This window comes from Myiozetetes cayanensis, unplaced genomic scaffold (assembly GCF_022539395.1).
Source record: "Myiozetetes cayanensis isolate MyiCay16 unplaced genomic scaffold, myiCay2020 scf13, whole genome shotgun sequence".
Classification (NCBI taxonomy): Eukaryota; Metazoa; Chordata; class Aves; order Passeriformes; family Tyrannidae; genus Myiozetetes; species Myiozetetes cayanensis.
The window spans coordinates 22,977,394-23,117,011 of record NW_026086937.1 but is presented as its reverse complement, the minus strand read 5'-3'; the positions used below and the strand labels follow the sequence as shown (position 1 = coordinate 23,117,011).

General features: G+C 50.5%; 4 protein-coding genes and 2 long non-coding RNA genes across 13 annotated transcripts in view; 5 read left to right on the top strand and 1 right to left on the bottom strand.

The window, feature by feature from the left end:
• Positions 1-1,728, bottom strand: part of IGSF10 (immunoglobulin superfamily member 10) — a 10,888-nt gene extending 9,160 nt beyond the window's left edge. Inside the window, 3 exon segments of the mRNA XM_050308457.1 lie at positions 1-212; positions 491-620; positions 1,535-1,728. The exon segment at positions 1-212 is cut by the window's left edge and continues 179 nt beyond it. Of these exon segments, the coding sequence (XP_050164414.1) occupies positions 1-212; positions 491-620; positions 1,535-1,728 (536 nt within the window).
• A 2,320-nt stretch (positions 1,729-4,048) lies between these two features.
• Positions 4,049-5,442, top strand: LOC126636369 (uncharacterized). Its single transcript, XR_007627949.1, has 3 exons — positions 4,049-4,163; positions 4,301-4,413; positions 5,213-5,442. It is a non-coding gene; the product is annotated as an uncharacterized LOC126636369 (long non-coding RNA).
• A 15,035-nt stretch (positions 5,443-20,477) lies between these two features.
• AADAC (arylacetamide deacetylase) lies at positions 20,478-28,189 on the top strand. The gene is made up of 5 exons (XM_050308452.1): positions 20,478-20,713; positions 24,237-24,459; positions 24,707-24,776; positions 25,127-25,298; positions 26,403-28,189. The coding sequence occupies exons 1-5, from the start codon at positions 20,576-20,578 to the stop codon at positions 27,009-27,011; spliced, it is 1,212 nt and encodes a 403-aa protein (XP_050164409.1). The 5' UTR covers positions 20,478-20,575; the 3' UTR covers positions 27,012-28,189.
• Positions 28,190-28,312: 123 nt separating this feature from the next.
• Positions 28,313-34,586, top strand: SUCNR1 (succinate receptor 1). Its single transcript, XM_050308453.1, has 2 exons — positions 28,313-31,281; positions 32,698-34,586. Exons 1-2 carry the CDS (start codon positions 31,225-31,227, stop codon positions 33,646-33,648), a joined length of 1,008 nt encoding a protein of 335 aa, XP_050164410.1. The 5' UTR covers positions 28,313-31,224; the 3' UTR covers positions 33,649-34,586.
• Positions 34,587-53,343: 18,757 nt separating this feature from the next.
• MBNL1 (muscleblind like splicing regulator 1) lies at positions 53,344-120,355 on the top strand. 8 transcript variants are annotated; one of them, XM_050307776.1, is made up of 11 exons: positions 53,344-53,450; positions 68,158-69,031; positions 96,290-96,460; positions 98,301-98,501; positions 104,225-104,482; positions 105,450-105,503; positions 106,273-106,426; positions 111,516-111,551; positions 112,240-112,334; positions 115,754-115,828; positions 117,045-120,355. In XM_050307776.1, exons 2-10 carry the CDS (start codon positions 68,858-68,860, stop codon positions 115,808-115,810), a joined length of 1,200 nt encoding a protein of 399 aa, XP_050163733.1. In that variant the 5' UTR covers positions 53,344-53,450; positions 68,158-68,857; the 3' UTR covers positions 115,811-115,828; positions 117,045-120,355. The 8 variants fall into 8 exon arrangements, with proteins under 8 accessions (XP_050163733.1, XP_050163732.1, XP_050163740.1 ...); XM_050307775.1 differs by lacking the exon at positions 53,344-53,450 and adding an exon at positions 53,525-53,645; XM_050307777.1 differs by lacking the exons at positions 53,344-53,450; positions 111,516-111,551 and having other exon boundaries at positions 68,166-69,031.
• LOC126636024 (uncharacterized) lies at positions 112,341-115,747 on the top strand. Its single transcript, XR_007627875.1, has 3 exons — positions 112,341-113,467; positions 113,541-113,648; positions 113,721-115,747. It is a non-coding gene; the product is annotated as an uncharacterized LOC126636024 (long non-coding RNA).
• Positions 120,356-139,618: the final 19,263 nt, after the last annotated feature.

Genomic DNA, 139,618 nt, shown 5'->3' with positions numbered 1-139,618 from the left:
CTATAGTGGAAGGTGACAAAAGTGTCTGGATGCAACTGCTGAAGTAAATTTCCATCCAGGTGGACCAATCTCAGGGAAGTGAGTCCATAGAAAACATTGGGATTTACAAATTCAATTTGATTGTGGTCCATATGCAGCCGTACCAAGCTCTTCAGGCCATAAAACACACCCTGCTGAAGCACCCTGACCTTGTTGTAACTCATTTTTAAGACCTGTTGATGAAAAAGTAAAAAATGCATAATACTCAACCATGTTGTAATTATAAGAACTCTAACAAATGCTACTGATCTTTACAGTGTACCTGAGTGTCCACCTGGGTAGGAAAGACCTTTCTTATTAGGATACTGGATCTTGAAGGCCCTCAACTTTCATATGGACAGATAAGAAACTAAAAAAGGAAATGCTGCATCTGGCTGCTGAGGGGATGTTTACCTCTATGTCTGAAGGTTAAGTCGTAACAAAATTGAACATTGGCTCATTTAGTTCTCACCTGTAGTGAACGTAAATCACTGAACACCCTCTCAGGGATCACACTGATCTCATTGCTGTGCAGCATCAGTAACTCCAGTTTCTCCAGGCCAGCAAAGTCTGTGGGGCTCAGTTTTCTCAGGCTGTTGTAGCTGTAACAGATGGGTTTAGTCAGCCACACTTCACACCTTTTAAAAGCAACCAACCCAAAAGAAAAGAACCACTCTTTGGGAATGGCTAAAGGTAGGCAGCACTTCTGCTTGCCAAGGTGAAATTCTAAGTCATTCTGTCATGTTAGCACAAGGGTGGCGTTCTGACACCCGAATTCCCATGGAAGGGGAGAGTAAGGGCAAGCACAAAACACATCTGTTTGTCTGACAGTGTGTTGGCTTCCCTCCTACCTCCAGGAAAAATTGCTTTTATGTTTTCTGCGGACACATCTGGATGATTTAAATGTTATGTGTATTAAGAGGGGTACCCGGACCAGTCAAATATTGCCGATGGGTCTTGTTTGATTAATGACAGAGGACACTTGCTGGAAACTGCATGAAGGGGTCAGATGAGCCTGGGCACGTTCCACTCCCTGCTCCTTTAACCACGCACGGAACAGAACCACCGTGGAGGCTGACATGGTGGGACTTCCCATGAACCCAGGAGATGAAAGCATGGACACTAACGTTGTGGGGCGTTCTCAACTCACAGCAAAGTCTCTGAAGATTTTAGTGCATTTTCACCGAATTCCTGCTGTTTCAGACTCCTCAGTTCCACGTTACAGATGCAATTGTTTCAGGTAATACAAAGGAATTCATTTAAGTTGAAAACTTTCTGAAGTTCTCACCTCCCCTGTGCTAGATCCCCCAAGCTTCCACTTAGTGTGGGTGGTCTCAGGCTTTGCTAGCTGTGACTGCAGCCGCTGCTGAGCGCCGCAGACAGAACATTAAGCTCTACAGACTTATTTATTGCTTTGGTAATTTATAGCTCTAAATGTGGAAACTCTTAATTATTGCTCCGCAAAGTGCTGAAAGCTGACTGGTCAGAACGTTAAGAGCCCCGCTGTTCCACGTACCCCAGATTGATGCGCTGCACGTCCGGGGGGATGCGCGGGGGGACGGTGCTGAAGTAGCGGAAGGTGCAGTGGAGCTCGGCGGGGCCGTGGCAGGCGCAGGGCCGGGGACAGGCGGTGATGACCGGCAGGGTGGCCAGGCAGGCGGCCAGGAGGGTCCCCAGCCAGCGGGCCCGTCCCCTGCGCGGGGCTTCCATCCTGCGGGGATCCTACGCTGTCATCCCCAACAGCAGCGGCGGGCGCACGGTTCCTGCAGGGGGAACAGAACACACAGGCATTTATAGCGACAGCACACGAGCAATTTTTAACTCGAAAGAAAAAACGACCCACGAAGCAGCCCCCAAGCTCTCGGATTTCTCCTCAGCGATGTCACGACCCAAAGCGTTGTCATTTGACAGCTGCCCCACGGTGTCCCCGTCCGGCGCGATGTGCCGGTAGTTGCCGCTCACAGGGAAAGCCGGAATTCCCCAGGGATTTGCAGGAGCTGCAGCCGCTGGCCCGTCCGTCCCGGCCGTGCGGAGCGCTCCCCGCTCCTCCTGCGGCTCATCTCGGGAGGCGTCTCCACACGTCAGCTCCTTCCCTGCCAGGAACTGTTCCAACCACAATTAACTCCCCTCGCAGCCCCCGCCCAACCCCGCGGCGCTTCCCCGGGACCAGGAGCGGGCTCCCGTCCCCCCCGCGCCGGGCGGCACCTGGCCGGGAGCGCGGCTCCTGCGGGCAAGGGACAAAGCCCCAGCACCTCCTCCTCCCGGGGGCTCTGCCGGGCCCCCCGCAGCCCTCCCGGCACCGCTCGGGGCGAGGCGGGGAGGGAAGGAGCGCCCGCCGCCTCTCCCGGGGAATCTGCGGCCCCGCTCCCCCCGCACCGGGACGGCCGCTCCGCCGGGGTCTCGGGTGAGAGAACGACCCGCAGCCCCGCCAGCCCTCGCAGGCAACGAGCCTTTGCCGTCGGGGGAGCTTCGTGCGTGACCCCTCCAAAAAGCGGCCGACGACACCTTCAGTTCGCTTTTGGAGGGACAGTTTCTCTCCCCTCGCAGACCGAGTCCGTCAGTACCTCAGCTCCTGTCCGGCTGAACGGTGTCTGTAACAGCCTCGACTGACGGCATGCTTCTGCTGACATGGGTCATGGTAGGGCAAACCAAATCTGTCCGACTTGGGATGTAATGGTAAGATAAAACTTCAAAGATAAGATAAAGCCTCAAATATATCTTATAAAGGTTCTAAAACTCTTCAGACAGATACAAAAGGCAAGCTGTGGGAGTTCAGGAAGTTGGCAGGAATGGGATGTTCTGTGTAAGCCAGCTAGAACTTTACTCGTGGTGTTCGCTGGCTGATGTTTGTTATCATCTCAGGAGTTGTCTCTGGGAAACATGGATCATCTCACTTTGATCCAGCATGGGAGCTCGTGCCAAGAAACACCGACCTGCTTGTGCAGCTGGCACTGTGGGTCTCAGAAAAACACCACCACCTCAACTGAGCCCTGCACTAAATTCCAAGGTGGCATTTTTAGGTGCTACCCTGAGAACAGGGAGCTCACTCTGAATTTTGTTCCCCTGAGTGATAGAGAGGGTGAGCAGGTCAATCCTTAGGAGCATTTTCTCCATCCTAATTACAGTCTGAAAGGCAAAGCATCAAGTGCTTTCATAAGCTTTTTTCTATTGGAAAGGCTACTGGAGTCACACATTCTAATGCTGTGCTTTTGTGGCTGTGAACATGAGGTAAAAGACATTTTTTAATGATTTGTACCAGTCTCCAGAATTTGTGGTAGAAACGGGACTCAAGTTTCTTCTGAGAATGTTTTACGAAAACACATACCCAAAAATCTGCATTAAAATAAAAAAAAAATATTTTAGATGTACAATGGACCTTGCCAATGTTTTAAGTGCAGAGAATGAAGGGAGCTTTTTGTTAAGTGGAACTATATTTTGGCAAGAAAGTGTGACTGAGTGTGAGCTCAGAAGTGCTGTGAAGAGGAAAGCTGAGTGAAGGAAGTGCTTGTGAAGTGGATCTGCACAGCAAAGTGTGCATACCAAAACTGGGACACAATTTCAGTTCATTTTTCAGCAGATCAGTTTCTAACTGTGGTATAACCTGTGCTATAACCTGGTTTTGTCCCAGCCAGGAGGGAATGGATTCTGCATCTCTAATGGGCAGTCCTGATCATTATTCTGGTATTAATAATGATGCTGGTACTCCTGGGGCAGCAGCAGAGCCCAGCACAGGGGATCTGGATGTGTTTCGTGCCCATCAGGGGCTGTTGTGGGAGGCTCTGGATATTCAGATGTGTTACCAGTTTCCTTCAAGCAAATTGTGGTGGGGCTGATCCACAGAGCTGGAATCTTGAAGGAAATAGAGGATGATCCCTTTATTTAGAGTAGTCAATAGAAATGTCATTAATGGAGCAGAACACAACTTTGGAGAACACCACCCTGATGTGTTTCATGCATCAGTGTCAGCAAAAGGGTTTTTTACACAATGCTAATCTGAATTAGGTACCTGAATAATGTACCTGGGTTTTGTTGGATGAATTTTGCTTTTTAATTTGTTCTTCCATTGCAGACATTGCCTGTTCCCTGTCACATCACACTGTTCCCTTGTCAGACTGCTCCAGCTCTTTCCCAGACCAGCACTGCAGGTACCTCTGCTCCTGCCGCACAGCATTCCCACTCTGCCTCAGTTTATCCCTCCTCATGCTCTCTCTTCTCTGTGTTGTGCCAGTTCTCCTTAAAGGCCCTTTGCAAAATGTTTCCTTGTTTTTCTTTTCCTTCACAGCTTCTTGCTGGCCAAATTCTTTCAATGCCTCTGTGGGTTGCTGGATGCCTTGAAAAGGACGACATGACCCTCCAGAAGTGCCTTGTTGGGAATTTTCAAAATAACACACTTAGGTACAACTCTCCTGTGGCTCAAGGCTGTAGTCAGACACTTCAGTTCCATTGTAATGAGCTGGACAAGCTCCCAGCAAAGCAGCGATCGACCCTGGAATCGTGGTCAGTGTTTGGAGCTGCCGACGGATTTGTGCAAATACTGATTTGGGGACGGTCATCCCTGCTGTGTGCAGAGCCCAGGGAATGCCACACTCTGGGAAACCAAGCAGTACCTCAGAGGAATATATGTGAAGAGGATTGGGCCATGGCTCCTGTCCCTTCCTGTGCCATCCTGTCCCCAGCAGTACCTGTGGCTATGGAGCTCTGTGCTTCAGATTCCTTCTGTCCTCCCTGGGCTCCCACTGACTGATGGGAACCTCAGCTGGGTGGGCTGGAGGCAATCCATCTTTCCTGGGTGGGATGGGCTGTTGTTCATGTCCACCCTGGGTTTGAAGGGCCAGGGACCCCCACTGGCCACTGCTTTTGAACTCCATCCAGCCCAGATGACCTGGGACACTGTAAATCATCCACAGTATGGGCAGTCACAGCAAGAGCTCCTGCTTGGTGCATTTCACACAGCCATGCAGACCACAGACTATTTATTTGATAAAGGTCTGTATTTTCTTGCTTGGAAAGCTGTGATACTGCTGATTTTTCTTTCACCTGGGCAGTTGTTAGAGGTGGACATGAAGGGAGGGGTTGTCTGGCACTCCAGTTTAGAGGACAAGCCTGTTTAACACCCGGTGTGCCTTGGGAAGATCTGCTCTCCTCATTACTGGAGCAGATCCTCAACCAGAGTCATTCTGTGTTTGATCTGCAGTGCCATCGCCATGGGTGGTTCCTGTGCTCTCAGGAAGATCTGTGCTCTCCTGACAGACCACCTCCCAGCAGAGACAGCCACCTGCAAATCCACTCCCGCAGCAGCTGCCCCGAAACACAGGCGCTGCTGCTGAAGCACTCCTGCAGGTGCAGGCTGGATGTCTTCAATGCTCATCTCAGACAGCGGCTGGAGTGTTTTTCCATGGTCTGAATTGCAAAAGCAGCACCGAACCAGAGTTTGTAAGTCTTTGTCTTGCTCTCTGTAGATGTATTGAGAGGATGCTAAATGGGGCACATCTGTGTTTCTTGACAGCCACTGTACTTCATGGATTTACATCCACAGGACACAGGCAGCAAGTGTACAAACCTATTGCCCCTGGGACCTACAGGTTTGGTGCAGTGGTTGGAGGGAAATGTTCTGCAGCTCCCAGCCAACTGAAAACAAACCAAAACTTGATCCTTGCTCTGGATAATTTCTGTTTGTGATGGAATAAGAATTTGTCATTTCCTGAAGATGGCCCTGCATCTGGCCTTTAATTGAGCATTTAAGTAGTTGAAACACAACCCCCAGGGACTATTTAAGGGAGGGAGAGGGCATTGCCTTGTTTGGCAAGGCCAGGTGTTCTCTGTTCTGTCCTATTCCCTGTTTGGAGGCTCCTGATTGAAGAATGGCAGTTGCAGGCTGTGAGAAACCTCATGAAGGCAGGAATTCCTGTACGAGTCCAGGTATAGGAATTCCTATAAGTCAAGGTGAAGACTGAGAAATGAGAGGTCTTCTGGGTTGAAATGTCAGGAGGAGGGAAGTGAAGATGCCTGTTCTGCAGGTAAGGAAGCCTGAGTGCTGCTCTGGGATGTTCTTGTTCACAGCAGAGGGAGTAAGAACCTTTTTAGCTGTTACACCTTATTTTACTTGCTGACCTTGCCAGGTGGGTCACATAAAATCAGAGCTACACTTTCCTGTATAAATTTAACTTGCATTAGAAGGCTTTTCTGCTATAGCTGTGCCAGAAAACATGTAAAAACGTGGATTCTGGGGCTATGTGTGTGAAATGAAGAAATGTTGGGTTTGTGGAGAACTGGCATCAGTAAGGTGATGAAGGCAGAGGGGATGGTCACTTGCTGGGACCTTTTAAAACCTTTGGCTTTAAATGACAGAATAATTTCCCTCTGAAACAGCATGTGAAGAGTTGATTGGGAGGAGAAGGCATGTGAAAGTGTGATACAGATTAAAAAGTGAAAAATTGAGAGCCTAAACTTGTAATTTTCACCTTTTTCTCCATTTGTATCATTTGTATGTTCAGCAGAGTAATTCTGAACCCCCTTCAAGTGTAAAATACCTAATCAAAGCTACTTTTAAAAATTCCAATTCTCCTACTTAAGATCATTATGTTATAGCTGGGTAATGATCTCCCAGTGTCTCATCTGCTACTTTTGTCTTAATAATGTAGTCCTGTGGCTCCTTGGATGGTTCACAGGGACTGCTGTGTGGCTGCTGGCTTTCCAAAGCTCTGACTGCCCTGCTTTGAGTCTGATGTGGATGTGGTGTAGTTTGACATTTAAAACACACTGTGGTGTCATTTATTAGATTTAACGTGTTTATTTTGTGTTCTGGGTTGAAGTGGATCACCACAGGGAAAATCAAGGTCTCGTCCAAACTTCTCCAGATGAGGTTTCTGAAGTCTGTGTTGGTTAATTATGTTCCATCATTGACTAATAATGTGCAGTTTCTTTCTCTGTGTCCTACAAAGTTGTCCAGGTTGTGTTTAACCTCGTACTTGTGCAGGGAAGTATTTGAGCTGTTACACAAAGCAGTGTGGCTCTGCGATTAAAAAAAGGGATGTTTCTGGTTTTAACTGTAGTGGTAAAAATGTCTGAAGTCTGATGAAGTGTATAAAGAAGTTCAGTGTAACACTATGACACAATTTGAATACCTCATGTGTTGAGGAGCAGTGACCTGGGTCACATGAAGGGGGATGTACAGGAGCATCTGCTACTGAACTGGAATGACCATCTCTGGAATGCCCAGTAAATTCAGTAAAGGTGCTGAGTAAAGGCCTGTGCTCCTTGGACTGTGCTATCGACTTCTGATTACAAGGAAAAGGGAAATTTTAAATTAATTATGTGACTATAAGTATTTCTAGAACACTTTGAACTTTATCTTGGTGGGGTAGCTCTGAGATATAAATGTATGGGCAACAGCACAGATCCAGCTCTGTTGGCCCAGAACTCCTACAAACTTGTTTTTACCAGTGAAGTGAATTCCCCTCCAATTCCATGAATCCAAACTCCAATCTTACACATCCAATCAAGTTTATAGACTTATGTTTGTAATAGCAATTATTTACCTGGAAATGCCTTTTGGTGGTTGTTGTTCAGCTTTAACCCTGCTGTGGCTATGGGAGGTGGCACCCACATCTGTGGGGCTTTACTGGGATATGAGGGGAAGGGGAAGGAAATGCCATCACTACAGCAGCTATTCTGGCATAACCCGCTGATCCTGAGCTGGATGGATGAGAACAGGAACTCTTCAGCAGTGCTGGGTGACAGAAGATTCCCCCCTTCCATGGGGTACATGTCAAGCAAGGAGGGGCTGGCGGAGAGCAGAGCGTTCCCTTGCTGGCTCCCTGAGGGGCTGCTCCCGTGTTCTGTTTGCTTTGGAATGTGCTGGGTGTTGGTTTGTGTCGGAACCAGCAGTCGGTTTGAATGTCCTTTCCATTACTGAATGCTGCAGACTATTCCAAAACACCATTTTCCTCCATAAAACCTCCTATAGAATATCCAACTGCTGTGCTGAAAGTCAGGAAATCTGATGCTTTCATACAGATCAAAATACAATAAACCTCCCTCTATTTTCTCCTCATCTTACTCCAGTTTCTTGTCTCCCTGCTGCTATTGGCATAACCCTTAATGCAAATTCCATCCTTTTGGGAGCCCAGGGGAGGGGCACTGTGCTGGACAGACCCTGGAGACATGCTGGGGGAGCACCGTGCTGCTCACCTGCAGCCCCTGCCTGGCATTTCCAGGGGCAGGAGGTGCTGCAGGGTCCCCTGGGACACCTGGGCAAGCAGGGATCCTCTGCTTGCAGTCAGGCGCTGGGATTTGGGATTCCTTGCATTCAGCCCAGCATAATCTGGTTTTATTTATTCGTTTTCTGTGAGGGATGTGGGACAGAGAGAGAACTTGGAAGCAACTCGACAGCCACTAAAATAAATGTTCTTTTCTGTTTATTCCTTGGCTTGCATCTGGAAATTAAATGTGCTGTGTTAGGAATCTCAAACTTTGACTGTCTTACTGGGTCCTTAATTGAATACAGGTCAAACCCAAAAGCATGACTGACTTTTGCTGTTGCACTGGGAAAAGCCACTGACTTCAGAGAGGCTGTAGGTAAATACATTGCTGCTGTACAAATAACCTTTGCTTTGATTGGAACATTGACAATGGCTCTGATTTTGAATGGCTGAAACAAGTAACTTCAAATAATCAGATCAATAAAGAATTTAATGCTGGTCTTGGGTAAAACTACAGCAGGTTGTAAATGCAGGCTGGGAGCTTTCTATTGAAAGCTGGTACGTCTCTGCTAAAAGCTGTTAATTCTATTCCCTTTCCACAAAATTAGCTTAATGTTGCAATTTTTATATGAAGAAACTTGTTGAATCAAGCTGAAAGGAATGTGTCCTTAATTCTTTCAGCAGCTTTTGAGCTGCACACTCAGCAGCTCTGTTCGCAGACCTCAGTGACATTGTTCTTATTTCTGCAACAACCTTTGCCTTATTTTCCTGCTTTCCAGCAGTTTTGGGGATAAAGAGAAAATGCCTCTTTTCTCAACGCTGTCTCAGGGCTGATGGTACTTGTCTAAAATACATGCACAAATGATTTCCTGAGGAAGCTCAGCTCTGTAACACACTGTAACCTGGCTTTTGCTGTAGTTATGAGCTGGAAACCTGGGGCCAAAAGCTGGTCTTGATCAAAGTCCAGCTGCTGGTTTGTCCTGCTGAGCTGTCCCTGCAGCCCTGAGCCAGAGGGGACTTGTGAAATTAAATAGTTTTTAAACCTCTGCCAACATATTAATAAAGCCTTGTTTATGTGCAAAGCACTTGGAAAAATAACTCTGTAAACACTGGATTTATTTGCAGTAAATGTTGTACTTAGTCACAGAAGATTTTCATCCAAATTTGTGAACACTTTGCACATTTTTTCCTTAGTTTCATAGCAGAGGATCAGGCACTGGTCACCCATTGGAAGGAGTGGGTGGTTTTAAAGCAGCTTCCTATCACTCCTCTTTTCTCTGTGCACTTACACACAGGTTGGTTCACAGGGGTGTATCCTTGTAGCAGCCTCAAAGCAATGCTGACCTTTCTTCTCCTTCAAGGAGAGGCTGTGTCCTTCAGAGCAGCCAAGGAAGGGAATTTTCCTCGTCAGTGTTTATAGATGAATAACCCAAAGCTGTACCTGGGCAAAATGATTGGTTTTCCAGCATTTGAACTAAAGTAACCTTTCCTTTTCTTGAAAATACCTTCAGAATTCCTTTTTCACTGAAAGGGAAGAATGAAAAAGGACAACTTGGCTTCCTTCCTTTTTTAAAAGGCTCAGTTATTCTGAGTCCTTCCTGGAAAAACATTTTCTGATGCTGAGCATTAGCCAAGATTAGAGAGTCACTGTCTGTGAGTACTTAGCTGTAAATTCACATGCTTTTGGCTCCTGGTTTGTTTTATCTCCTGTGTGTGTAAGAGAAAGCCTTTGGCTGTGTTCTGGTTTTGCTGACAATGTGAGGTCCAAAGTGACTTCACCAAAAAGATGTTATAGTCATGAGATTAAAATTGTGTGTTGGGCAAAACTGGCAGCTTCTGTGCACCACTGATCCTGTGGTGGCATGATGCATGACTGAAAATAAGATTCTATTCCAGTTTGGTTCTTGTGTCAGTCCCAGAGTGGATGAAGCAGTGACCGTGGTGGAGACCTGCAGCAATCCCTGGCTGCCAGGTGCCTGTGCCAGGCTCTGAGCTCCGGGTGCCTCCAGGGCAGGCAGGTTCTGCAGGGGGTGCACTGTTCACTCTCATCCATCTCTGGTATTGAAAGAAACATCTGGCAGAGAGGCCCTGCAGCTCAAATCTTTAAATGCAGGTACTTTGGAGCAAGTGCTGTGCAAACAGAGATCTGGAGTTTTCTTGTTGAAACGTCTGACGTTTCCCTTGTGCTGAGCCTCTGCTCTACCTGGCATTCTTCTGTGGATGGTCTCATGTTGGCTTTTCCCTTCCCCCTTCTAATATTGGTTCAACTCCAAACAAAGGAACAGCCCCACAGGGCTTCCTCTGCTCCTGCTGGAGAGTTTCCCCTTGTGACTACATGTAGAAAATATCTAGTTGGTGGTGTACGAGCTAGATTTAATTTCTAGGTCATGGTGAGCGGGGATGAGGGACCAAATTTTGATCCAGTGATGACATGGGTAAACTCCCACTGATTTCCAAGGACTGAATTGGCTGTAGAGGGTGGAATCTTGCAAATCCAAGTGCCTCTGACAAACTCATTTGGCTCACTTTCTGCCAGCACTCCATTATTTCTTTCCCCAATTCAGATGTTTATGTGAGTGCTTGCTGGCTTGAGAGGCTGAATGTGTCTGGATATATTTGAGGGTATAAATGACATTAAACATACCTAGAAAATGCCATCAGCTCTACTCAGCTGGAGGAGCCTTATGAAGATCCTGTACCCTTGTCTCCGAGCTCTGCTCCTCTGGTTTCCCCTGGCTGGGAGGATGCAGGTTTCTTGTATGAGTTCCCAGAGCTGCCACCTCACAGCCCCCAAGGGCTTAACCCCACTGACCTCACATCCCAGGTGAGCCTGAAATGGCAGTGGGGTTTTTATCATGGCACTTAAATTTAGGGTGGCAGAAATGCTTTGAGACTAAACCCTCTGTTATGTCATATGGATAAATGATTTTTGAAGCAAGAAGAGTACTAATATTAGTGGCACATGTCTGTGATAAGCAGTGCAAACCAAATTTTTGGCCAGAGCCACCCCTGAAGGCCCTGCAGTGCAGTACTGAGGCAGTGATTTGCTTATCCTGATATTGAAAAAAGCAGCTGTTGTGGTTTAAGCCCTGGCCAAAACCAGCACAGCAGTGTGTGTGCAACAGTTTTTACAATTTTATTCCATGTATTAAAAAGACAAGAAAATATTTCTGTACAGCTCTGGGAGGAGCACTCACCTCAGGGAAACACGCTTTCAGCAGCAGGAGTATAGGAACGATACATGGTGGAAAACATAAAACCAAGCATAAACACCTTCCACAGACCAGGGAGCTCAAGGAACTGCCTGAACGTGCAAATGTCTGGTGCTGTGTGTGACTGCCAGAACAGCCTCTGAAATGGGACACACAAATACAAGAGGGTTTGCTCTGAAAGCTCCACAAGTCTCTTTCTCCAGATGAGGTGTGGTCAGCAACGCTGGTGCCCTACAGAGGGAGTTTTACCTTCATTACAGGGAACGTTTAACCTGCATTTCCTTTCTGACCTGGCTCAACAAGGGGACGTGGAAGTTTCTGCTGTTGTTCTGGATGGACACACTGTTCTCTGCTATTTTCCTATTCACCAGTATTATGAGCTGTAGTTTTGTGTTAAAACCAAAATACTGCATGGAAGCAGAAGTCAGCAGGGAGTTCAGGAACGCTGGACATAACGTACTTCCACACTTGTTAAGCCATTGCACTGAGGAATGTGACTCCCAGTGAGGCTTCCTCCTCTCTGCTTTCCCAGACCCCTAATGCTCTCCTGTTTTCAGGGTCTCCTGCAGCCTAAAGGATTCCACGTGTATGTGGTGGAAGCCCCTTGCCCGTGACCACAGGCGTGTTCCTCGCCCGGTGCTGACACTGGAGCGAGTGAGGCATGAGCTGAGGTGGGGATGCCATGAGCATCCTCTTGCATGGGGGCGTCTGAGGGGTCTGTCCACATCCCACTGCCCTCTCCTTGCACTGCAGAGAAGAACAGCCCATGACATCCCATGATGTTTTTCCTCCTGAGCTGGTGGAAATGAATGGAAGGAGGGAGCCTTTTCCACCTGCACAGACAGGTTGTGTTTAAATTCTTTGTGGGTGCCATTAGGAGGCTGTGTTACATTTCTGGGTGTAGTTTTAGAAATAACTCTCATTGCAAGACTGAAACAAGCCCGAGAGCCTGAGTGACATGGCTAACTGATGGGCTGGTTCCCAGGGATAGCGGTTTCCTTGGCTGGGATGGCTGACTGGGAGCTCGCTCTCAGTTCTGATTTCTTCCGAAAATCTGACAGAGGGAAGTGCTGACCTTGCTGCAGGTTCAGTCCTGCAGGCAGAGAGGAAAGGGTCAGACACCCAGGGCCTGGGTCTTTTGGTTCGTGGAAGAAGCCGAGACCATTTTCCTCCAGGCTGCCAAGGCTGTGCCGTGTCCCTGCCCGGGGGCAGGCGAAGCTCCTCTCCCAGAGACACCCCCTGCCCTGGCTCAGTCCCCTCCCAGACACCAGGAGGCTGCTGTGGGTGGGCAGTGGGGCCAGGCTGTGCCCAAGGCTGCTGTGCTGAGGGGCCAGTCAGCTCCTGGACGCTGCTGGAGCGCTCCGTGGGCTCCTCGGCAGCGCTGGCTTGTGAGCACCACTGGGATGAACTGGCTCCAACAGCTAAAGCTGGAATTTCTTCCTAGCCAGAAAGAATTCAGCCCATGGAAAAACCCTAAAAGTTTCTGGTTGTGGCAGGATTACAGCAGGGCTGACAGTGAAAGTTCCTGTTTGGAGCAGGATTACAGCAGAAATGAAGTTTCTCAGGAACTCAGATTTTCCACTCAAATACAGACGCTGATAATTTTATATTTGCCTCTTTGTGGCTTGAAGTCAGACTCCTCCTGAAGTTAATTTTTCTGTTTTGTAGGAGCTAAATCTTCTGTAATTTATAATTTTATAATTTAAAAAATATCTTTTCCTTGTAAAATTGCATTTTATTAGTGCTAGCAGAACTGCAGACCGAGGTATTTTCACTTCAGAATTTGGTGTATTGTCTGTGTCACTCAGAATTGCTCTGTTTGATTCGAAGCTGGCAGCTGTGTGTCACTGCCAAGGGGTGAAGCCCCTCCTGCTCTGTGAACTGTGGCACAGGTACGTGGTTCACCCTGGGGACACATCTGCTGACTGCTGTGGGAGCTGGATGAAGTCCCAAACTAACACACTTAGTGCAGGCTTCCCAGAATCCCTTTTTTCCCAGGATCTAGCAGCTGCATGTCTTCCTTGTGCCCTGCTGCCTGGGTGGCCACACAGCTCCTGTTCCCCCAGCGTTCCGGGAGCAGGGGATGCAGTTACGTTGGTGGCTTAATTAAATGTCACAAGGAGGTTCCTGAGGCCACCAGCCTGGGATGGGCTGGGGCAGGAAACCCTGCTTGCTGCTCACTGGCACTACTTAAGAAGTAAGTGCTGTGGTTTTTTAATCTGACACCATTTGTGTTCTCAGACTGTTTCTATGATGGTTTTGGTAAGCCCTTTTGTCCAGTCCTTGGTCAAATTCCAGCAGAAATCTGCCTTGTTAATATTCTGATTGTCTTCCTCAGCTCTGTTGGTTATTGGCAAATGCTGTGGATTCTCTTGCAGCTTTTTAATGTTTTTACACATGAGAACATGGTGGGATGCACTTTCCAAAGTGCTTTTGTAAGTGATAGGGCCACAAGGTGAGACCTGCAGGGCATCTGCAGGCACTGACACTCAGGTTTGCCTTTGTCGCTCGGTCTGTGCAAAGCAATGAGTCAATTCCTATCCCTTCCTTTGCTTTCCCACAGGCAAAATGCAGTCTTGGAAATGATTTAATATTTAGAGAAGTGGTTTGAGAGTTATTTGCTTAGCTTGCACTACTATTATTAAAGTCAGAGGTTTTTAAAGGTTTTAGTGAGCTGTAATTGTAGATGGTTTTCAGTTCAAAACACCTGGGGGAGCGTGGGGACTGGCTCTGTGCAGTGGGGAAACCTGAGCCACAGCAGTGATGAGCCCGGGAGACTTGGTGGTTTTGCAATTGCAAATCTCTTGCAGCGGCTTCAGAATCACAGAATCACTCATTTAGGCTGGAAATTCCCTCCCAGCCCATCAGGTCCACCCTGTGTCCCATCCCTACCTTGTCCCCAGCCCAGAGCTGAGTGCCACGGCCAGTCCTTCCTTGGGCACCTCCTTGGGCAGCCCCTGCCAATGTCGAGCAACACATCCAGTGAGGAAATTCTTCCTGATGTCCAACCTGAACCTCCCTGGCACAGCTTGAGGCCGTTTCCTCTTGTCCTGTGGCCGGGAGCCTGGGAGAAGAGGAGGACCCTCCCCTTGTGACACCCTCCTGTCGGGTAGAAATTTCAGCTTCAACTTGAAAAAACTGAGTCTTTTGCTGGAGGCTGAGTGGGATCCTGCAGCAGCACTGCAACCTGCTGGGCACTGCAGGTGCTTTAAAGCTTAATAAAAGCCTCTGTAATGAACCTTCAGTTAATAAACAGTAACAATCAGTTACTGCAAATCCACGTCCTTAGTGCTTATTAAAAGTATTTGCAACACTTCTCAGAATTATGGTGAGGTCAAACCCCGTGTATCCATTCTAAGCACTCACTGAGAGCAAGGAACAAACTCCCCCCTGAACACAGATGTATTACTCACCTGTCTCTGGTAAGCAGAGTGTCTCTTGACATGACTCTGCTTTTGCAAAGGGTTTTCCCCCCCGTGTTGTCTACTGAGGTCACGTATTTTCTGCTTTGGTTTTAAATGGTTTGAATTCTAACATCAGCTAAATACTTTCTGCAATATTTTCTTCTAGTTTTCATACAGCTTTTCATACACCCGTTTGAGTGGCACAACTTACCCTGGCTGAGTCCCCACTCTGCCAGTGGAAATAGAAAAGTTTGAATCCCTCCGTCCAGCACTGCTGTAGGGATGGCTTCAGGGGATGGATAATTGGTAGCACAATGGTTTTAGCTTGCTTTAACCTTTCTCTTACAAATACAAATGCCAAGTATTTGTGGCACTTTGGCCAAACCTTCTCTTGCATAAAGAAATGTCTCTGGGGTCTTTTGTGCTGGTGTTTCCAGCAGCTGGTGAGAATTTACCCCTGGTTGTTTTCCTTTCCCTCTCCTATTCACAAAAGGAACAAATTAAGAAAGTTAAGATTTTCTGCTTACAAAATGAAAGAAAATCTTTACAGACATGAGGTCTGGGCAGCAGTTTGGGCTTTGTTCTGTGCAGCAGGACTTGCTTATGCAAGGGACAGCCTTTGGCAGGGCCCTGAGAAGGGGTGGGCACGTGGCACCTCCTGCAGCACTGGGAGAAACAGCTTTGGGGAGAAATGGCATGAGAAATACCTGTGGGGGGGAAAACATGAAATACACCTTCGTGAGAGGCAAATTGTTTGCCCAAAGTCCACACTTTACCTAAGACACTGGACTTGTTCAGCACAAGTCATGTAACAAATTTAAACTGAGGAAAACAAAGTATTATCTGCAAAAGATATTTTAAAAACATTTTCTTTGCTGCTGTCTTCACTTTAACAGTTCACAGCCTGATTTGAAGTACAGTGAGCTGTGATCAGGGTAGGCAGCACGTGACAGAGCTGACAAATACTGGCCTCAGATTTGTGGTACCGCGAAATGTGCTGCCTACAAACATTCTTGTGAGGATGAAAGGGGAAATAAAAAATGGGCAGCAATCTGGGAAAAAGGGTGTCCAGAGCCAAGACTCAAGGACTGATGCTTTCAACATGTGTTGTTTCATGTTCCATTTTGTTTTATTTAATGTCTTTGTTTATGAATCAAGTTGTAATTTGAAGAACAGACCATGTGCTTTCTCTTGATCGCTGTGTCGTACTCCAGCTCAGCTGGAGGAGCTGGGGGCCTCTGGTTTGGATAACATCTCTCCTGTTGCTCATCCTTTACATGCCCAGTGAGTCTGCAATCCCAAAGCATTGCTGATTTCAGAATTAAGCCTTAAACCTGTGTTTCTGCTGCATACATGTGTACATACACAAAATCAGAGGCATGTTTGAGTAAACAAATCCAAACCCTCTCTTGCTGCAAACATTTCCTAAATGTCTCTTCATGGTCTCTCAGGCGGTCAAGCTCCTTCCCAGGTGATTGCCTTGGGCTTCAGTTTTATCAGAACTGCCTCAATTTTGTGTAAGATTCCTGCTGATTGTCTGCCAGGTCCCTTCTCTGCCAGCCTCTTTTCCCCTGGGATGGCAAATCTAACTCCAGCAATCTGCTGCTGGATCCTGAATTCAGGAATTGTGCTTATTGTTGTGAAATGGAAAACTTTGTGAGACATAAAACTACGTGAACACTGAGAAGCTGGAAATGAGAGGTGTGAGCTAGATGGAATTCTCATTATAAGTCTGGGTTTCTTAAATTATTTTGACCTCTAAAACTTAAGGTAGGACAGAATTTGGTGGAGGTGGCTGGGAGTGTGGGTAGATCCTGGTTCTCTGTGTGCTCACTAAGGGGGTTTGTACTGTCAAATAAGACATTTGTTTCCATTTATACAACTTGCAATTTGTAATAAGCAACAGATGGAAAAGCAGTATCCAAATTCTCTTGTAGAGAATGTCTTGTAGATACCATCCCCTCGTTTTGTAAAAACAGGCCAATTCCAAGTCCTGTAAGTGCCATTAAAAAGTACAGATAGTAATAAAGAAGAAAGAAAACAGAAATACCTGAAACTTAGTGAAGTGATATGAAGTGGCTTCTGAATATCAAGCCAAAAGCTGTTTCAGGGTTCAAGGGGTATTTTCAGCCCCGTGCTGCTCTGACTGAACTGAGCGGTCGGTGGGTGTTCATCAGAGGCTTCAAAGGGCACAATAAGTAATTTTTGCTTTTTACTACAAGGTTGTAACTTGATTGACCAAAGGCAATGTGGACAACATTGACTGGCAGCAGTGCTGTGCTGCAGCCCTTCCTCTGTCCTTGAGTCTCCAGGTGATGGTCACAGCCTGTTCCTGTCCTCCCTGGAGGGAAGGACGGACAGAACTGGTGTTTCTGTTCCTCACGGGGTTCGGAGGGCCCTCGGGTACCCTGCTTTGGTGGAATGGGAACCGTCTGCAGGGCTGCACTGCCTCCCTGTGGCTTCTCCCTCCATTTCCCAAAATGCTGATTTGGGATGGAATTGTGCCCGTCGCGGCAGCCCGGGGTGCTGCCACTGCCAGGGGCACCCCTCGGCCCGGCCACTGCCACACCGGTGAGGTGCCAGCTCATGGGGCACTGCCGGGCACCTGAGCTCAGGGCAGGTTTACACTGGGCAGTGGGAGATAATTATTCCTTGGAAGGGTTGCCCAGCCCTGGCACAGCTGCCCAGAGCGGTGTTGGAGCCCCCATCCCCGGGGGGATTTAACAGATGTGGGTCAGTGGTGGCCTTGGCAGTGCTGGGGAATGCTTGGACTTGATGGTCTGGGGGCTTTTCCAACCAGAACATTCTGTGACAGACAAAGCAAGGGCTTGTAGTGCCGTGAGAGCACGGGAAGTGGAACTGCAACAGAGGTGTGAGAGCTGAAGAGGGATTGCTGTTCCAAACAGATGTAAGTTATAAACCTCCATTAGTGTTACAACCAAGATGTAAGGTTATGGGCTCACACATTTCTCCTTTCCAAACCACAGCCTGAAAACTCAGTCTGATGTTGCAACAGGTATTTTTATCTGGGCTGACTTTTTCAGGTGACAGGTCAGTGCCTGAGCAAGTCCCTTGCAATCTCTCCATGGCTGATTGTGGTGACAGGCAGTGCCAGCCCTGACTGTCCTGACATGGAGCACACGGCTCAGGGGATGCTGGCTCTGGGCAGGGTGGCATTGCTGGCTGCTCTCCTTCCCATTGCAGTTTTAACCTTGGCTTTAGTCTGCTTAACTTTGCATTCATTTTTTCCTGAAGCGCCGGTAGCTTGGAATACATGGAAACGCAGAAGTTGGCAAGGAGGGCGTGCTGCATGGCTCTTGGTAGGGTGTGTGTAGGAAGAGCAGAAAAATAGAGTTTCATCATCTTATAATCATAGAATGGTTTGGGCTGGAGGGGATCTTAGAGATTATTTCATTCCAGCCCCCTACTGTGGGCAGGGACAACTTCCACCAGACCAGGTTGCTCCAAGCCCTGTTCAACCTTATTTAATGAAATTAAATAAAGAGGAAAAAGACTAAACCAAGTGTTTGTTTGCTTTACAAAGTTCAGAGTAGTGGGAGAGTAGGTGATACGCAGCAAACCAGCAGTGGTGGGTGCTGGTGCTGGCTCTGGAGAGTTTGGGCAGTGTGGAGGCTGGTGTTGGGTGTGGCAAGAAGGGTAATCACTGCATGGGACTGAGCTGGAGTTTAATGATCACGTTTCATTTGACACCCCATCCCTTGTCTGAGAGGGGTCTTGTGGTGTCCCAGCTGGTCCCTTCGACTGAAAGGGCTCTAATAAAATTGGTATAAGGGCATTCCCATGTGACATCTGATGCTTTAGGGTTCCCTTGGTGAGTTTTGTTTAAGATTTCCTTCATCTGGGAGTGCTGTGGGTTAGGAAGGCTGCTGGGGCAGTTCACTGGAGGGCAGAGGGGTGGGTCTGCCAGAAGGTGAGATGTTGGTCTCTGAAGGCTGAGCACTGTGAGCTCCTGCCTAAGCTGAAGGTGATCTCAGGGCAGGGACAGAGCAGAGCCCGGGCTGCCACTGCACAGCTGTGTTTCCAGCTGGAGACCAGCATGGAAGGAGAGAGGGAACCTTCCTTAAGTGCAACAAAATAAAGCACCAGTTTTGTGGTGGTTCCAGGTCTGGCCATGTCTTCCCCCATGCTGTTTCCCCATGCCAGAGCAGTGGTCACTCAGAGCAGCTGTCCTGGGAGCTCCTGCCACTCCTGGTGAGAGGCAGGGCAGGAGAGGGTTTGTCCTCCATTCCCCATCACCAAGCTGTGAAATCCCATTCCTTTAGCTGTGTTTTACCTCCCAGCCCCCGAGGAAAGGTCTGAGCTGTGCAGAAGAGGAGATGGGTTTGCTGCTCCGTGTCCAGCCCTGTGTGCACACAGGAGTCTCTGCTGGGACCCAGGCACCTGTGTCAACTGGGCTCAGCTGTCCCTGTCCCCAGCACATGGTGCTGGCCTCCAGGGCACATGAAGTGACCACAGAGCTGTGTTCTCTCTTGGTTTTGCTGGAGGGGGTCAAGAACATTGTGCTTTAACCAGCTGTTGTGCTGCAGAAGGACTGAGGAGGGAGCACAGGGTGTCTTGTCCTGACTGAGGAGGAGAGCACAGACGGAGTTTTAAAACACTTTTAATAGCTTGGAGGTACCCAGAACTTAAAGCAAATGTCTGAAAGTTTGACTAAGGGCTGCTCCTCCTCTGCATTTGGGCTGGTGGCACATAGCTCATCTTAAGCCTTCTGTGATGTTTCATGCTCTGCTCCCCCAAAGGATGCTCCAGCCCCACAGGCTGCTCTGTGTGAGAGCACGGGGATGTGGTGCTTCATTGTTGGTAGAACTTCAGCAAAAGAAATAACTCAGATTTTAAACTGAAAAGGTAAAACCCTCACTTATCTCTACAGCAGGGTTCCTGGTGCTGCAGCTGTTCTGTTCAGCCCTCCTTGTGTGTGTGCCTGCAGCTGCAGTGTTTCCTTGGTCAAATTATTACCTGTTTGACTCCTACCTGTCTACCCTCTGCAGAGGTGGCAGCCTCTGGAAGATGCACAGAAATCTCTTAATCTTGCAAATAGTGGCAATTAAATCTGATCTGTCAAATATTAACCAGAAGCCCTGCCCTGTAAAATATTGTTTTATCTGCCAACCCTACTATTGCACAAGGGGTTGTTGTGTTATGCGAGGCAAAGGTGGTGCCTTTGCCAGGGCAGGAGGTGCCAGTTACTGCCTGAGGAGTGGCAGTGGGTCAGGTGCTGCCAGGGGCCGATCCCTGCGAGCTGGGCTCTTGCTGAGCTGCTGCCCCGTGGGCATAGCTGTGCCCAGGGCTCTGGCTGAGCTGCTGCCCTGCAGTGGTTCCTGAATCTCCAACACATGTGTTTACATCTTGGTGTCCCCGTGTGCAGCTCCCAGCCACATCCTGCTCCTCATTTCTCAACACCTCTCCCCTCTGGAGCCCTGGGGCTGGCTGCTGCTGCTGAGGGCAGGGACAGGGTGCTGGGTGTGCAGCCTCAGTGTTTAATCCAGGTTTGGCACGCCAGCTTGGCCACTCCCAGTGGCTGCCTGCCTTGCTGGGGAAACTTGTTTTCTTGGGAGCCACCAGTGGAGTAACCTCTGCCCCATGTGATCTGACGAGAAATCACCTCCTGGCTGGGACCCAAACAACTCATGGGATTGATTAACTTTGCCCTGTGCTGGCTTGTGGCTGCTCAGAGTCAGTGAGAGCTGCTCTCACCAGTCCGACAGCGGTGCCTGCAGAGATGGGGGCCAAGCTGCTGTGCCTCTGCCTGCTCACAGCCCTGCTCGCCTACTACATCTACTCCCCCATGCCCGAGGGGCTGGCCGAGCCCTGGACACTGATGCTCGTCTTGACCCCCTTCAAGGTTGTGGGACAACTGGTGAGTGGGGGGAGGGCTGCGTGGGGAGGGCTGTGGAGCCGGGGGGGATTCTCATGGCTCTGGGGCTCCTGGAGCCGTGGCAGTACATATGTGCCATGCTGCATGTGTTCCATGTATGTGGGAGTACACTAAGTGAAGTATACTATCACAGTAGGTGAAACTGGGCATTGAACTTACTGCAACTATGACAGATCTAAGAATAGAAAAGATTTATTTGTGCAATCTTGAGAAAAGGCTGTTCAGAGTAACTGGAGTATGATGATGGATGTGACCACAGACTGACAAGCACAGATGAGTTTCTTTTGCTTTACAGTCCCGTGCAGCTGAAGCCCTGCTGCTTGAATTGTTCTGTTTCTCAGACCCTGTGTCCTGAGCTCCCTCGGCAGTGTTGGGTGTCAGGGGAGGGAAAACTAGAGTTGCTCTGAAATACCATTGATTTTTGTGGTTTCATGGAAATCTGACAGAATGAGCCTGAAAACTACACTAAGCTAACTATAGGGGTGATGGTGCTAGAGCATGTAGAGATCAAGCTATATATACATAAAAATAAAACTTTTAATACCGCTGTGCTCTTGCCTACCTAAAAATGGTGTCTAGCTCAGGAGTGCAGAGCTGTGTGTCACAGCCTGGACAGGTGGTGGTGTTACACCCTGGCTGCAGTTCAGTATTTACTGACAGCATGGTCCGTGTGCCCCTCTGAGCTATTTGAATATGTACGACTTCCCTGGCTGCTGCTTAACTTCAGGCATGTTACAGACCCTTCCAACACGTGTAAGTGGTCTGTGAAGCTACACATCTCGTGTAAATAGTGGTGCTGGAGCTCCCACCTCTGAGGTGCAGTAACTGGGAGCTGGTTTGAATCCAGGCTGTCCTTGCTGTGCAGTGTGGCTGCAGCAGCACAACTGAATCATAAAAACAAGGTCAAAGATGAAGGTTTGAAGGGAGGAAGAGGGCTGAATGTTGCAAACATCTTCCTGGGTGACTATAAATGTTTTGAGGCTGCTTTTCCTCTTGCACAATAAAATCTGCTAAAAGAGGGGTCTAAGGAGCCAGGAGAGAAGCTGCTAGGTTTGCTGGGGGGATGCTGCAGGAAGGCTCTGCTGCTGCAGCCACCAGCACCTGGGCTGTTGGCACCAAAGGGCACAAGTTTGGGGTTTGCCTTTTCTGTCATTTCAGTTACAACGTAGTGGGTGTGATGCTCAGAAGTCCTTGAGAGACACCACGTTTATGATTCCCTGGTGGAGACAAGGGTGCATAGCTTTTTGGGATGTCTCCTAAACATCACTCTGGAGTGTATCTAAAAGCCACTGTTGATGTCCAGAGCCATCTCTGTGAGGCAGCCCTTGTTGGCAGGGGAGACCTCGTTAGGGTTGTCCAGCCAGCAGGGATGAGGGCTTTTTTGGTGTATATCAGGGACTCTTTACTGCTCTTTTTTTTGATTTTTGTGGTTGAGGTGATGAGAGATTTAAAGGGGTGAGAAAGAATCTGTAGTCTGCACTGTTGATGTGCTGCCTTGCTGCTTCCTCTCCCAAATCTCCTGCTGGAGGGGGCTGCAAGGAGGGTCTGTGCCCAGGGAGCTCATTGCCTGGGCACCCCTGGCACGGCAGTGGTGGCAGGAGCATTGCCTGTGTGCTGGTGGATCATGTGCTGTCTCTGGCACGTGGAGCTGGTGTCTGTGGCGCTGTTCCAGCTGCCTGTGAAGCCTGAGCCCGTTCCCCACAGTGGTGGTGTGGGCAGGCACTTTGTAACTGCACTCATCTCCTGTGGAACTTTAACCCCGAGAGACTTGGATGGAGACAGCCACAGCCTCCCTGGAGCTGCACTGCTGCAGATTAGATGTGAGGTGGCTCTAAATTGTCCTGAATATATCCTGAATGCTCAACTCAGGGCAGTGACTCGTGGTCACTTATGGTAGGTCTGCAGAGGGGACCCTGCTTGAGTCTTTCTGAGTTGGAACACAGGGAGCAAACTGCTGCCCTTGAGCACTCCTGAGCAGCAGAGTCCTCTCTGAGCTCCCAAAAGGATGTGCCAAGAGCACCATGAAACGGCAAATCTCCATCCCCTGTGCTGTGGGAGGTTCTGGGGAGCCCCCAGCTCAGCAGCCCTGCTGGGGTGTGCCCAGCACGCCCCTCTGTGCCCGTCTCACTGCAGCAGGGAAACTGGGAATGTCTCCCAGCAGGGAAACTGGGAATGTCTCCCTTTGCCTGCCCATGGCCCTCTGCTGCTGAGCTGGGGAACAGCCTCCAGGAATGAACCAGCCACTTGCTTTGATGCTTGAGCAGAAAATGCTTCAGGTATTTCAGGAAGTGCTCCACACCCTCGCTCTGAAACACGTGGAGAAATTATAAAATGTAACGCAACGTCTTTGCTGTGGTTCTGTGGTGTCCTCCCAAAGCTCCCTCCCTCCCCGGCCCCGCTCCTCAGAAACACTAACTCAGACTCAGCCTTTTCCAGCCCCACTCCCAAACTGCCTGTGTCCCCGTGGGGCTGATGGGGAGCTTCCCTGGAGGGTGTCCCATCTGGACCGTCACCCCTCGGGATAACTGAGCTGCTGGAAGTTGTGTGGGTGCTCCGCCTGCCCAGGCACGGCCAGGCTCCCCTCCTCCTCCATATATTTGGGACTTTTGTCCTTTCTGCCCTGCTCCTCTATGGAGGAGGGAGGAAGTGACTGTGGAAAATGCATGAGGATCCCAAACCCCAAAGTGGTTGGTTTTCCTGTTAACCTGTGGCACCCCATAATCTCACACTGTGACGATGAGGATTTTCGTATGAGAGCGGGATTTCCTTTCATTTCCATTGGATAATGGCCTGGAAACCGCAGGCAGCAGCTCAGTGGTTTTCCACAATGCAAATTGTCCAGTTGTGGAAAACACAGCTGTGTGAGTGCTGAAAATCCTCAGTGCTGGGGCTCAGGGAATTCCTTTCACCAGGGGGGTTTCACAAGCTCAGTGGAGTCACGGCAAGACTCACTTTGACAGATATATTTGTATTTTCAAGAACTAATCCTGGGGGAAAAGGCAACAGTTGAGAAATATTTACATAAACTATGTAAATGTTGTGGCTAAAACTGCAGTTCTGGCATATGTGTGTTTGTTTTCACGGAGCTGAAGGCAAGGACCTGTGTTTCCCTTTGTGGTGTGCCAGGGACTGCCCACTCATCTCCATCCCAATTCCAACCCACTGGGATTGGCAGGGCTCCTCCTGGCATCACCTGCTCCAAGCCTTCAGAGGGAGGTGACGCACGTAAACACTGACATGAGTCTGAGTGCAGGTCCAAACCAGCAAGGCCGGTGTCAGCGCTGGGCTGTGCCCCGGCTGGGCAGCAGTGACGCGGTGTGAGCGGCCGTCACCACGTGCTCGTTCCTCTGCCAAGTTCCCGTCAGGTGGAGACACCCGGGCCTGTCGTTGTAGTGACTTACACAGCAACTTTACGGGCTTGCACAGAGCATCGAGTGCCTTCATGGAAACTCAGTCTGAGAGGAACTGAGGCTGCACTGAAAGCACTGTTTTCCCTTGTCTTTAGGCTACAGCTGTTGAGGTGCTGGGGCTGATGAACTACATGGAGGCCATGAGGCTGATCACAGTTACCGAGATAGTCGCAGCCACATCCGATGAAAACGTCACTGTGACAAGCACCGAGTTCAACAACGTCCCCGTGCGCCTGTACCTGCCCAGGAGGGCACCTGACGGGCTGAGGAGGGCCATGATCTACTTCCACGGCGGGGGGTGGTGCGTGGGGGACGCAGGTAAGCACTTTTGCCGTTGGTGCCAGGGGTCTGAGTGGAAGATCTCAACAGCCCATGTCAAGGGCTGCCTTTTGTTTTATGGGACTTACCCCAGGGGAGGGTCAGGAGACGGGTGTGTCAAAAGTTAAAAGCAGGTGGAGGTTTGGGACAGTCACCTGAGAGCTTCTGCCAAGAGGAGCATTAGGCTGTGTGTGTGTCCCTCCTCCCAAGGGCGGGGGTGTATTCTGAGTGACTCGTTTTGTTTCAGGCATGAAATCCTACGATCACATGTCACGGCGGATTTCAAACGAGCTGAATGCCGTCGTGGTGTCAGTCAAGTAAGAGAGATTCTCCTTCCAGGTGGGATGAGGGTTTGGAATAAATTAATTTCAATTAATTTAGTTCCAATTAATATAATTTTGCAATATCTGCCTTTGATCATGTGTCTTCCTGCTGGCTATAAGCATTTGTGAACAGAGGCCATCGGGCTGGTAGTGGTGAATTGTGGCCGGTGGCTGTTTTGGCTTTATGAAGGTGGGTGGGTACTACAATACTGGACCCTCCTGAATAGACTGTCCCCACTTCTCTGGGCACAGAAATAATAAACATCCCCCAGCTCAGGCAGACATTAGCGAGCCCTTCTCTTTGTTAGTAGCAGGGACTAATGCATTTCTCTTGCCTCCACCAGCTACAGGTTGGCCCCTGAACACCCTTTCCCGGTGCCGTTTGAAGATGTGTACTCGGTGACGAAGTTCTTCCTGCAGAGCAGTGTCCTGTCCCAGTACGGGGTGGACCCCACTCGGGTCTGTGTCGCAGGGGACAGCGCAGGGGGCAACCTGGCTGCGGCTGTGGCACAACAGGTACGGCTAAAGCCTGGTTGGCAAGCTCAGAATAGTTGTTTTTGTCATTTTGTGACTGCCACCAAACACCTCAGCTCAAAGAACGTGCAGCTCTCGTGGTCTGTGTGCGCAGGATGTCCCACAGCCTGTGGGATCACGGTGCTCCCAGGGACCAGGGGACCGAGCGTACCTGAGCCATTCACTGGCAGCAGAGGAGCTTCAGTGTCATCCAGACCCTCATACCCTAAAAAGGCTCTCTGCACTCTAATACAGCGTGCTAACCTTAAGCACATATTGCCTGGTTTAGGTATGGTGTTTGAAAAGGGAATTTTAAAATTTGACTCATAAAGATGTAAATAGCAGGGCAAAAACCCCCGACCGAACAAAAAACCATCACTAAGTGTTCCAGTGTCTGATCACACAGTTCAGTGCCTTTTGTGCTTCTCACTCAGGATTGTTAAATAAAGCCAACATGATGTTGTTGCTCTCTTGAGAAGTTGTTTGGATTGTAATGAATCTCACTGGGAACACTGGTGAATTTGCTGTGGATGCTGAAGGCAGAAGGTGAGGGAGAAAATGAAAAATTTATTAGTGAAGAGGGGAAAAGAATGACATATAAGAAATGTTAGTGTTCAATTCATCATATTTTATTTGTCACATCTCTAAAATGGACAGAATTGCAGGCACTTGAGTTGTAAGACCTCAGGGCTAAAAACCAACCAGGTGGATAAGTTCCAAATTGTGCAAAATGACTAAAGGAGATTCAGAAATGTGAAATTTTCATGATGTAAGAATAGAAATTTTCTGCAGTTATAGAAAAAACATTTGTTACTACTTCAGAAAGCATTGAAGCCTCCAAAAGAGTATTTCCCAGATAGTGTTATCCTTCAACATAAGGAATAAAATGAAATTGTATTTGATGTTTGAGAGCTTTTAGCACAGCACACTGTTTTAGGTGACCTGCCTATGGATTCAGAATTTCTTTACTCTGTCCCGGTTTTATTGATCTTACTTTGCTCATGTTGTGAAACGTGTGTCTTATCTCCTTACTTCAGATCTTCCGTCAGTGTGGGAGAACCAGCACTCTGATTGACTCTTCATAATTATTTCTGGTTTCCTCTACAGCTGTTGGAGGACGCTGAAGTCAAAACCAAGCTCAAGGCCCAAATTCTGCTCTACCCTGCTCTGCAGGCCCTGGACCTGGACCTGCCGTCCTACCGGGACAGTGAAAACAAGCCCCTCTTGCCCAGGTCGCTCATGGTCAGGTTCTGGAGCGAGTACTTCACGTCAGACCCCTCTCTCAGGGAGGCCATGGCCTCCAACAGGCACGTCCCCGCCGAGTCGGGCCACCTGTTCCAGTTTGTGAACTGGAGCCAGCTGCTGCCCGCGGGGATGAGGCAGGGGCTGGCCTACACGGGCCCCACGTACGGGCCCGCGGGGCTGGCGCGCCGGTACCCCGGGTTCCTGGACCCGCGGGCGTCCCCGCTGCTGGCCAGCGACGCCCGGCTGCGCCGCCTGCCCCACACCTACATCCTGACCTGCGAGCACGACGTGCTGCGGGACGACGGCGTGATGTACGCGCAGCGGCTCCGCGCCGCCGGCGTCACCGTCACCCACCACCACGCGCAGGACGCCTTCCACGGGGTGCTCATGTTCACCCTGTGGCCGTTCGAGCTGGCCCTGGGGCACCGGCTGTTGAACAACTACGTGCAGTGGGTAAAGGAGAACCTCTGACCGCCTCTCGTCTGCCGGCGGGGACTGAGGGCGCAGGAGCCGCGCCGGTTCTCGGCCGTGACTGCGACGGCCAAGATGCTCTGCAGTGTTGGGACTGGAGCTTTTCTCATCTTCTCTGGCAGGAAATCAATCTGATTCTAATCTGAGCATTCTTCCAGTGCTGTCTGAGCCTCAAACCCCCAGACTGCTGGGACTGGCCTGGGTTTTCCCTCCTGGCCCTGCCGCTTCTGGGACTTGGTGTCTTGTCTCTGTTGCTGCTTCTTTCTCCCTATCACAACATCTTCACACCACGGGCATGTGCCAGTGGGCCAGGTCACTGTGGGCACACAGGAGGCACCTGGTGGCTGCTTTCTCCCTGTCCCTCGTGGCTCCTGTTTCCCGTGGGATGTGCCAGCAAGGCCCTGCTGCTGCCGGGGGTGATGGGATGAATGGGGGCACCAGGACCAGGTGCCAGGCAGCTGGTGGGACCCACCCATCGCAGGCAGTGGCTGGGCTGGGGCTGCTGCCCCTACCGAGCAAGGCTCAAGGGAAGCACTTGGAAACCCAGCGGGATGGCTGAAAAATTGTGCAAGTGATTCAGGGTTTTGGGGGGGTTGTTAAAATTTTTTTTAAAAAGCACCTGTCTTACTCATACTCACTTCCTTTAATCCTTGAACTAGCAGGAAATACTGCAACAAACCAGCACTGGATTTCCATTGGGAAAAGGGAAGCCCTGAAGGTCCCAGCCTTACAATAGCACTGCTGCATGGTCCGTGCTCTACTTATCTGATAAGTCATGTACTGTGTGTTCTAATTGTCCTTAAAATTGTTCAGTAGTTTTTACATATGATTTTTTAAAAGTAAAATTAGCTTAGTAGCTTTTTAGGTTTGAAAAAGAGTTCAGCTTTCTGTGTGGAACAAATAACCTCTGTGTAAATGTTTTGTGTGCTAAATATAAACCCTAAAATTTTGAAGCATGAATACAGGGGTTGGCTGTTGGTTTAAGCTAATCAAACCATGGCCATGTACTTCATGTATCCTGCTTTTCTTTTGCATAAAAGATACTGAATCTTCAATAATTCTGGGTTATTTTTCCTGAGTGTGTGCAGCCTGTTCAGATGGAATGTGCTTGGGATGACTGCTGTGCTTTTTGTCTTTTTTAGGCTGAATATAAAAATTAAACTAGTCTTTGGTTACAATGCAGTGTGCTTTGTCACTCAAGTGTCCCATTTATCAGGAAGCAACAGCAGGTGTGCTGAAGCCAAAGGGTGGCTGTTGCAGACAGCTCAAGGCAGACTCTGGGAGATGTTTTATTTCTTCTGTTACTGTTAATGTGAGTACTGGTAATGTTGGGGTGTTTGGAAGTTATTTCTTGGGTCTCTCTGCAGCACTGCCAGCACATCCCACACTCGTCCATGGACTGGGCTCCTGCCTGCTGGCAGCAGGAATCTCCACTGGAGCTCTATTTCTCCTACACTTGAAAATAATTAACAGCATCTTAGTATTCCTGAGGAAGTTGGGCTTTGGGGTTTTGCTAAGTAACACCTTTGATCTGACTTCCTATACAGTGTTAGGGTCGTGTCCACAAGAATATTGCCTGGGAGGGGCATTTCTAGGATGTAAATGCGAGTGGGATGGGCCCAGTTGGGGTTTCCAGATATATGGCAGACAAAGCCTTTCTTGAGAGACTGTTTAGAGAAGATGTTTGTGTTGGAGGAGACGTGCCCACACCTCAGCAGGCTGCCCTGCTGTCACCCAGACTGGCTTGGGTAAGTTGGCTTTGCCTCCCTTTGGGAGTGCTGGACCTGCCTGTGCCAGCCCAGCTGGAGCAAACCTGGGGAACCCTCCCTGTTCATGCTGTTCCCTCTGTTGTGGCTCTGGCATCGGCTGCATCAGCAGCACTCGATGTCTACCTCTAAGGCAGAAGGAAAATTTATGTTCTAAACAACCATGCCAGCCAAAAATTGCCAACCTCCTGCTCCGTGTTTTTATAGGACTCTCTTGGAACTAGAAGTAAATGTCTTTTAAGCATCAGCACCTAAATATGGAGTCATGATTGATTGGACTGTATGTGGTTTTTTTAGATTCCTGAAACTGACTTTTGGGGTTGGAGCTGCCTGGTGTGGCACAAAGTGAGACAGTGACAACTGCATCATCGGCATCACTGGCAGGAGGGGCTGGAGCTGCAGTAAGCAACTCATTTTTCTACACCAGAAAACAGGACAGATCACCCCAAGGGAAGGCTTTGGTCTGTCTCCCAACAGAGGCCGAGGTGGGATTTGGTGTTTGACAGTCAGGGACTAAACCTTGCCATTACCACGGTGGGACTCACAGCCCCACGTGGAGCTCCCAGGGGAGCCAGGTCCACTCTCAGAGATGAGACCCTCCCAGGATGCCCAAGCACAGGCAGGCTGGCCACACTCTCCAACTCCCCTGTCCCCTGTAGAAAACATGGTGCAGAGGTAGGTGTATGAAGAGAATGAAGTTCACACTCATAAGTGAGTGAAGGAGGAAATAAAATCATCCTCAAAGCATCTGCAGCAGTCGGGGCTTCATCGTTATCCCTTTCTTAAGAGCCCTTAACTTTTTGCTGAAGTACTACACTGGTTTAAAAACCAACCAACCAACAACCTCCCTAGAAATAGAACTTGACAGTAGTTTTGGTCCTCGGTGTTTTTGGAGCTGCTGGTCGGGTTGTTGCCGGTTGGGAAATGCAGGGAACTCTGCTGGTGTGCTCAGCCCAGCCCTTGTTCCCGTCTGGGGCTCGCAGAGGGGCCCCAGTGCTGCCGTTACAAGTTACCCCATTGAGCTGCTGGGTTTTGCTCTGGTTCCTCATACTGAGCTTGGCTGCAGCCCTGGCTGAACCTTCCCAGCAGAGGACAGCATATTTGCAGCCTGTTGTGCCAGGAGGAGCACCCGGAGCTGCTGGCACGGCCCATGGCACCAGGCGGGGAGCACTGGCCACCGGCCCCTCTGGCAACCACAGAGACTCTGCTGAGACCCCCAGCTCGAGTGTTCCTTAGGGCTGGGCTGTCTGAAGGCAATGGAATTGCAGGTGCCAGCTCGTGTGACTGGGAGAGCCTCAAAATAACAAGGGTTAGAAACCTGTGCTCAGAAACACAATGAACCAATGCAGCAGTCACGGAGCTGTAAAGCTGGGACAAATGTAAACCTAGGGAAATGACATTAAGGAGCATTTCTTGCTCCCTCGCCAGTTCTCTGAGGTGTTACTGCAGTGGGAAGGAAGAAACGCTCCATTTATTCAGTCCCACTTTATCCTTCAGTGCAACAGCAATTGCCTTAATGGACAATATATGTAAAAGCTGGTAAATGAGAAGCCAGTGTTGGCTTTTTTAATTGGAATTTTAAATCAGCTTTAAATCAGTGTTGGAATTTTAAATGAGCTTCTGTAATGCTTAAATATGAGCTGATCTATTGGCCTTGTCTGCACAGAAAAGCTACAATAGCTTTTTATATCTCTTAATAGGGTTAATGTTTGCTAACAGTGAAATACATTACAATAAAGGGGAGGGGGGAAAAAATGGTAGAGGAGCTGTGGCTTCCCCATCCCTGGAGGTGTTTGAGGCTAGGTTGGCTGAGGCTTGGAGCTACCTGGTTTAGTAGGAGGTGTCCCTGCCTGTGGTGGGGGGTGCAGTGAGGTATTTCAGGAGCATCAATCACCGTGGAGCTGGGTCACTCTGCATTAGCAGTATTTATTATATTTTCGTCTTTGCCAATAATTTCTATATCGCAATGCTGAATGAAGCAGCGAGCTTTGGAGTGGTGATGTGTTACTGCATGAAAACGAAGTGCTGTTCTTTAGTGCAGTGCTCTGCTGTAATATAATTCAGTGTATTGTTTCACTGGTTTGTGAACTGTGGGAAGTGGCTGGGCTGCAGCAGCTGCTGTGTCGGTCTCTGGGTGCAGTAGGAGAGGCTGAAGGTGACTGCGTGTGAGCAGGGAATGAGCCACCAGCTCTGCCCTCCTGCAGCCCCCGGGCACCTCGCAGGGCACGGGGTGGGGAGCAGTGCCCTGTCCCTCCGCACGCCTCCTCCGCCCCGGGCAGTTTCCGAGCGGATCCCTGGGCAGTGGCAGTGCTGTTCGCAGCTCCCTCGGCGCACAGGGGGCAGCCCCACCCTCCCACTGCTCCACGTGCTGCTCAGCAAACACGTCCTGCCCCGCCGTGACTCCTTATGACTGAACGCGGCTCGCCCTCGGCGTGACGGCAGCGCGGATGCTCCCCTGGATCCCGGAGCCCGGCGGGGACGCAGCACCCACAGCCCCGGGGATGGTAAGGGGGCCGGTGCTGGGGAGCCTCTTGTGTTCCTCTGGCGAGCCCGTTTCCGAGCTAACCTTTACTGCTTTACGTGCTTACCTTAAAATGGATCAATCAGCCTTTTTCTAAGGCTACTTAGATTGAAACACTGCCTAAATCAATGTATCTGTCAATGCAGGGACTTGTAAATTGTTATTGGTGTTTAGAGTGCTATGCTTTCCAGATTTAAAACCTCACTAAGGTGTTGAGTTTCTCGTCAAGAGCCGAGCAGCCGGGGCTCGGTAGGTGCTAAGTTGAGGTGACTGAGCAGGGTGAGCATTCTGTAGCATTTCTGTCCCCCGTGGGGCACAGAGGAAGTGTAGAGACTTACTGGAGGGAACTTTATGAAGTTTTGGATATGCTGTGCTTTGTTCTGGCTCATGATCTACCTTTAAAATGAAATATGGTGCTCTGAGGGCAGAGACCTGTGAACAGGTTGTGGACACTGGAACACCTTTGAAAATGCTTAACCTGAGCTTGAGTTCAGTTTTGATCTATGTCCTGGTTTCTAGCATTTTGTTTTCCCTGCTTTCTAATTGTTTGCTGACACTTTCCTTTCAGCTCTCACTGAAAGCTCCCTGTGTCCTGCAGCTCGCTGCAGTGCGGGCTTTGCTGAGGAGGAAGCAGGGAGAGCACTTGAGATCCTGTTCTGTTTCCTCCCCGTCCTGAAAGGATTTTGTTCAACCAACCTTTAGATAGAAAGCAAGCAAAATTTGTCCTCAGGCAAGCTCATGCACGGTGCAGCTTCCTAGAAAGCTTTGGCAGTGTGCACAGCAGAGACACTCCATCCTCCGTGCTCTTCTGCTACCCAGTTACCAGCAAAACCGCGCAAAGCACACGATTAATGGTTCCGTTAATTTAACAAACACATCTCTCCTGGCTTCCTAATGAATTCCAAGTAATGTTGTCAGTGTGTCTGCACTGCTGCTAATGAGCTCATCCTTCATAAGCCTTGACAGCGAACTTCTGCTTGGGTGATGAGTGAGGGCTCATGGGGCCGGCGTTGGGTAACGGGGGCAGATGACTCCAGCAAGGGCTCTGACAGGGCACTCACAGGCCAATTTCACTTTCCTGGCCGCTGGCACTGCTGTGGCTTTGGCCGAGCAGCAGCTGGCATGTCATGGCAGGTGCCTTCAGGGGCTGCTCTTACTTCAGACTCCTCACACAGGTCTTTGCTCGGGCAAGTTTTCATCTTGCTCCATAACTCTGGTCAGTGGCTGAAAGTGCAAATTCCATGTGTGAGAGACATTCTTTCACGTCAAGTAACACATGAAGGCTGGAATGAAACTGGAGGATATATTCACCAATTACAGCAACAATATAAACATGTAAATGTTCTTTTACTCATCTTTGGTGTGTTTTTTGATTTTTTTTTTCCTTTTAACTTTCCAGGCTGTGAATGAGACCAGTGGCTGCTTGCAGACAAATAGAGTCCTAGAAAAGTATTATCTCTCCACCATGTATACCCTTGAGTTCATTTTAGGCTTCACTGGAAACACCATTGTGGTGTTTGGCTATATCTTCTGCCTGAAAAAATGGAAAAGCGGCAACATCTACCTGTTCAATTTATCCTTATCAGATTTGTTATTTCTGTGTACTCTGCCAATACTGGTGAACAGCTACTCCCGAGATCAGTGGGCAAAGGAGGACATCCTGTGCCACAGCAACAGATTCCTGCTGCATGCCAACCTGTACAGCAGCATCCTCTTCCTCACTGCAGTCAGCGTTGACCGGTACATGCTCATAAAGCACCCCTTCAGGGACCACGTCCTGCAGAAGAGGAGAACGGCTGTCCTGGTGTCCATTGCCATATGGATTGGGGTGATCCTGGAGCTGCTGCCACTGGTGCATTTCCTGGAGCCTCTAACACCTGCCAACAATTACAAGTGTCTTGATTATGCGAGCTCTGGAGACCCCGCGAAAAACCTCATCTATAGCGTGTTCCTGACTGTCTTTGGGTTCCTCATCCCTCTCTTGATCATGTGCTGCTTCTACGTGAAGATGGTTCGTTTTCTTAAAAACAGGAGTGAGCAACTCAGTTCTCCCCTGACCCTGGAGAAGCCTCTCACCCTCGTGATCCTCACCATGGTGATCTTCTCCCTGCTCTTCACTCCCTACCATGTCATGCGCAACGTCCGGCTCGCTTCCCGAATACCGGCCTTGAACGTCCCTGAGTGCACGCAGGGCATCATCAGCACCATTTACGTTATCACGAGGCCCTTTGCCTTTCTAAATAGTGCCATTAATCCTGTTTTCTATTTCCTCATGGGTGACCACTTCAGAGAGATGCTGATGGCCAAAATGAGGCAGCTCTTGCGCAGGCTGACAATCACCAGGAAGTGAGCGAGGATGGAGACCCCCCTGGAGTGGGTGACAGCAGGGAGGAAACTCTCTGAGGGAGAACATTCAGTTGTGTGCCCTTTTTTTAGATAACTTTATGCTATAGAATAAGTGTAAGCTGATTGTGTTCCTGTAAATGCACCTGTTACCTTATTGTGCAGGAGACCTCCTGCTGAGCTGCCTGCAGCAAACCAGGGGAGATGCTCACTCCCAGCAGTACAGGGGGACCCTGCTCTCGGAGCGGGATACCCCCCAGCACATCAATATTGTAAACAAAAGACTATCGAGCCAGCTCTTGGAGGGAAGAACACACTGCTCTCAAATAACTGCTTTGTGAGCCATAATGTGATGCTGGACTGGACCTGGAAGGGGCTAAAACAAACGTGTCTGTGCTCAGCAGGACAGCCAGGCAAGCTCACAGGGGCATTGTCCCAGTCACTTTATCAGAGTACAGAGCTACCCAACTTCAGTGTAGTTGTCTGTAAGTGCCAGTGGAACATATACCCTGAGGCAGAATTCGGACCTTAGAATTCAAACTTCATTAGCAGTTCTGCTAATGAACCAGGAGCTAATAAGGAGCCAGTCCCTGCCTGACATCCCTGTGGGATTGATCAGGAGCACAATTTACTCTCCAATGGACTGTCCCGTGTTCAGATGGAAAGGGGGAAGATCAAGATGGAATGATGCTCCCGTAGGAGTTTGGGCTGGAGAAGGAGCTACCCGTAGGGAGTAGGGGTAGGGTGTAGGCAGCCCCCTTCCCTGCCTGCATTCCTGCAGGAGATGAGGACCCCCAGCCCTGCCTGGGACTCGCTGCTCCCCAGCACGGGAAGCGGGACACCCGCTGGGTCCCATCCAGGTCACCCCGGGTTCAGCTCTCTCTGATGCGTCGATCATCTTCGATGTGCTTCACTGTGCCAGAGATACCAGCCCCAGATAATAAACCTTGCATCCTGCTTAAAGAAATAGAAAAAGTCTCCTTTGTGTTGTTTTGCTTTGTTTGCTGATATCTGGAGTGCCCACGAAGCCTCCCCAGCTGCCGTGGCCCACGTCACACAGTCCCGTGCCCTGGCACGGTCCCGTCAGCGGTACCAGAGCAGGGTCTGGTTCCCAGCAGCAGCGCTGTTCTGGCCAGGGGGGTGACTCTGGGCTCTTGGCAGAAATCCAGAGGAACTTCCAGTTTTGCTTTTGATTCTTTTAGCACAGAAACAGCCATGCAGAAGCTCAAGCTGCTTTGCCAGCTTAGACATCCTGCTCAAGGCTGGGTTTGCTGGAACAGGAGGCACTGCCTGCCCAGAGGCATCCAGGTGTCACTGCCCTGGGCCCTGCTCTGCTGTCCTGCCCATCGAATCTAGTCCAAGCCCTGAGGCAGGGCTGGGGCCATGGGCACACTGTCTGCCCTGCCCTCTCCAGAGATGTGTCTGTACAGCACGTGGCATCCCGTGCCTGGGTATCGATGGCCAGGAGGTGATTTCTCTTCATAAGCAACGTGTAGTGACAGTTCTTGTGGATTAATATGCTCAGTTAGTTGTTTTGCTGTGTCCACAGAGGTGAGAGGGGTCATCTGCTCCTCCTGAGTGACTGAGTCACTAAGGATACGTGCCTGTGTACACGCCAGCATGGCATTTACCCACACAGCTGTTCCCTGTCGGCTGGGCTCCCACAGGTAATCACCTCCAAATATATGCTCCTTCTGTCAGTATATACCAAAGATCCATCATCAAAAAGGTGCAAAGTCAGAACTGGTGCCCCTGGGAGCCCAGCACTGCTGAACAGAGCTCCCAGCATTCGATCACCAGGTTCCATGACAGTGATGCTGTCACTGCCCCAGCACCTGCATGGGTCACATCACAGCACCTTCTCTTTAGCTGGGGAGCTCCAGACAGAGACCTGCTGGCCTCTGATCTCCCCCTCCTTCTGAGACAGCCCTGCTTTGTACCTTTGATTTAGTGGCAGTCTCTAAAGTCTCCATGACCTCCATTTCCCCAAACTTATGGGTGAAATTTCTGGTCATTACACAGTTTACTGTGGTGTTGCTGGTCTTGCAATTAAAAATGTGATCAAATAGAATTAAAAACTCCGTGTTAAGTTCCACAGGCATGCTCCTCTCTGCTTAATTCTTCTATTCCTGAGCAGTACACTGAAGAATTTGAATTAAGAAAGCCCCAAAACACAGTCTGGTTCACCTGAGCTGGGCTAACCAGGTCTGGGTGCAGGTGTGGGTATGGGTGATGGGCTGTGGGTGCAGGTCTCCCCCTGGGCAGATCCACACTTGGACTCTGGACACCGGCATCAGCACAGCTGGACACGTGCTTTGGTTCGGATCCAGCCAGGATTTTTTTGGTTTCGTTTTGTTTTGTCTTCCCTTATTTTGGGTGGGGACTGGAAATGCCTCCAGAACAGGAATTCAGCTGTGAGTCAGCCTGAAAATAGTCCAAGTATGTTTTAGTGGCAGTAAGTGATCTAAAAATAGCTGTTCCTGGGATGAGCCGTGGGGAGGGCGAGGGGCAGCCCTCGTCTCTGCCTGCCCAGCAGCCACTTTGCCAGGCAAACACAGGGCCAGGACACTGGGCGACTGTCAGCCACTGCTTTAGGTTCCTGACAGGTCAGTCTGAGGGGGAGATGTGTTCTGCAGCAGATGCCTGGTTGGAGGGGATGGAGCTGCGGGAACCTGCCCTTGGAGGGAAATCGCAGTGAGTGCCACACCCGCTGGAAAACACGTGGGTCTGCTTTTTAAATCACTCCAAACCCAAGAAAACCTCAGCTCGTCTGCAGCTCAGAACGTGTAAAATGTCCTACAGGGTTTTTCCTGACATTTGGAGGGTATTTCCAGGATTTGCCTTAGTTCCCATCACCTCTTGCCCTGCCACTGCCTCGGTGGTGCTGCTCTGGGGACGCTCTGCTCCCTCCCCCAGCTCTCCTCAGTGCTCTGTGCCACAGCAGCTCCTGCTCTGGATTATTTTAAAAGTGATTTCTCAGATCTCTCCAGCAGAGCAGGAGTGCCCACAGGGAGCTGCAGGGGCCGTGGGTTCAGCTCTGTGCCACACAAGGACTGGCTGTCCAGCCTTGGACATCTGGAGTGAGCTGGCACCTTCTGTCTGAGTCCCACGGTGTGTCCAACCACGTCACTGAACATGGCAGTTCAGAGTTAGCTGCTGATGTTGACAGCAATGGAGATGTTAATTCAGCTCACTTCTGCTCGCTTTCAGTTTGGTTTCTACTTCCTAAAAATATTTAAGCTAAATAATCCTCCTGGGGCCTGGGAGGAACTTTAAGCTGTGGTGAGTCTCTGTGCCAGCCCAGCACTCGCCTTTGGCGGGTGAAGTGTGGTCACCCGAGCAGCCCCCCAAGGTCCATGTGCAGCATGAGGTGTCAGCACCACACACTTCAACAAGCAGACTTGTACATGTTTGTTCAACACAGCTTTTGGATCAGCAGCATCGGGGCCTGACCTGAGCTCATGAACACCTGAGGGCAGGGCATTGCAGGTGACTGATTGCAGGGCAAGGTGTCTGTCAGACTCATCTTCCTTTCAGTTTTCCGTGTCTTACTGTGCTATTGACCTGCATAAGCGAAGTGGAACATTTAACTGCTGCCTTGCCTGTTCCTGTGCTCTTGCCTCACTTCCTGACATAGTCACATAAAAATCACAGGATGAAAGGTCTAATGAATAACCTTCCAGCTGAAACAATTGAGTAATTTGATAAATAAAGCAATGCAAAAGCTTGCCTGATGACTTCTGAAATAAATCATGTGCTCTCAGCTGCTCCAAGGCTTAATCTTAGGAATTCTCTCTCCTTCCCAGAGACCTGCTCTGTTTGGTGAGTGCTGTTCAGGAACAGACACAGCCCACCTGTTGTTGGCTTGATTGTTTCTTTCTGATGGGAAGGATGAGGACTGAACCTGGCACAGCCCACCTTTCCAGACAACCAGAGGAAATAGCCTGAGGGAGCTGCTGACCTGCCCAGCAGGGTGATGGAGTGCTGGGCAGGGGTGGAGGAGTGTCCCACTGCCCGGGTGAGGGGCTGGGGCAGCTGGCAGTGCTGATGAGCCAGAGCAGGGGATGGATACCACCTGCTCCAGGAGCTCCATCAGAGCGGGTGTGAGGCCCAGAGGGGTTAAGCAGGAGCCATGGTACTGTTTCCTTCCCTGCACAAGGATGGCAGTGCTGTGCTGCCTGCACCACGTGGGTGGGAGCACCCTCAGTGCTCGCCACACCGCACGAGGAAGGACCCAGCTGAACAGGTAAGAATGAACTGGCAGTTCTCAAATGTCTTTTTTCTAGCTAACTAAATTACAGCAGAAAAAAATTACTGCTGAACATGGCATTTCTTGGGAAAGCCTGTTTAGATTATTTGCTGGAGGCAGAGCTTGTGTGAGCACTGTGTGGGTGTTGGGCTGTGGTGGGACAGGCAGATGGAATCAGGAGTTACTGTAGAGAAACAAAGTGACCCAGTTTGCTTTATCTGGCAGCGGAAATGTGTGTTTGGTGCTCATGCAGCAGTGTGAGGGGGAACTGAGGGTCTCTGTGACACAAGCAGGGGTGTTGTGAAATGTGGCACATGGAAGCAGGGTTGGCACACACGGCCCGTGGCTTCTGTGGATGTAGCAAATGAGGGGCAACGTGCAGAAACCTAATCCACAGAGCTGGGTTACAAGTGAAAATACCCAGAAATATCTCCTGCAACTAGAAGTTCAAAGAGCAGATGTGACCCAAGGCATGAGCCAGGAGCTGCACACGAGGGCTCCGCAGGGATACCTGGCACCATCGGGGAAGTGGCTTGGGATGTGGGAATCATTCCAGCGTGCTCTCTCCTTCCTTGGAACAGGAGCTTTAAAAATCATTTGGACTTCCTCTTTTTTCCTTTAAACAAACAGTCCCCATGTCTGCTTTCCCCTGAGCAGCCCATGGAGAGACTTAAAATGAATGTGGCTTTACCCAACAGACCTTGGGCTCACGTCTGCTTTGTTGTTGAACAGCTCCTGGCACTCGAGGAGTTTGCCATTCTCCCACTGGAATACAGCTCCTGGGATGCCTGCTTGTGTTTCCCTGGCAGATTTACTAGCGGAAATCCTCCTCCTGCAGGAGCACAATGGCTGGGGGCTCTCCAGGGCGAGCAGCAGCCAGGGAAAACAAACATGGTCCTGCTAGAGCACATTTCTACAGAGGCCCGAATTTAAAAACTTTGGATATGAGGGTCAATCACTAGAGTTTTATATTTAGCAATGTATTTTTGAGTGAAGAGAAAGTACTTTATTATCCTAACATTATCTTTCTTTATGGTGTGTGGAGAAATTCTGTTTTCTCTGTACTTCAACCCAGTATTTCTGCAGGGAAGGGTTTAGCTATTGACTGCCCTAAGCACTGCTGTCTGAGGCTTTTGTGTATAGTTCTGTCACAGGTAAATAACCTTTTCCTGACCTGGGAGCAATTTATTTTCAGTTCCTATTTGCTTTTCAGCATTTTTATATTATTTCCTTTGAATTAGTTGTTCTGCGTTTTGGGGCAGTCATTATGAAATGGTGGCACTTCGTGCTGCTTGCTTTGCTTCACGTGGAGAAGTGTCACAAGATGCTTTAGATGGCTTGATTTCCACAAAATCCCTTTGGATTCAGGGATTGGTTGTGTTTCAGGATGAGTGCTGTGACCCCCAAGTGCCAGCCCCTGTCCTTGCCCTCCCCCAGGATCAGTGCCCGTCCTGCATCCTCATCTGGAGCACAGAGCTGGAGTTCCTGGGCAGATGCTCTCTCCTCTGCTTTGATCTCTGTTGTTTCCTAGAGGGATTTCACTAGTATCCTCAAAGGAGCCTGAAATCACTTTTCCTGTTCCCATCAGAGGTTAATTCAGCCTTTGTTTTCTCCTGCCTGCAACACCTTTGGGCTGAGTGTTTGCTACAGCTTGGCAAGGGAAGAAATAACATCAGAACTGACCTTGTACCAAAATAAATAGAGAGGAATTAATGTTTAGTTACAATTATCCTGTTCTCATTAACAGTTCCTCTGCTCACTGTGACACGAGGTTCCAAGGGGTTTGGTGTGACTTTTGGTATATTTGTGAAAGCAGCTTTTCAGGCTCTGCTGCCAATGGGAGGAAGAACAAGCCTGCTCACCTCCTAAAATGCTTTTCAGACTGCTCTGTGTAATACCCAGTATTGCTCTACACAAGACAAAGATAAAAGTAATCAGACTGAAATGCTTCCTCTTAACTACTTTATTCCTATGTTGAATTATGTCAGAGAAATCAGCTTTTTTTCCTGAAAGCTGCTGCCTATCATTACAGTGATTCTGTTGCACTAATATCATTGAACATAAGTGTCTGCAAGGGTTATTTTTATCATGATGGACTTAATTTTGATTCCTTGGGCTGCATAAAACTTATTTTAAAGAAGATTTCTGCTTCATGCCTGCAACAGGCAGCCTATAAATCTGTTTAATGCACTCACTGTCTGGATGTGCCACTTCTTACTTACTTTTCTGTCCTGTAATAGTATCTTTCATATTTTTCCTTATATCCATTTCAAAAAAGTATAAAGGACAGTGCCTCTTTCCCTAAAAAAACCTCCAATTAAAATATGATCTAATAATCAATTCCCTGCAATCTGATTTTTATGGCATGCAACTATTGTCATTACTCAACTACAAAGAGATCAACTTTAAATGTCGAGTTCAAGACCCCAGCTGCTGTTTACAGAATGAGCTGATCATTAACCCTGGCTCTGGGGATATTGCCCTGTGCCCCAGTATGCCCAGCTGGTGTGTACTGGGCGAGCACTGCTCTGCTCTTCTCTCAATGGCATGGCAGGATGGGAAGGGCTGTGCTCTCCTGGAATACAGCCAGGGGTCTGGATGAACAGGGTGGATGTTTCTATGAACAGCTGTGTTGTAGAACAGCATATCGTGGAACTTGGTCTGTGTCAAGGTGAAGTGGGTGGTGTGTTCTGTGTGTCCCCTGTCAGTCCCCTGGCTTTGTGCTTGTCACTGGTTACCTGGGGGGGTCTGTCTCCCAGGTTGTGACTACAAAAAACCCCTGAAGTTGTCCTTTTTTGGCATGGTCTTGGTGAGAGCAAGACAGAACCACTACTTTTGTTGTCTTTCCCTTTTTTTAATCTGATAACTTTTACTTTGTGCAAGACAGGATGGGGTTTGTGCGTCTGGATGGGGGCAGTTGACCAGGGAAGTTGTTCTAATGAAGTAATGTGGCCTCTGATGTTGTGAACCCAATGCCCCCCTCCCCAGTACTGTGTTGGTTAGTTCCTCAGGCTGGGAAAATATGTGCTATAAAAGTGCTTATCTGAAGGATGTCTCATAGCAGATGAAAGTAGGTCTCAACTAGACCCATGGGAATTAGCAGGACCTTCTAAGGAAATTGAGGACTGTGGTTTGCTGAAGAGACTGAAGGATATATTGGTTTGAGTGTTCCAATTTGCAGGGTTGGAGGAAAACTTTAGGCATCACTTCAATGAAGTGATAAAAAAGTGATACCCTCTCCCAGGTAGGGACCTGAAGGGTCTCAGCTGTCCCACCCCACCTGAGCCTCTCCTGCCCCACCACCCCCCGTCCCACCGAGCTTCCCTCCCACTCTGTTGGGGATGAGTGCTCAGTCCTGTCCCAGAATGTGCCTGCAGCCCTGTTTCCTCGAGCACATGGCACCATCCTCCCCTGGGTTTGGGGGAAATGTGCAGGAGCTGAAATGTGGTCACGAGCTCCTTGCCAGGCTCTTCCCGTCACCTTGAGCTGCATCACCAGCCTGATGTCAAGGGCCCTGGTGGCAGCAGCCAAGGCAGGTCCTGCTGCCCCTCCCTCGGCTGCCAGCGGGAGGGTTTATGGCACAAAGCCTCTGGTTGCTGCTGGAGAGGCTTTTTGGTGTTGTGGCAGAGCCACTGGCTGTCCTTTGCCCCCACACCTCTTCCTGCCATGCTCCCACTGCCCCTGCATGTCCTGGCTTCATCAGGGCTCAGGCCTGGCACTGCCCCCTCCCACCAGCTGCCTTAGAAGGTCTGGAACAGCCTTTCCCTCCTGGCACACAGGGCTGGTGCTCCAAGAGGGGAGCGGCACGGATTCGTGCAGCTGGCACAAGGGGGTGACACTAACACTGGTGTGCAAAACCAAGCAGGATGCTGTCCAGGCTGGAGCTGGGCATTGCTGGGGCCAGAGCTCTCTAAAAAATGGCATTCCTGTCATTTGGCTAAAAATATGGAGGGCACAGAAAGTCGTGTCTGCCCCGCTCCTTATACTCTAATATTGCAGTGTACGTGTAAGCCAAGCTGCAACAACCCTCTGTGGTCACATCAAAATGAAATCAGACATTGAGATGCAATGTCCCTCATTGGCAGGAGGGAACTGCTGCTCCCTGTCCCTGCCTGCCCATCTGTGGCAGTGCTGGCAGTGTGACTGTGTTGTACAGTGTGGGACTGTAGGGAAAGCTGTGCATTATTTCAGAGCCGCTCTGCCACTCCCAGTGCTGAAGCCAGCCAGCAACGTGAACAGCTCTCAGCATTTCAGCAGTGACTCCAGCTTGCACTGCTCTGCCAGACCATGTTGATCAGCTGATGCTGCTGCAACAAACGTCAGACAAAAATGATCGTTGTCCTTTAGAGCGTGATCCTTTATAAACAATTCCATGCCTGGAATTGCTGTGTTCTGTGTGAAGGCAGACTCGCCTTCTGCTTCCACTTGTGCCCCTTGGCAGTTCTGCAGCAGAATTCTCTGAAACATGGCTGCTTTGGATCAGATGCACAAACCCCCTGGAAGCAAAGGGAATACTTTGATAAAACACCAAAACTCCAGAGCTGTCACCCAGAGCAGCATTTCTGGCTCCTGTTCACACAGCAGCAGCTGTGCTTTGAATTAAATGTTGAGAGTAACTAATAAGTAGTTGGCTATGGTCTTTCCATGAAGAATTCCTTTGTTTCCAAATGTGGCTGTGAACTACTTGATGCTGCTGTCATTACGGGCAGTGCCCCTCACAGCCCCCGCAGCTGCGCAGCTCAGATTTGAAATAATAGATTTGGAGATGAAATCTTGGTGCCTGAGGTTGTGGTTGTACAGGAGGGTTGGATCTGATGGCTGTGTGCTGAGGGGGGCAGGAGATGTGGATCCAGCACCACGTGCAGTCCTGCTCCGGGAGGGGAGCTCCTTCCTCAGCCCCTGCTGTCAGCATCGCAGGCACCGCAGAGCCTGGGGAGCCTCACCCAGACCATCTGTGAGGGAAATGAGCACCATTTCCAGGAGTTAATATTTAATCTGGCTGCGTTGGTGCGGGCAGGAATGTGGCATTCCTTTCTGGAAGCCCAGGGAGGCTGTGAAAGGCAGGAAAGGAGCAGAGTTCTGCTGGCTCTTTGCTGGCCACTGGGATGGATAACAGGGAGGACTGAAGAAGCAAATTAAAGCCCTAGGCCTAAAAATCTGTGAACTTCTTAAAAATATCTTTTATGCCTGGACACACTTAGTAAAGAAAAGAAACACAAAGAATACAACAGGAAGGGCCTTTCATGGCATCAATTGTTTGGCATCTACCTTCTGAAGGGGAAAAAAATGTCAAACAATAAGCAAGTAAGCATCAGTTGTGTTACCTGGTGCACTTTGCATCTGCATGTGGCTTTCACTTTCGGGAATTATGGGTTTTACTTCTTTGAGCCAGCCCCCTCCTCCTTTATGTTTGGACTTTTCCAGCCTAAACAATCCTGTATGGGATGGAGCTCAGGGATGCTGAGATGCTCCCACTCAGCACTCTCCCAGCACCAGCTGGGCCAGTGTGCCCACAGCATAGGTTTGCCTCCTGTTACAGTCCCTCATAGAAAATAGAAAAGATGTCTAAACAACGCAGGAAGGGACAAAAGGGTCTTTTGCAACCCCAGTTTGTTATTACAAAGCACACTGGGGCTTAATGTAAAAACGGGAGGATCCTGGTTTCCATATCAGCAAAGAGACTTTTTTCCAATCTGGATCTGTTTGATTTGATATCCAGCAGAAAGGCAAGGCTGTTATCTCCAACACTGGGATGAAAATAAGGAGCAAGGACACTTTATCTCCTAATGAGGGAGAGGAGAGATTGTCCATATGTTTCCCACATTTCCTCTGATTCAGATAATGTTTACAGGTTAATCAAAGGCTCCTCAGTCTTTGCAAACAAAATGAAATGCTCCTGCCCCTGAAAACTTCTACAGTCATCATTTTTCAAAACAAAGATATGACCAAAATTTGGAAAAAATAATGAAAGGCACAGAGTCAGGTGATCAGTCAGACACTGCCAGCTTTAAGGAGAAAGCGTTAAAGCTACTGATACATCCAGAACAGAAAGCCCTTCACTAGCAGGGGCACTGGCTAGTGCTGCAGACGTCCCGGGGCTGTGACAGCCAGGCGGGGACACTGCTCCTGCTCCGTCCCTGTGACAGCCAGGCGGGGACACTGCTCCATCCCGGCTGTCCTCCTCCTGCCCAGCCCCTGGGGGAGGGCACTGGGGCTGAGAGAGGGGAAAGCCTTTCCCAAGGAACTCATCATTTTAATAACTGTAGCCTAAGAAAGACCTGAGGCTTTGGGCAACTCTTCAGGAGTAAAAACGTTTAAAAAGGAAAAAAGCCAGCCAGAATGTTGTCAAGTGTTCCACCACCAGGACTTGCCCTGCACAGGCTGGGACTGACACTTCAGCTCGATGCAGAACCAACACAGCAAAGCAAACTATGGCCTGAGCAAAAATGTGCCAACAAGTTTGGCTGTGATCAGAAATTAATGAGCAGTTTTACTCATTCATCAGAGCGTGAAGACTTCCCCAGCTGAGTGTCTGACACCACAGGGAAGGCACAGGGGCCCTGCTCTCAGCATTTAGAGCTGTGTATTCATGTCACATTAAAGGGGGGGCTTGCTCTGGTGCTGGGCCCAGCAGTGCCAGAGCTGGACCACAAAGCAGAAAGTCTCTGTCATTTCAGCTGTGATTTTCAGACCAGACCAGGCCCCTTCTCCAGGGATGCCTCTGTTCCGACTGAGCCCTTGAGGGGTGTGGGGTTCCTGCACAGGGGGCTGACACCCATGGGAATTCTTATCTGTTGTATCTCTGTGGGTGAAATTTCTGGGTACCTTTTACCCTTCTCAGGGGTTTTACTCTGACCAGGCTGCTGAACCTCTAGAAAGCCAAAAGAAATGACCAGAGTGCCTGTGCTTTGCCTGGAAAAAGATTTCTGGAGGGGAAAAGAGGAGATTGGAGATCCCTCATGCAGGGTATCACTACTCCTGTCAAAACACACTAAATTCTATACCAGGAATGGATATTTCTCAGCAGGCTGTTCCGAAATCCCAGGAAAATTAAGTCAGTGTATCTAATTTACACTCTGCAATTGATTTTGTTATTTATTAGTGTTTGAAATGAGGACTCAAGGTTTGTTTTCTTCGCCACGGGGCAGTTCTTGCAGTGGCCTCGGTGAGGAAGCCACACAGACAGAGACAATGCAGACATTGCTCCTGTCACCGGTGCTGGTGCTGGGGCTGGGCTGGGGCTGTGCCAGGCCAGAGGTGGCTGGTATGTGAAACGAGACAGGCAGAGGATCATGGAACTTCCCTTAACTCCTGTAATATCCTGTAGGGTGGGAGGGTGAACCCACCAGCACTCTGATGCAAGGCAGGAGTGGAGGGGGACGCTGGTGGAGGAGCAGAAAGGCATGACAGGAAATCCTGTCCATGGCCACGCTGGCTCTGGCTGCAGAGTCTCCTGGCAGCGGTTCCAGGCTGCTTTAGCCGTGTGTTGCACCCCAGCACACCCTGGAGCTGGGGCAGTGCAGGGACCAGCTCCTGGGAGGCAGCTCTGTGCCCTGCAGGGACCAGCTCCTGGGAGGCAGCTCTGTGCCCTGCAGGGACCAGCTCCTGAGAGGGAGCTCTGTGCCCTGCAGGGACCAGCTCCTGGGAGGCAGCTCTGTGCCCTGCAGGGACCAGCTCCTGGGAGGCAGCTCTGTGCCCTGCAGGGACCAGCTCCTGGGAGGCAGCTCTGTGCCCTGCAGGGACCAGCTCCTGGGAGGCAGCTCTGTGCCCTGCAGGGACCAGCTCCTGGGAGGCAGCTCTGTGCCCTGCAGGAACCAGCCCTCCTGCTCGAGCGGGGAGCGGCCGGCACCACGAGCGGGAGCCAGGCAGCATTTCTGCAGTGCCTGCACCGGGGCTCCCCTGCTGCCCACGCAGCCCCTGCCCTGGGCCATGCCCACCATGGGCACTGCCAGGCCGGAGCTGCCCCTTGGGTTCTGCCAAGGCTGGCGTGACCAGTGAAGCTGAGGGGCCGCAGCTTTCCCCCTGGCTTGAGTGAGGGACGTTTCCAGCCAGCTCTGAGCGCAGCACAGCTTGGTGTGGAAGGGTTGCTGGTGCTGGAAGCCCAGAGATGACAGCACCGTGGCAGAAATAGCAAAACTGGGTCTGAAAGTCCCTGGCTGGGGAGGCCGGCCCTGCTGTGGGTGCCGTTATCTGTGGCTCACAGCAGGAAGGAGCCCCAGGGGCACCTCCCCAGCCATCGCCCCATTTCCAGGGACCGCAGGCAATGGCCGTGTCAGCGGCCTGAACCTGTTTCCCCCACCAGATGCCAGCGGGCAGATTAACAGGTTGCAGCAGAGATGTCTTCAACAGGAGCGTCCCAAACTGCGTGTCTGAGCTCCCTGGCACCGAGCTGCGCTGCGGCTCCGGCTGCGGCCGCCATGCAAAAGCACTTCCTCTGGCACGTCCTTTCTTATTAGCTGAAAGTAAATTTTTGCCTCTTTAAGAAACTGTATATGCAAAGCCCAGCCCGTGGCCATGGTTACTGCTGTACGTAGGGCTCACTCACCCTTGGCCCTGTAGGTTTGGTGAGTGTCATTCTCCGGCCTGTCACCGCTTCCCCCTCGCCAGGCCGGTGTCCCGTGGTCGCTGTTGTAATTGGCCCGGTGGCACCGGGAGGCGGTGGCTGTGCCGGCAGCGCTGCCGAGCGCCCCACGCAGGAGCCCCAGGTGGGGACTGAGCCTCTCGCCCCAGCGTGCGGCCCTGGCCAGCCCCGCAGATCACAGCAGCACAGCGCGGTTGTCGGTGGGTGACGGTGAGTTGTTGGCAAAGCTGGGTGGTTTTACTGCCGTGTTTCATCGCGCTGCCTTCACGTGTGGGTCCTGCTGTCCTGAGCGACGGAAATTTAAATAATACATTAGAGAAATTGAACCTAAATGTAAGATTTTCGCTAGGCAAAGTTTAAGTGACAAAAGTCTGCGGTTCGAAATAGCGCTAAAAGTCGCAGTCAGACCCCACCAGAGACCTTTGGTGGTGCGTGCAGGGGGTGCAGCGAGACCCCCGTGGCGTGGGGCTCCATCCTGAGCGAGCACCAACCGCTCTTGGGGACACATGGGGACAAACATGGCGCGGGAGCCGCTGCCACAGTGCTGGGGGCTGCATCTTCTCTTTTCTGCTGCTTTTACTACGGTTTTGTCATTTCATCCCCTGTGGGGCTTACTGTGCTGGGAAACTTGAGAGAAAGGTTTTCCTGTGCTCGCAGGACCCCATGAGCCGGTTTAACATCTATTCTGTTCTGTTGGTGGAGTGAAGGCAGGGCTGGCTGAGGCGCTGCCCTAGTTTGGGTGCGTTTCCCAACGGGGCAAGTGCTGCTCCTCAGCAGGGTCCCCCCAGCCCTGGGCAAGGCGGGTGGGTGCCCATCCCTGCAGCATCATTCCTCAGCCCTGCTGCAGCTCCCTGGGGGTGGTTGGTTAAGCCCATGAGAAATTAAAATGACATTAATCCTCTGAGAGGGAACTCTTGGCTTCCTACCGTGAAATCCGCTGCTGCCGGCGAACGTCCCGCCAGCGTTCCTTGGCTAAACACAGTGTGGGATCACAGGCAGCAGCCACCGGCAGCACTGGGGGCTGGGGGAGCGGGCCCGGCGCTGCTGGAGGGGCTCTAGCATGAGCTGCAGAGCAGGAAAGGAATCTCCTTTGCAGGAAGGGCAAAAGCCATAATGCATACCATATTTGCTGGGAATTTGCTGTCTGGATTTTGCTCATTTAGGAGCTTGTGGACTAGGAGAGATTACAAGCATTTTATTACTTTTAACAAAAACATTATTACCTAATGGTAATAATGCAGGAGGCTTTAAAATAAAAGGAAGGGGCCCAGGCAGAAATTTGTGCTTTCTCTTTACAAAAATGCACGTGTGGATGGTATCAGTAAAGCAGAGACAAAAATGTCTCCTGGCCCCGCGGGGAGCGCTGGCCGCGTGCGCTGCAGCGGCCACGGAAGCGGTTCCGGAAGGAGCAGGGAGGCAGCGCTGGAGCTCATGTCAGACCTTTTTGGGGAACTTGAGCTTCACCAGTGCTGCACAAATAAGGGCATCAGGAAGCAAGCGGCTTCTCCGGGGTGTTCAGCAATGGGTTCAAAGTAATTCATGTGTCTGCCTTTAATAAAAGCTGGGGGGGGGGGAGGAAAATCAGATTCCAGGTTTATTTTGTGACTGTTTTATGGCAGCTATTTGGTGAGATAAAATGAAGACACAGGACATACTTGGTGCTTGGTAGATTTGCAGTGTGGTTTCTGTCTGTGTGTGTGAGAGGCCAGGTACAGAGCAGCCTGTGCCCCTCGTGGGTGGGGGCTCTGCAGTGAGGAAGCACTTTTACTCGTCCTGAGGTACAGCTGTGAAGAGGATGCCCACAGCCATCCTCATGTTGGACTCTGGGACCCGTTGGTGTCCCACTGCTGTGCCATGGGGCCCTGCCAGCCCAGGCTGGGTCACTGCTGGCCCTGCTGCTGCCTCGCTGGGTTCAGAGGGAAGGGCCGGCACCTTGGCACCATTTTCAGAGTCAGACTCTTGCCACACTTGTGCCAGGCCAGGGCTGTGCTGGCTCAGCCAGGAGAGTTCCTCTTTCTTGCTTCAGTTGCAACAGCACACAGGGACTCTAAACCATAAAGTGCCTCTCAAAAGACTTTCTCTGCACACAGTGTTTCTCTTTGCCCTTGAGTCCTGATTTACGCCTTTTGGTTTGAGTGACGCACAAGTGTGCAATGACATGTTTCTTTATCTTTCTCTGCTGCAAGATAATTAATCTGTTGTGGTGTTTGGGTTCCCAGATGGCGATTGTTGTTGGTATTGTATGATGATCTGGGAGACTCTTGGATCTGAGATTTCTTTAAGGTTTCCTCTTTACCCTGCCCTGCCCAGACATCTTGTTATGGCAGAGTTTGTGCTTAACATCTGTGCCCTAGGGTATGTAACCTGCATAAACTGATGTGAATGGAATGCACTGACTTTACAGGACTATAGTGGGAAATGCCTTCACAGGTGCCCAGGAGACAAAGCCAGCACTAAGGCAGACTGGAGCTGTGCCTTGTCGCAGAGGGAGGTGTCCGAGTGGGGATCCTGGCAGGCACCAGCTCCCAAGGCAGTGCTGGCAGCAGCAGCTCCCACAGGCGTTGGCAGAGCCATTGGCAGGGCTGTCCCACTGCAGCACCCAACCCAATGGGAAGTCATTCCCACGGGAAAATGAAATTAAATAAACCTAATTAACAATGCATCCAAACACTGGCCATGGAGCTCGGTCCTGTGACCAGGTGGAGGGGGCAGGTGGGAGCTGCCCTTCCAGCTGTGCCAGAGTTTTTTTAGGTCTGTGTATAGAAGAGGTCACTTGTGCAGACACTGCCCTATGGACATTCATTATTTTAGAAGAATTTGGGCGGTATGGAGTTTGTACAGAAACTTTGTGACTGGAACAAGTGCTCTGAAAATGCCCAGTGCTCACGGAGGAAATGGCCTCACGGGGTTCTTTGTGCTGCAGCAGGAACAGGAAGAGCGTGAATGGCCCAGTACAATATTCACTCCCAGAGCCCATCGGGGCTGTGCAGCCAGAGCTGCATTATCTGAGGGCACATCTGCACTGCCTGCACAGTGCAAAAGCCATGAGAGGCAGGCAAATAGAAAAATATGATGGGATGACAGTTGTCATGGATTTTGTTCTGATCTGGATTAACCTTAACTGAAACACAAGTGTAAGAGCAGGACATTTTTCTGTAAGAAAACCAAATGTTTCTTTGTCCTTTCAGTCTCTAGTTTTTGAAAAAAAAGCCAGTAAAGCTAAGCAGCAGGTATCAGAAAGCTCTCAGGGTCAGTGAGGTGCCTGCATTCCCTCGGGCATGTGGCACACCGGGATGCTCCAGAGGCTCCAAGGAAGGATGCTCATTTAATCTATTGTTTCCAGAGTGGTGCCTGCTCTGTTGCAGGGAGGGTTAGAGCACACAAAAATCAAAGGTAATTATATCCACCTCAGGCTGTGTAATAGAACAAAAAGCCTCACGAGGAAGTAGCTGGAGTTCAGATCTCTAGAGCAGGTAACATCATTTGGCTCCCAAAGCGAGTGAGGAATTATTCATTATCATTTCATCTCACAAAGCATAACTCTGCATAGTTCAACCCCCACTACAGATCGAGGAAAAGGCAAATTTAAAGGCAGATTTCTTCTAGTCTTCAGCACTCATAGATTTCAAAGCAAACAGCAAAGTGGTTTGGTTTAATCTGTAATGGATTGAAGGATGTGGCAGATGTAACTCTGAGTGATCATTTGAAATTTCAGAAGGCAACAAAAACTCAGTACCTACATATGAATAAAAGCAGCATTCAGTTGGAGTAGAGATGCCACTTTAGTCCTGATTTTTTTCATTTGTGAGGTAAAAACAAATTCTGGAGCAACTGTGTATGGGCAATAAGGGATGCTCAGAATTGTAAACACAAATTACTGGATTTCAGGTGGGGAAAAACACAAGCATGAGTGGGAGAAGATGGAAAGACAAAGTTTTCACAGGCCTACAACCCCCAGAGGTTTTTGGTAGAAATAGTTGGAACAAGGTGTCTGTGTTGATGGACATGTTTAATACAACCTGATACTGGAGATAAACCCTTTGTCTTTTTCCTGGTCACTTTCCTTGTCTTCTCTGATTTGATGTGCCTTGTGGTTTACTTTGAGCCTCCTATCCTGTTGGCTGGGGATGAACAGCCCAGTTTAAAAAAACAAGTGGCGTGAAAGCCACAGTCTGTAGCAACAGAGAGAGGCTGGAATTCAACCACAGCTGAAATTGGGAGCCTGCTCTGGGGGAAGGAGGGAGTCTGTGTGTTTATTTTCTGGCAACAGGGCACCACTGCATGACCGCTGCCTGTCACAGCATCCAGCCCCAAGGGCTGCCGTGGCCACTGCACGTTCCTGGTGAGAGACGGAGATGTGCTATTAACACAGAAATAGTAAAGGAGAGAGGGATGGGAATTCAGAATAAAGTCACCAAGGAGTGTCAGGTGTTATGGACAGAGGTGTTTGTTGTACCTGGTGTTTCCCCACAGGAGGAGAGCAGTGAGGCACGCACGTGGAGCACAGCATCAGCCCCTTGGTGAAGTGCCCTTGCTGGGCTGGAGCACTGGCCTGAGCTGTGAGGGAGACGAAAGGGAAATTAGACCAAATTTGAAAACTTAGCCATGGAAAAGCCTTTTATAGTTTTTGTGCTTTGCTTTCTAAGGTGTGTGGTACCCACGGTACCCAGCTCTTTGCAGCAGCCCTCAAAGCCCTTCCCTCGCCGTGCCCGCAGTGCCTGTGTGTGGAGGGCCAGTGTGAAACAGCTGCAGGACTTACGGACGAAAGCAGCCCCTTACAGACGTTGTGATGTTGGTTTGCAGGGCGTAGGTTATGCTGACAGCAAGCTTGTGAGCAGGAACCACACCCTTTCACTCCGTGAACATTTGATGGCTCCTAATTTTCAGGACCAAAGTGAGGAGGAAATTCTTTGGAGGTGGAGCTGCAAGCGTGTGACACGTCTGTTTTATAATGCTTCCCAAAACCCAGAGCAGTTAAAGCCTCTGTGGAAGCTCCCTGTGATACCTGTCATTCCTGCAGAGAGACAGCAATGCTGGTCATCTGGGAACCTGCTGCTGAGAGACCCCCAGGGAGGGGGCCAGGCACCCACCTGGGTTTTGATGCCCACCAGAGCTGCTTAGGCAGAGCCTGTGGCCAGGGCAGGAAGGGTTTTCCCTGTCTTGGCTAACTGGCACCGTTAAATTTAGCAACCAGGAGGAACAGAAACTGCTGGAACGCTTGCCATGAGGCAACAGTGCTCTGAATTGCTCCCTCCAGAAGAAAACAGAAATCGAAACTAAAACCTTAAGGGAAAAGAGAATAATTGAGAGCCTTCTGAAAGCACTTGTGTATATGCAGTGAGAAGTACCCAGTTATTCATACAATATAATGGTCTGGAAGAAAATATTAAGCAAAATGTCTCCTGGAATCATCACAAATATTTGTAGGGTTTGGGAGTCAGTTTGGCTCAGGCCTGATTGCTGCTTTGATAGCAAGGGACAAAGTCAGAGAATCCTGCCATGGGCTTTATTAAAATGGTAACGTAGAGAGAACTGAAACACACCATTTTCAAAGGCATAAATGGCACACTTTTATGGTAAATGGCACACACAAAAAAAGAAAAAGGATGAACAATGTAGAAGGTTATTGTGAGCCTGAGGAGGGACTAGGCTGCTGCTTAACAGAGAAGTGAGATCAAACAGAGTAAACGTGGCAAGGCCAGGGGAACAAAGAGCTGAAAGAGGGACAACAGAAGACCACTTCATCTGTTCCCTTGCCCCAGGCAGGGTTGGTTGAGTGTACCTGAATACTCCTCCAGACAAGTGCCTGACCTTGATTTAGTAAGTTGTCAGTCCTTTTTCCCCCCTCTCAGTCCACCCTGACTCTCTCTCCCTGCCGTTTAAGCCCATCTTCCTCACTGCAATAAATTCAGGGACAATTGTTCCCTGCTCTTTATAGTGCCCTTAAATCTTAGATTGGCATTGCTGTGCTTCCTTCATTTTTGTCCCTGCTTCCAGCTCTTTCTGTGCTTTCATTCCCACCACTCTCCCTGGAGCTCTTGTCCCACATCCTGGTGGGCTGACAGTGGTGGGACCTGACCCTGCATGTCCCCATGCCCCTGCCTGGCAGCATGCCTGCCCCTCTGCATGTTTAGGTGTGTGTCCCTCTCTTTTTTTTTGTCCTGTAGGTGCAGAGAACAATATGTAACCATCAGGATTATAATGGCTTTTTATAGGCAAGGGAAATTAGGCAGGTTCTTGCTTAGGCTTCTCTATTAGCTCCTTTCACCTTGGTAAGTCATGCTTTTAAATCTCATGTTATTTTTTGCCCTCCCTTGGGATATTTCCAGTTTATGTCTTTCCTGTGGTGTGGCTGGCACCACAGTGGTTTGGTGAGCCTCGCTCGTGGCCCTGGGTGTGAGTGTTCAGTCAGGGGACACGTCCACACGTGTCTGGCTCATCTATACTATTGTGGCTCCTTTCCTGCGCTCCCCCATCGGTGACCCCGGGCAGAGCTGACCCGGGGCCTCGGTGACAGGGTCCCACCAGAGCCTCGGGGCGGGTGTGGGGTGTCCGGGGAGCCCCATCCCGGGCCCCACAGCAGCAAACAGGACACAGCGGCAAACCCGACCGCTCTGCAAGGGGCTTGACTCGCCAAGATGAAGGAAGGGCGGGCAGCCGGAGGGAAGCAGGGCGCTCCTGCCGGCCCCGGGAAGCAGATCCCAGGAGGATCGCCTCCCCAGGACGGCGTTCGGGGGGCGCGGGGTGTGGTGCGGACCCCGCCGGGCCCCGGCAGCGCCGCCCCTGCCGCTCCTCCCCCGGCCGGAGGCGGCGGGGCCGGGCACGTGTGCGGGCCCGGGCTCGGTGACTCATGAGGCGCCGGCCGCCCGCCGCGGGGAGGATGAGGGAGGGCGGCCCCGGGGGAGGGCAGCCCGCCGCGCCGCCGCCCTGCTCCGCGCCCTGCCCCCGGCTCCGGAGCGCGGAGCCGCCGCCGCACCAGGTGAGCGGGGCCGGGCCGAGCTGCGGGCCCGGGGCCGGGCGGCGCTTCCGGGCGGGGCGGGGGCGGCGGCGGAAGCGGGGCCGGGGCCGGCGCGGGGAGCCCGGGCCGCTGCTCCGCCCGCCGCGCCGGCGGCACCGTCAGCATGAGCCGCTGAGCCGGGCGGGCCGCGCCGGCAGGGCCCGCCGGCAGGCCCGGGTGAGTGCGGGGCGGGGCACGGCCCGCCTGCGGCTGCGGCAGGCCCGGGGGCGGCGGCTGGCGGGGAACAGGGGTGCCCCGCTCGGCGGCCCGGGGGCCGGCACCGAGCTCCGCCGGGGCCCGGGAGGGGCCCCGCTGCCCTTCCCCGGGACAGAGCCCGGCGGGGCTCCCCCCGCGTGTCCCCGGCGGGGCCCGGCCCCTCCGGCCGCGGGGCGAGCGGCGGGGCCGCGGCGCTCGGAGCGGCGGGCCGGGGCCGGGGGCTCGGCCGGGGCCGGGGCCGGGGCTGCCCGGACCGCCCCACGCCGAGGTGTCTCCGGCGGGCGGGACCGAGGGCCGCGGAGCGGGCGCAGCTCTCGGGCATGGCCGGAGCCGCTCCCCGCACGGCCTGGCCCGGAGCGGCCGCGCTGCGGGCCGCGGGAACACCGGGCTTGCATTCTTCTTGGGGGCGTTCTGGGATTCAGAACTTTGTTCTGCAGCTGAGAGCAAGTCGGTTTGTTAAGGCGTTGGTATAGTGGAAGAGAAAAACGCAGGGATGTTGTCTGTGTAAGATGGTTGTCTTGGAAAAATATGTGATTGTTTCTTTTAGAAAGAAGTGATTTCTATTGGTGATTTTTCGAGGCGGGGAATACATGCCCCAAAGCACAGCAGCAGCCGCAGGAGACGGGTGACAGAGATGGTGAACCGCGGGAGAGCAGGTTTAGGGAAGGGTTGTAACAAGGGAGAGAGGAATGGGAGTAATGAATAGTAACGGGAATAACTAACTGGGTTATGTTGTCTTTAGCATGACGGAAAAAGAGATCTAATGAAAAGACAACACATTCCAAAGTGACAAGGAAATGATTTGCATGATGAATAATTAACCGATGGCACTTGTTGCTGCTGGGGAAGTTAGGGGTGAGAGCCTGAGGACAGATTACAGACTCCTGCCAAGCTGGCTCTGTGTGGCACTGACCCTGGGCAGGCCTGCTGGCATCAAACAGTATTATGACAATGTAAAGTGGCTAAAAGAGGAAGAAATTAAAGGCTTGCCTCACCCCTGCCCCCCGGCTCACTGCAGTGGTGACAGGATTGCTGTATGTGGAAGCTGAGCTCCACGGTTGCACCATGTGCTTTTGGGACTGAAATTTTGTGAGGCCTCTGTCTCTCTGCTGTCCCCAGCTCATGCTGGATCAGGTGTAGACTGGAACATTGTAAAACAGAATTGGACTGCCCTGGGTTTAAAGGCCTGGATTTAAAAGCTCAGGGCTGCTGAGCTGGAAAACTGCTCCAGGCTTAGTTAAAGGCTGCTTAGTAAAAGGCTGTTTAAATGGAGAAGCAGTGGTGATGACTGAACAGTTCAAGTTTCAAGAGAAAATTTGGAAAACTTGTTGCTCTGTATGTTGTATGTCTGAATTAAAGGTAATTGTGGAGTCTGCCTGGTTTGTGTGACCCATAAAAGTTCAGGATAGTGCAGTTGTTATTTACTCAGGCTACTGAGGAAAGATATGCAGGAGCAGAATTCTTGTTCTGATACATGAGAGCGAAAGTGCCAGGGTGTGTTTATTGTCTCGTTTCCTTAAAGCCATCATTGGATTAAATTTCTTCTGAATGGCAGCAAAGGGCCGGGTCCAGGGATGCTTTGTGGTACTGTGGGGCACTTGAATCAGTGGATGAAATTGGGGCATTATGTGAGCGATCTCTGTAATTACTTCAGTCAGCAGCAGTGCCAAGGCTGCCCTGGGAACCCCCAGGCTGCAGCCGAGGGGATGTGCATGGTTTCCATCCCTCCCCTACCCAGCACCAGCCTTCCCCGGGCTGGGAACGTCCTGCCTTTGTGAATGCTGTTCATTTTCCCACCAAATCCTCCTCTGTGCTTGCTGTCTCCAGGAGTGTTGGGAAGCAGAGATGTGCCACATGCCAGACAAGCACGTGCTCCATGTTTTTTGGGCTGAAAGCTGTGCTGTAAACATGGGAAATGGCCAGTTTGGATGTATCCCACAGTTGCCTCCAGCCTGGTCCCTCCTGGGCAGGTGCCCAACAATCTCCACCCTCGGGGCAGGAGGTGTTAGAGGTTTAGATTGGGTGGATTAGCAAGGCAGTGGATAGTGTCTGTCTGTAGGAATATCAGTGAAGCAGTTTAATTAGTGGAAGCGGAGAATTTTAAATTAGAATTTCTCTGGTATATTATTATCTAATAGTGGGAGTAATCATAATTGGGAACAGTCTTTGCTGAAAGGGTTTTCTGTTGGCAGTCAGGCCAGGGAGTTGTTCTTTGGCTGCCTCGCTGTGGCCAGCGTGCAGAGGCCGGGGGTGTGGGGGAGGCTCCGTGAGGGGCACACGGCCCTCTGTGCTGTGCTGGGGGATGGGGGGGGCCACGTGAAAAATTCCAGGGTTCTGGCTGAGGTTACTACAGACTGGAAATGCTCTTGGTTCGTTTTGCTTTGGGAAGTTCAACAGTATAATCAGAAATGAATGAAGTTGCTTCAAGCCTTAAATGTAGACATTCCTTTTCGGTTTTGGAACAAGGTTGATTTTGTCCTGCATTGCTCCACCTCCTGAATTGTACTACTTTGTTGCTTTGCTAAGTCTCAGGTGCTGTTCATCATTTTCTGGTATTACTAGGTAATAATTACTGAGTTATCTATATTCTGCTTCCTATAGCCAGGCCAAGGATTGAATCAACTAACATTTTTAGACACTTCTGTGACAAATACCACAGATGGATAAGCATTTGAAAGTGACAGGTGCTGCAGTTGCTTTCTTTTAAAGCCTGTTTTGCATGGAGGTTTCTTGTTCTTGTCCAGTTTGTGTGTCTTGGGAGCACCGGGAATGCTGCCTTCCAAAATTTCATCAGCAGGGAAGATCCTGCTGAGGAGAATCTGTAATGCACTCACTGCAGTGTGTGTCTGAGGGGTCTGTGGAGGGCAGGTGTATGCTCCATTCTGTGGCCTTGGTGCAGTGGATGCCCAAACAGGGGATGATTCCAGCTCAGGAACCAGTGGATAATCCTTGCCTTAAAGCACATTTTCAGTGGGAATGCTGTAAGGTGATTTTGCTGTTAGCAAAGACCAGCTTGCTAAGGTGAAACTGCAGGAAATGTTCTGTTCCCTTTTGTTGTCATATTTTTATTATTTATGTCCACGCCGAGGATGACTTCTGCAACTATGAGTATTTATCAACAAATTCCTGCTACTACTCCTGTCCAGAAGGAGGGGAGAGGGGAGGATCTGAGAGGGTTGGATTGCTTCCCTGGGAACTCCTACACTTCAGTCTGCCCTGCTCCAGTGCCCAGTCCCATGCAGGGCAGAGGCTCCAGGGCTTTCCTTCCCCTGCATGAGTGGTGGTCTCTGTTTGTGTGCCTCAGGGATTAGAGCAGTTGCCTATGATTATTACTTTTTAATTTTGTTTTATTTACAATTATATACTGTAAACTTAGTTTCCCAAGTAAGGCAGCAAAGTAAACAATATTTCCTTCCTCCTGCCCCATGGTTATTTACCAAAAGGATAAACATGTGAATGTGTTTGATTGCTGCCCTCAGTTACATTTGGAACCGCTCTGTCATGAATATGTGCAATTGTCATTCCATTAGTGTCAATTAGCAAGGAAGGACAAGGGACCAGTAAAAGCACGTCACAGTTGTGATGAAACTTCAGTACATCCCAAGATAAGAAAATACCAAGTTAATTTGCAGAGGTGAGAGGTGAAGGCTTTGCATAAGTCATTTCATAGCGGGGTGTGGTTCCTGTCAGGATGCTGGAGCCCACTCTCCCTTCAGCAGTCTGTGCAGAGAGTGTGGGAATATCTTAGTGCTTTGCTCGAAGAATAAAGCCAGGGACAAATATTGGTTTCCCCTGATCTGTGCATTCGGAACCAGCAGTAAGTTCTGCTCTCTCTCTAAGCCAAATGCATGACCAGCATTAGCCCAGCCCAGGGCACAGGCTCAGCCCCCGGATCGGTCTGTCCTTCCGCAGCCCCACTACCTCCTGGAGCTGCTCTGATCCGAGCACTGCTGTAAAATGTGACTCCTGTGTGCTCGTGGGACCTTTGCTTTGGGCAAATAGGCCAAATATTTATTTTCACGGAAAAATATTTTTGGACATAAATATGCAGAAATATGGGTGGCAGAGTGGGGTGAATTTCAGCACAATAGAAAGCAATAAGTAATGGTTAAGTTAAAATATGTCCAGCCCTTTGGCATTTTGGGCAGTGAGTTCCCGCCCAGCGGCACGGTTAACCTGTCTGGGTCGGGTTCCATGTACCAGTCCTTCTGTGAGTGTACAGGTGGCAGTTCCACCGTCTGCAGAGTGCCCAGGTTCTCCTGTGGGACGCATATCTTGCTGGCTGCCCCCGGGGCAGGCTGCTCTTGTAAAAGGAATTTCTTTTGCCTTATGTAACTTGTCGGTAGCATTACATCCAGAGTCGGCTCTTGCAGAAGTGCGTCAGCCTCGCTTGCAGTGGCACAGAAAAAACTTACCAGAGCGTGCACTGAATTCCCCCCTTATCTCCTTATAGCACATTTTATGTATCTTGTAGTGAGATGTTTTGTTTCTACGGTTTCAGCCTTCGTGTTCCAGAAGATTAATAGACTTAGCAGCCCTGTTTGCTCAGCTTAGCGGCGATAACAATGTAATAAGTCATGAGACGGTCGCAGATCATCTGGCAAGGCAAAAAATGCCTTGGACTTGAACTTGGAGCAGGTATTATTTGCAGAGAAAAGTGAAACGTTGAAAGCGTTTTAAATAGCGTGTCCTGACTGGGGTGGCTGTGCACTCAGGTCTGCAGAGCCTGCACGGGAGGCGGCTGATGGCATCTGCATTCCCCCTCCGGATGGCGCGGGGAGCGAGGGCCGCGTTTGTACCCTACATGGCTGGTATTTAATGCAGCACGTACGGAGCCCTGGCTGAGCTCAGGCACAGGCTGGAGGAGCGGAGAGCAGTGCCGGGCCCCAGGCTCCCAGATCCTCCTGCAGCAGCTCCACACATTCCTGCTGTGCTGCTGGCTCTGCTGCGAGCGAGTCCAACTGCGAGCAGTGAGTAAGGACTTGGGAACCCAGGGCATTTTTGGGCTCTGGGCCCAATCCTGCTTCCAGAGCAGTTAATGGGAATTTTTTCCTTCTAAAAAAGGGAGAGATCAGAGCTGCCCAGCTCAGTCCTGCAAGGCCCTCGGGGCTCCTCTCTGGGTTGTGGGTAACCCCAGGCTCCCCTGTTGCAGTGGGTGGGGATGGACTGTGGGTGGGTGTCAAGCCCCCCGTGGGATGTGCCGGACAGGAGCGCTCCTGAGGCTGCTGTAGCTGTGGCATTGCAGTGACATTATCTGTGCTGCAGTGACACGACACTGGAGCAGATAAGCTTTGCCTGTGAATGTAAGTAAAGTGCCGCAGGAGCACGTGGAGTTTGCTGTGTTATTCGGGTCTGGATGTGCCCGAGGTCGGCAGCCTTTAGGCCCGGCGCTCCCCGGGCACCGTGCGGCAGCGTGCAGGCTGCGGAGCCGCTCCAGGCACATGTGTCAGGTTTTCCAAGCAGGTTGCCAAGCTGAAGGCAGCAGGCAGCAGGCCTAGATTGGCCATAGAAAGTGCGTGTCTGGGTGCGCAGGCGCCGGGAGCCGGTGCTCCAGCATCTGCCGAGCCTGCTGGACTCGGTGCCGGGCCACCCGCCCTTCCTCTTCCTCGCCGGTCCCCAGGGCTGCTGCTTGCCGGCTATTTTGGTGCTGCCTGTGCCGTCTGGCTTCCATGGGAGGAAGGTCCCATCAGCTGCACGTACTGATAAACACAGCGGGGATTTCTTGGGAGAAGTATACTCTCCATTTTTTCTTCTGTGAAAATCTGAATCTTGGAATACAATCCTAACAAAAATGTTTATTCCAGTGTTCGGAAGAGTTTATTAGTGCCTTTGGTTTTCAGTGAAGTCCATTATTCTTTATCCGTAATTTTATATGGGAATCCTTTTGTGCTCCATATGTAGGCACAACTTCAGTGGACTTTGAGCCTTCTTTCAAGCAGTAAAAAATCAAAGGTAGTGAGTCTGTGATCCTGATAATGTAATTATGTGTTTTGCAGCTTTTTGATGTGTAGCAGTTAAAAATGTTTTTCTGGGAATGCCGGCACTTGCTGCCGTGCTGGAGCTTTGCAGACTGCTGGGAAGGAAGTCCCTGGGCAGATATCTTATTTGCTGCTTATCAGCATTTTATTGAGCTCCTGTATTTATGTGCAAATATATTCCATAAATAAATCTTTAATGATGTGTTTTTTGTTGTGAAAAGTAGACGCAGCTCCATTCGATTCTTCTAATTAAATACAGCTAATGGTGGAACTGAAATACAAGAATTTGAACTTCTTTCACTTGTTTTTCTCCGTAACTGACAAAATTAATGCTTTGGGTTTGTTTGTTTTGTTTTCTACAACTTCTAAGCATTTTGTCTTTAATAACTGTTCTTTAAAAACTGCTTTTTCTTAACCCTTTTCAGAAGCTGTTTTCCAAAGATTCCATGTTTTTTTGTGTAAGAGTAGAGATTTAAACTTTCATAATTGGTGTTTTTCAATGGCTTTTAGAGAGAAGAGAGAAAATACAATGAAAACTGTGATCTTTTGAGCTTTCCCCAAAACTCCTTCACTGTGTATTCAATTTGGGTAGCTTGTATGGGTATGTTAGAGGAAGAGGGAACATGTTGAGGAGAACCCAAGTAGAGGATAGAGAGAAGTCTTCCATGTGAGAAATTCCATGGCTCAGTGTTAGGGCCCCACTGCCATCTCTGACACAATCAGTCCAGCTCAGAAGTCCCTTCCTAACCCACCCCTGTGTGTCTGGCAGCTCTCCTGGCTGAGATCTTGTGCAGCCAAACCTGTTCCAAACAGGGGTCATTAGTGGGTTGTTTCTCATGGTTGTTTTTAGCTATATAAATATCATGATTCAAGATGAACAAAGAACAATATACTAAAGCAAAATACTGATTAAAAATTGTCTCAAAGACATTTTCCACTTCTTTCCTAAAATAAAACATAGTCATGCAGTTTTTATTATTTTTATTACTTCTCTTTAATACCAGTGACTAATTTGGAGTTTTTCCTTAGTATCTGAAGACATATGTATTTATTTAGCTTGGGTGAGGTTGGTCACGATGTAGAATTAATCACATCAGTAAGTGTTTCTGTGCTGCTGAGCACTGTCTGTGTCTGGATATCTGTTAAGTCAAAGAAAGCAGTCTCCTAAACTGGATTAGTTTTACTGTGTATGGAAGAATCATTTTGCTTTTGTATTACTGCATGACAGTGATCTCAGATACCTCAGATGGTGGCAGAGCACAGAGAGTTAAAAACTCTCTGGGATTTAGGTTCTTATGTAACTAATGAAAAGAAATTATATAGATTTGTTGTATTTTCTGAGAAGTGGTACAAGTTTTTATCCTGAAAGGATATGATTGACAAAAAATTAAATGTAAGGCCAGAGTGTATCAAAAAATAGAAAATATCTGGGATCTGAGATTCACTGAGGAACAGACAGGGTGGATGGGAACGTGGCCTCTGTGTCCCCTGTCCCTCAGCAGACACCCAGTGGGTTCCAGCACTGTCCTTGCTCTGTGGTTCATGTTGTCAGTGACCAAGCTGGGCAGTGCTGTGCTCCCACTGAGCTGGCAGTGAGCTGGCACCCGCTCCGGGTGTCCCCAGCACAGCAGTGCTGCCACTGTGGGACGCTGGGGTGGCCTTGGAGTCCCCCCAGTGCTGCCTGGCCTTGCTGCAGAGCCAGGGGGCTGCTCTGCCACTTGCATTCCTTCAGTCCAGACTGTGCCAGTGACCCCGCTTTCCCTATTCCCACGAAATTTTCTGGTCCTTGGAGGGAAGCAAGTGATTGTCCCTGTGTGGCCACAGCTCACCATGGCCGAGCTGAGGTGCCCAGGCCGTCAGCTGCTGAGCTCTAACGGCTGCTGAAAGTGGAACTCGGTGTAACGAGTTCCTCCTCAGCTGCACTCACGTCCCTTTTTGGTTGCCCTCAAGTCAGATGCAAGGTGAAGCAGTCCAGCTAATTCCCACAGCTCTGCTGGGCCTGGCTGGACAGTGCCTGTTATGCAGCAGACAGTGGGTAGGAAGGTGCCCCCATGGAATGGTGCTGAGTACTTCCTCATCAGCCCCGTGTGTCCCTCTCTGTGTGACAGCACAGGGCCAGCAGAGGCCTCTCACTGGGAGTGAGCTCCAGCTTGGAGCAGGTGACACGAATGGCCCGTTCCCTTCCTGGTAATTAGCTCGGATTTAATCTCACCAAGTAATTTGATGTGTGCAGGGATGTGGTGGCTGCATTCAGACTCCTGACTCAAAATTATCCTCCCAGCAAAGCAATTGCCATGGTAATGGGCAAGAACTTTGAAATCTGGAGTTTGGTGTTGGGGGTGAATTTGGGAGGGAGGGTCCAGACAGGGATGAGCTTGTTGACTGGAGCAAGTGCTCCTAGTAACAAATCAATAATAATGTCAGTATTGCCCTGTGTATGCCCTGCTCCATCAGCAGCTCACTGCAGTGGTCTCTCAGGACTCCTTTTCCCCACTGCTCTATCCAGCCATTTCTGGGGAAGGAAAAGACACCTTTTGCCACCAAGGCCACGTGGCAGCTGCATTAGGAAGTGAAACCCCATTTATCTGATTGTGAAAAGTGGGAACCTGAGCAGTACCAAGGTGCCGGTGTGTTTTCCCTTCTGGGACGAGAGATGTTTAAGCATTGGGCCTGCAAGAAGCTGGGGGGGTGTCTGCTGCACCTCTCACCAGTGAGAGCTCCTCTGGGTCACTTCTCCTCCCTGAAACCATTGGCACAGCGGAATTTGCTGGCAGAAGGAAGCAGTTGCTTCCCTTGCTGAGTCATGGACATGGATTTTTTTTTTCTGTGGTGGAGGTTATCATGGACGATGCCAATAATCACGTTTTATATAAATGCATGCACACACGTACGGTTAGAAATCACCTGTCACTATGGCAGTGTTTCCAGCTGTGTGCAGTATCCTCTTTGCTGGTACAGGTACCTCCCAGCTTTGAACCTCTCCCGTGGGACTCACCCTCGGGCTTGCCACATGGCTGTTCTTGAGGAGAGCACCCGACTCCTGCTCCCACTGGGACAGGCCGGGAAATGAGGGTGAGGGTCACACACCTGCACGGTGCAGGAGGGAGGAGGGAAGGTTTCACAAGTCTGTGCTGCCCCGTTTGGGGGGCCTGATCTGGTCTGACCCCACTGCCAACTTGGGTCATCTCGCTGCTCTCCTGCCTCGCTTGGCTTGTGTACATTTGCAGTTAATCAAACAAAATGTGCAGGAGTCTGATTAATAAATAGCTTGTCGTTTTCGGAAGAGTGCCTAGTTGTTTTGTTAGGGCCTCTCAAATATCTTCGTATAGAAACAACATGTTTAAAATTACTATTAATTAGAACAAGCATGTAAGACTGATTTTAATAAAAGAGCTCCTGTTTTTTTTCTGTTCAGTTTGTTACTTCTTAGAATTTTAACTTGCATCACTAGATTACTGTTATTTTTAAAGATAAACAACTTCTTTTTAGACTTGCTTGGGAAATTTCACTTCTTTTAAGGTTGAAATTCCCCTATGCCAGGGTAATACAGAACTTCCCATTTCTACAATACATTATGTGGATGTTATCATAAAGGAATTACAGTGTGGGTATGTTTGTATTACCAGAAACAGTATTTGCAAGTTCGGTGGTGGGGATGGGTATGTGAATTCTTTGTAATACATAAATTTGATGGAAAATGGGTTAAAGGCAGAGTAATCCATCCCTCTTTTGTGCCCCTGGCTTGAAGTTGCAAGAGCAGAATAACAGCTCGTGCCACGTCCTTGTCCGAGACAGGCACTGGCCTGTCCCTGTTCTCGTTCATAAATACACGTCCAGCTAATGCTGTCAGGCTGTGAATGCTGCATGTCCCTCAAGTCCCAAACTTTGTAAGGGAAACTGATATATGGCCCAGGTTATTAAAAAGAGAAATCAACAGGCATATTTCTTGACTTTAAAGATTTTTAAAATTGCAGCAATAGTGGCTAATCTGTAACTGTCTGCTCCTTAAAGGAAAGAGGGTTTATGGAATTTGCAGTGTAACTTTCTGACTTGAAAATAGCATTACTGTAATCTAAAGTAAGAGAGGATTGGGCTGGGGGATTTGTATGTCAGTGCCAGTGGTTTGATTAGGGATGGAAATCTCGGAGCAGTACCTGATTTCTGCACGTGACTAGGGCACGTAGTGTACAATGTGTGGCCTCTTCTTCATTATTTATCCCGTTTGCGTGAACTGAGCGCACTTGGGTATGTTAAATTCAGATGGAATGTCACAGTTAGGTGCTTCTGCTAAAGCAGTTTCAGAAACTGAAATAGACTCAGGATAAAACCACATCTGATTGGGATGTGCCGGAGGAGCCACTGAAGTCAGTGGGAGGTTGCACCAGGCGAGTCTGTCAGAGCTAAAACAGTACAGAAAAAACCTTTAAAACACTAGTACTACTACTACTACTAGAACTATGTACATCATGCAAAATATCTGGGTCACAGAAGCAGTGTTGGCAGTTTTTTACAAATCCAGTGTGGGACTCAGTAATTCAGAGCTAACGTGTGCTTGTAGTTTTACCAGGCTCTGAGTCCCAAGCTGCTGGGCTGGGGAACTATGGAACCCATCTCAGGGTACAGTACCTGGGCAGTCCTGCTCCAGAGCTGGCTGCTCTCTGCTCTGCCTTTGCACTCCATTTGTTCCTGGTATACACGAAAGCACCAAATGCAGAGAGGGGTCCTTTGGCTTTTCTGTGCTGTCCTAAGGGAGCAGTGGGTGCAGCTCCTGTGGAGCTGCAGTACGAGACAACTGGGCTGTTCAGCTGTAGTTTACTAAAGAGGGATTTTTCTTTACCCCATCCTATACTGTTATGTGGCCAGGATGTTCATTAGCTCATTGTTTCAGCTTAATTTTGTGACAGCACTATAATTATATCCCTCAGTTGTGCTGAGGAGTAATTGCTGTATCTCTTCCAAATTTTATGTTGAGATATGTTATTGGTAAACTTCGAGTTTGGCAGAGGTGTTTTGAAAATACTATAAGGCAGTCAGTAATTTTGTGTTCCTTGATTTAAAAGACAGGCATTTGGCAATTTGAAGCTTTGGGACTGCCCCGTCAGTGTAAATAGAATATTGATTTTATTCCATTTCCTATCTCATTAGAGTCATTGTCATGAGGATGAATTCACGTTGTGTAATTATCTGTTCTTGCTGACAGTTCTCATGTCACTGAGACTGGTGTTTTCAGCTTCCACTTTCTCTGAGCATAAAAATAGCATTCTTTCCTGCCATCTTCTCCTTCAGTGTTGGGCTTTTTGCCTGCCCGGCTTTATACGTCTTTTTTCTGAGAGACGTGTGTGAGTTGAGATAGAGAAAACAGAGACGTCCAGCAAACCCAGTTACAGGAAGAGTGAAAACAATGGCTCTTTAAGAACAATTCCCAGTGCAGGGAGACACCTTATTTTTGTGTCAAAGACTGTAATGAGGAGGAAAACGTATCATTAACCTGGCTGTACAACATTTCTTTATAGCAATAATGGGAAGTAATAGGACTCTCTTCTGTGTTAGTTTTACTTTCTTGGGCATTTCCAGATAACCTTCCTATTGATTTGTGAGGCTGTTTCTTAATCATTTTCATTGACCCAGCTCAGCAGACAACTGAGTCATCTCTGTTACCCTCTTAAGGAATGACTTCTCGGTGTTACTTCTGTTTTTTTCTGAGAATCACTTTTAAAATTTGCTTTCAACATTTTTAGCCTCATTTTCCTTGTATTCCAAATAATCAGTAAAGGCAAGGCCATGCTTTGGCCAAACCAATGTTGCAACATTCCCAAAACAAGTAGCAAATCCTTCCAAATTTCAAAAGTTGAACTTCAAAACCTACCTGTGGATTAAGAAAAGCCTTTAGTACTGACTGGCCTACTAGGTGAGGTCTAGAAACTCTACTCCTAAATCAGTTTTAATGAAATAAAAAGTTCAGTTCAGTCCTTTTCCTGCCTGTCCCTACGGTTCTCCCCCTGGATTTGCTGCAGTCCTTCTCAGCTTATTAAAGAGTCCAAAGGAGACATCCCAGGTGTCACCTGGGTTTTGCAGACAGTATGTCCTGTAGCATTTGAGGCTTCTTGGGGACTCCTTAGTGGCTTGGGATATCCCAAGGGAGTTTCAAAGTGAGGGGAAATAGTTTATGGAGATAAAAAATTATAATTCTATACTAGCATCTTCCTTTATTTAGTGGAGATACTGAAGATAAATCTCTGCTCCACAGTCTGTCTTTATGTCTGCTCGAAGACTATTTTTAAAGCTGACATTTCTGGCTGTTTTCAGGTAGATAACAAATTCTGACAAAACACTTTTTCTTCAAGGAACTGTGCAGACAAATATACATTTAGTATTTCTTCACGTTCTGAAGATTTACCTTCGAGGCATTACAGCTCCTCGGAGTAATACTTTTCTTCTTGTGGCTGGCAGCCTGAAGGAGGAGGGGTGGAATTCAGCCTGGCTTAGTGCACTCACAGGTACATCCCTGACCTCAGCAGGAGCAGGACTTCTCCTGTGAGTATGTGTGAGCACAAAAGCTAGTTTTCATCTGTTCTCATTTTGTGTGCTGCCTTCATGCTCTCTTTCATTCCTCGTTAGGGGTGACTACTTGTGTAATGGGAGTGAAATTAAATATCTCGTTTGGAAAGCGTGGCCTTTAACTTGCATTGGCTTCTGCGTGTAAAATACATCAACTGCTGCTCTAACTCTTCTTGGTGTTTGGAAAAATCAATGCTTGTTGGTATGGATTGGGTACCAAAGTGATGAACAGGAAAAAACCCTGCTTAGAGCTGTTCCACAGCTTTGTTGTAGAGCTCTTCCTGCAGCAGCACCCTGTCCTGAGGGTCCCACAGGGAACAGACACTTGTCACAGAATAACACTCAGCAGTTGTTGTGCGGCGCAGGGTGATGGCGGGACGCGGATCCAGCTCTCGCCTGAGGAGGACGAGCTGCAGTGCACCTTGACTGGAGGCTCCCGAAAGCTCTGCTGTGCTGGCAGTCCTGCATGGGGCAGCTGGGATGCCCTGTGGGCCTGGTGGACCCACTGGCACATGGCCCTGGGCAGGGCAGCGTGTTCTGGGCTTTCAGATCTCTCGGTGCTAATCTGTCATGGCTGTGAGAGTGGCACTGGTGGGAGAGCCAAACTGGTGTGCCTGGGCTCTTGTTAGGGAACAAGTTTTCAAGACCTGAGTCTTCAATATCCCAAGCACTGAGGAGTAGTGACTAGTGGGACAGGATGACCCTGACTTGGGAGCTTTAGGCAGTTGAAGCAAATGAGTATCTGCGTTTACCATGAAGACAGTTGTTAACTTGTGCTTGTAAGTAATTATGCACAGTTGTTTGCCTCTTGCTAGCAGGGATTAAAAATGTGGCGTGATTACAAGTGTCCTGGCAAGGAACCCACGGTGCCTGTTGTAATCTCATTAGCTCTGTTAGGTGTGCTTTCCTTCCCCCGTGGTTGTTCTGATCACTTGGTCCCTGGAAAAAGACTCTTTGTAGCTTTTTCGTGTTGGTTTGCATCCGCGCAGACAGCATCGCTTCCCGGGCTGTGTTCGTGGTGACTGTGGCAGTGACCCGCTCTGGGGCTGGTGGGAAGTAGGAAGATGATGAAGCGGTGTCTTTTTAGAAGGATGTTGACGGGAACAACCTTTCCCCAAAGGCAGGCAGGAGGATGCTGTTGGGGACGCAGTCCCGTTGTTGGTGTTGTCCGTCAGCACGTCCCGGGCCGTGCCACCAGGGCCCCTCTGGGCTGCTCCTCGGAGATCCTCAGGCGGGGACAGCAGGCGCAGGTGACCGTTCTAGAGCTGTATTTGCAGGTGGCACCAGGCTTCTGTGGCGGAGCGGGGCATGTGAGCCTGGGCTCGGCGGAGCGCCGTCCTCCCGCCCGGCCCCGCGGGTTCTGCGGCGAGGCTGTTCATGGTGGAGCCGGGGCGGCGCGGTGCGGTGCCGGTGTCCGTGTGCGGTCAGCGGTGTGGCGGGTGTGCCGGGCCGGGCCGGGGCCGTTCCCGCGCCGCCCCCGCGTTCCGCACGCCGCGTCCCCCGGCGAGCCCCGGCGAGCCCCGGCGGACGGGCGGGCGGGCGGCGCCGGGCCCGAGGCGCTGCGAGGGCGGCGGGCGGGCGCGGCGGGCGGTGCTGTCCCTATCCCTGTCCCTCTACCCTGTGCCCTGTCCCTATCCCTGTGTCCTGTCCCTGTCCCCTCCCCTGTCCCTGCCCCGGCCCCGCCGGGCCGCGCGCGCGTCCCCCCCGCGGGCGCGCTCGGGGCAGCGCGGCCGGCGTCTGACAGGCGCGACCTTTCATAAGACGGCCCCCGCCATTGGCTGCCTGCCCGCGGTGTCGCTGCAAGGCCCGCCGCGATTGGCCGCGGGCGGAGCGGCCGCCGGCCCGCGCGGGGACGCGGCCCCGCCGCCGGGACTGCCCTGCGCGGGGCGCGGCTCGCGGGGCGCCCGCCGCCCCTAACGTGTCTGCTCTCTCCACAGGTTGGTACTAAGAAGTGCCTTTCCTGACGTCGCTGCTGCTTGGGACCGCTTCTAGAGCAGCCGCTGCTTTTGCCTTGCTTGCTGCCAGCTAGACTGCGACGACAGCGCTGCTCCGCTGCCAGCCCCGCGCCGCTGCGAGGAGGGTCCGGCGCTGCGCCCCCGCCGCCGCCGCACTGTGCACTAAAGTGTGCCCCGAAGGTCAGAGCGCTGACGCCCGACGGCCGCGGAGAGGACAAAAACCCCAGCCCAAAGCCGGTGTCGGTCGTTGCTCTAAACTGCTGCATCTGTCTATGCCAAACTAATCGATCCCGAGCGCACCGCAGAGCCCGCTGCCATCGCTGCCCGGACGCACCTGCCAGCCCGCCGGCCCGGGAGCCCTCGGGAGGCGCTGCCACAGCCGCCGCGGCCCCACGCCCGCTCTCAGGATGGGCTGCTGAGCGCGGGGCTCGTCCCGGCCACGCTCCCGCAGGCGCACCTGGCTGGCAGAGCCGGCCTGCCCGGCCCAGCAGCGGGCTCGCCCCCCGAACTCTGGTGACACAGCTCTTCCTCGGGATTGCAGCCACCCGGTTTTACACGTACTTATTTTAACGTAGGGAGCGGGGGAAAACTGTGCTCTGGAGGTGGCACTTTCATCATTTCCAGTTCATCAGTTCAGCTCCTCGTTTTTATTGGAAATTTTAACTACCTGTAAAATCTAAAGATGGCTGTTAGCGTCACGCCGATCCGGGACACAAAATGGCTAACGCTGGAAGTGTGTAGGGAGTTCCAAAGGGGGACTTGCTCGAGACCAGACACGGAATGTAAATTTGCACACCCATCGAAAAGCTGCCAAGTTGAGAACGGACGTGTAATCGCCTGCTTTGACTCATTGAAAGTGAGTAAATATTGCATTATATTCAAGGATATGTAGTTAATGAAAGAAGCAGTTGTAGCCAGAGGAGCCCTGCAGCCGAACTGGAGCGCGTGCTGGCTGCCAGCAGTGGGGTGTTCTGCTGCTTTTATTTTATTGATGCCTGTCGATTTGTTTTGCTCTTTTTCCTCAGGGGAAGGATAGGGGGAATGAAGGGAAAATACGCCTGGCAGGGCTCAAATCCTCTGGTATGGCTGCAGGATCTCATTCTTTGCCTCCAAATTATTCTCTGCCTGTAGCTGGAATAAAGGGCACTTCACGTAGAAACAGCAAAGTCACTGTAAGGATTCTTTGTTTTTAATAGCACAAACCACGTAAGCAATATGAGGATTTGTTTCCATCTCGTAACTACCAGCAGGTTGTTGGTGTCTCTGGACAGCTGATGGTGAACCTTAGAAGAGTGTTTTCCTCCCTGGGTTATTCGGGTGTCTGTGAGCACCCTGCATGCCGTTCTGTGGTTGGCACTGCTGTGGTTATCCCATCTTTTTCCTAAATGCACTTGCTTAAGGGAGGGACGGCGCTTAGCAGAAAGCAAGGGGCCTCTGGATGTGCAAGCAGGGCAAGAGCAGAGAGGGTTTGCAGGAGTGCTTATCCAGGCTAGGTACTGTAAATGTATGACTGTTGTTTCACTGTAGCTGTAGTTTCAGTGATGGGCATCAAATGTGTGGGTCCCTTTGCCTTCCCTTAGTTTTCCATGAATTAAATGGACTATGTAAAATACTCATCCCACAAACAAGTACCCAGTTAATTCAGTGGAGTCATGAAAAAATCAGAAGTTGGGAAGCAGAGATGTGTCTGTCAGCTTTGTCTCCAGTGTGATTTTCTGTTGCTGGGCCCAGCTCCCGGGGAGCGGAGCGAGTGCGTGGAGCTGGCTGCTGGCACAGACATGCTCGGGGAGGGAGTTGTAGCTGTAGCAGCTACTGCAGGTCGTGCACAGCCAGGCCCCGGCGCAGCCGGCAGGAAGTGGGTTATGGCGGGTTTGTGTCAATCCTGCAGCATCCCGAGCTTGAAAACGTGTCTTGTCTCAGATCGGGGTAAAGAATAAAGCTTTGCAGTGTTCTTGGGCCTGAAATACCCACGCTGTCACCCCCAGCCATGATTTAACTTGCAGATATTGAAGTGGTTTTGTTTCTGTGTTGTTGAAATCTGTTTTAAAGTTACGGTAATTAAAATGCATGCAGGGGTTTTAATTTTAAAATGTCAAAATAAGATGTTTTTATGCATTAGACAAGTGTGGGAGGTGGGAGCAGAGCCAGTGCTGGCGGGGAGTCCCAGCCCCGCGGTGTCACCTCAGTGCTGCCAGAACACAGGCCTGGCCTTGGAGCCTCCAGCCTGTCCCTGTGTGAGGGGCTGAGAGAGCCAGGATGGGTTTACTAGTGAAGCACCCGCAGTGTTCCCTGGTTCCCAGCACCGTGCTGTCTGGCTGCAGCGGCCTGACCCTGCTGGCCTTGCGCTTCTCAGGCCAGGATCCAGGCAGAAAGGTGGAAACCAGCCACCAGAGTGAACTGGACGTGAATCTCCTTTGCCATAGGAGGCATCACCCAGGTTTATTGCAAGCCAGCATCCCCTGCTCAGGCTTCTGACATTGTTGGAAGTGCCTTAAGATCTGAGTGCTGGATGGGGAGGCCGGCGGTGCTGGAGCCGGGCGGCAGCGTGGGCTGGTGTCTGTATGAGAGGGTTCCCCAGCCCCGATGGCATGGCTGGCCCTTCTGCTGCCATCAGCAGGGCTCTTCGCTTCCTTTTTTAATGCAGGAGCTAACGATGACCTTTGCCAAGTGCTGCAAGGTCCGTGGGTGATAACCGTAGTTAGCGTTACTGCAGATCCTCGAGGAGAGGAGCCCACTGCTGCACTGGGGAGTCAGTGCAGGCACCGAGCTGGGAGCTGGGAAAGAATCTGCTGTTTAAAAATACACTGCTGACCGGAGCTGTTTACTTGTGCTCCTGCTGAAAGGTTGGCCCGTGGCAGAGCTGCTGTGTGCTGGAGAGGCTCCCGGGGGATCGGGCGATCCCCTCGCTGCAGCCGGGGCGCGGGGCAGGGGAGCTGCTCCCGATGGGCCCCTGGCTGCCAGCGGTGCCCTGGGCTGGGCTGGGTAGTTAGGGAGCTGTACCGTGTACGAGAATACCTTGGGTAAACAGGAGAGAGAATATCTTCCTTCTGGGAATTCCCAGTGCCCATGGCTGAAGCCATTGCTCAGTGCTGGGTTTGTGTCAGCTCTGGGTCAGCTTTGGTGTGTGCTGGGCTGAACAGCGCTAGTCACTGTGTTACCTTGTCTGCAATATCCCAAACTTCAGATGTTCCATAAAAACAATTTAGGGAAATGCTTCATCAGCTCCGTCTGGACCCTGTAAGGTCAGTCAGTATTTAGCACAGAGAAAAAAAGATTTTTGATTAGGACGTTCAAAAGTAATTTTTAATTTTTAAATAATTCAATATGTAATATCCTTGCTCTTTACTAAAATAGCAGTACACTGAAAAATTGACATTAATGTTAAAGTACTTGATTTCTCATTAAGTGTATATAATGTTAGTATTAATTAAACAGCTATTCTTGCATTGTCTCTTGGATGTAAATGTATATTTAGCCACTGAATTTTATTTTTTACAAACTAAGAATGCATCTTGGCTGGGGACTGGAATGAGATGGCCTTTAAGGGCCCTTCCAACCCAAAGCAGTGTGTGATGCTGTGATCTGTCACCAGTATCACTCCCAAGGCCTGGTGCGAGTGTGCCTCAGGAGTAAGTGCTGTGTGAGAGCTGACGTCAGGCAGGTGTGAGCGCTGCAGAGCTGCAGCCCCTGGAGCAGGACTTCTCTGGAGCTGGAGATGACCCATGTGCTCTGCTATATTTAGAACATAAACAGGCACAGCAGATACTGGGAGGGGACCCTGTGCAGTGGCAGTGCCCTTCACCTCTGGCCTCGGCCCAGATGTCCTCTGTGGGCACGGAGAGGGGGATGGAGGGGACAGAGCGCATGGAGCGTGCGGCCACCGCAGCAGACACTGTGCTGTGCCCTGCCCTGCCCAGAGGAGGCAAAAATAGGTGCCAGAAATGGAACTTTAGGTTTGGGTAGGGCACTTTCTTTTCTTTTTTTATTATTTCTCCCCCTCCCTGTGAAATGAATGCACAAACTCTGCATAGGGCTGGAGAGGGGAGAGGGGTGTTGACCCCCGAGGTTCTGCCCCGCTCTGTGTGAGGAGCAGTGGCACTGCAGCCCTGGGCTCTGGACACTGTCACCTGTTGGGAAACACCTCTGGTGGGCATACCTGGCAGCTCCTTCTGCCCTGTGAGCGGGAACAAGCAGCCGTGGTGTGTGTTACTGGGAGCGTGGGGAGGAGGAGGCAGCCAGGCCTGTGGCTGTAACCTCGGAGGTGCTGCAGGAGGAGGTCAGGGCTGGGACAGCCCCAGCGGGATCTTGTCCTGCTGCCTAATTAGTGCTAATGAAACCTGCGAGGCTGGCCTAGAGGAGCGCACAAATCAAGATGAACTTGTGTGGGATAATCTGGCCCTTAGATATTAGGAGGATAATTTTAAACCGAGAATGATTATGTAGTGTATTCAAATTGTGCGCTGGAGCGGCTGAGTCAGCTCCAGCTCTGACTCTGCCTTGTTTAAATGCCGTAGGATTTTTTTCCTAAATTTGGATGCCTAAAAGCCTGTTAGACTGTCTACAGCAAAAATAAACACTCGAGTTCCTAAATCAGGAAGCCGGTTTTCAACTGAAATTTGATTTTTAGTGTAATTTTGAAACATTTTCTTAAATTTTTTTTTTTTTTTGCTTGGAAAAATAAGCCTAAGTAGAACTCATTTTGAAATTACGTTAGCCTCGTCAGATGTTCCGATAGATGAGTCATCTGCGTTTCCTGAAAGCTGAGATAAAGATGTCTGAACAATGGGGAGATAGATGTCAAATGCAAATCTTGTTGTGGGAGGCTGCAGATGCAGAGGACCCCTGTCAGTGCGGGGCTGCCCTGCTCCTCTGCCCCTGTGCTGGGGAGTGGGACACAGGGCTCAGCCTGGCCTTGCAGCTGCCGGGCTGTGCTCAGCAGTCTCCACCTGGGCTTTCTGTGGGGTGGGAGCTGTTGTGGCCCAAAACCTGCTGGCTCTTCAGTGGACGTGGTGAACACGAGTCATACGCCTGCCTTTGGAGCGAGCATTCACCACGGGCTCTGCAGCTTCCAGATCGATTTTGGGTCTCGAGTTATGCTCCTGCTAAGGCAGCTCCTTCATGCGTAAGCTGGGTGTCCCAATGAAGTGCAAACGTTTTTTCCTACTCTCCCTTCAACAGGTGAAAAGTCTTGAACTTTCACATTTCTCTGCTTCTGGAAGCTGGGAGTGCCAGTCTCTTCACTGATGATGTCTGAGCTTGAAGCTGTGGTGCTTTGTTTTTAAGATCCAGTGCTTGTTATGATAGTATTTTGTCTTTAGGTGTAGAAGTATTTATTTCTTGAAATGAAACTCCTGAATTCTGTAAATGTGGCTACCACCTTTTACCAAGAAGCCTTAAAAATATATAAATGAATTATTGTTGAAATTGGTGAGCACCTTATTTCTTCTACCTCTGAGATGTAATTGTTAATTGTTTAAGTCTCTCTACTTCATCATTGCTTCAAAAACTATTAATTTTTTGACCTGCTGTTCCCCTTTGTGTGACACTTACATAAGGGTGTAGAATAGAACCTTATTTCTTTTAAAATGAGGAAAAGAAAATCCCAGTAAGTGTATCTCACTAGTAATGTGACCGTGGCAGATCGTGGCTCTGATTCTTCTTTAATTAAGGCAGAAGGAAAAACCCAGAACACTTGAGCAGGTGACTCTGGGGTAGTTTTACCTGTGTGGGATCTGGCGAGGCAGGGACAGGATCCTGGGCGCAGAGGTGAGCTGAGGCTCGGGCTGGGAGGCAGATGGACACATGGCTGATTCCGAGGAAGCTCGTAAAGCAGTAACCCTTGGCAAAAAATGAAAACATAAACAATGTTCAAATTCCTAAGGTCTGATTTGCCATTTTTCTCCTCTCCAGCCTGTATGTTTGCCAACAGGCTGAGCTCCAGAAGAGGAAGCGAAGGGAAAGTGGCAAATATGTAGGGAAAATGGGGCAATTGTTGGGCTGAGTGGCAAATAGTCCATTAACAAACCAAACAATCCAAAGCGCGTGTGTTCCTCTCTGAGAAGATAAATGGTGTTTTGAAGTCTTATCAGATCCTTGGACAAAAGAGTTACGGCTCATTTTACAGCTGCAGCTCTGCCTCGGCAGGAAGAAATTAAATAAAAATTAAAACATTGCTCCGCAGCATTTGCACTAATTTTTTAGAGGCTGTGTGTAATAGAAACCAGCATGGGCTTCTGTTACAGTCTGGAACTCTGCTGGGCATAGTCAGAATCAGTAAAATTCTGAACTAGTTTGCAAGGGAAATGTAAAAAGGCATAAAATAAGGTAACCTCATGTCTAGAACATTCAGTCATTTACCCCAAGTCTTAACTGTGTGGTCAGGAGCAGCCTGTGAGGCCTCTCTCCTTCCCAGGATGACCCCAAGTCTCTGTTTTTCCAAATACAGATGCCTTGTTGCCAAGGCTCACAGAAATTTGTTGGAAGCAACAAATTACACTGAAGACCAAATGATCACATCTGGTTTTTGACTTTGGAAATGTGCTGGTGTTTCTTCGTTGGGACGGCAGGGCCTCGTTAGCTCAGCCGGCTGTCATTTAGGAACTGCTGCCGCTGGTGCTGCTTGGGAGTCTGTGCTTCCCACCAGGAGCAGCTGCTGTGTCGGAGCGTGCCCGAATGCCTGAGAGGGAGCCTCTTCTCCAGGGCACTGGCTAAAGCCAAGGCGAGTCCTCAGCCCTCCTGTCAATTCACTGAGGTCCAGACAACCCTGGTAAGAGAGAGAACCGCCATCATTTTGGGGCTGGTCAGTAACTGGCACCTCCTCAATCCTCTCTGTTTGCTTGTGCTTCCTTTTGTTCCTTTTTGCCTGAGCTCATGCTGGGGGTCCAGCTGGGGGTCCAGCCTGTTTCTCCATCCAGGGCTGCACTCAAAGCAGCACTCAAATCAGAAATAACGAGCTGCTTTTATCCTGATCCAGAGTTCTGTCTTGTCCCTCATTTCATGGTGCCACTAGGAGGATTACTGCTGTTGAAATGAGATTTAAGTCAACACTGAATTGTCAGGTCCTGAAATACAGGATTATGCAAGTAAGAAAACTGTCTTAGGGTTCATGTTTGAGTTTATTGAGATACTTATGACTTATCCTCTTCATTAGGGAACATCAGAGGATTTAACTGATGCAGAACATGTGTTGAGGTAGTTGAAAGCAACTGCAATGTTTTGATCAAATAGAGGAAAATACATCTGATGAAGTGGTTTTTCAAAGAAGAGGAATAAATCCAGCATAGTGATGCTGGAGGACTTTACCCTGGCATTGGCAAACCGCTTCCTCAGACTGCATTTTTGTTATACCACACTCACTGCATAAACTTCCCAAATCCTTGGAGAACCTGAGAAGTCCTCTGGCCTCCCAGCAGTGGGATGGTGGGTGTGTTGGTGCTGCTCCGACAGGAGGGTGCCGATACTGCCATGTTTGCTGGAGCAGGAGAGGGGCAGGGGCCGGCTGGGGGAGTGGGTTTGGATCCAGCTTCATCTCAGAGCACTTCAAGTCCCGTCAAGTTCCTGGAAAGACACTCTTCGACTCCAGATTTCTCTGGACCGTTCCTAACTTGGCGAAATGCTACAGAGTTAGCAAAAAGAGAGACAGTGCTGCTTGAAGAGAGGAGCAGTTCTGGGAGCAAGCAAAGCTCAATACTTTTTACTGGTGTGATTTCAGTGAATTTACGTGGGATAACTCCAGGCTTAAATAGAGACATAAATAGTTGTGAGATTGAGATTTAAATTTGAAAAAGAGGAATGACAAAGTGTGGCAATTGTCCTTCATGTATGTGCACAGTGCTCATGCTGCTGTGCTGGCTGCATGGGAGAGCACGTGTCCACGTGCAGTGGCAGTCTGTGGCTGGGGCAGGTCATGGGGTCACTGGTATCTCTGGGGAGCAGGGTCATTTGTCTGGGGACACGCTCAAAAACCCTGCAGCCCAGGAGCAGCCAGCAAACCCCAGGTAGCTGCAGGTGTAGTTTGTAACCACGACTTCACAGGAGTAAAGCTCATTGTTTTCTGCTCTTGTTAAATTGTCTCCTGGCCATGGATGGAGTTGCTGTCCAAGGGAAGTACCCACCTGCTGAAATTCGGGAACATCAGGAGCCCTGTGGCATTTGAGCCCCTAGCAATGTTAATGCTCCTTCAATATCCAGCTTTTCCAGTGTTGTTTTTGCTTTCCCTGTCCTTTCTGTAGGTGTTTCAAAAACATTCTCAATGTTGAAAGCGGAAACACAAGCTGATCATAAACATCACCAGGGGTAAGATTGCTTTACGTGTGCTGGAGAGGAACCTGTGGAATAACCATTTGTGGAAGCATGCAAGCGAGCAGGCAGAGTCCCAGGGTGAGTGTGAACAGTGGTCACACTCTGGGATCACAGACTGATAATGCCAGAAGGGAATTTCTTTATCCTGACAGGATTCAGTCTAAAGCCCTGTGCAGTGCCAGTGCTGGTCTTTGATACTGGGCGAGGGGGAGGTTGCACATTTTCTATTTGAGAGCATCTTTCCAGCCTTGGCTAGCCCAGGGAGAGGTTTTCATTCCTCAGGAGCCTGGCAGGTTTTTAGGTGTGCAGGAGCCAGCACAGCGGTGTCAGGAACACTGTTTTGCTTCGTTTATTCTGTTGTATGGGAACAAGAGTGTGCACATTTAACTGAAGTCTTTGGAAAAGAACAGACAGAATGAAATGTTTTCTGGGGCCTTGGGGCTCCTCATAAACCGACATTGCTGAAGCAAATACTGGGAGGAAGAAAAGCATACAGCTGGTCGGTGTCTTTGAGCAGAATTTGGCTGTCAGTGTGCAGCAGCTCGGAGCACGTTGTGCCACAGAGACAGGGAGAGCTGGAGCAGGATGGGCTGCTGGCTCTGCTGTCCCTTCCCATTTCTTACAGTGGAATCAGCGTTTAGAGCCAGCTGTAGATGGGAAATTGTGCCTGGAATTCAGCTTTCTGGTGGTAGGGCGTGTTCAGAAGATCATCTGCATCGACATCCCCTTGCTTGTCTGTGCAGTGGTAAAATCTTCCCTGCCGTGAGCTGAGTCAGGGGATAGCTGGGGTGTCTGCAGTGACTGTAACCAAATACAAATGCAGGTGAGCTGGAGAGCCCCTGGCTGGGCGCACTGAAGGGTTAAGGAGTTCACACTCACTAGACACACCTCAGAGGAAACAGAAGAGTCAGGTCTTTGTATCCCTTTCCCTTGGTATTTACTCTAGTTGTTGCCTGGACACTGCAGCTGCACCTCACGTCTGTGGAGCACAGTGAGATGCTTCCCTTGCACAGGGCATGCAGGTGATGGATGGATGGATGGATGGATGGATATGGCAGCTTTAATTCCAGGTTAAGTACCTTACAATGCAAAGTTCTTGTTGACAGTGAGGAACAGGGAATTTTTTCATAGCAAAAAACTCCATTTGTGATTTAAATATTTCCTGGTGATGGTCGGGGTTTGTGGTGGTGTTGGTTGGTCCGGGGAGCCCCTCACCAGGCCAGGCATTTGTTGCACAGAAGTGACTGTTTGTGGGGTGGCAGCTGGCAAACTAGACCTGCAGTACAGTGTGAACTCACTGCAGCCAGGACTGGGCAGTTTGGTCTCCTCCTGTGGCTGGGACTGAACAGGAGGAAGTGAGGGATTTTTAGAATAGTAACACCATGCATTGTTGGTTAAAACTGGCTTTTTGGGAAATGGTTATAAACTTTTGAGAGCAGGAGTTAAAGGAGTCTCCAGACCTCAAAGTCAACTCAGGTTTTTGTAGCAATATAAGTAAAACTACTGCTCTCACCTGCCAAGGGCTGGAATACACAGGGCAGTGTTGGTGCTGAGAGGAGACAGGTTTGCAAGGAAGCTCACTGAACTCTTTGGGAAAAATAACCTAAAGGCACAGAAAATGTGTGAATGTTGGTGAGAAATTAACTTTTCTGCATGCGATTGTTAAATAAGCAACAAGTCAACTCAAATGTGTGTTAAATAGAAGGAGATTGATGGGCTAAGCAAGGACCCTTTTCCAGAGGTCCTGGAGAGGCACCCAAAGATAGCAGAAAGGTCCCAAGGGAGGTACCCATGGGTGAGAGGCACGTTTAGAGCACACACAGATGGAGATAGCAGAGGAAGGTGAGAAAAGAAAGTAGCCAGAGGGAAAGAGGTGGTGATGATCACTGGAGTTCCTCAGCACACCGAAGTAAAATGTGTAAGGAGGTGATTAAGTCTCTAACTAGAAGAGAAGGCAGGAGAGAGGAAGAAATTAAAGGGAGAGACAGAGAAGAGACAAAAGGCACGAGGTTGAAGAGGTCAGATGCTGTTACGCCACGTGGGAAGATGGCACAGGAGGGAGGGCTGTGTTTGAACAGTGGGAGCAGGTGGGAGCTTGGGGAAGCAAATTAAAGCCCAGGAGAAGGGAGAACCCATAGCTCAGGCGGTGCCCTGGGGATGCAGCATGCAGACAGGCTCCAGGTTCCTCCTCAGGGAAAGGTGTTTGTTCCCAGTTTCTGCCAGCTCTTTGCAATAGGTTTTTGCACCTAGCTCCAAGTGTGGCTACTGATGTGATTAAATATATCTGAAAACTAACATTTGTTGATGGATTTATTTTGTTTTACTATGGAGGAAAGCACAAATAGTTTTGCCTTGTTGGAATCCTTTAGCATTTGGCTTCATTAAGTCAGGCACTGAAAATTGGGAGAGTGTGTTGCTTGCTCCTGGCTTTCTGTGTCACACAGAGGTTTTGAAGTCAGGCTGGTTTTCACATTGTTTTTGCCCTTGCTCTCTCTTTGGCTTTGGTTGACAGTGCAGAAGAGACCAAGGGAGCCCCTGAAGAGCATGTGGGAGAGAGGCAGGGGAAGGGCTCCTGTTCTCTTGAACGAGAGCTGGGCTTTGGGGTAAGGAGAGAGTTTTGTTCCCTCCAAAGACATGAGGGAAATGCAAAGTGATTTCATTTTGACTTCTCTTTATGTTCTCTGTTATTAACCATATTGGTTTGAAAAATAGCTGACCTCAGTATTAATCTATTTTACTTCACATGGCAGTTTTTAAAAATTAAACTCTATGATGTAAATTATGTAAATGATGTCAGAATGACTTTCTGGGTTTCACACTTTATCTGCCGCTGATTCCAGCAGGGCTCTGGAGCTGGAACATCCCTTCTCAGTCTGACTTTCCTCTGTGGGAATGTTCTGATTAAGCTGTGGTTGGCTGGGGGGCTTCCCTTGGTGTCTGGAGTACAGCCGTGGGTCAGTTGCTCAGCACTACCCGTAGTTGTTACATTCTTTTCTCTCTGTTCTGTTTAAATGACAAATAATTAAGTGTTATTGAGTGACTGCTCAAATTCTGTTTTGATCACCTGACAAATTACTCGGTTCAGCTTCTGCTCCTTAGTGTTGTGTAAAAGCTGTCTGAGCCCTGGGAGCCTTGGAAGGCAGGGATTCCCAGTGGGGATGGGGCTTTGGAAGGCAGGGATTCCCAGTGGGGATGGGGGTTTGGAAGGCAGGGATTCCCAGTGGGGATGGGGGTTTGGAAGGCAGGGATTCCCAGTGGGGATGGGGCTGTGCAAGGCAGGGATTCCCAGTGGGGATGGGGCTGTGCAAGGCAGGGATTCCCAGTGGGGATGGGGCTGTGCAAGGCAGGGATTCCCAGTGGGGATGGGGCTGTGCAAGGCAGGGATTCCCAGTGGCTGTGGTGCTGGCTGTCGGGAGCAGCGCATCTCCAGCTGCCCTGAAACGCCTTGCTGGGGCTCTGAGGGCTTGGCCATAGCGAGCAAAGCTCTCACCTTTAACTTGTTTCTTTGTAGGGAGGTTGTGGGGTAGAAAAGTTCTCATTTGCTATTGTGCTACTTTCCTGTTTTACTGTTTAGGGCCAGTCTGGTCTCACATTAAAAAAAAAAAGTCAGGGAAAAGAGGGGAATTTAATAGTGGTTTCTGCGTGAAGTATATTAAAAGAGAATTTGGGTTTTTGAAGAGCAAGTAGCTGTAAGGCAGCCTTGCAGCCAATGCTCTCATCTCTGGGGCTTTGATTGTGCCTCACACATGCTGAACCTGGGGAAAAAGTGCTTCTGCAATGAGATCACGATACACCAGTCCTCCCTCTGAATGTTCCTGTTTGTTTCATCAGCTCGGTTGGCTCCCACACATGGAAAGTTTTTCATTTCCCACCAGCTATGTGGCTGAACACTTCAAGTGAGAGCGTTTGAGTCTTCAGGTCATGGGTGTGTGTTTGAGCTCACACACTCAGATAATATCTGCAGAGGTGGCATTTCCCTCGCCTCGGCGTGGATGGGAAGGGTAGAAGGGTAGTGGCACAGTTGAAATGTCTTACAACAGACTTAAACTGCCAGTAACAGAAATCAGAGAATCATTAAGGTTGGACCATGGAGTCCAACCTGTGACTGACCAGACCAGAGCACTGAGTGCTACATCCAGTCATTCCTTGGACACCTCCAGGGATGGGAACTCCACCCTTCCAGTGCCTGGCCACTCTTTCTGGGAAGAAATTCTTCCTGAAAATGCTGCTTCCTACAGAAAGATTGCTTCTGTAAAACAGCTATTACCCCCTTTTCCTTTCCACCATTGGGTTTGGGCTTTCGTACCTCCTTGTGGGATGGGACCCCTGCCTGGCTGTGGGGTGGCTGCTGGGATGGGCCAGGGAGCTGAGCTTCCCTCCGGAGGAGCGGAACGCTGCCGCTGTCTGCACAGCTCTGCCTCGGGACAGGACATTGCAGCTGTCAGTGCCCATGTGAAAATAAACAATCAGAGGGAATTCTGACCACAGAGCAGCGCTCTGGCATGTTTTGTGATTATTTAACTTCAGAAAAATAAATCCTGCCACCGGTGTTTCCCACTAGTCCATGTGCACTGACCTGCTCTGTTCGCGGCTGATGGATCTGCACCTCTGTGTTCCTGCAGAGCCCAGGTGCTCTGTGAGGGCTTACAGACACTGAAAAACAGCTTCTGCTGTTTATGTGTTCTTTCTGCTCCTCTAATGTCATTGTCACATATTTCATAAGCTTTTCTGAGGATTTTTTCCTCAGTGTGTGGCGGAGAGAGTTGAGCTTTTCAAGGCTTTGACACTGAATATTCACCCTGCAGCCGCGTTTCTGAGCACGCAGGGGCTCTCACCAGGTCCTTGTTCCTACAGCACCGGTCTCTGCTCTCTGTGTATTTGCTTAACAAAGAGTTGCATTTTTAAAAATAAAGCCTCTACAGAGGCTTTAGCAGAGAGGGGATAGAGGGGTCCTGAGAGCAAGTGATGTTTTGTCATAGCCTTAATTATATTTGCACTGTGCTGGTGCAGATAGATACTGTCTTTATTTGCACACTGCCTTACAGTGGATCTTTTGTTCTGTCCTTTTATTGTCGTTTTGTTTCATGTGGAAAGTGAGTGAGGCCAAACCTCTGGGGTAGAAGGTAGCAGAGGTGCAGAGTGTGTGATTAGAGCAGCACTGCCTGTTAGAGGCGCTTAAATGAGTGCAACACACCTGTCAGGCAGCTTTTCGTTGTAAAACATTGATCTGCAATATCAGTGTTAGGAGGCCTGGAAAGCACTTAGTGCAGGAAATTGTTCCTGAGCTGTAGGAGAAAAAAACCCGTGAGCGATGCAGGGCCTGTTGAGCCCAGCATCCCATGGCTTCCCCCCTCAGGAGCGCAGCACAGAGCTGAGCGAGGAATTCAGCACCGGTACGGGTCAGGACTTCCAGCAATGGTCAGTGCTTCCGTGTCCCACTGTTAATGATTATTGGATCATGTCATGGGGGTGTACGCTGACCTGAGGGCACGGAGGCTGGACACTGGGCTGAGCCCGTGCCTCGGGGCTGTGCTCTTACTCGTGGGGCAGGCAAGGCCCAGTGGCCACCCCAAATCAGAAATTAGGCCAAGTGCTGATGCTCTGTGTGCCCCCTCACAGCCCCGCTGCTGTGCCGGTGAGTGCTCACTTCAGTGGGGCACTGTGTCCTTCCCTGCCACCAGCTGGGCTGTCTCTGCTCCTTGGTTTGCCATGGAGCTGCTGCGGCCCCTCAGGGTTGGGGCTGTTTGGGTGGGGTTTTTTTAAGGAGATGTGGTGAGTGTGTCCCAAAGTTCAGAGTGGAGCAGTGCTGCTGGGAGGCCTCACGTGCCGCCCCAGCGGGGCCTCCAGCCATACCCCAGTGCCAGGTTTGCTGCTGTTGTGGTTCCCGCAGGGACGGGAAGGGTGTTTATTTGGTTAGGAAGCTTTTACTGTGCCTCAGCACACACTTGCAAGGTAAAACAAACCTGATGTGTCAGCCGTTGTTTGCTCACGACACTTTCCCTTTTCTACACTTGCTTGCTTCAATTTGTTCTTTGTTGTGGACTTTTAACTCTCCCTTTGCCTCCCGATATCAAATACATCAACTTTTTTGGTATCTCTTTTTGTCACTGAAGTCTGAATTGCTTATAGACAGACTCTCATCATAGGAATTTTTAAATCATAAACTTGTTAAAGTTTTGTTATTTCTCTGCTGCTGAACCCTTTGTTATTTATATCCTTTTCTTCCCTCATTTGCCTAAGCAGTAAACAACTTTATTAATCAAGCTTGTCGTCAGTTTGCCATGGTTTGGTGAGTTTCTTTATCTAGCCTCTAATTACTGTAAATTTGTCTTTTTTCTTGCTACGTATTCCTCTCTGAATGATGTAGTAAAATCTTGGGTTTGCATTTTGCTAGTGCCTTTACTGACACCCAGCAATGTACTAACAGTACTTTCTGCAGGGTGTTGCTGTGCTGGATGGCCCATGGTGTGCCTGCTGGGGACCTGTCCTCAGCCATGGTTCACACACTTCCACGCAGCCACTGCCACCTCCTGCAGTGGGTTTGAATGGTAATGCTGGTTGTTCAAAATTAGCTGCATCCTTAAATTCTGACTGCTGTATTTCAGCTCTCCTTGCCTCCCCTGGTGTTTTCTTCACCCCAGGCTGAGCAGTTAGGGTGCTCTCCGTGCTGGGGAAGGCAGAGGAGGAGCTGGAGATGTGGGTTAACTGGGTCATCAGCTCGAGTCAGGAGGTGGAGGAGCCTCTGCAGGATCCTGCTGTATTTGTGAAGGGTTTGCTGCAGTGGGGCACCCAGGCAGGACAGCCTCCTCCTCCTCTGGTGGGTGCAGTGCCCATGGCAGCATGTCCCGTGCCTGCCCTGCCCTCCTGTCCCAGCGCTCTGGCTGCTGCACTCCCTCCGCCCCACTCACACGCTTCGCTTTTTTTGTCCAGAAGTGACTAAACTTCCTGTTATTCCACTCTGTCAGTTTTTCCCCAATCCTGCTGTCCTGTTGAGCAATATTTACTTGCCAGCAGCTTCCTCTGCCTCTGTCCTGCTCCATCATGTTCCCACTTACCTCTCCCCAGCCACACTTTGGTATTCCCAGCCCTTAGGAATGTTTGCATTCACTTAGTTGGACTTATATCCACCAAAGCCAGGTGGATAAAGAGTAGTGTTAACACTGGGAGAGTGTTAACTGGATACTTCAGGAATGCACTGTGGACCTGGTTGGGTCTGTGGAGGAAGAGCTGCCCCTTGGTTCTTGGTGTGAGCAGTGCTGTGGGTGCAGCCAGGGCAGCATCGCAGCATGGCCCTCAGCTGTCCTGAGCTGACAGATGCTGCTCATGCACATGGAGCCACTCTTTGATTTAGCAGGGCTTTCCTCCAGATGATTAGAAATCAAAGGGGCAGCTCAGGAGGAGGTTTTCCCTCTGGAAATCCATGGGGAGCTGGAGGTGCTGGCTGATGCCGTGGGGAGGTGTAGGATGGCTCTCCTCAAGTGCCGGGCATAGCTGGCAGGGTGGGCAGTGGCTGAGGGTGTTTCTTGTGCACCCCCAGGGTCCAAGAACCTCTCCCAGCCCCACACTGAGCCCTCTGCACCGAGATGGGACAACCAGGCAGGCACAGGGACGTCCCTGATCCGGCACCTTGCAGGGCTCATGCACCCAGCCCGCACCACGTGCCTTACTGGGACCAGTGGCAGCAAATGGCCACGGCTACCCGGCCCTGCCAGTGTAAAAATAACACCTCAGGAGGAATAAACAAGTTATTTTTGTGTATTAGGGGTGGCCATGCAGAGCTGACTCAGGGCCTTGCCTTGCGCTGCCACCGAGGGCTTACTCAGACATCCTGAGCATTTAGAACAGCTTGAGGTGCTTCCCCTGCTTTGGGAAGGTGGGATGGGGCCAGTGGGGTGTGGGAGGTGTCAGTGCCCTGGGAGGGGCAATGCTGCTGTGTCACGGAGGAGTGGGCTGCCAAGTGCCAGGTCTGGGGGTCCCACAGCAACACAGCGGGTCCTGCCAGAGCAGCTGCTGGCTCAGGTGGTGCTTGTGCCCAGGAACCATTAATGACATGGCATTTCAACGAACTGGGAGAAACATTCTCTGGAAGTGAGGAGGGACAGAGCTGCTAGGCAGTGAGTAGTACCAGCAGAGATTGGGTGTGAAAACTGGTACAGAATGGAAAACAGGTTCTCGTCTGTAGAATTAAACCACTCATCACCCGTAGGCTACAGCAGGGCTGGCTCTGCCAGGGAGAGCAGCTCTCTTTTCGTTTACTTTTTCATGGCAGTGTATCACTGTAACAAGTCTTAATTTTAATTGTTTTAATTTGCATGTGCTGAATTCTGTCAGTGACTGAATTTTGTGGCACAGTACCATTCCTGTCAGGCTCCCTGTGTGATGCTGGGGACCAGTGGCCATGTACAAAGCTCTCCTCATTTCTGGGGGCTTGCTCCCTATTCACTTGTAGAGGTTTTCTCCTACAAGGCTTTAGATGTGCCGTAAATGCTTGTACCAGAGCCTGTATTTTTTTCCCTCTGCAGTACCATGCTGGTGCTGGCTTACCTATCTAAATCTTCTCTTTTATTCCCTGCCCCTTTTCTGGGAATGGCACTGATTTTGATGGTTCTCCAAAGCTTTGCTCACCTCTCTGATAAGCATCTCTTTTCACCACCAGATAGAGTTGGCCTCCAGGTCTCTTAAAAATGTGACTTATTTTATGTCCCTCCTGTCTCAGGACTTTCTTGCTGACAAACTTCATGTGTACTCTTCATATTGCACCAAATCCTCTGGTCTTGAAACACCTTTCCTTCAGCACCCAGTAGCCAGCAAGATGAGCGAGAAGAGCAACCCTGTGGCAGACGCATCAATTTAAAACCTGCTTTATCAGGTGTCCCTGAGAGTTGTGTGCATACAGTAAGCCCTTTCCCCATTTCCTTTTGCAGTGCATTTACCATTCCTTTACATAAAACTTATTCTTATATATGATTTCAAGTAGTCAGTCTAGCTTGAGGAGAAAGATTTCCCCCTTTGGTAGCATATGAAGTTCAGGTGGGATGTTTGCATGTGCAGAAAAGAAAGCCAAAGCTAATGATTCTACTTACACCATAATCATGATGCAGTTGAGAGGAAAAGGAGAAGAGCTATGTTTGTTCTGTCTTGCACATTTAAGGAAAGATGCAAGGCTAGCTTTCTGTCAGCCTGGTCTTTATCTTTAATGATTGTTCTTTGATTTTCACTTCAAACCAGACAGAATTAGCTTTAAAAGAAAAAATTCAAAAGGACAGGAATATTTAATTGCCAGCCAGCAGAAATAAAGAGTAAACGTGTGGGCCTTGGAGGTGCCCTGGCGTGGGATGTGGTGGAACCTGGCAGGGACTCATGGCAGTGCCCTTTTTGGGGGGAATGTGGCAGTGCCCTGGAGTGGGTGGCAGCAGCTTCAGGGGCTGTTGCTGATGTGGGGGTGCCTTTGGGCGTGAGGCCCCAGTGTTGACCTTACTCATAGGTGTGTGTGGCCAGGTTCATTAACTGCTCTGAGCTGCTGATTAAGTCGTGCAGAGTCTCGTTGCTGTGGCTCCCTTGGTTGCCGTGGCTCCTTGTTCCGTGCTGTCATGTCAGGCTGTGGAAGGGTTGTCATTGTGTGCTCCCAGCCCGGAAGGGGTGACCTGTGTGGCTCTGGATTTCCTCTGACCCTGGGGCAGCTGGCATTGCCCTGGGATGTGCACGGTGCTCACTAATTACTGCTTCGTTAGCGCAGGAGCGCTCACGGCGGGTCCTGGCCCCGCAGCCACAAAGTCCTCACACAGCGACACTTCCATGCTCTGGTGGGGTGTGCGGGCCAGCTGCTCCCTCGGGATTCTTGCTCCCATTAGGAACGTTGCATTAAATACCGCTTTGTGTGTTCCTGCCACCGCAGGTGCCTTTCTGTGGGCTCTGGCAGTCCCTGCCTGCCGGTCTGGGGGGGCTGCCCTGACTGCAGAGGGGCTGGGCATTGACTTTGAAGGTGTGTTCTGTAGGAAATCACTGTCCTGGCAGAAGCAGAAGCTGTTGGCTTCACTGAGTTCCCTCTTGTGGAAAGCAGGTGGAATTTTTTCTTAGAAGTTGTTAAAGATTTCCTGAACTTTTTTTTTTTTTTCAAAAGAGAAATCCTTCAGCTTATATCAGTTTCTAAAGTTCTTGTTGGACAGGGACAGTCCACTTGCTTTACTCGGGTGTGTTTGTGGGTTTGTCCTTTCGGGGGTGGCAGCTGTGAGATAAAGGCAAACCTCCATGGTTACACCTGTGGGTCACCCCGTGCTGGTGCCGTGGGGACCTCGGGGCTGCTTGTGGCACCCCATGCTGCTGCTCTAAGGGACTCCATGTCCACCTTTTGTTCTCTGTGATGGATGGTAGTGGTCCATCAGCCCCAGCATCCTCATGTACCTCAGAGCTGAACTGACTCATGGAAATTAATCTGCAGGCTTAGTGTTTTGTGGTGCAGTGACATCAGACTAAACTGCTCTGGGACTCGGTGCCTTCAGGGTGATGGGCACCCTGCCTCCTGCAGTGCCTGTCCTGTGTACCTGTGCCTGCTGTTTCAGTCTCTCCTTTTCTTTATTACTGAGTACACTGAATGGCCTAAATTTAATGATCTTGTAAGCAAACTGTACAGAAGGGGCCAGAAGTGTTGAGTTTTTGGTTGCCAGAGGCAGAACTTTCTGTCAGCTGCCGAAGGCAACCTGTCCTCAACTGTAGCACCCCTGCGCCCTGGTGGCACCCACAGGGTTCTCCCGGCTGCTGGGAAAGGCTGTTGGTTGTCTGATGCCCAAGGTCTCTGTCCCAGACCCCTGACAGCTGTCCCTGTCCCCTCCACAGCCACTGCTCTGGGTTATTGTGGCAGTGCCAGGGTGTGCAGTAATTGGGTAGAAAGGTTGGGATGTGATCGGAGCAGTATGTTTCCATCTAAGGCAGTTTATGGTGGTGTAAAATGTCTCTTGCACGTGTGGGGTCAGGGACCAGGAGCTGTTTGCATTCCTGAAAATCAGGTCACTTCTGCACACTCCTTTCAGGGATTCACGGATGGCCGTGCCCTGCAGGCTGTGGGTTTTCCACCAAGCCAAAGGCGCCAGGTTTATTTTGTCAGATGCCAACCAGCTCTTCCAGAAACACATGGAGCAGCAGGGCATGTGGCTCAGCAGAGACTTCAGTGTGGCATTGCTGAAAGAGAGTCAAAATCTTTTCTCACGCTGCTAATTCAAACCTGTGATCCTTTGTGAATTCTTGGGTAAAGCAGCTATCGCATTTCCAGGTAAAAACAACCATTGCTTCCCACAGTGCCACTACCCCCTTCTGTACCTGTGCACTGGTGGGTCAGAGCCCCACTGTCGGTGTTCACTGTTTGCTTTCCACATTCCAGGGACAGTGGCATCTCAGAGCAGAGATGAATTTGAAATCACTTCTTCAGGCTTTGGTATTGATTCCCATAACAGTTCCCATTTGAGTGACTGGCCTTGGTTTCAAGGAAATGTTTTATATATCTGTAAGAAGTACAGATCCTGGCAAATTTCTTCTTTAGGAAGAAATTTCTTTTTTGGGCAGAAATTGTTCCCTGTGATGTTGGGGAGGCCCTGGCACAGGTTGCCCAGAGAAGCTGTGGCTGCCCCTGGATCCCTGGAAGTGTCCAAGGCCAGGCTGGACGGGGCTTGGAGCAACCTGGGCTAGTGGAAGGTGTCCCTGCCCATGGCAGGGGGTGGAACTGAGTGATCTTTAAGGTCCCTTCCAACTCAAACTAGTCTGTAATTCCATGATTCTATGAAATTTCCTGTTCTGTCCTTTCCCCCTCAGAATGCTTTGTTTCACCTGTGCTCAGTTGTAAACTGAAATCCTATTTTGAAATAAAGTTAAATAAACTTTCCATATTTCAGTCAGAATTTATCATTTAACTTCACTTGAACAAGATAATATTCTGACAATTATTTTGCACACTAATGGTGTTAGGTAAATTTTAGTCAAATTTAGGAATAGTTTCAGTCAATAAAATACATGCCTGACATGTATTCAAGTTGTATTTAAAACAGCATATCAAGATGCTGTATTTGCTAAAAGCGAGTGGAAAATACAACAGAAAGGATAGCAAGAAAATTGAGAAAGGTGGAATTCTTTAGTAAACCCTGTCAATAAAACCCCCAAACATGTGGATATGTTGGTTTTTCAGGATACGATTCTAGCAGTGATTTCCAGTGTCTGGTGTGTGGGGCTGGAGTTCTCAGTAATGCTTTTAGAGCAGCCTCTCTCCCATAAAAATCCAGACATAAATACTGACAGGCATTGACCTTCAGCCTGCTGGAGGAGGCTGTGGGCGTGCTGCTGGACACAGAGAGCAGTTTATCGACGTGACGTTGATTTCTGTGTTATTCAGCACTGCCCTCAGCCAGAACCGCGGCTGCCGGCGCTGGCAGCGCCCGCCTGCTGACGTCTCACATTGCAGTCCCTGTCCTCAGCTCACCTGGGGCCTCAGCCCTCTGCAGCCGAGGTGTTCACTGGGGTGGAGGTGGATCAGACATCTGAGAGATTCAAATGTGCCCGTTGCTCAAACGGATGCAGCATTTGACAATGCGCCCATTTTCTCTCATACCACTAAATACACTAAAACAAATTATAGGCCTGGAAATATTATTAAATATTTATTATGCTTCAGCTCACCCATTAAACAGTTGCAGTGGGACCTGGTGGACCTCCAGCTCACTGCTCATTCCAGTCATTCCCGTGGAACTGCTGAGAGCCTGAGAGTGGTGGTGGAGGCAGAGGGGCTGGTTCCAGATGGAGCCACTGGCAGGGATTGGGGCGGTGAGCAGCAGTGTGGATCAGTGATCCCAGTGCCCGCTGGGCTCCGTGCTGCTCCAACTGCTCGTGCTCAGCACTGACCGACCAACAGAGCAAACCTCCCGTGTGTTGTACCTGGTCCGGACATAAAGTCATTCATTCTGCTCTTAACGTGGGAGTTACTGCACACTTGAGTAGGGATCATACGGATTACCAGGGATTGCTCTAAAAGGATTTCGTGGCATTGGGAGTTCAGGGAGCAGCTGAAGTTCTCCTTGGATGTGGCTCGTGGCTCCTAATGCCACTGTGACCCATGTGCAGGGGTACATACCCCCTTTGTGGGGGTCTGCTTTTCCTGTACCGGCCTGGAAAAACATGATTCCCTCGTCCTGGACTGGCTGAAGGCAAGTGGGGATGTTACCTGGGAGGAAGTCGAGTGTTGATCTAGTGCAGTCTGCTGAGTTTGTGTGTGCTGGGACTGTCAGTGTAACTACTGATGGATTGATTCATACCATGTGTGTATACAGATGTGGATATACAAATTTTTGTAATAATACCAAGATCAATCCCAAATAGTGTTAAATATTTATTATAACTTGTACATTTCTATAAATATGAATTAAAGTGTATATAAATTGAGATGGACATAAAGAAATACTTGTATTTCCGTAAGCTCCTGATGCATTTGCCAGTGGCTGTTAGAAAATGAAGATTCAGGTGGCTTGGGGGAGTCCCAGCAGCCACCTTACCCTGTGTCACAGAGTGGCCTGTGCTGGACAGGCGGTGGTGACACTGCTGTGGGTGCAAAGCAAAGTGTCACAGTGTGAATGTCCCCTTCCATATCCCCACTGCTGTCCCTGTCTCCATCCACATGGCTGTCCCCCTGGGCTGGTGCTGTGGATTATTCTGTGCTTCCTTGGAGGAGGAGGGACCCACAGACTACAGGAGCAGTGGGAAGGGTTTTGCTGCTGTGCTGGTGTCTTTCCTTCTGGTTTCGAGCTGGCAGTCTGCTCGTTCTGGTTGCTTTTCTCTTTCTTTTTTTAAATCCTGTTGGATTTCATGGCAATAGGACAGCTCCCATAAGAGTGCCATTAGCTGTGCGAGCCAAATGATCCATTAGAGAGGTTGAGGCTTTTCTGTACAATAATCACACGCAGAGACGTCATTAAGTGGTCAGTTCGGTGTGTTTTGATATGAAAAGATTCACTTAGAAAAGCGAACACCGTGTGCTGCTGTCAGTGTTCCTGTGCACAGCCCAGCACGGGGTTTGCCCATGAACCAGGAGCTGGTTAGGTGTGGGAGTGGCACCCACGGTCCCACAGCACCGGGGTGGCTGGCTGTGCACCAGGGCAGTGGCAGAGCTGGGTGCAGTGACCCCTCCTCCGGTGGGTGTTGGGCTGGGTCTCCAAGCAGGCTGTGCCCTGACCTTGTGTGGGGCCTCAGCAATTGCTACCCTGCCTCTGGACCACTGTCTGGCTTAGGGGCTGCAGTCTGCGTGCTTCAGGGCAGTAAAATAGGTCCCGTAATTCTTTGTTGTTTAATACTAAAAAAGTTTCTCTGAATGTGTGCTTGGCAAACCAGCCATGACACAAAGTGCCTGCAAACAGTTTATTTTTAAAAAGGAAACCATAGCTTACGGGGAGTTAAATGTTTTCCTGTAAAACACATGGGCATCAGGATAAATAGTTTTACCATTTACAGGCAATACTCGATGGTACGTAACAGCCGTCACAGCCATCCTCCTGCTCGGGTTCTAACGCGCCGGGCCGGGAGGAATTCGTACTCCCTACCAGAGGGAGGTGTTTGCATGTTTGTTTTGGATGAGGAATATTTCATGTGTTGCAGCTGCGCTGTTGAGCCTTGGCTGATGGTTCTCTGGCTGTGGCTCAGGCAGAACTGAGGGCTGAGGGAACACCGGCAGAGCGGCCTCAGCTCTGGCAGTGACCAGTCGGTACCACGGCACAGTCAGAACACCTTGAAGTGTTTGAAGCGACTGTAAATTACATCAGTCGTTAATAACTGTTAAATAGTGTTGTTTGACACTGCTGCGGGCAGAGGCAGCTCCTGGTGCCATTGTGGGCATCCCTCTTTACTCTCCTGCATCTCAAGCCCTGTTGCTAAGTAACAGTTTTTAATTGGAGAATTAATTTGGCTCTGGGACATCCTGAGCAGCAGTTTAAGAAATTTAGCAAATGTAAATGGTCAGGATGGTCAGGATGATGAGCACCCATTGGTGTCCACACCGCTCTGAGCTCCATGCACCTCCTTGAGCTGTGCCAGCAGGAAGTGTGGCCCTCCCTGCGGTGATGGGGTTGGCACTGGGACCTGGGGGAGAGCCAAGGGTTTATTCCAGGGGCCTCAGGGAGAGCCAGGGTTTATTCCAGTGATGTCTCTGCATGCACATTCTGCTCTCAGCTCTCGTCCCCTGGACTTCTGTGGAGATGCTTTCATGGTGTGGTGTTGGTGGATTGATGGAAAGCGTTCTCCTTTGAGCAGCAGTTGGTGTAGAACCACGCGCAGAGCGGTGCAGCCAGTGCTCAGGAGCTCGGCTTGTGCTACCGCAGTGGTATAAAAATAGCATAAATAAACAGACCCAGCGGGCTGGCGCAGCTCGGTGTGAGACTTTCCCAGAGCAGCTGCATTTCTGACAGCTGCCCACAGAGGTGTGCGACCCTCGGGCGTGCGGGGGCCGTGCGGGGTTACCTGACCCGGCAGCACAGGAGCTCCGTGTGGAGCTGGGCAGGCTGCCCCGCCTGGCATGGGGTCAGTGCCGGCCCGGGGACGGGCAGTGAGTGGCACACACGGGCCTGCTGGGTCTGAGTGTTTGTGCTGCTGCAGGACGATGACCTCAAGTAGTGACGGCAGGATCGCTGAGCTCTGTGTGTTTTGTCAGTGACAGCAGTAACTGAGTGCACAGAAATGGGCTCATTGTGCTCACGTCTGACACACTCAGGTGTAACCTCACAATCCAACAAGCTTGTCAGGATCCAAGTCTTGTAGAAATACCCTGTATTTTCAGAATGCAGAATTTTAGGGGGTGATTTTTCCAAGGTGGGACTGATGGGTTTCTTTTCTGTCTTGAGTTTGGCATGTTTTCCACAGTTCTGAAAGTATTCACTTGAAATGCCTGTGCTTTGTGGGGAATAAAACCACATTGCATAGCTGGGGGATGCTTCTGTTCTGTGGGAAGGTGCCTGGGGTCACGTACATGTTCCTGCTGCCCTGAAGGCAAAGGGAAGAAGTCCTCCCGCCTTGAGTCCTGATCACCAGACCATGCTGAGCCCTGCACTGCACTTGAGGAGGTGTCACAGGAGGCTGAACACGCCAAGGTCAGGCACATCCCAGTCCCACAGCCCGAGTGGATGGCTCTTCATTTTTGGCAATGAAAGTGGAGAAAGTAAATTCGTGTATTTAACACCAAGAAAAAATAGAGGGGCATAATGAGATGAGAATATTTATATATGAAAATATCCTGCTGCAAGGAGAGTAGAAGCAAACGTGTGCTTGCCCCCTGTTACAGTAGGAATTCCAAGTGCAGCAGCTGCTGCAGACCCGGGGCTGTCTGACTGTCGGAGGGGCTGGCGCTGGGCTGGGCTGGGCGCGCTGCCTGACGCTGCTCATCGCAGAGCCGGAACAAAACATCATGTGAGAGCGGCTGGGAACGCCGAGCTGGCCCTCTGCCCCTCACCCTGCTCGTCTTGAGGGACCAGAGACCTGCGGGGCCTCTGCTGAGGAGTGTGCTGGGCAGCCTCAGGAGCATTTGTAGGGAGTTTTAGTCCAGCAGGATTGTGGTGAAACCCCCCCAGTGTTCTGGTGCAGCCCATCGGGACGCTGCAGCGTGGAACTGCTGCCTCTGCATGTACTCATAGTATTCTTTTTGTGATGACTGAAAGAGGGTTCAGAAAAGGTTCAGAGAGATGAAAATCTGCCTTGAACTCTGTTGACTGCAGTTACCGGGATCCAGTAACAAGGTAATTAGGAGCTGCTTGCCCGCAGGGCCGAGGGGATGAATGCTGCCCTGTTCTGGGGAGATCTGTCACACTGGTTTGCAGCCTGCGCTTTCCAACTCCTGGGCGCTCTGTGGACCATTTGTAAAGGTCCGTGGAATAAAAGTAAAACAACAAACCCTGTTCCCAGACAGACATGTCTGCATTTCTTTTGGGAAATTTGCTAAGATATGCAAATTTTAAAAGATTGAAGGTTAAAGGTGCCCTGGGCATCAAAGTCACACGCAAACAAGGAGGATGTAAATGTTTTGACAGTAGCTGGTGATAACAAAGCACAACCAGTTTACCTGGGGATGTGGTATATTCTTGTAGTCTTTAACTCAGAGTAAATTATTTTCCTTGAGAACCAGCTCCTAAGTGGATAGAAATGCTGGCCTCGATGGGGAAGCAGCCCATCAGCGAGGCTCCTTGTTTCCCAGGAGCCAGAGGACATTGCACAGATCTCGGGAATGGTTTTTTATGGCTTTTAAAACATTTGAGTGTATGAAGTACATTAAGTGGTCGGGATGTACAACATGTACTGCCAGGCTTTGGATCCCATCCAGAGAGCTGTGGGGCAGCCTAAACCCCAGCACTGAAGTGAGGACACTGAGTTTAATCTGCATTTCAGAATCAGGTTTATTAACTGCTCCTCTCTCATTCCAGCAACACATGTTGTAGTTCCATGTTACTCGTTTAGCAGTAATTAGATCTGATTTTGTCAATGTGCTCACGTAAGATCTCATTTTCAGGGAACTGTTAAATGTGTCAGTCTGCCCCGTGTTACTGAGGAGCAGCAACACCTAACACAGGGTTGGTGTTGAGAGAAGAATTGACTTCAATAATGCTGTTCCAAAGTGCAGGCCTTTACCTTCCAGTTCACACAGTGGTGAAGTGCTCTGGGGCACCTGGGGGTTCTCAAATGAGTTGGTTTAGCAGTTAAAGGAGAGAACTCGGGGTCTTTTTGCCCCAAAGTACCCCTCGAGCTGAGAGCTGCCTTCCCTGAGTGACAGCTGAGAGGTGTCCCAGGCATTGCTGGGCCATGTGGCCCAGGCTGTGCTGGCCCTTGGGCAGGTCTGGCCACTACCCCAGGGTATCAGGTGCCAGCTTTGGTCCCTATAGACAGGGATGGGGCAGCCCTGTGGGGCTGGGGTGTCTGGGGAGCACCCACGGGTGGAGCAGCCACCAGCAGATGTGCATTTCCAGGCGTGTACAGGTATATTTACACACATATAAACACTGCTTCAGTTAACAGCACAGGGACTAAAACCCTCCCTGTGTGAGCACTGATCCCTGTGGCCACCACTGCTGCTAATGCATTGTCGCTGTTTGTTACTGGAGTATCCCAAGCCTTGTTTGCTGTAGGAAGCTCCTTTCCCCTGTAACAATATTTCCTCAGGCAGCACGTGTTTTTCTCCCTGTCTTATCTGCAGTATGGTTGATGGCTTTTTGGCATTCTCTGACCCCTGTCTTGATTGCTTTCCAACACTTGGGGATGTTATTAGGGAGATTTTCTTGCAAGTGATTTCAGTGGTGCTCTCAAAGGGTCACCTCTGCTGAGGACAGCCCACAGCCCCCTCAGTCCCAGCCCACAGCCCCCTCCATCCCAGCCCACAGCCCCCTCAGTCCCACCCACAGCCCCTCGAACACCCACAGGAGCCCCATCACGGGCCCTGTCAGGGAACACCAAAGGGCCCCCATCCAAGGGCTTGGGGGACCCTCCCAGCTCTTGTCACAAACAAGACCGATGTCCCCCCTGCCCTGCTGCCCACAGGGGGTTTCTGAGTGTCAGTGCACATGGTCAGGGCACGTGGACCTTCTGATCCACCGACACCCGTGCAGTCATTGTCTCCACGACCTCTCCAAGTGCTCTCCATAACTGAGGTGTGTTGCCTGAAGACATACACAAAACTTGGCGTCTTCCTATGCAGGGATCACTCAGATGTCAGCTGAAAACGAGTTTTAAGAAGGTTGCAGTGCCAGCAGGAGAGACAGACTGGGAGAGGGGCAGCAGCAAACTGGTTATCCCAGCCTGTTAGGGCAGACAAAAATCATCCTATAAATTAGATTTCCAGCAGATCGTTTAACAAGGATAAATTTTAACTTTCTGAGCAAAATTGCAGTATAAGGTCAAACTGTATTGAATCAATTTTTTCCCTGATAAAAACGGTTTCTTACTCAAATTAAGTCTGTCTTTTGCCTTGTCATTGTTCTTGTTTGGATTTATTTCAAAGATAAATGAGTAAAGGAAAAAAATGTAATTTAAGGAATCTGTTTGCTTGGGGTTTTTTTTCCGAAAAGAATTCAATTGTCCTACTTAATTGGGGGGGGTGTTAATTTTTATTGTTGCCATCTCTTTCGTAAAAGTATGCACTTAGTGTTAAAAACTTGAAAGAACAATTAGTTTGTAAAGCTTCTGTATTAATGAACTTGCATTTTCTGAAGGCTCCTGGCACGTGGCATCAGCACTCCTGTGCTATGAGAAGAGGGGAGGTACAGTGGGGTCTGGTGTGCATTGTGCACAGGGTTGTTTTTTGTTTCTGGATATCAATGGTTGTCACATCGCTGAACATCCTTTCATCCTGGTTAAACTGGTGCATGAAATTTGTTGTTTACAACATCTGAATTTCATGAAACATTTAGAAACAAGGCAGTTCTAGTTTTCCTGTTTGGTTTGGCAGTCACAACAAAATCTCATACCATGGAGGAGGTTTCCCTCAAAGACGCTGCATCCCAGGTCTAGTGAAGCGCAGGGTGGTGCTGGTGTCTCTCATGGAGCCGGAGTGTGTCCCCACAGAGGAGGGACTTTCAGAACAGTTCCTGTTTGCTCACCTTCAGGAATTTTAAAAAGAAGCAGTATGTTTTAGAGTTGTGCTGCAGAAACCCATGGCTCCGAAAAGCAGAGGAAGCAGCAGATAAAGGAACTATGGAGTGGCTCTGGGCAGTGTGTGACAGCCCTTTCCCCTCAGCCTGGCTTGGGTTTGCTTTGACATAAGGAACAAAGATGCACCTACAGCTTCTAATCCACCTGTGTCAATTCTCTTCAGGGTCGATGCTCAAGGGAAAACTGCAAATATCTTCACCCACCACCACACTTAAAAACGCAGCTGGAGATCAATGGCCGCAATAACCTGATCCAGCAGAAGAACATGGCCATGCTGGCCCAGCAGATGCAGCTCGCCAACGCCATGATGCCCGGAGCCCCTCTGCAGCCCGTGGTACGTGTCTGGGCTTCCTCCAGGGGGATGGGGACCTGGGGCTGAGGACAGCCAGCACAGGCTGGCACACCTGGGAGATCCCACAAAGGTCAGGAACGGGTGGAGAAATCAGCTGCAGTGAAACGCTGGTCTGTGTGTCTGTGCTGCGTCATTCTTTGCTCGAAGTGATACTGTTAATTCATTTTGTTAATCTTTCCTTAATGGAATTCATTTTTTGCAACTTATTTCTTAAAGTTTGCAACATGAGTGATCTGTGTAGGATTTTCATTTTCTTTGCAATTTCATGTGCTCTAGGAAACACTTGGCTTTGAGAAGATGCCCACTGGATTTTCCCTTCACTCAGGGGAACCTTCCCAGGGAATTGCTTGCTGGAATTAGACTTTGGTTTAGGGGGAGTTGGACTCAGCTAGACCAGGGCTGTGGTACTGGTGCATCAGCAGGGGAGGTGTGCATGTCCTGCCTTACATCACAATGTACCTGTGAGCTTCAGAATAGTGTGAAGTGGCTTTGATAACATATGCTGTTACTCTGCAGTGATTGAAAGGCTGCAGGATATTTATTTGGTATAAAATGAGCTCAATAGAAAATAAATGGGGTAGTCATTTACTGTACAGTGAGTGTATTGGGCTGAAATCAAACATTGATATCTCTGAAGTTACACACTAGCAGACTGGTTCATAGTTCTATTTTTAATGTTCATTATTACCTAGCTGATAACACAGTAATGAAAAGTGCAGTTAATTAATAGTGTTTATAAGAGTGATATTTCATTTCCTGTAAAATCTGCCTGTTTGTTTTTCATTCACATGGGTGAAAATCCAGAAGTGTTACAGAAATTATCACCATTTACTCAACTCTCAGTCTATTTTCTCTAGTAATCCCTTCATGTTTTTGTCCAGTGCTTCCAATGTCCCTTGCTTCCAAGCAGTTCAGTCATTTCCTCAGGAATACAAAAACATGCAACATTCTGTGCTGTCTGCCTTAAACTGATATGAAACAGAGGAGGACTTGTGTTAACTCTGTAGTTGTTTTTCCCTCTAAAAATTAGTTTGGAAGAAAAACCTAAATGCCTTGAGTAACTGCTTTATTTAGATAATGAAAGATAAACAGTCCTGGCTGAATTTTATTTGGCAGTTGCACTGTGTGTTCGAGGGCAGGAGGGTTATTTAATCCCTGCTGCAGTGTAGCAGCTCTGTGTTGGGTTTCACAGCATTATTTGGGCTCTACACCCAACTATCTTCACACCATAGCACAGCCCACAGGGGCACCTGCAGTGAGTGTCTGAGTATCTGCATGGCCAGAACTGAATTGTGGAAAATGAAAGGGGTGTAGCTGGCTGCTCGTGTTCCTGTGTGAAGCCTCTGCAGTTCCTGAGCCAGTGCTGGCTGCCCCCAGGGTCAGAGAGGCTTTGCCTGCACCTGAAGTCAAGTGTGGCTGATGCAGTGCTGGGGCTTTCAGATGCCTTTTCCCCCAGAGCGGGTGCTTGTGCCCGCTGTGGTCGTGTTCCCCCAGCAGCCCCGGACTCCCCGTGACCCCACAGAGTGTCGTTCATTATGGCATGGTGGATCCCACGGGACTTTGCTCCAGAGCTGCCACGTGCTGTGAGTGTGCAGGGAAGCTGGAGCAGGAGGAGCAGCAGGGCTGGCAGGGGTGCCTGTCTCCGTGGTCTCACTCTCTTGTGACGTCTGCACAGGTGTTCCCCATGTCCCACAAACACGACAAATGCTTCTTTCCCAGTAGTAGCAGAGACCTTGTTCTGCTCAAAGGGATTGCCAAAAAGTTATGGTGACAGCACGCAAGAGCCAGTATTGAGTGTCTGTCTCCTTGTCTCTGCCTGCAGCCAATGTTTTCCGTGGCACCGAGCTTAGCCACCAACGCGTCAGCCACCTTCAACCCCTACCTGGGGCCCGTGTCCCCTGGCCTGGTCCCCGCGGAGATCCTGCCCACGGCCCCGATGCTGGTGACAGGGAATCCCGGTGTCCCGGTTCCTGCCGCTGCCGCCGCTGCTGCCCAGAAGCTGATGAGGACAGACAGGCTGGAGGTAGGAACCACTTGGTGTAACTTACTCTCACAAGTGTATCATTTATTATGTCTTCTAGATATGAAGTATTTTTCTTGTGAAAGCAAATAATGCGGGTTTCACTTGGGCTGATAATGTGGTATCTTGGTGACGGGTGTGAACAAGGAGTGACTGAGTGATTGTACAGTAAGTTCATGCTGCTGTTCTGCTTCTGGCCCTCCCTTGTAGAAAGAAACAGAAATATTTAGGAATGACCACGGCAGCTGCAAGAGTGCAACGAGACTGAGTTAGTGTGTGCCCAGGAGGTGTTAATGTGGTAGGGGCACAGGCACAGGCACTGAGCACCAGGGAAAGGTGCAGAGCTTCAGCTGCCTGGGTGCAGAATGACTTTCAGCCTCTCTTGCTTTGGCTTTGGGCAGATGGTGCCCACACTCCCCCTCCAGCCTCCCGCACCCAGCTTATCATCCTCGCTACAACCCTGACAAGTGTCGGTGCTCTCGAGCTGGTGCTCTCCCTTACTCTGAATCTTTCTTATCTGAAAGGCCTGACAGTGTTTTCGGCACCTTATCGGTGCTGCGGTAGCGTGGGCGCTGAGCCAGCGACGTGGCCGTCTGCGCTTGGGGCACAGCCCGTGAGCACAGCCCCTGGGCACAGCTGGGGAACACAGACCCTGGGCACAACTGGGGAGCACAGCCGTGAGCACAGCTGGGGAGCACAGATCACAGCCTTGGGTACAGCCTGAGGGCACAGATCACAGCCCTCAAGCACAGCCTGCGGGCACAGCATGAACATAGGTCACAACCTGTGGGTACAGCCCATGGGCACAGCCTGAGAGCACAGCCAGGAGGATCGATCACAGCCCATGTGTGGGTGCTGGCAGCCCCAGTCAGGTCTGGTGGTTAAGAGGTGGTGGTTGGGAGGGCAGAGCAGCCAGGCTGAGCCGCTGTCACCCCATGTGTCTGCTGGACACAGTGTGTGGGGGCACGTGGCCCTGTGAGAGGCCGCTCTCCATGGGTATGGCTGCTGCCACTGTCCCTCCCAGAGCTCGGAGGGCACAATGGGACCAGTGAGAAGGGTCTCTGTTTTATGCAGCCAGTTGTATTTGTAATGCTTTTCTTTCTGCCTGTGTGTCTTCATTAACAGGGATTAACTCTCCTTACAAGGGAAATTAATTCCTTTTGCCTAGTTGCGTCTGACTGACGAGCTGCTGCTCAGAAGCGGTGATCTGGGAGGAGTGTGGAGGGTCATCTGGCAGCCAGTGTTTCCTGCTGCCGCTGTCACTATTCTCAGAACTCATGTCACCACAGGTTCCCCTCCTGCGGGATCACATCATTTCCCTTTTTAGAGATGCTTTCCCCAGGGGAAGCGTTCCCCAAAGCACGCTCAGGTTACAGGGAGGCAGCCTCTCCGAGCTCTGAGCTGGCACACAGGTGGCTGGTTGGAATCACCCAGGGATGTTTTTCCCTTGAGGACTCTGTTTCATGATGGACACCTGCCAGAGGTGGATTAAAACCAAAATGCAATTAGATAAATTCATAAATAAATCACATTGGATTTGGAAATGAGTATGGAGAGGAGGATGCCAATGGCAGGAGCCCTTTGAGTTGCAGTGCCAAGGGTGGCTGCTGTGTTTGTGCTTCCAGCTGTGTGCTGGCCATGGGCTAGTCAGTGCTGTGGGGACATGAGGGCTCAAAAGTGTCCTGGTCATAAGCAGGGTGTACCCAATTCCCCAAGCACTGGCTCTCCCCATGGCCAGGGAAGCAGGTACATCCATGGGAGCCTGAGGGGAGATGTGCAGGGGCACTTCTTCATGTGGTACCTCCAGGGCAGCCCTGGTGCTGGCTGAGACTGTGACCATAGTGCACAGGGAGCTATTGAAGTTTGGGACTTAAGCCTGCAGGATTTGGCCCTCCAGATGCTGCGTGCTCTTGATATGGCTGTTCAGAGGAGTGATGCACTGCTGAGTCAAAGTCCTCTGCACAACAGGGAACTGTGAGAGTAGCACTGTCACAGAACACCCAGGGGCACAATCTGCAGTAAAAACCATTTTTGTCAGTTAGGAAAAACATCTGAAATCCAGTAAAATTTTAAAAAGCTGAGTGGTTTTACTTTGAACTTGTACAGGAAGGAGGAGATGGTCAAGTTGCAAACCCCTGAAAACAAGGGCTGAGGCTTTGAGAAGCATCTCTGTGTCACCTGTGCTGGTGCAGCTGCAGGTGGCTCCGTGGGCTCTGCTCGCAGCCGGGCAGGCCCTCACTCCTCAGCCATGTTGCTCCATGGATGAACGTTCCAGCTCCTCAGCCCCAGCAACCTTCTGTGCTGTGATTGCATCTGTCTCATCTCTGCCCCTGGGGGATGTCCTTGTCCTTGTAGTAGGGCTGTTCCAGCCCTGCCATCCTCCCTTCAAACTGTTTGAGCTTTGCTTTCTATGTTCACTGGAGTCAAGAGCACATCCAGGTTGACCCACAGGCTCTGTGGTCCACACTGCACTGCTGGCTTACAAAATCCCTCTCTGTTGGGAGGAGGGGGTGTCTGTTCCTGCTTTTTCCTTCTGCAAATGAGTTTAATCAGTGAAACGTGTAGGTGAGAAGATAATTTGTAAGTGCATTCCAGTGTAGTGGTCATTTGATCCGGAGTATCCAAATTTAGTATCCAAACACTAAACAAGCACATCATTTTTATAAACAGCAAAACCTTTGAATGTACTTTATAGGTTACAGAAATACAGAACGGATTTTGGAGATTCTACATGGTCTGGCTGTTACCTCCCAGAAGACCTGGCAGTGTCTACCTGCTCTTCCAGGGATCTGCTGCTGTAGCACTGCCATTTGTTATGGCATGATCAAAGCTTTATAAGGCTCTGCTCTCTATCCCTTGGAAGGAACTGTCCTGGAGAAAAATAACCACGATGATGTTAGCATCTAATCCTGGACTGTGATTGGCTCTGCTTAGAATTTTAAATATTTATTTCCAAGAGTGATGTGCACTGGCAGGAATTAAGTCAGCACACGTTCTGGGATGCCGAATCAGGCTGTTCCACAGCTGAGAGCTCTCGGTAGGTACACTTGGGGTTTGAAGGGAAGCAGGCAGACACCACAGCTCTGCTGGGCAGCATGCCGTGTCTCCTGAATTAATGTGAGTCTCCGTGAGATAAGGTGGTGAATGCTGCTGGCAGCAGGATTGCTTTCATCTGTATTTCATACAGCATGCAGATGTTCAGGTGTCCAGTGCATCCAGCCACTCCCGTAAAGAACCTGCACTCAGCGTGAAAATGTCACGGGTTGAGGCTTTCCCACAGCTTTCCAACTCCCTTGCCAGAAATGTCTTGAACAAAGTGTGGTTCTTCAGTGAACTAGAAAAGAAGCAAGGACAGGGAATTGAGAGAGAAAGGAATTACCTAATGCTTTATCAAAAATGGCTATTTCTATTGTAATGCCATCACAGTCTATTAGAAGTGTTCCACAGTCAAGAATGACCACAGCCAAGCTGCTGTTTCCTGCCTGCTTCTTATATGCCATTTTTTGCCAGAAAGGAGCAACTTAGAAGTTCTTGGAGCCTGTCAGCTGTGGGTGATCAGGACTGGGACTCGGCGGGGCTGTGTGTTCCTGTGCTCGGAGTGTCCTGGATACCAGCACACCCAGTTTGGTGGGGTCTCTTGGGTGCAGAGGAGGGGCTGGGAGGTGGGACATGCTTAGAAGGCTGGCTGTGTCCCTACTGGGGTGGCACCTCGGGTCCCAGCATGGCTATCCCAGCAAACTCAGCCCAAAACCTGAGCAAGGGAATTAGAGTGAGGCAGTGACACTGCAGCTCTAACTCAGCATTTTGCAGCAGGCTGGAGTATCTGTGCCTCTTCTGTTTATGTTTCCTAACATACTGAGTTGAAAATTACAGTACCAATTACAGGGCTATTAATAAATAACTAATAAAAGCTCTCCAGATCTGACAGACCAGACAGCACATCGTGCCTTTGTGGCTCTCTGTACTCAAGCAGATGAATGATATACTGCAGTGTCCATGGCAAAAAATAACCCTTTTCAATGCTTACTTTTAAATAAGCAAGAGTTGGAAATGTTCTTGATTCTTACCCTCCCAGTGGCTGAGAAGCTGTTACTGGTCACACTGGTAGAAGGAGCAGCAGTTCAGGGTTGTGCCTGGCTGCTTGAGCCCTCATCCCGAGGTCTGTTTGGGAGCACTGAGAGAGGTGTTCTTTGCCTTAGTGAAGCAACTGTGTTACAGCTCTGAAAACTTGGCCTGGACATGCCAAAGATTCTCTCTACCTGCCTATTTCAGCATTCTGGTCATTCTCTTTTGATTTTCAACCAGGATAAAAGTAGCTCTTCTGTGAATGTGTTCTCTCTCTGTGTATAGATGCTTTAGATGTATACACTTACATATGAATTTGTATATATCATCTCTATGTTATTAATGGAGTAGTTCTTGCTTACATGTGGGGTGGTTTTGAGACCTTGCTTTAGTGGATCACCAGCACAAGACAAGGAGCAAAGACAACTGTCTTTAGTTCATCCTTTTGTTCATCTTCAGAGGAAGAAGGTTCAGTTTACTGCTAGACTGCAGACAAATGATCAGAGGAAATTATCCATTTTTGTCTATGTGGGAGGCCTGTGTTTGGGTAGAGGACACTGGTTCCTGACCCAGAAAGATTCCTAGGTGATGAAAGAGAACCTCCTTCCCTGGTCCTCCCTGTGTCACGCTGGCTGGCACAGTGGTCCGTGTCACTGTGTGGGACTGGAGCAGGAAGGGGGTCTGACTGTAGGATTACCTGGCAGGCAGGTGGTTATTTTCCAGCTGAGAAATTTGCCCAAGCTGTTTCCTGTGTGCTGCAGAATCTGTTCTGTGAACACTGAGCAGGAGGGGCTGGGTCTGCTGCAAGTACATACCTAGAGTCTGTCACCATGTGGAAAAAGCCTGTGAATAGGGTTGTGCAGGAATGACTCTGGACAAATGGGTATTTCCTGTGGTCGGGTTCACACGTGTCAGTTCGTAAGTGCAGAGGATGGGCAGGTGGCACTGGCAGCAGCACAGGGGTTAAACAGCAGCCAGAGCATCAACATGGAGGGAAACCAAACCACCACCAAATTTGGGTTGTTGCAGGGATCGGAGCCAAGGTTCTTAAGGAAATACTGATGATCCAAGCCCATGGGCACCCACCTTGAAGAGGAAATTCCATGTACTGTAGTCGTTTTATTTTTATACAGACCCATTTGCTTTTGTTCCTTTGTTTCCTATGGCCTTTGGAAAACTGGAATGCCAAGAGCTTTTATTGGTGGTTTGGGGAGAACTGACCGTGACAAGAGCCCACGTCAGTCTGTCAAACACGTGGTTTGTGTGGCGTGGGGGGAGGGGGCCTGTGTTTGTCACGCTGGTGGCAGTTTGTGTCTGCAGTGCTGGGGTGGCCGGGGTCCAGCGGGTCTGTGAGGGCTCGGGGCCGGCTGGAGCCCATGTGGCACAGTGGGGATGCTGCAGGGGGCTGCCAGCCAGGAGGCTTCCTTGCTGCAGTGTCTGATCCCTCCAGCTTCCACTGGCTGCTGGCATGTGACAGGCAGGACTGGTGCCTGCCCAGGGGGGGCTGTGCCACCACCACGGACTGTGGATTGCCCTCTCCTGGCAGGTGCTTGGATCCTTGTGGTGCTCTCACAGGCCTTTGGAAACCCCTGCTCCGCTCCCAGCCATGCCTGCAGCGTGTGGCACCCACACCAAGGGTCTTTCTTTTCCCGGTGTTGCAGGTATGTCGAGAGTACCAGCGTGGGAACTGCAACAGGGGAGAGAACGACTGCCGGTTCGCTCACCCCGCCGACAGCGCCATGATCGACACCAACGACAACACGGTCACCGTCTGCATGGATTACATCAAAGGGAGATGCTCACGGGAAAAGTGCAAATATTTTCACCCTCCTGCACACCTGCAAGCCAAGATCAAGGCTGCCCAGTACCAGGTTAACCAAGCTGCAGCTGCCCAGGCAGCAGCAACTGCAGCTGCCATGGTGAGTGTGGGAGCGCCTCTGGACGTAGATGTACATTGAGGAGAGGTGCCGGTGGATGTGTGTCTGTCCTTGCTGAGGGGGTGTGTGTTTGGGGACCCTGGTCACTACATGGTGCAATGAGCTTTCTCAGCATGTGGTGCCAGATTTGTTTTGAAGTAGTTCCAGACCGTTGAGATGTTTGACTAATTTTGCCTGCTGATGTACAGAGTACCTGTATGTACCTGTGTGTGTTCATACGTGTGTGTGTGCCTGTACATGTGGGCTACACGTATATCTGGTTGGCTGTGTATCTGATGTGTATCTGTCTAGCTGCACAGATAGATAAACCCCTATTTAGTTCCTGTGAGTCCGTGTTTGTAGAGGTGTAGTTTGAAGTGGATCTGACCATGTTACTGCTGTCCCCGTCCCGTGTCCCCCGAGGGCTGGCGGCAGCTCCCGCGGGCACAGGCCCCGTAGCTGTAGCAGCCAGGTCTGGACCCACTCAGGAGGTGGATTCCTGGCGAGGCGAGGGTAGCGCTGAGGGGGGCTGTGGTGGCGGAGGGTCCCGCCAGTGCTGAGCCCGTGGGGGTGTGGGGAGCAGAGCACAGCGGGCACGGCCGGAGCAGCGGGGCCGGCGGGGCGAGGCGGTGGCCGCGGGCTCCCAGCGGGGCTCCCGGCGGGGCTCCCAGCGGCCGGTGACTGGTGGCCGGTGGCGGGAGCCCCGTTCCCGGTTCTGCGCGGCCGCGAGCGCCCCGCGGGCACCCCCTGCTGCCCCGCTGCCCTGCCCGCCGGGGGCCGCCCGCCGGCCCCCCGTGCATGCCTAGTCTTGTTACCGTTGTACACGGCATCCGGTGATTTGTTTTTATTTGTTTTTTCTCACCTCCCCAATGCACTGCTGCCCCCATGACGCACCTCTGCTTGCTGTTTATGTTAATGCGCTTGACCCCACTGGCCATTGCCATCATGTGCTCGCTGCCTGCTAATTAAGACTCAGTCGGCTGTCAAATCACTGAAGCGACCCCTCGAGGCAACCTTTGACCTGGTACTATGACCTTTCACCTTTTAGCTTGGCATGTAGCTGTATCGTAGAGTCGAGTTTGGGGTTAATGTGTAGAAATGGAACATCCCGGTTTCCCTCCCCACATCCCCGGCAAAGGGCGTGTGGGCGGCCGGGCCGGGCTGGGCACCCTCCCTGCAGCCCTTGCCGCCCCCCCGCCCCGCCGCCCCTCTCCCGTGCCCATCCCTGCCCTCCCGTCCCGTCCCTCCCCGGGTGCCGGCGCAGGGGCGTTGGCATGGCTTCGTGGCGCGGAGGCGGCCGGGTGCCGGCATGCGGCGCGTGCTCTGCATGCCCGGGCAGCGCTGGGGCCCGGGGAGTGGGTTGGCACCACGGCCCCGCCGTCTGCTGCGGACGGTGACTATTAACATGGCTTTACGTGTGATCCTCATGGAGCTAGCAGTGCTGCTTCCCCGAGAGCCTCGCTCCTGACCCAGCCCGAAGCTTTCCCGTAGGGCGGTACTCAGGCCGGTCCCACCGGTCCCTGTGCCGCTGTAATGGCAGGCAAATAGTGCTCCCTGGAAAGCTCTTCCCTCGCCTTTATTTGGTAGTTCAGTCTGCTATGCTGCTTGCTTGCTCATGGAGAAACATGGTGCTACCTGGTTATTTTGCCTTCTACTGATTTTTCTTTTTTTCCTTTTTTCTCTCCTTTTCTTCTCCCTCCCTCCCATCCTCCTCCACACCCCACCCACCCCCTTTTGGTTTTTTTTTTTCTTTTTGTTACTGGACTTTATTTTAATACCCATCCACCATTCAGGGAATTCCTCAAGCTGTACTTCCCCCCTTACCAAAGAGGCCTGCGCTTGAAAAAACCAATGGTGCCACCGCAGTCTTTAACACTGGTATCTTCCAATACCAGCAAGCTCTTGCCAACATGCAGTTACAGCAGCATACAGCCTTTCTCCCACCAGGTAAGTGCTGCTCGGCCGCCTTTTTCCGGGGAGGGAGAAGGGGAGTTCTGGAAAAAACACAGTAGGAAGTAGTTGTTTGTTGCTGGTGGCAAATGCAGTGTGTGCTGGAGGCCACTGGTGATGGGCACAGGCAGCCCCTCCAGCCCGTGGGCAGTGGAGGTGCTGGCTGTGGGACCACTGGCTTTCTCTGCTCCTCGCGGAAGCTGGGTGGGTGTTTTCCGGTCTAACATAAAAATCAGCATCATGCTCTGTCACCTCAAATCAGAATCTGAAATTTCTCTCCTTTCTCTTTCCCTGGATTAACTCCTCCTCTTTACATATCCCTGAACTGTTGTGTTTGCTTCTCTTCACTGTAAGACCCCTTGGCCTTCGTGTGCTTGGTGGTGGGGCTGAGTCACACACTCGAAGGTGTTGGCTTTAATGAGGTGCAGTGGTCACAGAAGGCACAGGCAGTCTCACAGGTGGGAGAATCATGAACCTACACAAGAAATCACGGTTTGGGCCTCCAGTGCCTCAGGACCAGTCTTGGGCTGAGCAGAGTGATCAGATCTGACTTGTCCTAGTGTAAGTGCTGAAGAGTTGATGCCTGTACTATTGTACCAAGCAGAAATTCCTTCAGAGGACAAGTGATGGGACTTAAATTTGAAATCAATGCTTTGGTTCTGCAACCGGCACTTCACGAGAAATGATCTCTAGTCTGTCCTGGGAGTTTCTGCCCTTAGTGACACAGCTGAGGTGGTTTGTTACAGGTGAACCCCCACTAAACCAGCACCTCGTTCCAGGAGCTGTGCAGAGCCCAGCTGATAGATCTGTACTCTGAAATGGGAAGGGGTCTGTGAGGACAGCCCTTCGTAATGCAGACTGGGGAGGGGAGGAAATACCGCTCATCAGTCTTTACCTAAAAAATTAAAAGATTTTATCCTGAATATTTTTGGGAAGTATGTTCCCAGGAGTTCAGTGTAATACCCTTTACCATTCTTTCTTGATCTGGCATACAACCAACATGTGTACTTTAAATGGCACAAAAAACAGTTTCTTCATGTAGAACGTTTTAATAACTTATTTAGGTTCCAAAAGTGCATTGCAGCCACTGAAATGTATCATTAAAAGCTTATTGCAAAGCTTGCTGGAGTCAATAGGAAGCCAGATTGAGTCAGCTGTAGGTCAGATCTCTGGCCCACATACTAAAATCCATATAAAAATGCCTATATGATCATAGAATCATTGAATCCCAGAATGATTTGGGTTGGGAAGAACCTTAAAGACCACCTCATTCCAAACCCCCTTCCACTAGAGCAGGTTGCTAAGAGCCCCATCCAGGAAGATTCACAGCCCTTGCTGTACGTATTAAACAATTCACAGATTCCTTTTGGCACAGCGTAACCAGTGGAGTCAGTAAACTGCAGTTTTCCAGCTTCCATTAAAGCAGCAAGGGCCTGGATGGTTTCTGGAAGTGCTGGAGATGCCTCAAATCACATCCTTTGAGGTCGGGAGCTGGGGTTCTGTTTATGTGTCTCAAACCCCATTTGCACCTCATCATCAACTGGGATCTTTCCCAGCTCTTCCACACAGCCTGCCTCAGCTCTTCCTCCAGCATGTCCACACTGAAACCTCCAGGAGCTTGGCAGTAGTTCTTGATACTTCATTAGACCTTTCCTGACCACTGAAGTTTAGTGTATGTTACACAAGCAAAGTAAAGGAGTTTTTAGCATGAGCTACTATAAATTCTCTTTTTATATTTTTCAGATAGCTGCAGTTTGAGCTTTCCAGTAATCCAGTACTTTCCCAAAAGTTTGAAAAATGTCTTTGCCACCTTGCCTTTTATAGCTTTTCCCACTTCAAGTAATCTGGGATCAGTTCCTGTTCAGGCACAGTCAGCTGGAAATAAAGTTTCTCCATCAGTCCCTACGAAGCGACGGAGAGCACAGAATGCAGGTGCCCTCAGCTCTGTGGCCATGGAGCAGGGGCAGGTCAGCTCAGTGGGATCTGAATTAAAGTGACATTTTTCAGGTTCAGACACCCAAGGTGTAAGTGCTCATTTGTGTTCTTAGTTGTTTCAGCTTTCAGCTGCAGGGTATGAAATGCAGGAGGGCCAGAGGGCAGGACACGCAGAACCCACACAGGGTGGGTGTGCACGGGGTTGGTCCTCTGGGGGGGATCTGGGCAGGACCCTCCTCTCTGCAGGGCATGTCACTCCTCATGTTCTTCTACTCATGTTCCAGACAACTTTAGAAACCTCTTTTGAATTTTAAGGCATCATTCTGGCTGCCTGTGTGCCAGGGGTGTGAAACACACCAAGGGATCGTCCATGCCAGAGGTTGGACACTGCACTCCAGCACACCCTAACTGATTAAATGCCCTTAGACATTCATCTCACCTCTCTCTACTAAAGCTCCCTCTTTCACAGCTCTCTTCTTGAGAGGGAAACGTTGGCTGCCGGAACCTTTTCCCAGGCTGAGAGGGGAGTTTAAAGGCATTACAAGGAAGAACTGGGAACATTTGTGGTGTTGAAATAAGTGGAGTTAGTCTACCAAGTGAGGAGGCTCTGCATGCCTTAGTGACGTTGGCAGCGTGTTTTGGTACTTGTGTCCTGGCTGCTGACCTGGGACACCTTGGCAGACAGGGGTGAACCTCTGGCTGTGAACGTGCAGAGCTCCAGGTCCTTGTGTTCACCTTCCACTGCTCTGTGTCTTGCAGTGACTGGGAGCTGGCTGGGGCATGCCTGTCCCTGCAGAGAGAGCTCCTGTGGGCAGCTGGGTGACATCCTGCCCCGGTGCTTGTGGCCATGCTATGGCTCAGCTCCCTGTCCCCTCAGGTGTGCGAGTACCGCTGTTCTGCCCCGGGTGTGTCACCAGGGTGACCAGTGTCTTTGAGAAATGACTTTCCCCAAAGGAAGGGGTGGGTTGGCAGGATGCTCCCATGAGCTGATGTCCTGGTGCAGCTGCAAGGGGCAGGATTGCAGCTGGCAGCTGAACCCCAGGGCTTCAGCCACCTCTGCCATCATGTTAACCCATCGTGTATTCCTTTAGTTACTGCAGCTTCAGCCCCAGAGACTCCCTTGCTCCTGGCTGGGACTCAGTGCCCAGAGGCTTTCCTAGAGCACCTTCCTCCCTGGGTCTGCTGGGCCTCTGCAGAACCACTGTTCTCCTCTAAGTGTTAGGGAAGGAAAGGTCAGGCACCAGTGCTCACCTCCACAGGAGTGCTTATCCTCTCAGTGGTGTTGGTTTTACTGAGAGTTTAGTAGATTGGGCAGAAGAAGTAGGCTGAGGGGAATAATATGAGGGATAGAGGAGAAAAAAATACTTAAAACACCAGTAAACTTAGAATATTTATAAAAATAGCTTTATTGCACTGCAGAAATAATTTGGTTGTGAAGTTACGGTCAGTTAACACATCCTCGAATTAAAATTCTGCCTTGTGCTGAACAGCCAGGGAACACTGAAACAGCACATTCATTATTCATGTGTTCTCATTAGTCAGTCAAAGGTTCTGAAGTCAAGATGAATATTAAGGTCATAGCAAAAATTATTTTTATTATTGGTAAGAGGGTCATACAGCATTATGTCTGTATTTGGGAGTTATCCCACCCCAGTGAGTTTTCTCCTTTTTTGCCTCATGTTCATTTGCTTCAATTCCCTTTCAAAACTGGTCATGATGTTAGTGATGATAACTCAGACTGAAATTTGGAGCTGAAAAGCTTTACAGGGATATTTCAAAGTCATTATAAAGATCCAATTCATCTGTAGCATGTAGATGTAATTATGTAGGGAACGAGGTACTACTCCGGCTCTGATGGAGGGTGTACAGCCATGTAAACAGGGCACTTCTGCAGAGGCAGAACTCAGAGGCTCTTCTCTGTAACCTCATTAACACCACAGAGATGCCATAAGAGGGACTGAGAAAGCAGTTTTGCTTACTGTTTGTACTTTATAGCCAAATTCTGCTCCATTTTTTAATCTTGCAAGTGATCCCATTGTTTTCAGCCGTGATTTGTGCCTGGGGAGGTCAGGAGAGCTGCCCTTCCTTTACCGTTTCTTTGCAAATATTCTCGGTCTCTTCCATGACACAGAAATAGAGGAGTAATTGGAAACATGATTATGCCCCTGCCTTTGTAGCCTCACAGATCCAGCATAGACACAGAATAACCCTCCCCAGCAGTGATTAAACTGACCAGCTTCTTCCCTGCATAGTCAAAAGCTGCTGAGGTTGTGCAAAGCCCCTACAGTGTTTGGCACGGGCTGGAGCCAATTCCTGCCCCCTGTTACGGTCACGGGGTGTCACAGAGGCAGCATTGCCCTGAAGTCTGCTAGGATGTGTTTCCATTGCCACTGCAATCTTGTTCCCAGATTTCAGAGTTTATCGACTTGGTGATACTTAAAAATGATACCAGAATGTTCCTAAAAATATGCTCCTGCTCCTGGCTCTCTGGTTGCAGGGCAGAGCTCTCCAGGTGCTGTCACTGTGCTGTTGTGTAGCCTGAAATGAGTTGCAGGTTGTGTGCTCAGACACCAGCTGCTTAAAATACATCCCATAGTGCAGAACTGAACGCTGAGCAGGTAATCTGAGGAGTCACCACGAGCTGTGCAGGGCACTGTGAGTGTCCAGGCCCTGCTCTGAGCTGCGTTGAGCAGACAGAGCAGAGGGCAGTGGGGATCACTGCGCTGCTCCTGCAGCTCACAGGCAGGTGGGGGGCACGGCAGGGCCTGCACCCACAGCACGTGGGGCTTTAAAGTGTCCCCTTTAGTCTGAGGAGCCATGGGGGAAGGACCGTGACAAGGCTTGTGTCAAAAGGCAGAAAGATCTCAGGAGTTGTGAGTTAAAGTGTTTCCTGGCTGCCCAGATCCTCCATGGTGCTCCGGGGGCCAGCAGGGTCCCCAGTGCCCCGACCCATCCTGTCCCCGAGGCCTCCTTCTAACGGATCACTGTGCCACTGTATGGTTTGATTGTGCTGACAGTTACGTGCCACTGTGCCCATAATAACCGTTTTTCTTCTTTGTTCAAATGAAATTTCTAATTACACGTGTGATGGGTTGTTTTAATTCTTTTCCCTTTCCAAATCCACCTTCCTGTTGCAATGCATGATGAGCAGGCTCAATATTGTGCATGACACCCGCTACAAGTGTTGGTAGGTGCCAGCTTTGTTTCTTGATTATCTTAAACCTGTGGTGCAGCTCACAGACCCTCAAAATCCACTGCTAGATGTAACATAGAGCCCTCGTGCCAGTCCATCTCCCCCAGCCTCTTGCACTAACACCTGTCAATTAAATGCGATTGTTTTATTTAATTGACATGGACACAGAGATGTTAATTTTGTATAGCAGTTTTTAATTGCACATTGTTCCTTGGTGGATTTTGACTGGACTATGAGTTCCAGTGTTTAGAAACTTATCTTGTGTTAACTAAAGACTGTATCTTACCATAGCCACGTAGCCGTATTCTGTCCTTGAACGAGATTAATTTCTGTTTGCAGTAAATATTTAGGTTGAATTTTTAAAAGACAAAAATTTGTAAATATAAGGGCATTGAAAAACTCTCCTGTTGATTTTCGTATTGAAATGGTTAAGCTTGTTTGTGTCGATTTTCTTGATTTGATGGTAACAAGCATTTTCCCCTTTTTTTCTCTTTCATCTCCCTCCCCTCCCTCCCGGAATGTTGTCCTGCTTTGCACTGTGGTTGCATGTCACGCACTGGCAATGATGTCTCGGGCTTTTCGCTGTGGTAAACCATGCTCAATGACCCTCCCACGTGTCGCTCTGGTCCCCATACTGCTACACTCTTCTGTATGTTTGCTTATTTGATTTTCCTTCCGAAAGTTCCCATGGTGCACGGTGCTACGCCAGCCACTGTGTCTGCAGCAACAACATCTGCCACAAGTGTTCCCTTCGCTGCAACAGCCACAGCCAACCAGGTTTGCTAATTTACAGCTTTGTTCCTTACAGACAACTTGAAATCGGTGCTTTAATGAGCATGGGGGTTTGGATCTGACCTCTTGTTGGCCTACACATTCTCTTGGAGAGCTGCAGCACAGCTTAATCAGCCTTTAGCCGTGCTCCAGAGGTGCTGCAGTTCCATTTCTGATGCTAAAAATAATTGATAATAGAGTTTCTGACTCAGTCTTAACATTTATGGGCCATGCTGCTTACTTCTGCTCTCAGTGGTGTAAAGAGCAAGGGATAATACACAAACCCACAATTTATTTCCGTTTCTGTGAAGCCGACAGCTCCTTTCAGTGCAGCACTCAGAGAAAGCCAGGGGAACCTTTGTGCAGAGGGGCTGCAGGTTCTTACAGTCCGAGTTTAGCAGTCCAAACATGTTCTGACTCTCCTCTTCCAAGAGCAAAACAAAGCTGTGTGAGCATGGGCCACACAGAAACTTCTTTGAAATCTTTGTTCCAGCCCGTGATTCTCTTGGGAATGGCCCATTGCTGCGGACAGAGCTCAGTTGAGAAAATGCCCATTAGAGTCTGGGTTTATTTCTAAATAGCCACCCCAAGCATTGCCATGTTTGAGTGTATTTCAGGAATATAAGAGTAATGCTTCACCATGTAAATGATTACAAATCTCCCAGGAAAGCCAGAACCAGTGCTCTGAAGATGAATTCCAGGGCCAAAGGAGCAGCTAGAGCTGCACCTGAGCGCAGGGTGTTGTCAGAAGAGCAGATTTATGTACAATATCTGGCTGAAAGTGCAACAGTAAAAACATTTTAAAGACCCTATTGTTCCTCTTCTAAAAGCAAATTATTTTTTGAGATTTACCAGGCAGTTAGAGTTGCCCACGTCATAAAGCCGTCAGTTCTGGTGCCATATGGGGGTCTTGCTCCCAGCTCTCGGATCACATGTGTGCCCCTTAGAAAAAGAACTAGAAGTTGTCCTTAGTGCTGTGCAGGTGTGGTTCTGTGTGTGGATGGGCTCTGCAGGGCAGTGTCAGTGCTGAGGTGGGATGGGCTCTGCAGGGCAGTGTCAGTGCTGAGGTGGGATGGGCTCTGCAGGGCAGTGTCAGTGCTGAGGTGGGATGGGCTCTGCAGGGCAGTGTCAGTGCTGAGGTGGGATGGGCCCTGCAGGGCAGTGTCAGTGCTGAGGTGGGATGGGCCCTGCAGGGCAGTGTCAGTGCTTGAGGTGGGATGGGCTCTGCAGGGCAGTGTCAGTGCTGAGGTGGGATGGGCTCTGCAGGGCAGTGTCAGTGCTGAGGTGGGATGGGCTCTGCAGGGCAGTGTCAGTGCTGAGGTGGGATGGGCTCTGCAGGGCAGTGTCAGTGCTGAGATGGGATGGACTCTGCAGGGCAGTGTCAGTTCTAAGGCAGGCTCAGCTGACGTGCTCAGCTCCCTGGCTCAGTACAGACGACACCTCCTCCTCTTCCCAGAGCCCCAGCAGGCTGGGGGTGCAGCTGCAGCTGCTCTTGCCCCTCTGTGCTTGGGGAGGATGGTGCTGTGGGCACCCAGTGCTGCAGAGGGAAGTCCAGGGTCTTTGGCTTCGAGCCTTTGCACCTTTAGCTGTCGAGCACTACCATTTTGTGCTGCCCCAGCTGTACGTTCCTCGTTAACCTGTCTGCTTCCTCATCTCTCAAAAACACAATTCCCAAATGGCACCCTTGCAGTGATACCTAGGTGTGCACATCCTGAGCCTCCAAAGGGACCTGGATATTGTACAATTCCCAAAACCACCCAGGTTAGTCTGCTCAGTAGGTAGCATGGGCTGCTCTTGAGAAACGTTTGCTCAATGACCAGGTCACTCATGGCTTTAAACTTAGCCTAAGAATTTGTGTTTTGAAAAGCTAGTTCATAGGTGGGGCTACCTTTGCATATGTGCCACCTCAGCAAGCAACCACCTGTATGCCCAAATTCTCTTCATATTGCAGTTTATTGCCCCAGACAGTTAATTTCAGTCTGTCTCTGTATCCTGTGTGTGTCCTGAGAGTTGTGAGAAGAAGCCAAGCCCCAGAAAACCAGCATTATTTTTGAATCATCTCTGTGTTAATAACCATGCACTTTCCCAAATAGATCACAGGGCATAGATAGATCACGTTCTTTCTGTGGTAGAGTCTGATCATTTCATGCCTTTCCCCCCCGGAGCCTCATAACACACTTAGTGCAGTTCTGCAGCCAAACCTCCATATATACATATATACCCATATATGTATATGCCACGTGAGCAATGCTGAAGGTATTTAATGCCACCCAATGCCGTGTGCCTGCATGCCAAAGGCTAAAGATCTGGCCCTTCATCTTCCCGGACTGGTGTTGAAGGCCCTGGGTCTGTTCCGACAGCACTGTCCCTGATGCTTCTCCAGCCGGGTGCCGCAGCCTGTCCTGCAGCAGTAGGAAAACATGGTATGAGAAGCTTCATTCTGCTCCAAGCCCATTTCTGAGGAGTTGGCCGTGCTGTGGATGTGCGAGCTGCCAGGGGAGGAGAGGGCACACGGGCGGGAGAACAACAGCAGGGCCTGCCGATGAGTTAGCTGAGAAGAAACACTCCCATTCCCTTTCCTGGACGGATTCACAGGCCAGCCTTGGTGCCCATCGGGAAAAAGGGTCTTCCCAAGTGCCACAGCCATTTGGGATCATGCAAATCCATTTTGTGCCCTACATCCCCAGCATGTGTCCCTGTGCCTGGGCACACCTGCTCTCCCTGGGTGCTGCAGGGTTACTCACCCCGGGATGGAGTGTATCACTTGTTACTGGCTCTGCTGGCAGCTGGCTCTGATTGTAATTGCACTTTAAATGGGAAGCTGAGCTGATGGGCACTTGAGAGCCACGTGCTGAGTCCTGTCTAGGCAGCAGAACATTTTGGGAATCGTTTCACTGCCTGGGAGGCTCTGCTTGCCGGCTGCTCCGCACGGTGGCCGTGGGGAGGGCAGGGAGCCCTTCTCCACAGGGCATTCTCACCAGCCATGACAGTCGAGCTCAGGGCATCGTAGGTTTGGCATTCAAAACTCAGGACGGTGAAAGCAGTGAACGCTTCACAAAATCAGCCTGAACTGGGGCCACTGTAGAATTTATCATTGGAGACACTGAGAGCACAGAATTTTGTGTAGGCCAACAAAAAGGGCTATTTTCAATTACTGCACTGCATGACTTGTAGATGTTAACTTCTCTCATTTCCTGAACAACCAATAATACTTATTTATATTTGTCCAGTAGTACTTAACCCAATGTTTCCAGTTAAGGTGCTATTGTAGCACTTCAGTTGACTTTAACTTATAGTTACAACATAAAATCCACCGACTCACAGCTGATCCTCCCCTTCCCAAAGTGATGTTCTATAGCAAAATGCTGTACCTCTGGGTGGGCTCTCTGCATGTGTTACTGACTGTTTACATTTTTTACCTGTAGATACCCATAATATCTGCCGAACATCTGACTAGCCACAAGTATGTTACACAGATGTAGACATTTGGTCATCAAACAGTAAGTTCCCAATGTGTTGTTGTTATATTTTTTTCTTACCTTTATATATGTAATTTGCTGCTTTCAGGGACAGAATGTTTTCATTTTCTTTCTAAGGTAGCCATTAAGATGTGGGGGCAGAGGCTCTGACCTCTGCTGAGGGGCTGTTCCTCTCCAAGGGGGGATCCACAGGGTATCAGTGGCCGTGCCAGGTTTGTACCTGCCCACAGAGCAAAATCAGAGTTCACAGTTTATATTTTATCTGTGTGGCCCCAGGACTGACCTGAGCTGAGGGGCAGCTCTTGGAGGGGGAGTTGATTCCACCAAGTTCTCCATCAAGTTAGAAAGAAAAGATTTTAAATCTCAAAAATTTGGGAACCCAGCATCACTTGGGTTTGGAAACTCATTTTTCCTGTTGTTGTGAGACCCCCCCAGCCATCCCCTCCCTTCCTCTCTGCTGTGCTCCATTTCAGCCATGTTTTTACTGAATGTCTTGGCCATCGTGGAATTATTTCTGAGGGTGAGGATTCACCCATTGGCCGCAGGGGGTTTCTAATATTATTATTATTTGTTATTATATTTTTATATAAAATATATTTTTTAGTAGTAGTAGTAATATTATTATAGTTACTTGTTTCAGCTGAGCATAAATGTTGTTAAATTGATGGAGTGACCCAGGGAGGGTGGGATGCCTGGGATGGGGTGCCTCCCATCCGTGGCCTAAACTTGCTGCCAGGGTCCCTTCAAAGCAGCTGGTTCCAGGCTGTCCCTGTTCTGGAGACCATCCTGAGGAGGAGGAGGAATTGCCTCTGGAGGTGTTTCTCCTGTGACAGGCCACAGAGACCAGAGGGACAGCTGCACTAGATGGGCACTGAAGGGAGAAGAATTCCCTTGGGAACATGGGGCCTGGATTTCTGAGGATGTTTTGTGCTTCTGAGATCCTGCTTGTGCCCCTGGGTTTTACAGGGACAGCTCCCAGGGCCTGGGCCTTGGGTGTGGGGAACGGTGCCCCAGATGCCCATCCCACGGCCGAGGATCAGCGGGAGAGCAGCGGGTCAGGCCCTTCTGTCCCTGCAGAGCGGGGGTGCCGTGTGTGCCCCTCCTGCCCGGGGTGTCCTGCAGGGACCGGGGCTGCCCATGCTGGGGGCACAGCTGCCCCTGCCCGGGTGGGGTTGGGGCTGGTGCGCTCTGACAGTCCTGGCTGTGCTGAGAACGCTTTCTGCTCTTCCCTTCCCAGCTCGCAGCCGAGGCGAAGAGGCCGGATTTGGGTGGGAAGAGGCCGAGCTCATTAGCCATAGTGTATGTAAATACTGTCCAGCAGCACTGGGAACCCCTCAGCAGTGACATCACACATTGCATGTTAGCGAGACGAAGCGAGACCGTGGGACTCCACTGCACACTGTTGCCTATATACTTTGTACATTGAATTGATATTTGTGCTGAGGTGATCTTATTGTCTAAAAAACCTGCAGCATCGTCCGTCTTTCCCGGCACAGAGTGCGGGGGGTCGATGCGCCCGGGGCCTGTTCCCCGCAATCACGGGCGTCACCCCGGAAAGACTGACGATGCTGCAACCAGAAATCTATTATGTATTGGTACGTCTGTAGACCAAGATATAATTTTTTAAAGTAAGTTTATTTCTTTCAAGGTTTACAAATAACAAAGGTGCACCTTGTATTTAAAATTGCCATTATAGACGAGAGCGTGCATGCACAGTAATTTTTGTTTAAGAGTAATATTTTTAATGTAATAGATTGTAAGAAGTGGGAAGAGAGGAATCTGACAGAGATGAATGTGCCAAGCAAAACCACAACTGTGTATATTTTAAAGCACATCAATGGCTTTAAGTACCACGTTGTTAAGGATTCTCATGAAGTGCCATAGACTGTACATCCATCAGAGTATTATTTCTGCAGTGTTATTTTCCGAACCACATTTTCACTGACTTGATGAGTACTGATCAGTCAAAGGGCACCATTCTGTTTCAAACCAAAGCTGTCTCAGAAATGGCCAACTGCTCCTCACAGCCAGTGGGCAGCACCAGAGAGATGCTCCAGCTGTGCATAACCCTCATGGACAACATTATCTATAAACTCTCCCAAGTATGTCATATTTATGCATATTTACTGTATAACGTGAGCTACGAAAGGGAAAAGCCATTTCTGAGACACAGTAACAAATGTTTGAGGAACTTCTTTTGCTCTATTTATAGCCTCTGTCGCGAGTCACAAGGACTATAAATGTTTTGCAGAGATGGGTTTCACTTTAATTCATCAAGTCCCGCGTCCGCGGCGACTCTAAACAAAGACGCAGAAGCACTGACAGCAGATGCATGACAAACCAAAATAGGACAAATGAGATGTTAATTAGCGTAGAAATTGGGTGGGTTAATACTTGGGTGAGTTTTATATGTGATTTTTTTTTTGTTCAGATTAACTGCTTATAGCCTTAGAAAGCCTTTACAAAATAAAAACAAACAAATAGATGTGCATTCAAGTTTTAAGAATGGATTCATCCAAAGGAATTCCTTTTTGTGGTTTGGATGTTGCAGCCAGTAAAGGATATTTTTGCTCTGTTCAGCCAGGGGCTGCCTGGGGCCAGGCCCCGGGTGGGCAGGGGAGGGAGAGGCGCGGGTTCGGTTGTAGAACTCGCCATACTCCGAGTTTACTGCGAGTTTTTATGCTTGAGAGAGATGCTTTATAGATAAGAATGATGTGTTGATTTTCCTGATTGTACTGTACATCTATTAAAGCCTTAGATTATTACATTACGGGTTAAAACCCATACCAATGTAATTTCAATCGTGTTAAGAAAGTATAGATGACTTCACATGTTATTGTAGTGACTTACCATAGAGAATTTACTTATTTTTTCTTGTTAAAAGTATAGTTTTTATTTCTTACATTTATTAGCTCGTTTTCATTTTCTATTACCAGTTGATACCATTTCAGTTTATAGAATTTTGTTTTACTAGAGTTTACTGATGACTTTTTCAAAATACAAAAAAAAAAAAAAAGGTAGTTTTCTTCATAACATACTCAGTTTGGAATTTACATGTAGTGTCTTATGAGTATTCGTATTACTGTTAACTAAATGATTTCTATTTTACTGATCTAATATGACAATATAAGAATGTCAGTCATTGTTAGTTCTTGTCTAGTTTTCATTAAAAGAACAAAGATCTTTTATATGGATATCTTATAATTATATAATCATTGCTAAGTAAGAAGTTAAGTTGTTGCTATGGCAACAATCCTGGCAGACAATTGAGTAATATTTTGATGATTTATTTTGTTTGTAATTAGTTATTATGAGAAAAAAAAATCTAGTTCCTAGATATTAGAAGAAAATTTATTTTCTACTGTATCCATTTCAAATGTTAAAATATTGTTTAAATATTTTTGAAATCCCTGAATATCAGGCCTTGTTATAAATAAGCTGCATAATCAATAGATCAAGGGACTTTTTGTTGATAATCCAAATACTCAAAGTTTACGTAACAAGAATTCTAGTGTGTGTGTGCAAACTCTTGAGGGTTGATTATGCTGCAGTTGGGACGTCGAGAGCGAAGGTTGACTTTTTGCACTTCTGTATATAGTCAAAAAAGAGAGAAACCTGTATAATAGTAAGATCTTATTTTGAATAAAAATGTCTATAATTACAAGGAGTTTTGTTAAGGCTAAATAAAATGACAGGCTGAACAAAATTGCTTGCAAAAGTGGCACAGAGTTAGCACTCCATCCCCCTTCCAAAAAGTTGCTTTGCTTTATGTGGACAGCTTGTAGTTTGCCAGGATTTTTTCAGCTGGAAAGATCTGCCATCCTTCCGAGATCTCATGACTGACAGAAGCTCCACTGGGTCAAATCTGCCTGAAAATCATTAAGAAAAAAAAGAAAAAAAAAAAAAAAAAAAAGGAAAAGAAAAGAAAAAAAAAGCAGGTACTTCAGCCCATCCAGGGAATCATGGCTCAGATATTCCGTACATTATTCAAAATCTACTGCATGTTTAAAGTATCAAAATATATTAAAGATATATGCTATTCAAACCAGTTTCTGACAATTTCAGTGGTTTCTTGTTCACAAAAAAGGTTCTTCAAAACCAATACTGACGTTCACAGAGTTCAACCACGGACAGGCAAACGGAACAGCACCTGTAGCTGTAGGGGTAGGGGGTTATTTTCTCTCGCTGTAGTGGTCCTGTTCTTTTAGCAGGTGAAAAACAACCTGGGAATTCTTCCCATTTTCTTGGAAAACGTTCCAGGAAGCTGGTGATCCTGTGTATGCCAAAGCTGGGAGGCGCTGGGGCCGGGCTGCCCGGTCTGGAGCTGGCGGGGGTGAAGGCGGAGCAGCCGCGGCCCCGGCTCATCTGCGGGAAGGACGGACGCGCTCGGGTTTGCTCTTACGTAACCACAGACTTACTTTTGCTTGTAGTTGCTCCAGTTACGTACTCTGTCCTGGGCTGCAATTTGGGTTTATGCTTATTTTATTATTACTGCTATAGTTGACCTTGCTGTATGGAAAAAAATAAAGTGAAATTGCCCTAAGAAAAGTTCTCTTTCTTAATTACCTTTTCCTGTGTCGGGTTAAAGGTGGCCCTGTGGGGTTGTGGAGCCTTGTCTGTGCACAGGGGAGACTCGAGGGACAGGATTTACCTGGGCAGAACCTTATCTGCTGGGCCTGGCGCTCTTCACCAGCACGTGTTCCATCCCCAGGATATGTATTAAAATGCCAAGTATTGGGGATATTCCTGTTAAATCCAGAGGCTAAATACAAAGCACTGGGATGCCCTGCATCAGCCCCGACTGTCCTTACCCTCTTGTGGCAACACCTCCAAGGTTCAGGGACACACAGGGACCCACAGCCCCTGCCTGCTGCATGGAAAAGAGGAGCAGGGAACTGGAGGTGCAGGGAAGAAGGGCACAGGGAGGGAGCGTGCAGGGAATTGGGGACACGGAGCTGGGGGTGATGGGAATGAGGAGAGCATGGAATTGGGGGTGCAAGGAATGGGAAGCAGAGAATTAGAGGTGCAGGGAAAGGGAATTGAGTAGTGAAGCAGAGAACTGGGGGGGAAGGGGAAAGGGAGAAGGTAATGGGGAGCATGGAACTGGAGGTGTGGGTAATGAGGGGAGCAGGGAATGGAGGTGCAGGCAGTGGGGGAGCAGCCGGGCAGTGGCTGACGTTAGAGGGAGCCCCGTTACCACGTGTTGCTGTTCCTCCATGCGTTCCCACAAATCACTCACAATCAAAATTATTGACCCCACCATCAGAGCTTTAATTGATGAAGCACCGCAGGGCAGTTGTTTTCCGGGAGGATTGCGGGTGTCTCCTGTGAGCCCCCACGAGCTGGCGTTTCCCAGCTCAGCACCCCCGGACACGCCGTTCCCGCTGGCCGAGCACCCTGCGCTCTCCTGCGCTCTCCTGCGCTCCCCGCGCTTGGGATGACACCGGCATTTCATTCATTTATCACCGCATCTGGCTGCCCAGGGAAAAACGATGTGTCGAACAGCGCTAGTGCTCGGAGCTGGAAACAAATCACCCTGTTTGGTTTTCCCTGTAGCCCCCGCGTCCATCGCAGGGTGCGGGAGCGCGGCCGGGCCGGGGCAGCCCCAGGACCCTCCCCGGCTCTGAGCGGGGCTCGGGCCGGGAGCGGGTGCCGAGCAGCGGCTCTGCCACAGCGGGGCTGGCGCTGCAGAGCCGAGCCGAGCCGAGCCAGCCGCGGGGATGCTGAGCAGAGCCACGAGAAGGAGCTCCTGCCAAAGCGGCGGCAGCGCCGGCGGCCCGGGGAGCTGCGCCTGTGACACCTCTCAGGGATGCGGCACTCGCTGCCCGCGGGCCTCGGGACACCTCAGTGGCCATCACGCCTTGCCGGCCGTGGCACCTCTCCCGCTGTGGCATCTCCCTGTCTGTGCCACCTCTCTGGGATGTGGCACCTTTCCAGACACAGCACCTCGCTGGCCAGGGCCGGGACAATGACAACCACACGAGCAGCAGCAGCAACTGTTAGCAGCTGTTAAAAGCAAAATAACAGCCTTTTGTTCCAAGGGATCCCCTGTGTCTGCAGCCAAGAGGCTTTTCTGAATCGAGGGGGCATTCTGGGCCTTCAGGGAGGGGGGAGCAAAAACCTGGGAAGGGGATGCCCTGGTGCCTGGGACGGGCACGGCTCTGCCAGCGCGGTGTCCGGGGACACACAGCACCACGTGGGGCCGGGCAGGGTGGCACGGCTGGTCCCTGTGCTCTGCCATGGGATACAGCAACTCCAGCGGCTCCCAAACCACAGCGACAACAGCAGGAGAGAGAAAGGCGTTTGGAGAACGACCCAGGTGCCGGCGGTGGGGCTGAGTGGCCCAGGGTGGGTGGGCGTGGGGGCTCAGCTGGGGCGAAGGGCTGGAGGGAGCTGGGACGAAGGGCTGGAGGGAGCTGGGGCTGCAGGAGGGACGCTGGAGCTCTGTGTGTGCAGGTAAGGAGCTGGGTGCTGCTGGGTGGGTACGGCTTGGGATGCCCCGGGGGGAGAATATCCGGGACACGGCTCATCCAGAGTCCCAGGAGGACATCAGCACTGCAAGGCAGGGTCTGCCCTCCTGGTCAGCCTGACCACGGGACAGCCCAGTTCACCCAGCATGTCTGGCTAATGCTGCAGAACAGCAGTGGGGCTGCAGTGCCCTGGGATTGCCCTGGTTTTGTGCCTCTGTCATGGCTCTAAGAGTGATTTATTAAAGTGAAGGGTGGCATTGGGTGATGCTGCTGCTTCTGAGGAGTTGAGAGGAGGATGAGCCTCCTGCAGGTGCCCTGGTGCCGTGTGGATCCTGAGCTTTGGGGGTGGAGAGAGCAAAAGCACTTTGCCTGTTTCCATGTGCCCTCAGTTACAGGGCACTGCAGTGGTGGGGGGCACTTGGGGCACTTCCAGAAGGTGGGGGATATATCCAAGGGGTTGGGACAGCGAGCCCATCCTACCCTCAAGGCTGGGAGAATGGAAATGAAACTGCAGGTGCCGAAGCCATGGGGTGCTGGTGGGATGCCAGTGGGCTTGGCTGGGAAGGAAGTAGGATGTTCATGCTGGAGAGCAGCATCTGCATGAGAGAAATTATGAGATGAATGTTTTTCCTCTGCTCTTTCTTGGGTGCTGTTGTTAATGCCCAGCCACACGTGCCGGGCTGTGCTGGTTGCCCGGCCCTGTCTGCACAGGGAGCACAGGGTGCCATGCTCAGCACGGGTACGGGGCAGGCACAGGCCAGCTCTGCTCCTGGCCAGGGCTCTGTGTGGGGGCATTGCAAAGTGCTGCTTGAGGGAAACAAGCCAGACCCAGCCCATGGCAGGGAATGACCTTTCCACCCACAGCCCGTTTGTCTCTTCTCAGTGTAAACCTCTGGTCCAGGGAAAGGTCAGTGGAGGAAGTTGCTGCCTGCCCTCGCCCCGAGTACAGCTGGGCCTTAAGAGCTCCAAACCACACTTTGTACAGCACGGAGAGTGCGGCTCAGTGCCAGCACTGGTGGGTGCAGCATCCCGGGGGAAACAGGACCTCCCCTGAGGGGGCCAGGCCCAGCCAGTGCTTGTCTGGGGAAGGCTGGGCAGCGCCTGATCCCACCAAAAACTCCCTCACCGTGGGGCGGGCACTGCGTCTGTCCCAGGAAAGCTTGTCCTGGCGCTGGCTGGAGCACGGAGCCTGTCCCAGGGTTTGTGTGTGTGTTGGCAGAGCTCAATGGAGCTGCCCAGGGTTGTGCCTCAGAGCAGCATCAGGGCACTGAGCCCCACAGCCATGGAGGGGCTCTGCTGATCCCTTCCCGTGCCCTTCCTCCAAGGCCAGCCCTCGCCATCCGCGCTCACCTTCGCTGCCAGTGCTGGCCGGTTGTTTCAGCAGGGCACGTTAACGCTGGGCACTTTGGGGGCTGGCTCAGCCCAGAGGGGTGGCAGTGGTGCCACAGCCCGGGATGCTGCTGGGGACACCTGATGGTAAAGGGGTCTGTGACTGCAGGTGCTGCGCCTGCGGCCTCGGGCCCCAAAAGCAAAGGGGGAAAGCGGGCCCAGCGCGTCACTGACCCAGCCCTGCCAGCTGCTGCTGGCTCAGCTCCTGCCTTGGTTCATGGGTTCTGGTGTGAGAAGGAAAATGATGTGAACAGATCGTTACTGCATGAAACCCAGCTCTGAACATCTGTGCTGAAGTGAAAACTTCATCCTAAAATAGATGCTGAGATAGAGAGGGAAGAGGAGCAGCTCATGGGAGAGAGCTGGGGAATTCACAAAATCAGACTTGTCCTATAAAGTTTTTCAGGGGTACCTCAGCCTCTTCCAGTGTGACTCCAAAATGTCACTGCTGCCTGCCTGTATTAACCTCTCCCAAGGTATCAGTCACTGTGTGTGCAGTCTAAAATGACTCCATGCAGTTTGGAGGACACGTCTCTGCAGTGAGATGCACACGCTGGGGCTGTGTTGCCCTTTCATGTGGTTTATGCATGTTATTTTCCTTTGGAGGAATCTGCTGTATGTAATGTAAATGTAACTGGGTGTTGGCAAATGCTGACGTTGGCCTGGCAGTGCCCACAGTGGTGATGAACCTGCAGCCACAGCAGTGCACCTGAGGTGTGTGTTTGCCATCATTGCAGGGACTGCTCAGGAAGTGCTGGGCTGTTCCTGTTCCCATGAGCTCCCCAACCAGAGGCATCCATGACAGTCCCCTTCCTGCTGGTGGCCGTGTCACCAGGGCTGGCTGAGTCTGGAGGATGCTGCTGGCTGGGGCAGTGCTGTGGCTCTCTGGCCCCGGGTGCCCGGCCAGGACTGGGGTGCCAAACCCAGCCCAGCCCCCTCAGAATCCCCTGCCCTCAGCAGTGACGAGGCCCAGCCCAGAGCTGAGCCCGGTGTGCAGATGCTCTACCAGGTGTTGTTCCCCCCAGGATCGTTCCTGGCTGCCCCCGGAAATCCCCATCACAGCCACTCAGAGCTTCGGGAGCGTGCCAGGTCTGTGCTTTCTGACTCACCGGCAGGTGCATTGAGCAATCTTCTGTTTCCCAATCTGTTTTCTTTCTCAGGAATTCAGTCATCACTTTGCTTTCAGGGCAGCAGAAACATAATCCAGCTGCAGGCTCACACAGGCAGCTCTGCTGCTCGGCAGATGCCGGCAGGACCCCTCGTTTCTCAGGAGGAGGAAGAAGGGGTTGTGCCCGGTGCCCAGCAGCTGTGTGTCCACTGCCGAGCCCCACAGAGGTGCCAGTGCCTCCCCTGGGTCCCTCCCTGCAGCCCAAGCCCCCTCTGGGGTCCTGCAAGCCTGAGTAGCTTCCAGGGTGAACAGGGCAGCTGGGGCCATGAGCCACCCGTGGGCTGGGGCTGCTGTGGGGCCAAGCACTGCCACGCTCCCGTGGGGAGGGGACGGGACGGGACAGGATGGGATAGGATGGGGCTGGCCCCATGCCCTGAGATGCCCCAACACGCAACTGCAGGGTGATGTCCCACAGGCAGCACCCAGTGCCAGAAGCTGCCAGAACCCCAGCTCTGCTTTTCACGCGCCTCTCCTGTGTCATTCCATACTTGGGGCTGGGACAATGGGCCTCTCCACTTCCCTGGCTGTTTCCTGGCACTTTGCAATTTGCCCTACTGTGGCACCTTGCAGTGCTGTCCTCCTTGGTGACCCCCAGCCCCACTGTTGGAAGCGTGTCCCTTCCCTGCTGTCAGCCTGGCTGCCACCAGGCTGACAGCAGGGAAGGGACGTGCTTCCAACCCTTTCCTTTTTTCTCTTCCCCCCCCGCCCCCCTCCTTTTTTTCCCTCCTAATCCTGGGCAATGGTTTGTGATGCTGCAGTTTGAAGGTTCCCACTTGCGACAGATGTGCAACATTTTCTTATGCTTGATTTGTAAATGCTTTCCTAGTGCAGTGGATATTAACGATTACACGAACCAAACTGCTGCTTCGGTGTTCTGCTCTCCAAGTGGCCCCAGGGCAGGAACTGGTGAAGGACCTGGCGCCCTTTCCAAGCGTGCTGTGGCAGTTGTCTCGAGCAAACAGAATTTTGTATTAATTTTCTCATCCCTCCCATCCTCCCCTTCTGAACCAAAGCCTCGTTCTGGGAAGAAATCTGTTAAACCGGGCACGTGATTTCTCGCAGCCCCGCTCCAAAGGGGTTTTCGATGGGAACAGGAAGAAACGTGTCAACAGCTTCGTGTCTCTTCTTGCCTGGGGAGCGGGTCCCGTGCCAAGCTGGGAATGCCTTTGGGGGAGCCGCTGCCCGCCGAGTGCATCCCGGGGCTGTGGGCAGGGGCACCCTGGGATGCTGCAGGAGCCCCTCAGGCCGGCGGGGGCCGATGGGGGGACCGTGCCCCCATCGTGCCGCGCTGCCGGGGGAGGCTGAGTCATCCCCTCCTCTCGCCTGGTCCGGAGGAGGCCCAGCTGTCTCCTCGCCAGGCGCGGAGCGTCTGTGCCGCACGGTGCCTTCCCACCGCATCCTGCGCGCCGCTCCTGGAACAGCGTGTGCCGCCCCAAATCCCCCTGCCCGCTCGCTCCTGGGCACTGCGTGGGGCAGGGCGGCTCCAGGAGGGCTAAAAGGTGGTTGTGTTCCACCTTCTCCCCAGAAAGAGGAGGAGAGCAGCGTTAGAACCGTACTGGAGCTTGTACTTTGTTCTACATCTTGGCCATAGTCGGGGCACGCTGGCGTCTTGTGCCTCTTCTCCTCCCAGGCTGGCTCTCGGGTCGGCTCAGGGTGCTTTAGGAACAGGGAAGCTGTGCTCCTACCAAACCCGCTCCCGAGCGCTGGGGCCGTGTTTGGAGCTGGGTCCCCGCAGCCCCGGTCACAGCAGGAGTGAATGGTGCTGACACAGCTCCCACAGGAGCTGCTGGTCCCGTGGTGCCTGAGCCCCTCTGTGGGCATCACCAGACGTGCAGGTACTCGCTTGTGCAGGCGGGCTCTGGGCTTTGCATGTTTGTGCAGGGTGAAAAAAGGAGAGATCAGAAAATGAACATGGATGTGCCCTCTGGAGTTTTGGTAGTGGATAGGGATCACCACAGTATTGTACAATTCATTAAATACGTAACTCTGATGCACTGTAATTAAAAAAGAAGATTGTTTGAAAATCATATGGGGATTTGCTTTAATTAAATGCTGCCTTGTCAGACTCACGCTGGGTTGCAGAGGCCACGAGAGCAGGCTGTGTCTGTTCATTAGCTGAGGAGCTTCCCTGGCCAGGGGCAGCCAGCGAGGGCACAGGATGTGTGCCAGGGCTGTACACCGGCCAGAGCTTGGAATTTTGGGGGGAAAGAGCACAGCAGCTTGATTTGCTTTGCCAGCAGACAGCTGAAGAAGTTAACGTTTAAAAACCCCTCAAACCAACCACCCCCTCCCCAAGGACAGCCCAGCCCAGCCCTGCGGCTGCCCCAGCCAGGCTGGGTCGGGGGGCGCGGGGACCCCCGGGGCAGGGACGGTCCCTCTGCCCGCCCGGGTGCTGTGGCAGCGCCCGGAGCGTGTCCACAGGCAGCCAGCATTCCCTGGAGCCGCATTCCTGCGGCGTGCTTGGCATTACACTGACGCAGGAATTGCTGCGATAACGCGAAAATGTGCGATGCTTTATCAGAGGAAAAGGAACCACCTCACCCGCCGTGCTGGGAGGCTGCTGCGCTCGGGGCTGCTCAGGGGTCAAGTCTGGGGACTGTCCGTCCGCGGACACAGCTGTGGGACAGCCGGGGGACAGCTCCAGCCTGGTAGCAGTGGCTTTGACTGTCCCGCCGTTTTTTTCTCCGCCAGGTTTGCTGTTGTTTGTCACGAGTAGGGGAGTAAACGCAACGAGGAAAAATGGTGTAACTCGGTCTGCAAAGCTGCATGGAACTGGAACTATTTTAAAGGGGGAGGGGGGAGAAAAAAATAGAAAACTTTCAGAGGTCTCTTAAAACCAGGGTTAAACAAGGAAAGACTTGGAGATGAGAATTGAAGTGCTCAGTTGAGCTTTGTTGAGAGGTTTTCTTCCCCGTTAGTTTTGCTCATGGGTTTATGTCAGTTTTGTGGAGCTGTGCAGTATAATTTATCCAGTCCTTCCTATTTATGGGAACATTTCAGAGTAGAATGCTGTTAGCAGCTTGAAGTGCTGCCATGCTCTAGCACTTTGGGTTTAACACTACTCAATGTGAAAAAAATTAATATTTTGACTCAAAATACTGAATAGCAACTATGAATGTTAAAAACTTGCAGCTCACTTCAGAATATGTCAGAATTGCCCAGGGAAGAGAAATACTGCTGCACTCATTTTTCAGAACCAGCTCTAATGTTGCCCTCGAGCTGTGACGGGCGCTGGGGGTGACCGACGAGGGGCCACCAGGGTTTCAGGGCAGAGCCAGGGACTCTCCATGCCCTTTATGGGAAGAGGAAATCCCCCTTAGGGTTTTCTTTGTGGGGACAGCACTTTCAGGTGTTATTGTCTCTCAATATTTGGTGTTTCCAATGGATGTGTGATGGTCTGTGGAGGTACCAGAACCCACCAGCACCACCAGAGCTGCTGGAAAACCACAGCATTTGGTGTCTCTGAAACTTGGGTGTCTTTTTTAAACAGCTGTTGGTTTTCCACAGCTGAAAACTGTTCCTCAGAGCTGTGAGAAGAGGCAAACTTTCAAACCTTCCAATGTGAGACCTTCCAGCAGAAATGAGAGCTTCCCAGTAGCCAGTTGTGCCCTGTGCCTGGGCTGCAGCACTCGGCTTTCGGCTCCTGTCCAAGCACCGAGCACAGGGAGGGTTTCCTTCAGTGCACCAGAGGAATCTCTACAATATTCCAGGAAATAAAAAAAAGTCATTCATTTCTAAGCAGGGCTGTATCTGGGGGCAGTGAGATAATTTGGCCTGAGAGATAGAACTCTTGCAAAGCCCTTTGTGTGGAACAGCTCTTTGTGCAGAGCAGCCCGTGATGGAAGGAAGGAAATTTATAAATAAAAAAGTTATAAATGTCAACAAAGGCAGAAATGGTCAAAAGTTCAGATAAAAGAGGAGCCATTAGGAATCACTTTTCTCAGCCCTTGAAAGCCAGTTGGGATTTTTCAAGAGTAAAGGCCGTTTGACCAGCCTGGGGTATCCCAACCCCACAGTAGGGGTAAGGCTGGGGTGCTCCAGGCTCTCATGTCCTGGGGGGCTTTGTGTCCCCCTTCCCACAGCCAGGGGCCAGGAGCTGCCCTGTCCCATCCCAACCCATGCCATCCCATGGAGCAGGGCAGGAGCAGAGCCTAGCCATGCCCTCCCTCCATCCAGCTGCCAGGCATCCCGGCATGCCAGGCCAGGAGAGCACAGCTGCTCCCAGCACCTCCTGCTCTCGCTCATCTGCCTGCACTTGACCCCCTGGCAGCCTGTGCCCAATCCTCTGCAGTGGGAAGTGTGTGCTCTGCAGCTCTGCTCCTCAGGCAGCAATCAGGCTCCGTGTGATCCGGGAAAGGCACAGGAGGTGAGGGCAGTGCTGCAGAAGGGGGGCTGCAGGTAGGAAAAAGAGCAGCTGCTTTGCAGTGCCTGGGGATGTGGGAAACCCTCACCCCAGTGCCCCCACTCCCCTGCTCCCATCTGGGGGGCTGCACCAGCCCTGCTCAGCCCACCCACTGGCACAGGGCTCAGGAAGCCCTGGCCAACAGCACAACAGCAGCTTCCAGAGGAAAAATGAAAGGGCACGAAGGGAATTAGCTTAGAAATGCACTTCTGGGTTCTGGGAACCATGTGTTCTACAGCTCCATGGGCATTTCCCACCTCACTGAGGGGACTGGCACCCGCAGGCGAGGTTGCCAGCTGCATGAGGAGTGCAATCTTCTCTTTATTGTTTAAGTAATAAAAACTATGTGCTTAAAGCCCAAACCAAACAAACCACCACCCCAAATGGCTGCATCTGAACTCCTTCACCTGGGATAACAGGGAGACCAAAGAGCAGAAAGCATAAAGGCTCTGCTTCTGCTGTACTTGCTTGGCTCACCCTGCCCACGTCAGGCTGTGATGGGGGAGATGGCTCCTGTGCAGGAGGAACTGGTTGTGATTCGGGGTTAGATCGAGCTCATGTGCACAATGTGATGCAGCTTCCAGCATTCCCTGTGGGCCACCTGGACCGGCACATTTAGCAGAGAAGAGATTTGGGGTCCTGGAGGTGCTGAGGGGACACAGAAGGGCTTCTTGGGAGGGCTGAGCAGTGAGTTGAGGCTCTTGGCTCAACTCAAACACCGCTGTGTTTGCTCTTTAAGCAGGAACCATAGGGTCCTGTCCTGGCAGGGGTGGTTGGGGTGTGATTACAGCCGGGCTCAGGGGAGCCCGTGGGCAGGGGTTGGTGCCACAGTGCTCCTGTGCCTGGCTCTGGCAGGTGGTGACACAGGACAGGCTTCCTGCAGTCGGATGGCAGTGGCTCTAGAGGGCTGCTCACGGGGACAGTGCCCTGCTGGGCACTGGTTGTGATTCCCTGTGGAGGGTGGGTGTTTCCCAAGGGGTTTTTGTTTGGAACCAGCTTGAATCTAAACCAGAGATGCTGCAGAGGGCCCGGGCTCCCCAAGATCCCTGCCTGCCCCCTCAGGGCCCCCCTTCCTCCCCCTCCGCGTGCTCTCCCATCTCCGGAGCAGAAATATCGCTCCAGTGGTTGTGGTCGGGCTGCAGCAGCGCGGGAGGCACCCGATAGAGCCAGCTCCCCTTCCTGCCCGGTGCCAGCCCTGGCTGCTCCGGATGCTCCTGCAGGGGGGGAGCAGGGGGCTGTCTCAGCCCAGAAACGCCTGAGCAGAGCTGAACCCTGTCATCTCATCCTGCCACTCGCTCCTCCTCATCCCCACCAGCTCCAGCAGCAAGGGCACTGACACCCCGGGGCAGCCAGGGAAGGTTTGAATGAGCTGATAACTGATATTTCCCTGTTTTCAAACTGGACTTCTGAGGATTTTTCCTCCTTTGCTTCTTTTTTACTCCTCCTAGTACTCCTGTCTGAGGAGGGATGATCACTGTGTTCTTTACATATACATTCTTATACACATATATATTGTCTTCTGCCCATGGCTTCTGCCCCAGCCTGCAATGCGTGCCCACCACAGGACCCCAGTCCCTGTGAGCAGCTCTGAGCCATGGGGCCATGAACAATAACAATGGAATTTTAAACTTCTCCTGCTGCAATAGATGTAGCTGTTTTACAGCCCTTTGCAGTTCTAGATTGCCAGGTGCTTTACTGGGGTGGTTGATTCCCACCGTCCTTGTTTACTCACCGGGGAGCTGCAGCAGGAGCAGAGGAAGGGACTGGGTCCCTGGGAAAGGCTGGACTCCCCTCTGGCAGCCCCCTGCCCTCCCAGCTGCGGTCCTGCCTCCACCTTTCTATTGCCACTGCCTGCATGGCCAACCCCGCTGGAATTAATTCTGCTTTTCAATGAATCATGCTAGGAAAGTCATGATGTGGGAGCAGAAGGATTATCCTTCTGAAGAAGCCTTGCCTGCAGGAGGCACAGCTCCTGACACAGGGACCCCTGGTCCTCCTGCTCCTGCAGCAGCACTGCAGGGAATTCCGAGAGCAGCACCTTAGGGACTCTGACGTTGCAATTCTTTGTTGCTCTGCACAAATTCGGGCAGCAAAGAGGCAGAGTTGCCAGGTGCTGGGGCTGTGCCCTTCTGCAACACTTTGCCAGGGGAAAATGTGAACACTTTGGTTTAAAATTCAATTTTTTTGCTGATTTGCCCTGGTAAAGAGCACAGGTTCCAAACTGATTTTTGTTTTCATTCACACCTCGAAAGATTTCTCCAATCAAGTATGTTCTCTCTAAGAAAAAAAACCAAAGCCAACCCCACAACTCCTCTTGCCTGCGGGGTAGAGAAGATGGTAGTGTTTTGCTTTTATAGGAAAATCAGCCTTTGTTGGGAGCATGACTCAAACATGCAGGGGCTGGGGCTTGGATGAGTTACCAGAGTTTAGCAATAGTTTTGTAACATGTGCGTGATTTCTGATGAGCTGCGTGACAAGAAGTGGCTGCGCTGTGCTGGCAGTGGTGGGGCTGGGATGCCGAGGGGATCCCACGCTCCTGCCCTCCCTCAGTGCCAGGGCTGCCCATGGCTTTGCATGGATACATCATCACTTGGAGAGAAAAGTCTGGGATTACCTGGGGAGGTATTCCCATCGGCATTTAATGGGAAATTTTGGTATGGACCCGTACGAACAGGGAGCCAGTGGAGCCAACCCTGGGATTTGTATGGAGGGCATGTTTGGTGGACTGAGTGCCAGGGCCCCTTTCTCATGGTGTCTGTGCTGTCCCCTGTCACCACAGCAGGGTCCCCTCTATGCTGGTGGGGCCCAGAGCCCCAGCTGAGCTGCAGGGGGGTCTCGGAGGGTCTCTGTCCAGGCTCGGGCTGTGCTGCTCCATCACCCTCTTCCTTGACTGTTTTAATTTGCTTTGAAAAGCATCTTCCACACTGGGCTCCTGCTCCATTTGCCATCCCATCTGTGCTCACCCTGGCCCTGGAGAACCCACCAGGGCTGCTCTCAGACCCTGGGGATGCTGCTCCTCTTCCTCCCTGCCCTGGCTGCTCTGTGGAGGCCCCTGGGGAGAGCCCACACACCGCACTCAGAGCTGGTGGACACCTCCAGGGGTGCCAGAAAGACTTAAAAATTGGCTTTTTCTTGGCAGTAGCAATGAGGGAAGGAGGCCAGTGGACTCCGACCTGAAAACTGCCTTTTCTGCTCTCCTGCATTGAAAACCAGCCCGCTGTGAGTGTAATACTTTTTCCACAGCTCTAGGAAATACAATAATAGGTTGCACATTCAAACCAGCTGCTCGTTTATTTTTTCAACTGCCTCTGAAAAATGCCTGTAATTAGGAAAAGTCTATAACAAGAAGTACAAACAAATCAATGTCTTTCATTAGCCACAAAGAGTCAGCGCTCTGCCTTCGCCACGGCTTTATTAAATTAGAATAATGAAGCAGAAGCCATAGAAAGCAAAACAAGCACTTTGGAAAGAGCTGAAAATACACAGATGTCAGGTTAAAAACACGTTTCAAATTTAAGTGTGAAGCTGTAAACACATTCTCTTGTGCTGTTCTGATCCCTCCTCTGCAAGGTTGTGGGAACCCTAAAGAATGTATATATATAAAGAATATACATATATAAAGAATATATATATAAAGAATATATATATAAAAAGTATATATATGTAAAGAAAAAACTAGATAATTTCTCCTATTTTCTTATAAAAGGGATTTAATCCCCTCAGCCAAAATGCTCTACTCGTGCAGGAAGGTGACACGGACTTGGTGCAAGGAGAGGGAGGACACCCTGGGGCAAGGGGGTGGTGCCAGGGAGTCTGCACCGTGCCACACTTACAGTCAGAGCTTCAGAAACCCTTCCATAGGTTTGACTCCTGCAGGACAGGTGTTTGCCAGGCTCTGGTGCAGACCAGGTTCAGGAGCTGCAGGTCTCCCTGTTCTTCACCTGGCTCAGTGCCTGGGCACACACAGAGTGCTGAGGATCAGCGGTCCCAGGGACAGAACACAGGCAGGCTGCTCGAGGGCCTTGCAGGCACTAGAATAAGCCAGCTTTGACACATTTCACTGTTTCAAAGATCATTTCTCCCCGTTTGTTTCTTTCAATAATTGCCATGGTAGTTTGTCGCTCTCAGAAACAATCCAAACCCAACCTTGTCATTATCAGCAGCAAATACTTACAAAAATCTTCACCTGTATGTTTTCTAATGTGGAGCTGTGAGCTGGAAAAATAAGCCTTGTCCTCGATGTTCCTTAAGTGGAGGAGCTGCGGGGCTGCTGCACCCTTGGGGCAGGGTGGGCAGGGTGGTCCTGGGCAGGGTCCTGGGCAAGGCCAGCACCCACCAGTGACACTTCCCATCATCAGATCCAGAGCACAGCCAAGAGCTGGGGCTCATCAGCTTTGAGCAGTGCTGGCTGAGCCCCTCAAGTGCTCTCTGGCAGCCACCCTGGGAGACGACAGCTCTCCCAGGGAATGCTGCTTTATTGCTCCAGCACCAGCCACAAAAAACCCTAGCCCAGGATAATCCAATATTCATCTTCTGTGAATTCTATTAATTCTTCTTGTTCTGAAGAACAAAATAATTGCCATAATTTCATTTCAAAACCCAAAATCAATAACCACAAGCCTGTTGTTTCTCTGTGCTTTCACGGAGAGGGGATTCACTGCCTGCTCTGGGATCACTGCTAGAACAGCACCTTTATTTGTGCATTTCTCTGCTAATGCCCATTTGCTCGAAGTGGCCCAGTTAACACTGCCAGGGAGTTCTTTGTCCTGGTTTTAAACAGCCTTTTAAAACTGAGCATTAATTTAAATAGGAGAACATAAATTAAATTATGAGGTTTGGTGCAGTTCTAGCCTTTTTCCCCCTCCACAGGCTCTGCCTTTTGTTTACACACTCCCTAAGGAGATGCATTTTAATATTAAGAAGTGCTAAAAAAAATATTTCAAAGAATCAGGTTTTACCCACTAAAGAGAAGCACTGAAAGGGGCTGAGGTTTAAATGTGTGGAGCTGGAACCTGGTACCCAGGGCAGGGGCTCTGTGGAGAGCTGGGGAAGGACCCAAGTGTGGGAGGGATCCATGGAGAAGGGTGCCAGACCTTGCCTGGAGCAGCTGTTTGGGTGGAGCAGCCAGTTAATGCCAATCCCGGCTGGAAAAGTCCTGCCGGGAGGTTCCCCCATTCCTCAGCTGTGCCCATGTTGTGCCCCCTGCTCTCCTGCAAGGCAGGAGCTCAGCAGTGGCTGGGCATGGAAAAGCTGCCTGCCAGGCAGTGGTCAAAGGCAGTTTTTAGCTTTCCACACATCCTGCAGCGCGACGGAAGGCTCTGTATCTGACCTTTCCTCTCGCCCCCTTATCCTCCCATCAGTGTTTACCAGACACGCGATTTTCTCACGAAACAGCAGCTCCTGTTTTCGAAATCAGGGTCACTTGGTATCTGTCACTTCCACAGGAATTCCTCTGGCCAGGGGCCTGCTGCTGGGGTTTGTGCATGGGGATGGGGGTGAAGGCAGCAGTGATACCAGCCTGTCGCTCTGCCCTGGCATGCCCAGACCGATGGGCAGCGGCCTGAAGGGCAGCACAAGCCCTGGAATCACAGAATCACCGGTTTGGGCTGGAAGGGACCTTAAACCATTCCAGTTCCCACCCCCCAGATGTCACTGGGGAAGCCCTGAGGTGATGCCAGGCCATGGTCCCAGCAAGGAGACAGGGTCCAAGGGGGGGTCAGAGGAGCCTGGAGTGCCTGGCTCTGGACAGGCAGCTGGGCACCTGCACCCCCGTCTGTTCTGCAAACAGGTCCAACAACCAGACCCGTCAGTTTACGTGGAATTAGTCCTGTTCACTGACCCACCAGGTTACAACTCCAGAGATCTGATCTCATTATCAGGCCAGTGAGCTGGGCAGGATGATCCCCTCCTCTCCTCGCTTTCCAGCAGTACTAAGCCCTGCTCCTGGCTGCTATGTGCTTGGCTGCAGCCGGGTGAGGGCATTTGGCAGGGCTCCTGTGGCAGCTTCCTTAGCCAAACAGATGAAGCCTCATTAGCACCTGTACCAGGGAGGTATTTGTTTCCATTAGGACTGCGAAGTGTGCCTTCCTGCTGGGCACAGCACAAACACAGTGGCAGACAGAGTCCTGCTCCCCTCTCCTCAGTGCTCCCTCATCACTTACATCAGTTAAATTGGCTGACAAGATCAGACTGAGCCGAAAACAAGCGTGTTGGTGGCTCTGTCTCCCATCTCAGTGTGAGTGTTGGCCCCCTGGAAAGCCCCAGGGACTGGGATGGGGCTGGGACAAGGCAGCTGCAGCACCCCTGGGATGGTCAGCACATCCCGACCCTGGAATTCATGGAATCACAGACTGATTTGGGTGGGGAGCGACCTTAAAGCTCATCTTGTTCTAATCCCCTTGCCACTATCCCAGGTTGCTCCAAGCCCTGTCCAGCCTGGCCTTGGACACTTCCAGGGATGGGGCAGGTGCAGCTTCTCTGGGCAACCTGTGCCAGGGCCTGCCCACCCTCAAAGATTGCTTTCCCAATATCCCACCTAACCCTGCCGTCTGGCAGTTTGAAGCCATTCCCCTTGTCCTGTCCCTCCACTCCTTGTCCCCAGTCCCTCTCCAGCTCTCCTGGAGCCCCTTTAGGCACTGGGAGGGGCTCTCAGGTCTCCCTGGAGCCTTCTCTTCTCCAAGTGAACCCCCCAGTTCTCCCAGCCTAAATTCCTGGCCACCCTGTCCATTGATTTTCTCACCAGAACAGGGCAAGAAATGTCAATCTCTAGTTTGCAATGCAGGCATCAGACAGGAGGGAAGGAGTCCAGCGAGGGACACCCAGCGTGCTCTGTGCCAGGGTGCTGGTCCTGGGCACAAGGATGAGTTTCTCCTAGGAAAGCCCCCATGACACAGCAGAATGCTTTGGTGTTGATCCTCATCAGAACTGTCTCTGCAGGTCTGGGAGTGCAGCTCTTCTACCTCTGCCCCACTTATAATTGATTTTTCTTCTATCAGAAATCAAAGCAGCAAAGAGAAACTCCCAGAGGAGGTTTTGCCTTTCCACCCCCCAGTCTGCTGTGGTTTTAAGTCAGTGCTGATCTTACCCCCCCCCCATAAACTACAAGACATTAAAATCAATCATTAATAGCTTTAAAAGGCTTGTACAGCAACAACCAGGCTCACTTTTGTTTGAACATTAACAGAGGTATTTTTCCTTAACAGTGAGTCTTTTAGTCAAATTCTACAGATTATTAAAAGGATTATCTATACCAGTGATTTTTTTAAGTACATTTTTAGACTGGGCTCATGGAATAAGCTCCTGAAGCTTTTGGCTTTTCCAAATTGAAAAGCCAAAGGTTAATCCTTTAAGAGCACCGTAAACAATCATTCATTAGGGGATGGAAAGCATTAGTGCTGCAGAGGCTGGAAGGTAGGAGGGGAAGATGTGCCTGCAGCAGGCAGCGGGTGCTGGCCCTGCCTGGGTGCAGGGTGTGAAGGCTCCCACTGCCAGAGCGGGTGCAGAGTCACGACTCAGATACAAACTGGATGTGTCTATTTGTATTTGGGATTTCAATAGGGAGGACAGGACGTGGGACAGAGGGGTCCCTGCAGCAGGGTCTCCCCCCACCAGCACTGCAGAGCTGCAGCTTGTGCAGCTCCAGCTGAAGCTGGTGCTTCAGCAACTGCCCCTTGTATTGAAATGGCCTTAGGGAAGAGTGCCAGGGACTTCGCTTCCAGTAAGGGCTGAGCTGGCATTTCTTGGTCCTACAGGATTAGCTTTAGGGTTTTTTTCAGGTACTGGTGTGTCTCTGGGTTTGTTCCTTGGCATCACCCTCTTCATCATCACTGGGAGCTGCTGAGTGTTGGCTTTGGCTGTTGTGTACAGACAGAGGTGTCACTGAGGTACGGAGCGGGCAGTGCCCAGGTGCTCCCAGACAGGGGAGTGTTCATCTGCTCGGCTTCTCCCACAGGCAGCACAGAAACCAGCTGAGAGCACCCTGGTGATGGGGGCCAGGACAGAAACCAGCAGAGAGCATCCCGCTAATGAGGGGCGAGTGCTCCTCTTGCAGCAGCACCGGGAGGAAGGAGACCAGGGCGGCTGGAGAGGGAACGAGCTGCGGGATAATGAGGCAGGGAACAATAGCTGGAGAAAGGATAAAAGGGTCTGGCTGTGGAGACATCAGTGCAGAGGTGTTGCTCAGGGTGCTCCCACCCCCATCAGCTTCACACCCATTGGAAAAGAGACCAAAAAAAAAGGAACTTCTAATGCTTAGTTTGAACTCCTGACACTTCTTTGTCATTACTGCATTTTCAGATATTCCCAAAATAAAATAAGAAGGAGAATTGGCATCAGGCTAGAAATTCAGGCTTCATTATGTGGCAGCACTAAACTGAATAATTTGGTTTCCATTTCCACGACTGGTATTTTTGAGGCACTTCCTTCCCCTAATTAAACCTCGTTGTAAAACTGGTGCCAAAGTAGGTCTTTGGATCCATTAGACAAACCATTGACTGGTCATTTCTGGGAGCTCTGAGCCCTCGAGCTGAAGAACGAGTGAAATGCAGCCGGATTTACCGGGGCTGGAGCCTGTCAGAGCCCATGGGGCAGGATGGGTGGGTGGGAGCTGCTGGCGGGGGCAGAGGATGCTCTGTGGCACCCGGGGTGTGGGGACCGTGAGGCAGCGCTGCCGCTCTGCTGGGACAGCAGCTCAGGGAGCACAGTGCGTGGGTTTGCGGCGTCCTCCTCCCTTATCAGCTCGAGTGGAACCGATCAGGAAGGAAAATGTGGGCAGGGAACAAAGAGAAGCGGAAGGATAACTTCTCTGGAGGGCTTCAGCACGTGGGTTTGGCAGCAGCAGTGGGAGTCACCTCTGCAGCTTTGGACTTGAGGCTGTGGCTCCTTCCAGCCCATGGAAAGGCAAAATGCGGGGCTTTCACCTCCTATTACGTTACTGCCCTCCGATTTCACCATCTTAGCCTTAAAAAACCTCTCCCAACGGCTTTGGGGGAGCCCAAGGAGCCTTGTAGGACTGAGAAGAGGCACCAGGCACCCACAGAGCCCCACTGACACCCCAGTGGCTGCCCTGCCAGCTGGGTCACAGCTTCGGTCATAGCACCTCAGAGGCAGCCCCACATTCATTCCTTTCATCCTCCCCATGCATTAGGTAGCAAGTTCTTAATTGAAATATTTAATTTTGTCTCCCCTGGTGTGTGATCTTCACTGTTTCTGGCCTGTTTGTCTTGTTGGCCACCTGAGGAAACTGTATAATGTGAGTATTAACGCACTATCAAACCACCTCAGCAGAGCTGTCTTTCTTGGCTAGGAGCTGAACAAAAGAGCTTTTCTACTGAGAGTAGTAATTTCATTTTAAAATGGCAATATAGGAAGGAGGCAAGATTGCTCACTGCTGTAATTAGAACAAGTTTTCCAGGATCCTGCGTTATCTTTGGACTCTGGAAGTGTAGTTGCTCTACCTCCATTAACTCCAATTATTGCCGTGTTGGATCACAGGGCATCACGGCGGCAGCGCTATCATAAACCATTTGCATATTTTGGAATACAGAAGGGACTCCAGAGCAGCAGCTTCATTATCCTTGTTGGTTTATAATATTAATAAGGCCAAGAGGGAGAAGAAAAGGCATGTAGTATTCCCCTATGAGACTATGTGAGATTCCCATGTGATACAGACCCAGCACCCTGTCCTCCGGTGCTGGACATTCACCACATCAGCCACCACTGATTATAGAATTGTCATCTTTGGCCAGCACAATACTGTGCCATTCTGCCTCACAAAGTTCACTCCCTGTTGGGACTCTCTGGCTCCCTGGGGTGTACATGATGCTATGTGAGATCTATTTAATTAGCCCATGAACAGCTTTTGTTTTCAAGACAGCAAAATGTCAGCTCAGACATTAAAAATGCAGAGGAGCGGGCTCCTCTCATGCTGCTGGGGAGGGAGCTGTTCCCTGGGCCACAGCAGCCATGGAGGAGGTGTTTCCTAGAGGGCTGGAGCACAGCAGGATTCTGTCACCCCCTAAACTGGGGGTTGACAGTCTCCAAGGACAGCAGCTTCCACTCTGCGAGGACAGCAAGCAGAGGACAGAAATGCCATCAGAACTTTGAATTGGAGAATCGTAGAATCACAGAATCATTTAGACTGGAAAAGCCCTCTAAGACCATCGAGTCCAACCATTCCCCAGCACTGCCAAGGCTGCCACTAATCCATGTCCTCAAGTGCCACATCCACACGCCTTTTAAGTCCCTTCAGGAATGGGGACTCCACCAAAGCCCTGGGCAGCTGTGCCAGGGATCAAAAACCTTCCAGTGAAGAAATTTTCCCAATATCTAACCTGAACCTCTTGTTGCATGTTAGCTGGGAGAAGAGCCCGACCCCCCCGCGG

Excerpts from the sequence above, each read along its gene's own strand:
- AADAC (XM_050308452.1), top strand. The coding sequence starts at position 20,576 with ATGGGGGCCAAGCTGCTGTGCCTCTGCCTGCTCACAGCCCTGCTCGCC. Across the intron at positions 20,714-24,236 it reads TCAAGGTTGTGGGACAACTG|GCTACAGCTGTTGAGGTGCT; the intron begins GTGAGTGGGGGG and ends CCTTGTCTTTAG. Across the intron at positions 24,777-25,126 it reads GCCGTCGTGGTGTCAGTCAA|CTACAGGTTGGCCCCTGAAC; the intron begins GTAAGAGAGATT and ends TGCCTCCACCAG.
- SUCNR1 (XM_050308453.1), top strand. The coding sequence starts at position 31,225 with ATGCTCCCCTGGATCCCGGAGCCCGGCGGGGACGCAGCACCCACAGCC. Across the intron at positions 31,282-32,697 it reads CACCCACAGCCCCGGGGATG|GCTGTGAATGAGACCAGTGG; the intron begins GTAAGGGGGCCG and ends TTAACTTTCCAG.
- MBNL1 (XM_050307783.1), top strand. The coding sequence starts at position 68,858 with ATGGCTGTTAGCGTCACGCCGATCCGGGACACAAAATGGCTAACGCTG. Across the intron at positions 98,502-104,224 it reads TGAGGACAGACAGGCTGGAG|GTATGTCGAGAGTACCAGCG; the intron begins GTAGGAACCACT and ends CCGGTGTTGCAG. Across the intron at positions 106,427-108,172 it reads TACAGCCTTTCTCCCACCAG|ATAGCTGCAGTTTGAGCTTT; the intron begins GTAAGTGCTGCT and ends TATATTTTTCAG.